General features: G+C 55.3%; 33 protein-coding genes and 1 pseudogene across 34 annotated transcripts; 21 read left to right on the plus strand and 13 right to left on the minus strand.

The window, feature by feature from the left end:
• Positions 1-479: 479 nt before the first annotated feature.
• On the plus strand, positions 480-4,205 carry GCG54_00004525 (uncharacterized protein; the record flags this gene model as incomplete). Its single annotated transcript, XM_045404574.1, has 3 exons — positions 480-2,965; positions 3,013-3,701; positions 3,751-4,205. The coding sequence occupies 3 exons, from the start codon at positions 480-482 to the stop codon at positions 4,203-4,205; spliced, it is 3,630 nt and encodes a 1,209-aa protein (XP_045262517.1).
• Positions 4,206-5,386: 1,181 nt separating this feature from the next.
• On the plus strand, positions 5,387-9,058 carry GCG54_00004526 (Patatin-like protein 5; the record flags this gene model as incomplete). The annotated part of the gene is made up of 4 exons (XM_045404575.1): positions 5,387-5,577; positions 5,649-6,565; positions 6,623-6,854; positions 6,910-9,058. 4 exons carry the CDS (start codon positions 5,387-5,389, stop codon positions 9,056-9,058), a joined length of 3,489 nt encoding a protein of 1,162 aa, XP_045262518.1.
• A 1,847-nt stretch (positions 9,059-10,905) lies between these two features.
• Positions 10,906-11,653, plus strand: GCG54_00004527 (Succinate dehydrogenase assembly factor 3; the record flags this gene model as incomplete). The annotated part of the gene is made up of 3 exons (XM_045404576.1): positions 10,906-11,115; positions 11,335-11,503; positions 11,571-11,653. The coding sequence occupies 3 exons, from the start codon at positions 10,906-10,908 to the stop codon at positions 11,651-11,653; spliced, it is 462 nt and encodes a 153-aa protein (XP_045262519.1).
• A 157-nt stretch (positions 11,654-11,810) lies between these two features.
• Positions 11,811-14,186, minus strand: GCG54_00004528 (putative ATP-dependent RNA helicase prh1; the record flags this gene model as incomplete). The annotated part of the gene is made up of 1 exon (XM_045404577.1): positions 11,811-14,186. The coding sequence occupies one exon, from the start codon at positions 14,184-14,186 to the stop codon at positions 11,811-11,813; it is 2,376 nt and encodes a 791-aa protein (XP_045262520.1).
• Positions 14,187-14,463: 277 nt separating this feature from the next.
• Positions 14,464-15,081, plus strand: GCG54_00004529 (uncharacterized protein; the record flags this gene model as incomplete). Its single annotated transcript, XM_045404578.1, has 3 exons — positions 14,464-14,662; positions 14,728-14,968; positions 15,027-15,081. 3 exons carry the CDS (start codon positions 14,464-14,466, stop codon positions 15,079-15,081), a joined length of 495 nt encoding a protein of 164 aa, XP_045262521.1.
• Positions 15,082-15,242: 161 nt separating this feature from the next.
• GCG54_00004530 (Protein transport protein SEC9) lies at positions 15,243-16,618 on the minus strand (the record flags this gene model as incomplete). The annotated part of the gene is made up of 2 exons (XM_045404579.1): positions 15,243-15,302; positions 15,362-16,618. 2 exons carry the CDS (start codon positions 16,616-16,618, stop codon positions 15,243-15,245), a joined length of 1,317 nt encoding a protein of 438 aa, XP_045262522.1.
• Positions 16,619-18,776: 2,158 nt separating this feature from the next.
• On the plus strand, positions 18,777-21,407 carry GCG54_00004531 (GTP-binding protein 2; the record flags this gene model as incomplete). Its single annotated transcript, XM_045404580.1, has 1 exon — positions 18,777-21,407. One exon carries the CDS (start codon positions 18,777-18,779, stop codon positions 21,405-21,407), a length of 2,631 nt encoding a protein of 876 aa, XP_045262523.1.
• A 214-nt stretch (positions 21,408-21,621) lies between these two features.
• Positions 21,622-22,081, minus strand: GCG54_00004532 (ER membrane protein complex subunit 6; the record flags this gene model as incomplete). Its single annotated transcript, XM_045404581.1, has 2 exons — positions 21,622-21,912; positions 22,016-22,081. 2 exons carry the CDS (start codon positions 22,079-22,081, stop codon positions 21,622-21,624), a joined length of 357 nt encoding a protein of 118 aa, XP_045262524.1.
• Positions 22,082-23,393: 1,312 nt separating this feature from the next.
• On the plus strand, positions 23,394-25,495 carry GCG54_00004533 (uncharacterized protein; the record flags this gene model as incomplete). Its single annotated transcript, XM_045404582.1, has 4 exons — positions 23,394-23,708; positions 23,783-24,255; positions 24,331-24,782; positions 24,834-25,495. The coding sequence occupies 4 exons, from the start codon at positions 23,394-23,396 to the stop codon at positions 25,493-25,495; spliced, it is 1,902 nt and encodes a 633-aa protein (XP_045262525.1).
• A 905-nt stretch (positions 25,496-26,400) lies between these two features.
• On the plus strand, positions 26,401-27,247 carry GCG54_00004534 (Proliferating cell nuclear antigen; the record flags this gene model as incomplete). Its single annotated transcript, XM_045404583.1, has 2 exons — positions 26,401-26,872; positions 26,931-27,247. 2 exons carry the CDS (start codon positions 26,401-26,403, stop codon positions 27,245-27,247), a joined length of 789 nt encoding a protein of 262 aa, XP_045262526.1.
• Positions 27,248-28,103: 856 nt separating this feature from the next.
• Positions 28,104-30,137, plus strand: GCG54_00004535 (Deoxyuridine 5'-triphosphate nucleotidohydrolase; the record flags this gene model as incomplete). Its single annotated transcript, XM_045404584.1, has 6 exons — positions 28,104-28,157; positions 28,224-28,234; positions 28,300-28,379; positions 28,429-28,777; positions 28,835-29,387; positions 29,724-30,137. The coding sequence occupies 6 exons, from the start codon at positions 28,104-28,106 to the stop codon at positions 30,135-30,137; spliced, it is 1,461 nt and encodes a 486-aa protein (XP_045262527.1).
• On the minus strand, positions 29,715-30,325 carry GCG54_00004536 (Deoxyuridine 5'-triphosphate nucleotidohydrolase; the record flags this gene model as incomplete). Its single annotated transcript, XM_045404585.1, has 2 exons — positions 29,715-29,980; positions 30,052-30,325. The coding sequence occupies 2 exons, from the start codon at positions 30,323-30,325 to the stop codon at positions 29,715-29,717; spliced, it is 540 nt and encodes a 179-aa protein (XP_045262528.1).
• A 785-nt stretch (positions 30,326-31,110) lies between these two features.
• Positions 31,111-32,148, minus strand: GCG54_00004537 (uncharacterized protein; the record flags this gene model as incomplete). Its single annotated transcript, XM_045404586.1, has 2 exons — positions 31,111-31,986; positions 32,038-32,148. The coding sequence occupies 2 exons, from the start codon at positions 32,146-32,148 to the stop codon at positions 31,111-31,113; spliced, it is 987 nt and encodes a 328-aa protein (XP_045262529.1).
• A 2,086-nt stretch (positions 32,149-34,234) lies between these two features.
• GCG54_00004538 (RNA-binding protein rnc1) lies at positions 34,235-35,765 on the plus strand (the record flags this gene model as incomplete). Its single annotated transcript, XM_045404587.1, has 3 exons — positions 34,235-34,750; positions 34,807-35,683; positions 35,743-35,765. 3 exons carry the CDS (start codon positions 34,235-34,237, stop codon positions 35,763-35,765), a joined length of 1,416 nt encoding a protein of 471 aa, XP_045262530.1.
• Positions 35,766-36,880: 1,115 nt separating this feature from the next.
• Positions 36,881-37,628, minus strand: GCG54_00004539 (uncharacterized protein; the record flags this gene model as incomplete). The annotated part of the gene is made up of 3 exons (XM_045404588.1): positions 36,881-36,907; positions 36,963-37,051; positions 37,076-37,628. 3 exons carry the CDS (start codon positions 37,626-37,628, stop codon positions 36,881-36,883), a joined length of 669 nt encoding a protein of 222 aa, XP_045262531.1.
• A 5,065-nt stretch (positions 37,629-42,693) lies between these two features.
• On the plus strand, positions 42,694-43,530 carry GCG54_00004540 (uncharacterized protein; the record flags this gene model as incomplete). Its single annotated transcript, XM_045404589.1, has 2 exons — positions 42,694-42,925; positions 43,007-43,530. The coding sequence occupies 2 exons, from the start codon at positions 42,694-42,696 to the stop codon at positions 43,528-43,530; spliced, it is 756 nt and encodes a 251-aa protein (XP_045262532.1).
• Positions 43,531-52,113: 8,583 nt separating this feature from the next.
• GCG54_00004541 (Nitrate transporter) lies at positions 52,114-53,739 on the plus strand (the record flags this gene model as incomplete). The annotated part of the gene is made up of 2 exons (XM_045404590.1): positions 52,114-52,248; positions 52,315-53,739. The coding sequence occupies 2 exons, from the start codon at positions 52,114-52,116 to the stop codon at positions 53,737-53,739; spliced, it is 1,560 nt and encodes a 519-aa protein (XP_045262533.1).
• A 565-nt stretch (positions 53,740-54,304) lies between these two features.
• Positions 54,305-55,161, minus strand: GCG54_00004542 (Phosphomannomutase; the record flags this gene model as incomplete). The annotated part of the gene is made up of 2 exons (XM_045404591.1): positions 54,305-55,012; positions 55,072-55,161. The coding sequence occupies 2 exons, from the start codon at positions 55,159-55,161 to the stop codon at positions 54,305-54,307; spliced, it is 798 nt and encodes a 265-aa protein (XP_045262534.1).
• A 1,456-nt stretch (positions 55,162-56,617) lies between these two features.
• Positions 56,618-58,531, minus strand: GCG54_00004543 (FAD-binding monooxygenase aflW; the record flags this gene model as incomplete). The annotated part of the gene is made up of 3 exons (XM_045404592.1): positions 56,618-57,714; positions 57,770-57,927; positions 57,978-58,531. The coding sequence occupies 3 exons, from the start codon at positions 58,529-58,531 to the stop codon at positions 56,618-56,620; spliced, it is 1,809 nt and encodes a 602-aa protein (XP_045262535.1).
• A 2,740-nt stretch (positions 58,532-61,271) lies between these two features.
• On the plus strand, positions 61,272-63,646 carry GCG54_00004544 (WSC domain-containing protein; the record flags this gene model as incomplete). Its single annotated transcript, XM_045404593.1, has 6 exons — positions 61,272-62,387; positions 62,462-62,822; positions 62,881-62,950; positions 63,002-63,042; positions 63,085-63,202; positions 63,277-63,646. The coding sequence occupies 6 exons, from the start codon at positions 61,272-61,274 to the stop codon at positions 63,644-63,646; spliced, it is 2,076 nt and encodes a 691-aa protein (XP_045262536.1).
• A 510-nt stretch (positions 63,647-64,156) lies between these two features.
• GCG54_00004545 (Histidine protein methyltransferase 1) lies at positions 64,157-65,416 on the plus strand (the record flags this gene model as incomplete). The annotated part of the gene is made up of 2 exons (XM_045404594.1): positions 64,157-64,648; positions 64,745-65,416. The coding sequence occupies 2 exons, from the start codon at positions 64,157-64,159 to the stop codon at positions 65,414-65,416; spliced, it is 1,164 nt and encodes a 387-aa protein (XP_045262537.1).
• A 4,239-nt stretch (positions 65,417-69,655) lies between these two features.
• Positions 69,656-70,436, plus strand: GCG54_00004546 (uncharacterized protein; the record flags this gene model as incomplete). The annotated part of the gene is made up of 3 exons (XM_045404595.1): positions 69,656-69,848; positions 69,914-70,258; positions 70,312-70,436. The coding sequence occupies 3 exons, from the start codon at positions 69,656-69,658 to the stop codon at positions 70,434-70,436; spliced, it is 663 nt and encodes a 220-aa protein (XP_045262538.1).
• A 1,543-nt stretch (positions 70,437-71,979) lies between these two features.
• GCG54_00004547 (Protein phosphatase PTC7-like) lies at positions 71,980-73,278 on the minus strand (the record flags this gene model as incomplete). The annotated part of the gene is made up of 2 exons (XM_045404596.1): positions 71,980-73,151; positions 73,209-73,278. 2 exons carry the CDS (start codon positions 73,276-73,278, stop codon positions 71,980-71,982), a joined length of 1,242 nt encoding a protein of 413 aa, XP_045262539.1.
• A 677-nt stretch (positions 73,279-73,955) lies between these two features.
• Positions 73,956-74,930, plus strand: GCG54_00004548 (Succinate dehydrogenase [ubiquinone] iron-sulfur subunit; the record flags this gene model as incomplete). Its single annotated transcript, XM_045404597.1, has 3 exons — positions 73,956-74,313; positions 74,406-74,557; positions 74,610-74,930. The coding sequence occupies 3 exons, from the start codon at positions 73,956-73,958 to the stop codon at positions 74,928-74,930; spliced, it is 831 nt and encodes a 276-aa protein (XP_045262540.1).
• Positions 74,931-76,378: 1,448 nt separating this feature from the next.
• GCG54_00004549 (putative succinate dehydrogenase [ubiquinone] flavoprotein subunit) lies at positions 76,379-78,508 on the plus strand (the record flags this gene model as incomplete). The annotated part of the gene is made up of 4 exons (XM_045404598.1): positions 76,379-76,426; positions 76,509-76,951; positions 77,012-78,235; positions 78,289-78,508. The coding sequence occupies 4 exons, from the start codon at positions 76,379-76,381 to the stop codon at positions 78,506-78,508; spliced, it is 1,935 nt and encodes a 644-aa protein (XP_045262541.1).
• A 719-nt stretch (positions 78,509-79,227) lies between these two features.
• Positions 79,228-79,896, minus strand: GCG54_00004550 (uncharacterized protein; the record flags this gene model as incomplete). Its single annotated transcript, XM_045404599.1, has 3 exons — positions 79,228-79,384; positions 79,459-79,689; positions 79,748-79,896. The coding sequence occupies 3 exons, from the start codon at positions 79,894-79,896 to the stop codon at positions 79,228-79,230; spliced, it is 537 nt and encodes a 178-aa protein (XP_045262542.1).
• Positions 79,897-82,766: 2,870 nt separating this feature from the next.
• GCG54_00004551 (phosphoribosylaminoimidazole carboxylase) lies at positions 82,767-84,691 on the minus strand (the record flags this gene model as incomplete). Its single annotated transcript, XM_045404600.1, has 3 exons — positions 82,767-83,092; positions 83,145-83,804; positions 83,854-84,691. 3 exons carry the CDS (start codon positions 84,689-84,691, stop codon positions 82,767-82,769), a joined length of 1,824 nt encoding a protein of 607 aa, XP_045262543.1.
• A 452-nt stretch (positions 84,692-85,143) lies between these two features.
• On the plus strand, positions 85,144-86,561 carry GCG54_00004552 (annotated as a pseudogene). Its single transcript has 4 exons — positions 85,144-85,187; positions 85,261-85,324; positions 85,402-85,504; positions 85,563-86,561. Coding segments are annotated over exons 1-4 (1,210 nt in total).
• Positions 86,562-86,881: 320 nt separating this feature from the next.
• On the minus strand, positions 86,882-91,844 carry GCG54_00004553 (putative WD repeat-containing protein; the record flags this gene model as incomplete). Its single annotated transcript, XM_045404601.1, has 6 exons — positions 86,882-87,802; positions 87,867-88,000; positions 88,087-88,270; positions 88,786-90,279; positions 91,350-91,711; positions 91,772-91,844. The coding sequence occupies 6 exons, from the start codon at positions 91,842-91,844 to the stop codon at positions 86,882-86,884; spliced, it is 3,168 nt and encodes a 1,055-aa protein (XP_045262544.1).
• Positions 91,845-92,764: 920 nt separating this feature from the next.
• Positions 92,765-94,696, plus strand: GCG54_00004554 (putative transporter; the record flags this gene model as incomplete). The annotated part of the gene is made up of 5 exons (XM_045404602.1): positions 92,765-92,988; positions 93,045-93,066; positions 93,276-93,349; positions 93,407-94,186; positions 94,249-94,696. The coding sequence occupies 5 exons, from the start codon at positions 92,765-92,767 to the stop codon at positions 94,694-94,696; spliced, it is 1,548 nt and encodes a 515-aa protein (XP_045262545.1).
• Positions 94,697-96,877: 2,181 nt separating this feature from the next.
• GCG54_00004555 (Serine/threonine-protein kinase psk1) lies at positions 96,878-98,458 on the plus strand (the record flags this gene model as incomplete). Its single annotated transcript, XM_045404603.1, has 1 exon — positions 96,878-98,458. The coding sequence occupies one exon, from the start codon at positions 96,878-96,880 to the stop codon at positions 98,456-98,458; it is 1,581 nt and encodes a 526-aa protein (XP_045262546.1).
• Positions 98,459-105,135: 6,677 nt separating this feature from the next.
• GCG54_00004556 (uncharacterized protein) lies at positions 105,136-106,558 on the plus strand (the record flags this gene model as incomplete). Its single annotated transcript, XM_045404604.1, has 3 exons — positions 105,136-105,175; positions 105,226-106,043; positions 106,187-106,558. 3 exons carry the CDS (start codon positions 105,136-105,138, stop codon positions 106,556-106,558), a joined length of 1,230 nt encoding a protein of 409 aa, XP_045262547.1.
• A 1,025-nt stretch (positions 106,559-107,583) lies between these two features.
• On the plus strand, positions 107,584-108,434 carry GCG54_00004557 (uncharacterized protein; the record flags this gene model as incomplete). The annotated part of the gene is made up of 3 exons (XM_045404605.1): positions 107,584-107,610; positions 107,736-107,820; positions 108,163-108,434. 3 exons carry the CDS (start codon positions 107,584-107,586, stop codon positions 108,432-108,434), a joined length of 384 nt encoding a protein of 127 aa, XP_045262548.1.
• Positions 108,435-110,342: 1,908 nt separating this feature from the next.
• GCG54_00004558 (Serine/threonine-protein kinase SCH9) lies at positions 110,343-115,396 on the minus strand (the record flags this gene model as incomplete). Its single annotated transcript, XM_045404606.1, has 4 exons — positions 110,343-111,786; positions 111,837-112,396; positions 112,928-113,057; positions 115,296-115,396. The coding sequence occupies 4 exons, from the start codon at positions 115,394-115,396 to the stop codon at positions 110,343-110,345; spliced, it is 2,235 nt and encodes a 744-aa protein (XP_045262549.1).
• Positions 115,397-120,118: the final 4,722 nt, after the last annotated feature.

Raw genomic sequence — 120,118 nt, forward strand, 5'->3', positions numbered from 1 at the left:
TGCACTCTGCCCAATGCTTCCCGCCAGACCCAAACCCTACCTACCTAACCTAGGCGCCTGTCGTCCTATCTGTCAAGTTTTGTTCTTTTCAAGGTCGAACTCCCCCCTTTCCCTTTCGCTCTGAAATCGACAAATCTTCAGCCTTATATCAATATTTTTTTGGTGCCGTATCGCATCTATTTCGTCCATCCATCGGGGCCTGACGGAGCGGCCGGCCATTTCTGCGACCTCCCCCCGTGAGACTTGAACCCCACCAACCCCCCATCTGCTGCTGCGATCCTCTCGAGCTACAGTAGCCAACGGCAGACACAACAAACCACCAGCTTCGACAGCTCCTATAAATAACTTTTTCCCCCTGACCTGCAGACCTGAGCTTTCGCCGTGCGTCATTCGCATACTCAGACTGCACCAAGCCTGTCGCGTACCTGCGCAAGTCGATTCGAGAAACCTACCGGTCCATCTAGATACGACCCATCGCCATGGAGCGCAGTCGCGGCGTCCCTGACGCCGAGCTGTTTCTAAGCAAACCCTCCGAGGAAGACTGCGACAGCCCGACCGTCGAGCCTCTGAGAATATTCAAGCCTCAGAGCCCCAAGCCGTCCTCTTCCGACCGCTTCAAGTACCCCGCCCCTCCGTCGGCATCGGGCACTCCGTCCTCCTTCACCTCCAAGCCGACCTTTCCTCTGCCTCCAGGCGCCTCGAGCTCCGCCGCGCCTCTCCCGTATCCCGATGAAGAAGACCTCCGTCCTGGAAAACCGAGCAAGCCTACCATCACTGCCCCGAAGCGTTTTGGCTCCGACTACAATGATACTACCCCGCGCTTGAATGCCACCAGTCCAGTTGAGACCAAGAGCCCGACCCTCGCAGAGCGACGCGGCGCTGGCCCGAGGCCTCTGGGAGCTACTTCTCCGACAAGCCCTGGCGAGGAGGGCAACTTCTTTGCGAAGCCCTTGAACGCTCCTCAGCCCCAGCGCCCGGTTGCTTCTACGACGAACTACCCCTCTTACACCAAGAAGCCGTACTATCCTCCTCCCGGTGGCGCATCAAGCTCAACACCTCCTGCTCAGAGCTACGCTCCCAGGCCGCCTTCTCAGCCTCAGTCCCAGAGCTCCGAGCATCTCGACATGCCTGGCCAAAGCAACGTGAACAGGTTTGCTTCCACTGCTTCAACCTCTACCACACGCGCCAGCAGAGGTTCTCCACCCCCGCCTGAGACCCCGATCGTTGAACCGGGTGTAATCCCTGGCGGTGGCATCGAGGCTCGATATGCGGCTTCCGGTATTTCAGGCACGGCGACTTTGACCGGCCTTCAGGCGCAACAGGTGCAAAACTCTGCTGCTTCTCAGAGATTGGCGCAATACGGCGGGGCACCACCGCCCGCGCGACCATGGACACCTACTGAGAACCCAGAGAACCAGCCTCATGGACCTCCCACCGTGTACCAGGGTATGAACCAAGTGGCGAGCCCTACTCAACCCACTTTCAGTCCTCCTCCTCAGCAAGCGGTAAACGAAGGAGACCAGCCTGCTCTGCAGGTGAGCGTCTTGGAGCAGGACTTTGCGCGCATGAATGCCAACGACCCTCCTCCGGCCTACTCGAGTGTCAACCCCGGAGGCAACTCGTCCTACCCCGCCGAGAAGCAGCGTCCGGCTCAGCAAAGAGCAGACTCGCAACCGTCTGTGGCCACGTCCGTCGCACAGTCGCCCCCAAAGAAGCCCGCGACGGCTGGTCCCGCGCCTGCAGGGCTTGCGTCGCCCGCTCTCCAAGGTCATCCGGCTTTCGCCAATGATCCCCGACCAGAGCAGCAGAATGGATCTCTAGGACCGGCCCAACAGCCACAAGCACAAGCACAAGCACAACCTGCGGCCACTCCGGTTGCGCAAACTGCACAAGTTCCTGCCAACTTTCAAAACGCTGGGCCATCCTCGCCCCCTCCGTTGCCCGAGGGTTGGATCGCTCATCTTGATCAAAACTCTGGTCAATACTACTATATCCATCTGGCCTCCCAAGCTACCCAGTGGGAGTTCCCCAAGGGGCCTAACCCGATCCAACATGAACAAGCGCCTCTGTCGCCTACTGCCTCGACATACGGCAACCCCCTCGCATCTCCTATGTTTGGCAAGCAGAGCATGGCGTCCCCGATGTTCCCTCCTCATACCCCGGGCTATGCTGAGAGCATCATGAGTGTCGCCGTATCGCAGACTCCCACTACGGCCGGCTTCTCTGGGCCGCCTCCCAGTGCCGGTGTTGACATGTACAAGATTCAGCCAACGAACGGCGTCTACTTTGGGCCGTATCTGCGCTACTGCAATATGGATATGGAGAAGGGGACGTGGTTGGGCAGCATCATGATCGTGACTGAAGCACCGCAGCCTCCCACGATCCATCTTCACCTCAGCGCCGACCTCTCTCCCAATCCGCGACAGTTGGTGCCGCACAATATCTACACCCATCAGCGCTGGTCGTTTTACAAGTACGATATTGAGTTGCCCATGAGCGAGAATGGCACCGAGAGATGGACTTATGCCGTGACGTCCCACCTGGGATGCACAAGATATGAGTTTGTCGTTGCCGGTCGTCACGAGAACGGCTGGCGCTTCATTGCACACTCCAACAACGACTTTGCTGCATCAACGTCTCAGAACGAGCGCTCTAAGCTTGGTGGTGTGGGCTTCATGTGGAAGGACGTGCTGCAAAAGAACGTCGATTGCGGAGGTTTCCACGTCCAGCTCGGCTTGGGTGACCAGATCTACGGCGACAGGTTATGGAAGGAGGTGCCGCTTCTGAAGCAGTGGCTAGCAATGAGCGGCAGGGATAACAGGAAAAACGCACAGTGGACTGCTCGTCATGAGGAAGATGTTTCACATGCCTACTTCCACTACTACACCAGTCACTTTGATCAGCCGTACCTGAGGGAGGCGTTTGCTCAGATTCCCCACATTTTGCAGGTTGACGACCATGACATGTAAGTTTGTCGGTTACAATTGTTTCGTTCGAAACTGACCCGCGCAGCTTCGACGGCTTCGGTTCGTACCCCGAGTACATGCAGGGCTCGCAGATGTTCAAGAACGTCGGTCGCATAGCCATCGAGATGTACCTGCTTTTCCAGCACCACACGACTGTTGAGATTCTCCGCAACGTCAGCAATGACACCGACTTGTTCACAATCACCGGCCAGGGCTGGCACTTTGTGAAGTATCTCGGACCAGCTGTCGTTGTCGTTGGACCCGACTGCCGATCTGAGAGAAATCAGACCCGGGTCATGGCCGGCCCGACCTACCAGGGGCTTTTCCCCAAGGTCGCAACCTTACCTCCCAGCGTGCAGCACTGTATCTGGATGGTGTCAGTTCCTCTCGTCTACCCTCGTCTTGAGGCAGTCGAGAGCTTGGCCACTGCAGTCACTACCGGCAAAAAGGCGGTCAACATGTCATACAACTTGCTCGGCAAGGTCACCAGTTCGGTGGCCGGTGTTGTTGGTGGAAAGGAGGTCGTGGCACAGGGCTTCACGCAGGTAAAGAAGGCCGTCGGAAAGTCTGGTCTCATGGGCAATGTCCTCAACCAATTCGGAGAGATTGATCTCGCGGAGGTGTTGAAGGACATGTGGACTCACGAGTCGAAGGATCTGGAGAGGACGTACCTCATCAGGACCCTCCAGGGCATCGCACAACAGAAGGGAATTCGCATGACATTCATGTCAGGAGGTAAGCTAAACCCCTGCCGCACTCGTCAGCCAGAGCTAATGCATTTCAGACGTCAATTGTGCGGGAGCAGGCTTGGTTCATGATCCTACTCATCCGAGCGACCACAAGACAATGTACCAAATCATCACGTCGCCCATTGTCGCCCAACCCGCCAGCAACTACATTTTGAAATTGCTCCACAACAACAAGAGCCTCTACGTGCCTCAAAACGGCCACAAGTCCAACCACGAGGTGTCAGACACCAAGGAGGACATGATGGAGATCTTCCACACCGATGCCAGCGGCTCAGCGCGTGAGCTTAAGAAGCTTATGGGCCGCAGAAACTACGTCGCCATGGTCGCTTACGACCCGGAGGCCATCCCGGGCACTCAGTACGCAGCCAACCAGGCCAACGGCCAGGGCCTGACGAAGCTGAGCTTGGCCGTGGATTTCGTGGTCCAGGGCGACGGCGCTTTCACGGCGCCAACGAAGTATGGCCCGGTGATTGTGCCCCATCTGGGATAGAAGGACGTGGATCTCGGAGGCTGTTTTCTTGAATATTTTAATATTTTCACATCTTTCTAGGCGACTTCCAGAAACGATAAGGCATAAAGCGAGTGCTTGACGACCTGATGATATAAGCCTACATTTACTATCCATATTCCCAATTTAAAAATCTGAACTTCAAATCATCCAGTGCAGGCTGCCCGGTGCGAAACTGTTTCATGGGGGTCCGAGTATCTATATCAATTTTCCCATGCCCACATGAACTGTTGCACACAAGAGCCATGATTTTCAAAGTCCTGAGACCACCTAGCTTAACCCGGAACACATGGATAGAGTGGGTGGCCTCCGGGAACAGTCTGGTCTCGTCCCGCCCACCAACTCGCCCGTAGCGCATCCTGTTCAGCGGTCCGGTCCGCCCCATAGCGGCGCTTACAAGCATAATCCTCCTCTCCAATGGCCCATCGAGCTCTTTTTTTCACCCACCTTACACATCGACGCTTAAGATATTGATTTGACGTCTTCATCATCGAATACACCGACTTTCGGAAGCGCGCATTGCCCTTTTTGAAGCATCAACAGACGCAGACGTGCTGACGAACAGGTCTGCTATCTCAAGGCACATTGCCTGAGCATGCACGTACGATTACCAACACTCAACGCCACCCCCAGGAACCAGGGGGTTCTGCGGATAGGCAGACTTGACCGGCGGATGATCCGGTTTTTTGGCATTCCAGTTAGGCAGAACCATCCCCTTGGGTCGAGCTGAGTCAATTTGATGGTCTTCGCGGTGGGCGAGGTCTTTTGATGAAACGTGCCCGTCCAGAGAGGGAAAGCTCTCAAGCATGTTGGTGCATGTCTTGTGGCCATGCCCCCCTCTTCCAACCCCGGCGAGTGCAGGGCGCTTATCACGCGTTCTCTGGACCAGAATTTTCCCTCGTGTTCAAGGCTTCCGAGGAGGTCGGCTCCGCTCGCAAATCTGTGTTGGTTGGTTTGGTTGAAGAAGTACTTCATCCCCCGGTGTCCGCGACTGATGCGAAGTTGCACTGGTTTTGGGTCTCAACTATCACACACACACTACGATATAACGACTTCATGATTCTGCGATACCATTTTCGAAACAATTGTTTGTTGTTATAGAGGTTCTTTATGACATGCATGTTTGAGCTGTTATCATACATTGCATCCAGAGTAAAGTAAGAATGGCAGACGCCAAGGATACCAGCAATGATCCGGTTTACCTTCTATCTCTCGACGGCGGCGGGGTTAGGGGGATATCCGAGCTTGTCATACTACACGAGATAATGAAGAGACTGCAAAAAGTAGCTGGGCTCAAAGAATTGCCCAAGCCGAGGGACTATTTCCACTTGATAGGTGGTACAAGCACTGGAGGGTTGGTTGGCACCGTTCCAACAAGTGAACCAACACACGTTTTTTTCGCTGACAGAACACACCGCTTCGCAGACTCATCGCCATCCTCCTCGGGCGCATGGGGATGACGACCGAAGAAGCTATAAAAGGTTACGAAGACTTTGCGGAAACAGTGTTCAGAAAAAGCAACCGACGGCTCCTTGAACGCACATTCAAGGAAAAGACGCTCGAGAACGTTATCCGGGACATTGTCGCCGCGAGGGCGCTGAAGACGACCGTCATGATTGACGAAACAAGAGACCGGAATAGCCTCGGCCACGCCTTTGTATGCTCCGTGCCGCGAAGTAACATGTTCGAGGCGTATCTGTTCCGCACCTACAGGGGCAAGTCCAACCACGCACACAATGTCGAAATCTGGGAGGCTGCCCGGGCGACGTCTTCGGCTCCGGGTTTCTTCAACCCCATACACATCAAGGTCGAGGCCGTGAAGGAATACTACTATGACGGCGCGCTGGCCTACAACAACCCTGCCAAGCTCGTCCTCGACGAGGCCGACTCGTATCTGGGTTCCGACCGGAAGCTGGGGTTTCTCCTGAGCTTGGGCACGGGGCTCAAAATCACGGATAAGGCGTTCAAGGTCGAGGCCGATGCTGAAAAGGCGGTAGAGCACGCTCTTGAGTTAACAAGGAAGCCTGTTCGGACTCTTAGCGGGTCTCTGCTGTCATGGGACAGTTTGCCTGTGTATAAACACATCAAGACGTCGTTGACGGATCCCGAACGCACCCACAACGAACTCGACCAGTGGTTCCGCGCTATCCCCAACGCTTACTTTCGACTTAATCTGGACAAGGGCGCTGCAGATATTAAGCTGAACGAGTATAAAAAGATGAAGCTCCTAAGGGAGGCTACGGAGAAGTATCTGAAGAAGGACGAGGTATCGGCTTCCATTGACAAAATCGTCAGCATGTTACACAATAAGGAGGGCGTCGAGATGCCCCTAGAGGCTACTTGTTAGTTTGATCCCTCGGTGTCATGATTGAGTAGCCGCCGTTGCTAACAGACTCGAGGCCGTGCTACTTCATATGAGGCATTCCGGCACGCCATGGTCCAGGACGTCCGGCAAAGGACCATATCCAGCCCCCAGTTCACTGGGAGAGCCGCGATTCTCGGCAAACTCGACAAACACTTTTGTGAACGGGGGCCTGGGTCGTCGCCTAGGAGGCTTTTCAGAATTTGGGGCATGGGCGGTGTCGGAAAGACGCAGATCGCCTTGAAGTTCAGAGACCTGAATGGCTCTCGGTGCGTGTGTCAACAGGTAATCTCTTATTCAAGCTGCTAATATATGCTGACGCAGGTTCAACCATGTCTTCTGGATCAACGCGGCCACCACGGACTCTATCTACGAAAGTTTCCGAAAGGTGACGGCGCAGATCTACGGCGGAAACCCCAGCAGACCCAACATCACCGGCGTTCTCAACTGGCTGTCCCAAAACCGCCCAGAAGAGTGGCTTCTGGTCTTTGACAACAACGACTCTGACTCCGTCGACGTTAGCAAGTACATCCCAGCCGGGAACACGGGGAATATCCTCTTCACGAGTAGACGGAAGGACATCAAGCCTACGTTGGATCATAATCAGACGTATGCTGTTGACATTATGGACGAAAAAGACGCCGTCACATTGCTATTGCGGTCGTCTAAGCTGGAAGATCAATTGCTACATGGCGACAACGAGCAGCTTGTTGGTCAAATTGTAAAGGAGCTCGGCTATCTTCCGCTCGCCATCGATCAGGCAGGCTCTTACATCCACATGCAAGACTGCACATTCGGAGACTACCTGTTCGGGTTCCAAAGTGGGCGGAAGCAGCTCATGGAAGATCCGTCAATGGGCCGTGGCGCTTTCAACGATAACCCAGCAGTGTACGGCACTTTCGAGTTGTCTTACAAGGCGTTGGAGGCGAAGTCAAAAGACAACAGCCGGGAGGGGCGGGCTGCTCTCAACGCACTCCGGATCCTCTGCATCTTCTGCTTCTACCACAACGAAAATCTCACCGATGAGATAATCAGCCGAGCAGCGATGAATGACAAATTCGACAGAGATGTATTGGGCGATAAGGAAAGCGTTGCGCCTCTGGCCCTGTTCAACCTCAAGGGTGATAAGTCTTGGGATTCCACCAACTATACTGATGGCATTAGTCTCTTGAAGAGCTACTCTTTGATCAAGAAGGCGGTGATCAACGACGAGTGGCATTCGATGCATATCTTGGTACATTGCTGGGCCCGCGACCGCATGCACGAGGATGCGTACAGCTTTCATCATTATGCGGCGCGCTCCATCATCTTTGACTCCTTCGACCAGAAGTTCCGGTTCGAAGATGAGAGATTCACCGCGCGGCTACTACTGCACCTCAAGGCGATCATGGAGCATGGAGCACCTGAAGGAGGCGATTGGTTCAAAGAGACGAGGCAAGAGACGAAGTATGCAAAGCTCCTGCAGCATGTCGGCATGTGGCGCGAGGCGCTCCACGTTCTCGAAAAGACCGTCCAGGAGCGGCGTGATAACCTTGAGCCGGAACACTGGCTGGTTCCGGACGGTATTTGGGCCCTCGCCAAGCTGAACAAGGCCTGCTGCAGGTTCGACGAGGCAGTGCTGCTTTTCCATGAATGCATCGACTTGGTGAATGACTGCTCTTCAAGAGATTGGGCAGCGAAACATGTCCATAGCATCGGCATCGACTTCGCTGAGGTGTTCATCCAGAAGATGGAGCTCGGCAAAGCCCAGAACATGCTCGTGTACATCATAGAGGAGGCCGAGAAGAAGGGCTCAAAGCACCCGCAGTTCCGCCGCGCCCTTGCCGCGCTGGCGGTGACGATGCAGCTGGCGGGGATTAACGATCAGGCGGAGAAGCTGGAGGCGCGCATACTGGAACTGTGCCTCAAAAACCCCGCCGTCGGCCCCGGCCACCGCATGACCATGAACGCCATCAGCAACCTCGCGACGCTGCGTTCCGAGAGAGGTGAGCACGAGAAGGCGGACGACATGTGGCGGCACGTGCTGGAGGTTGACGAGCGGTTCAGGGGCAAGGAGCACCCGAACACGCTGACCTCGAAGCGTAACGTGGCCGTCGGCTGCGTGAAGCTCGAGCGGCTCGACGAGGCGGAACAGATGCTACGTGAGGTCTTGGAGGCGAGCGATAGGGTGCTATGGCGGACACATCTCGACACGCTCGCGACCATTGAGTGCCTGGCGGGGGTTCTGTACCAGAAGAAGCAGGTGGACGAGGCGTTGGACCTCCAAGAAGAATGCTACAACGGTCGGCTGGAAGTGCTTGAGAATCAGCATCCGCTTACCGTTAAGGCGGAGGCAGACCTGGGGAAGATGAGAGACGGCCGGCTCTTGGGTGTCGAGGAGCTCGCACAAGTACAGTGGCAGGGAGAAGCCTTTACTGGAGTCGGGGATAGCAACTATGTTCTGCAAGACATGAATGACAGATACCTATATTAGATATTGTAGAATAGAATACCTGTTTGTCCCGTGCTGGAGCGACTACATTTCCTGCGTGCTCGCTGTCGTCGTCCCTCATTATTGTCCGTCGTTCTCGTCCTTGTCGAAGTCACCACATACATAAGAAATGTAGCCGCCCAGAAACAAGAGAATTAGCTAGTCTATTAGGGAATTTCAGACTCATATGAGTCATATCGTAGTGCGTGGTAGGCGCTTTAAGCAGCCACTCAATGCTCACACGGATGGATTTAGCTGGGCCGTAGAGGTAGAAAGCGAAGAACCGCGGGGTTGCTTAAAGTTTTGTATCCAAACACCTCGTCTTCTTGTCCAATCGAATGCGAACTGCGGGTTTATCGTCTAATTCTCCGTTGACAGTACATAACACCGACACGACTCACCGGTTTTGCCATCCAAACCAACCCCTGCTCCTCGCATACAGCCTTCGGTTCCGACTCAACGATGATGTTCGAACCATTCTCGGAACTACCTCTCGAACTTCGTCTGATGATATGGGCCTTTGCCATCCAACAAAAATTTCGCGGGGCTCACTTTTTCTCCGTGGGCGCAGAAACACTAAACGACGACGGTCGAACTAGAATATCATACTTCCTCACGCCGCCAGATTTCTCAATTTCTCATCTACCACGTCCATGGTCAGAAAATGACATTTCCTTGTGCGATTACGGTCTATGGTACGCCTGCAAAGAGTCAAGACTGGTCATAGGCAAGCACTTCCGCCGCACATACAGTACTCTTCCTCAATACAACTACCTGATCCCTGGCACGCGCGATGTGCGACTCAACGCAAGCCATTATACTGGCACGCGCTTTGTGCGATACAACGGACGCGAAACAGCCATTCCGTTCCTCCGTCGACGAGATATGACTTGCCTGCAAGTTCCTCCGAGCCTCAAGATCCATGATATCCAACAAGCACTGAGGCAACTCGGATGCATACCTAATAATCCCGGAAGTACTGCCGAGTCTTTCGCCTTCGAGTACGACGCCTCCTGGGCATTCAACCCTACGAAAGATACAGCTTCGAAAATGAGACAACTCCCGGGTCCACGTGGACTGTTCCTTCAGCTACTACGCCTGATACCAGACCAGCACAGGAAGACCTCCCAAAGCTTCTGGGGAAGCCTTCATCTGGTACAGTACGGCGCGACTGTGAAGTCGAATGTCCGCGCCTGTCGCTATCGTTCACCGTTCAATGGCAACGGGTATCAGTTTATAGAGGCTCATCGAGAGGATGTTGAGGAGTGTTGTAACATGGAGATGAACGCATGGGAGTTTTTAGATGCAATCATTAGCCAGATGAAACCCAGAAGATGGAATATAACGGAGGACGTTAGTGTCCTCGTGTGCAAAGCTTCGACAACTACGAGGCAATGTTATCAATATGGATAATGTTGACCGGATTTATCAGCAAATAGCTTCAGACCACAATTTAGAACCATTTCTTCAAGCAGAAGAAAGAAGACGATGAAAAATAAGAAATTGGACAAAAGACTACACTAATTGTAAATTATATTTGGAATTGTTCGAATGGTTCGGATCGAACTGAACGTAGACTGTGTGCACTACCCGAATACACACTGTATGGGTCCATCTAGACCTCGGAAAATGCGTCAATGACAACATCGATCACTCTCAAGATGGACCACAAACTTGAATCATCACGAAGCGAACCAAAGAGCCGGCGTCCATTCTCGGAGAACTGAAGACAACCGATCAAGTTTCAAAGACCACGTTGAATCCGGCTTCTAATAAAGGGCCGCTATATCCAACAAGGGCTCACCGCAAACCCTTACTGCCAAAGGCACACCAAAGACGGGACACACATCATGCGGCCGTCACTCATCAGATTGGCCTCGGCCTCGATCCCCAAGGGCCTGGGGAACACACCGATGGCCCTTCTTCCGCCCATCCCGCTGTACAGACGTCTCCTCCGCGCACACCGAAAGTACCTGCCGACGGAGATGAGGCTGCTGGGCGATGAGTACATCAAGGCTGAGTTCCGCGCGCACCGCACCGTGGACAACCCAGCACATCTGGTATGTTCTCTCCTGGACCCGATGTCCTGTTCCTTTCCTTCGCCTCCAAAAGCGCATCTTTGGGATGCTATGCTTCCTTAGCGTCTAAACCCGAATAAGCTTCCCTCAACACAGTGTATACGATCTCTTCGTGGGTTGGTGTTGTAATACGCTACATGTGATTGGCGGTCTCCGTCCGGGCAAATGCCATTCACAGGGATGGAGAGACACAACACCCAGACCGCATCTGCGCATGTCCGCGAAGTACCCAGGACGAAGATTTTCAGACAAGCTAACGCACCGTTCCAGATCGGCTTCCTCACAGAATGGCAACTGTATGCTCAGAAGGTGGAGGGAGACCAGTGGAAGGGCGACAAGATCGACCCTGTTAAGATCGCCAAGATGAGCGGTAAGTAAAGACGTATCATGGTCCTGGAAGGATAGGCAGTGAATTAGCTGACAACTCACTCTCCTAGATGAGCAAATTGGTCAGCTTTATGAGCTGATGCAGGCAATCAAGGACCGCAGCAAGCAGCAGGGCGATGGCGAGGAGTCATAGTGACATGTTGGCTAGGGAAATTACGCCGTTGTACAAAACACCTCATGTAGATCTATGTATAGAAGCAATGCATTGTTTAAGCCTTAAGGCCATGCTTATGTTGACAATTTCTCCTCTTTTATATTCTTGGGTATTACATCGTCGCGTCTATGTAGATCTATGCAGTTCCTCCCAACGCCTCCACGATCCAGTTAGCCTGAATCACGCTTACCTTCTTTGCGTAATTCTTCTGTGTAAAGACATGCTCCAGGAACATGATTGCCTCCCTCTTCTGCCCATGCAACACGCTCGAAGGGTGGATCGCCACGACGTGCTTGCCCTGCGACGTCACATAGCTCGCGTCCGGCGCCAGCACAGCCGTCTTGGACACGAAGCCGCGGAGGAAGCACTTGAGCAGCGACTCGGCCTGTTCGGGGGCCAACGGGCTGAACGGCTGCGGGTCCGGCGGCGGGGCCTCGGAGAGCAGTCCCTCTTTCAGGCACAAGCTGCGGAGTTGCTTGCGGATGTTGAGGGCGGTCTTCATGTTGCGAATGTTGACTTTTCTCTTCTTGCACCATTCGATACGGTCCGCATTCTCGGCGGCGTATTGTTGCATCGTGGTGAGGTAAGTGAGGATATCACCCTCGCGGCGGTATAGTTCCTTGCGAAGCTCCTCGATCTCCTCGCGCTGCTCCTCTGATTGCAACTGGTGGAAGATGTCGTCGCCGGACGTGATGCATGAGATTACGTCAATTGCCTCGAGGACGCAGTCGAACTCAGGTTTGGCGGATGCCAAGAGGACGGCGCCAAGGGGCGCGGAGACAGGGAAACCGGCCATCTTGCGGCCTGCGTCAGTGATGGTGCCGTCGTCAGCCAGTGCGCCGAGCAGGTGTAGGCTGACGAGAGCCCGCTCAATGGCATCGATGTCTGGGGTATCCATCAAGGGAAAGCCGAGAATGTCGTCGATGCCTCTGGCCTTCATGGTGAGTACAGCCCCGAGAACGTCGATTCGCAGAATTTCTGGCAAATCCGCTTCCTCTAGCGTGCCGAATGTCCCTTCAGTGTATAACCTGAAGCACTTTCCGGGGCCCTCACGACCGGCACGACCAGTTCTTTGAATGGCGGACGACTTTGAGATAGGTTTAGCCAGAAGTGATTCCATGCCCAGGCGAGAGCGATACTGCTTGACCTTGGCCTTTCCGCCATCCACCACGTAGCGCACTCCGGGTACGGTAACAGACGTTTCGGCGATATTGGTGGCTAGCACAATCTTTCTGGTCATGCCTTTGATAGGCTGAAACGCTGCGTGTTGGCCCTCCATAGAGAGCTGGCCGAACAGCGGTAGGACTTTGACCTTGGGAACATTGGAATCAAGGGTCGCTGCGTATTCTTCGATGAGCGACTGCGTAGATTCGATCTCTTCCTGACCGGTGAGAAATGCTAGAATGTCTCCAGGAAGCGGTTCTTCCGTGTGAATCTTGAAAATAGTTTTCAAAAGGGCTTCTTGGATGTCGGGCACGGGCTTGGGCGTGTGTATCGTCTTGACTGGGAACTGACGGCCCTGGATCTTGAGAACCTCGACCGAGCTCGACTTTTGCCCATCCATCTCCGCGCTATCGCCTTCTACCTGGGGCTTGTCGGTCGCGAAAAAGCCCTGAATGCGCTCAACATCGGCAGTGGCACTCATGACAACGACTTTGAGGGGGATGCCTCCCCGGCCTTTCCGGTCGCTCATCACAATCTGTTTCAGAAAGCCAGACACCAGATCGACATCGACGCTTCTCTCGTGGATTTCGTCGACAACGACGGCGCTGTACTGCCGCAGATTGGGGTCCCGGAGAAGCTCCTGCAGGAGCATACCCTCGGTAAGGAACTTGATCTTGGTCCCCTTAGGCACTTGGTGATCGAAACGAACCGAGTACCCAACCATTCCCTCACGGCCCTCGCCGAGAGGGCTACCTGCTTCGCGAGAAACGCGGTGGGCGAGGGTCGTGGCGGCGACTCGACGAGGCTGTGTGACGGCAATCATACCGCCAACACTGACCTCCCTTCCGCCATCGATGTTGACGGTCTGCCGCTTGCACCAAGGCTCCTTCACCAAGAATTGGGGTACCTGGGTACTCTTTCCGGAACCCGTCTCACCAACGAGGAGAAGAACATCCTTTCCACGCATCCGCTCTTGGATTTCCTCCCTATGAGCCCAGATCGGGAGCTTCTGCCGGACCTTAAGCAGGGCTGGATCGTCCCTCCATCTCGGGCCTCGTTGGTCTGATCTCGTCTTACTCTTGTCGAATGGCTTTTTGAACGGCGGTCTATTCGAAAATTGAGGCTTTCTCTCTGGCTTCTCTGTTTCCTTCCCTTCAGATTTCGCAGCCTCTTCATCAGTTGGTTTGGGCGTCTCTTGTTGTTGATCCTGTTTCTTGGGGGCTTCCTTTTTGGCGGGAGGATTCAAGTAGCCATCCAGAGAAATCACTTTGTTTCCGACTTTGATAACATTTTTGTCGTTAAGTTTTCTCTTCTTCGCGGCGCGCTCGCCGTCAGTTCTTGGTGGCATTATGAAGTGATGTTGAACGACAGCAGGTCGTGAGAAGTAATCGCCGATTGACGTTGAGTGAGAGAGCCGATGTAAGAATTTTTGAGGGTCCCCTGGCCCAGACCCCGGTTTTCGTCGGGACCCGATTAGGCGGTAGGCCCCGCATTTCTACAGGGCGGCACTGTGCTATCTCAGTGAGCTAGACGGGTCGGCGATCTGAGCAGATGCGTATTTCTGAATAACATGAAGCCGTAAGTCGGACGCATCTACATTGTTCGTCGCTATCTGTAAAGATACTATGCCGATTCGGAGTCCAGCTCTGGGGGTGGTTCTGCGCGGTAATTGCATGCTGCGTCACCCTCATGTGCTTCCCCTCTCGTGCACCGGTATAAGACCCCTCCTCAGCAACAAGATCAGGCTGGCAACATCTCACCATCGACAAATCACCACGACTACAAACATGACCGAACGATTCAAGCTCTACTGGACTGTTCCTGGTGCGCATTGAAATCAAATGTACCTGTCAACGGCGGCGTTCACTGATGTTGTTACCAACTTGCAGCTTCTCACTTGGTCGCAACCAAGGAAGCCGTCTTCAAGACCGGCGCCGGCGTCTACGAGGGCAAATACGTCCAGGTTGCCTTCCAGATTACGGGCCAAGGCCAATTCATGCCCGTGGCGGCTGCTGGAGCGGATCCTCACACCGGCACCGTCGACGAGCTTGAGCAGGTCCTCGAGTACAAGGTCGAGGTTGTGTGCGTTGGACGGGATGTCACTAAAGCCGCGGTAGCGGCTCTGATGAGGTATCTTTGTCCACATGTTTGGCGAGTCATATGCATTGAATACTGAAAATGAATACAGCGCGCACCCATACGAGGTTCCCGCATACGAGGTGTACAAGTTGGAAGACTTCTAATTCCGTCGATGCCACACTTCCTGTGTATACCAAGAACACATCCAGTCTATAGAGGAAGCTCTTACTTCCACTGTTGATTGACGTTCTGCTAGTGGGCTTATCTTTTGCGAGCACACCAAGCCCGCCGAGTTTGTTGCCAGATCTTGTCATGATGCTCTATTTTACTTGATGCGGTTCAGGCGTTCTCTGTTCATCCTGGTTGCGTCGTCCACAGCATCGCTCTGCAAGACGTGTTAGCCACACAGTCATAGGACAGTATGAAAGAACGAAATGCTCGTACCTTCTCGCTGATCTTGCTGATCAGAGTGTTCTGTGTCTCAACCTCCCTCAGCTGGGCTCTGGCCAAGCCGTTAAGACGACCCATGGCACCCTCTAGCTGTCCCAGGCCGTCGTCAATCTCATCTTCTTGGCGACGAGCCAAATCATTGCCCTCGTCATCACTATCATCGAGGACATATTTAGATCGCTCAGCTGCGCTTGACCTGGTGTTTCCTTGTGGGCGGCCGGAAAGCGAAACCTCCTTGAATGCTTCCTCCATGCGCTGGTTGGACTGGAAAGCGGCGTTTCTGGTCTGCTCACGAGTATCGCGCTCTTGGCGGTGACGGTCAAGAACCGCTTGGTCGCGCGCCGCTGCGCGAGACTTGGATGTGAAGGGGTTGTTGACATGCACAGCGAACATACTGCGGTTGAGGGTCTTGAGCTCCTTGGCTCGGTCCTCCGCAACCTTATTGTGATTCGCGGCCAGATCCAGGTTTCGTTCCGTGTTGTGGAGGCGTTCTCCCTGAGCTCCCAGTCTCGCGAGTGTCGAGCGACCAGTCTCCTCAGCCTGCAAAGCCGCTTGCAGGGCTCGGTTTACGGTGTTCACAGACTCTTGTCTGGTCTCGGTGATCTGATTCTTGATACCACGGTACTCCTCTGCCTCTTGCTCCTCAGCAGTCAGCTCACGGCTCTCTCCATAACCACCGTAACCTCCGCCGGCGCCAGATGCGCCCTCGTCGCCGTATCCTCCAGACTGTCCGTATCCTCCAGGAGGCTGCTGCTTCTGCTGGTAGCGATCCTGAGCTCCTCCAAAAAGTTCATCACGTTGAGCGTCGGTATCGTTGCTGTTGGTTCGGCCCAGACCTCCGTAACCACCAGGACCACGAGCCCCTCCAGCAGCGCCACCGTAGGCGTTCTGGCTGGCGTTGTCGTAGCGATTGGCTCCGTAGCCACCAGCAGCGCCGTACTTTTCGTTTCCATAACCTCCCGCAGGCTGGGGAGGAGCGCCGTAACCGCCTCCAGCGCGAGGTCCGCTGGGGAGGCCACCGGGCACACCGCCAGGAGCAGTGTTGCCTGCTCGGGCTGCCTGGTAGGGCGTCATGTTGGCATACTTGTTGTTGTCTTGGGCGTAGGGGTCGTTGCCAGCGGGTGCTTGAGCATATGGGTTGTCGGAGCCGGGTGCGGGGGACTTGTTCTTCTTGCTGCCGAAGAGAGCAGAGCGGCTGGCGTCGTCGCCGTCGTCGCCGCCGCTCTTCTTACCGAAGCCGAACTTCTTCATGATAGCTGGGGCGGAATTGGGATTGTATGCTAGATTGTCGATGGGTGGGGTGTTGAAGCTGGGCAACGGCTGAAATACGATCGTAGAGGTATTCTGGAAGGAAGCAAAACACGAGGCAACGTGCTCTGCAGAAAGTTAATCTAGAAAGGTAAGAAAAGAGATCAGGAGAAGATTTGAAGGACGGACACGGTGTAGCAGAGGCAACCCTCAGAGGATGGACAGGACAATTACTGGAGACGGCGAGCGGGCGGGTGGCAGGGGTTGCAGGTGCAGGTACCTAGAATTGGAAGCAAGTACCGCCTACCGACTGCGGGCTTACTGCAGCTTTATGTGGCAAAATCGGGACCGTCTTGGGTGTGTTTCGAAGACGAGCGGATGCGCCCCTCAGGGTCTAAGCCATAAAACATTCGTCAGGCCAGGCTGTTTAGGACCTGACTGAGATGGGCAAAAGATTGGGCTGGGCCGGAGGGGTTAGGGGCAGTCAGCGAACAGCGCGGCCTAACTGTGCAGGTCGTCTGGAACAAGCGCTCGACATGCGACTGGGCTTGGGTCAGCGCTGCATCTGCATCTGGCGGGGAGCGATTCGCGATTTCGAGAAAGAGACGGTTCACGCTCTAAAAGTGGCCGCTGTCAGTCAGTTCTTGTCGGTAGGCAGCCGACAATTGGAATGTTTCCGTGGCGCATAGTGGGCTGTAAAGAATGGCCGTCGCCATGAGCCTATGACGGCGCTGCATGCTTGGCTCAGCCTCGGGTCTAGCGTCAAGGACGTTCGTGTACCTCGTCCATTGTCCTGACATTTTTCAGCTCAGCTTTGTCTTCCGGGTCTGACTTATCCGCAACCAAGGTCCTCAGTCTGGACGCATATGCAGTAATACAGACGGTGTCGAGCATGAGTAAGCTGAGCGCGTTTGTCTTGCGGCCACGAAAGCATAAAAATACTCATGCCAGCCTCTTCGTCGGCTGCACCACACTCAGCAGAGAGTAATACGCTCAATTTCAGCAAGAGGTCCGCATCTGATCTCGTCAAAAAGGAGAAGGGAGATCAGCGGACCTGGGTGATCTTCGAAACTAATGAGTTCCGTCGAGTGCTCCATCACTTCTTCAACACCATGTTCGATCCAGCGCTCCAGCGTTCCAGGAGGGGCAGCCAAACAGCTCAGCGACAGAAAGACCCTGGGTGCGTATTGGGGTGATGAAGTACCGAGGTACATCTCCAGCACCTAGTGCTTGCAGAAATAGCAAGGAGCAGGCAGGCGGTCGCGGGTAGGTTAGCCTGCTGCCAGGAGCCTTGGTACCCAAGTGGGGCCAAAGTCTGCAGCAACAAGTCAGACAGTGACAGTGAGGGAGACAGACCTCACCTGCAATACGGCAATTGGTACCGCCGCTTTTAAGATGTCATGACTTGACACCACGCCTGTTCCTGTCCGTACTGCCCGTCGGTAGACATTCACTTGGAAGCCTTCACTAGATTCACGCATGATTTGTCCTGTACATCATCATCGTCAGCAGCGAGTATCAGCATCATGAAGGTGCCTTGAGGAAGGAGAAGGCTGGCTTGGTAAAGCGGCGCTGCCAGACTGGGAACCACTTGCTGCTGTGGGTTCCGGGGAGTGATTCACCGCGGGCAGAAGGCGCTAGTAGGTCACCCGCACTTTCTCCGCAGCGCAGGCAAGGTTAAGCCACCAGACAGGAAGGACCCTTCGATCCCACCTGGCTTGTCCATCCACGTTCGCTGCGTCACACCTTGGCTGAGACCTCACCGTCTCCGAGTCATACCGTCTTTCGAGAACTTCAACGTCCTCAACCGAACAGCTCGCCACGCCTTGAATGCGCCTTTAACGGTTGCCACCTCCCGCTTCTACGACATCATCTATCGACCTGAACTCACCTAAGAATCCGCAATGGCCTCCAACTAGATTTCTAGTTGAGCTCTATCCAGCCATCACTTGTCGTCAACGACGCCTGAACTTGAATCACCGCATCAAGCAATCTTTACCTCAGCTTTCAAGATGATCCCGCGTATAGCAACTCGTCATTCCACCTTTGTTCCCGCAATAGCTCATCACAAAACACGCTTATTCCCATATTGGCCTTGTCCATTATCGACATTAGGCATATAGAATCCGCCACTGAACCCACCACCGCCTGAGCATCAATCATGGCCTCCGGATCGATATTCACCTTCGAAACTGACCCTCAACGGGTCTCCTCCCCGTGGCTGGCTCCGGAAGAGCTGGGGAGGATACCAAAATCTCAACCTCCCTCGGAAAATGGGGAACCTCAGCCTGGCCACCTCTCTGACTACGGAGTCACCAAATTGGAAGCAGAGCCTCAGGAGGGACCGACTGAGTACAAGCTTCACCTGCTCCTCCGACCGAGACGGACCTACACCTCAATGAGCACAATTGGCAAGCCGCCGTCCCAGCATGCCAAGACTTCTGCTTCCGCAACGCGACCTGCCAAGGTTATGCCTGCGGCTCTATCTGCATCGAGCCAGAGTCGCCAGGTGCGCCTACAGCAATTGACGACGCAGCTGCTCTGGAGATTGCAGCAGTCCTGTGCCTACCATGCCTTGAACCCCAAAGACTTGATTGTTCCCAAATTGCCTGATGACACGGCCGACTTGAGTCAGGCGTTGACTCCGCAGAAGCCGCTCCCGGGACTGGAAGAATCTCGCGGTGCTCTGTACGAGATCGGCGTGGCTGACGACGGAACCCTGGTGGGATTGACAAAAGACGAGATGGATGAGAGTATCACAACTCTTAGGGTCATGGCGGCCACGCTGGGTTGCCGAGTTGAAATCCTTCGTCATGTTATCGTGGGGGAATGCGAGTGGCTGGAAACGTCCGAATTGGTCGACAATGTAGCATCGCAGCCGGCCCAGATTGGACGACAAGCAAGGCTCTGGGTGGTTGAGGCATTGGTGACTCCGGACTTCTCAGCCAAACATTCTCTTGCAGAAACCCCCGAGAGTGGCCACCGGGAGATCAAGCAGTCTCCTAGAGCCAATGAACCTGTCGTGTTACCAAGCAGGGGTCGTTCGACGACCGACCAGCTTAGGATAACGCTCACGGGACCAACAACGTCTGGTAAATCTACTCTTCTGGGGACATTGTCTACTGGAACTCTCGACAACGGCCGTGGGAAGAGTCGTATCAGTCTTTTCAAGCATCGCCATGAGGTCGCCTCCGGTTTGACCAGCTCGGTAGCCCAAGAGCTCATTGGGTATAAGGATCACGCCATCTTCAACTTTTCCCAGGACCACGTCGAATCATGGATCGATATCCACGACAGCGCCGAAAATGGCCGCCTGGTTTTTGTCTCCGACTCTGCCGGGCACCCTCGATACCGCCGCACCATTCTCCGAGGATTGTTCGGCTGGGCTCCCCAATGGACAGTTCTGTGTTTGGCCGCTGACGACAATGAAGCCAGCTCTACCAAGGATGGTGCCAGCTCGACGGCCAACGAAGTCCTCGGAATCGCAGGCGCAGGTGTAGACCTCGCAAAAGCCCATCTGGAGTTGTGCCTAAAACTCAAGACTCCTCTGGTCATTGTCATCACGAAACTTGACCTGGCAACCAAAGCTAGTCTGCAGAGAACTTTGGGACAAGTATTGACACACGTCAAAGAAGCTGGCCGGGTTCCCAAGATCCTGCAGCCTGCCGCAGGTGGTGCTCAGGAATGGAGCAGAATTCCCTCGGCAGAGCTCAACAAGGCTCAAGTTCTCACTAACGAAATGGAGCAGAGCGGAGACTTGCTCAAGCACATACCCATTGTCCTTACCAGCGCCGTCAGTGGTGCGGGCATAGGACTGGCCCATGCCCTCTTGGAGAATCTCCCATTACCACCTGTGCCGACTGCGTATGACTTTGTGGGAATGGCCCTGAACCCGGAGCAGCCTTCCTGCCTATTCCACGTCGACGACACCTTTAGTCTACCTGCGTCCTATGCTTCTCTTGCTGAGAATCCCAACCAGAATGACACTGGAACTGTAGTGTCGGGTTATTTGAGATTCGGAAAGCTCTCCGTGGGGGATGCCATTGTGGTTGGGCCATTTCCTTCTGGCGATGACGACTTTAAGGGCATGACACCAGAGGATAGGCCCTCTCCAGGTAACTACGGCTTGTCAATATCCCACCCCTCTTCCGCAGAGCTAGCCAAGATCGCGATACGTAACACGGTCGCGGCCTCGACTATCAAGGGAGAATGGCACAAGGCGAAGATTGTCAGCATCCGCAACCTGAGGCTTCCGGTTAACACCCTTGAAGCCGGTCAAGTTGGCACCATTGGGATCGTTCTGGATATGCCGCCCGAGAGCCTCACAGAGGGTGATTTTGAGCGGCTGTCGAATGCACCTCGCATCAGGAAAGGCATGGTCCTAGCAATCCCATCAAAGCACATGGTGGATACAGGCATGTCTCTCCAGGCCGCGAGTGGACTGACAGCGTTGTTCCAAGAGCCAAACACAGCGTTCCTGACCTACGGGTCTCTGGTCAATCTCTATGTTGGAAGCGTACGAGCAGCCGCCAGAGTGATGGGAGTGTCAAGAGTGCGCCACGAGCAAGCTATGAGATCAGTCGATGACGCGGAAGACATTTTCAACATGAACGATCACGATGAGTCCATGACAACTTCGGAACCCGTTGGGGGTGTCCAGGTAACGTTGGAGTTGCTGACCAGCCGGGAGTGGGTTGAGTTGGGATCACAAATCTTGCTCCTCGAAGGTGGCCGCAATGATAAGTCTGGACTTGAAGGGTTCGTCGGAACCGTGGTGGAGATTGTTGAATGATTCGCGAGCGACAAGCGTTGGTTTTGATTATTGGATTTCACCGTAAGAGCGTTGTACTTTTGTTTACTGCGTCATGCTAGCTTTGTCTTCGTCTTCGTCGATTTCTTTCTTCGTTATCGATTTATTCTTTCCTCTCTGTAGTTTTATTCCAGCAATAGACGACTTCCTGTAAACACCCAGACGCCAACCACTCCCACACTTTGCAATGCCGTCATCATGCCCTTACAAGGCCGTAGAAGAGTGTCCAGGTCAGAATGAAACCCGGGAGCCCACCAAACAGTCCACCAGTCCAGAACTCGAAAGGCCCCCTGAAGTACCGGCCCGTGCTGAGGAACGGAAGCCCTGCCGAGGTCGACTGTGGCGCGATGTGGAAGACGTAGACGAGGAGGACGGTGAGAAACGAGAAGAGGATGTAGAAGAGGAAGCCGCTGTAGGATTCGAGGCCGAGGATGCCGGCGGCGACGCCGAACAGGGAAGCTGTGAGACTCTGCAGATTTGACAGGGCCTGGCGTGCGTGGAAACAGAGCGTTAGCAAAAAGTCGCAACAGCCAGAGAGCACGCCCATATGTCCATCCATCTAACCCGCCTCGGGGAAGCTTGTATCCCACCTTTGTGTTGTGCATTACGGACTCCTGCACGATGGGAGAGATTTGGTAGTCGCGTTCGGTCGGCATGACTGCGGTTGTTGCGCGCGGTATTGTAAGTTTCGCTTGGGGGTTCGTTTCGTCTGGGGCGACACCGTAGTTGGGAAATCGCGATAGTGATGCCGCCGTCGTGATGTCTGTTCTGCTCGACGTGGTAGAGCTGTGCTATGCGGGCAGGATTAGGTAATGCGCCTAACGGCCATCTAACTCAATTCGCCTACCCGACGGAACCTTGGGACGGGCCCGACATGGAGATCCGGACTCCGGTGTAACAATGTTCCTACTTGCGTTAGCGTCAGGGGCCCCCAGGTTGGTCTCGGCTCCGCCCCGTGTCGTCCCATGTACCAAATTTAAAAACTATGCAAATAATACCACGTTAATAAAGTACGTGGTACATACGGGATGCGCGGCGCGGCGTGCTCTCTTCACCGTTCGCTTCGTTGGCTGGGTCGATCATCTGCAGTCACCCCACCGACAAGAGCGTCTTGAATGATACCAATGGTCAAGAGTGACAGAGGACGACAGAGAGGACGGTAAAAATGACGACTGCAGCGAGGGTATCATAAAGGACGGTATCAATAACTAATAAGAGAAAGGATGACTGCTGTGACGAGCGAACGTATCACAGAGTAAGACAGAGAGAGAAAGTAGGTAGCTCGTAGCTAACGGGTCTAGTCGCTAGCCCCGACTCATCATCCCTTTGACCCCAAGAAAGTGGCTGTAAGTAAGGTCCATTCTCCCCTGGTAAAAAGGCCAACGGTCTCTACGTAGTGCGTTATTGATCGGATTCCCCTGCTAATATCATTGGGCGGTTGATATAGACTAAAACTCATCCTCTGGGAGTCAGGTGAAGATGGCTCGTGGCCGTCGGTGTCGGTTTCTCAGAGAGTGAGTGAGGTGGATATCGTTAAGATCCACCCCACTGAAGACCCCAAAAACAGCGACTTACCCCTTGCACGTTAATCGGTTACAGGGGTGCGGGATCCTTCCCCATTCGCGAGTGGCAGCAGGTCACTTTGGTCACTGGCAGGTCGGCGCTTTGGAGCACGAGCAGTGTTCCAACTCTCCCTTCCCACCCCCCCTGTGCAACACACTCCGCAATCACACTACGTATCCTACACGAACCGTATATATCCCCGAGGCACCGTCCATACACTCATTGCACATGTTTTGCGTCTCCCACTTGAGTTTGTCCATGGTTTCTGTTTGCAATTGCCCCTCGTTTCCCTTCCGTCACGATTCCACGACACTGCGGCAACACGACTACTGAAGAGCGCGACCGCAGATGGCCGTGTTGCTTGCAAGTGCCTCGTCGAAACGAACTTTGTCGCCAGGTCGCTAGATGGAGCCCGTTGTGTTCGACCAGTCGCCGCTCGCTGAGTACCTTCGTGGTGAGTGTAGTCCCCGCGAAGAAACCGCGCCCCAAGTGCTCATTAGAACTGCGACTGACGATGTGCGCGCGACAGATGAAGGCGAAAACGAGCAGGCAGATTGGGCGCACGAGGATCCTCCAAACTACGACTTGTCACCTCCCTCGAGCCCAGAATTCGCGCCGACAGGTCGGCCCATGGTCAGGTCGAGATTCCGCAACAACCCTCTACAGATAAACATTCCGACCAAGTCCTCCACCGACAAGTCCTACAGAAAGAGCTACTCTGTGCGCAACACCCGAAATCCCCTTTCCGTGTCACATGGGGAAATTACTGACTGGTGTTGTGTGTCCTCTTTCAGATTGCGGTAGCGTCTAGGATTGACCGAGCCGACAACTCCAAATTCCTCGAGCAATTTCGCTATACCATTATCGCATCCCAGCTATTGAGTGGACACTCAATATTATCCCAGCACCATGCATCATCCCGGCCTGCCAACCCTCCGATTGACGGCAATTCGACCGACAAGTTGCTGGACTCAACAGGCGCTGTCGCAGCGGTCTTGGGCGCCTTGGCTTTGGCCGTCACGATCAACTGGCTCGCAGGCTCAGGAACTTGGAACAAGAAATGGGTTGCGGTAATTCTGTTTGTGGCCGTGATCGCTGCAGGGATCGTCCATGTGTTTATGCGGAGGCAGTGGTTGAGGTATAGACGGCTGCAAGCACTGTCAGAGGTCACTGCGTTTGTTTCAAACTCTCAGGAATTCGACAGCGCGACTGGCGCGGCCGTCGCATTGGTACAAGAGGTGGAACTTGTGTCCAGAGGTTACCGTCTGTAAGTTTGGTTTTTTCCCTGATTTTTCCGACGGTGATGGAAAAAAAGGCTTGTATGCGCTGACACATGGTTTAGGAGTGCGCCACTGCCGCCCATCAGTCGCATCGAAGATCGCTCACAGACTCGGAAGTGCGTGCGCCTGCGCAAAGCCTTGAAGGCTTGCTTTGCAGATGTCATTCCAGCCTACGATCAGACCATGCTTGTGGTCAAAGGGTTCTCGGAGCAGCTCGACCTGGAGAAGTATTACGATATTTACGACATAAGCGACTTCGACATGTCGGATGCCAAATTGGGGTTCAAGGAAAATGAATTTGACGACCCCGAGTCCCTGCGGACGCTCAAGATTCTCGCCGCACGGTTTCACACCATTCGTAAGATGTTTTTGTGTGCGCTACTGGCCTTGGACGCAAATGGTGATAGCAGCGATCTGTTGAGGTGGACAACTACGGTCGAAGCGGTGCGCACGCTCAACACAGTTACACAGACTGCGTTCGAGAGGCTGAGGAGACTTTTGAGTGAGGAAGAGTGTAAGTTACCGGCAGTCATCATCTGACCACCACAGGCTAACATTCCCGAAGCATTCCCGGCACCGCCAACTCCAAAGATGCCCCTGACACCCGGCAGGGAGAGATGGAGATCACAATTGCGCAAGCTTAACTCCCTATCCAGTGGGATCCGCGGCCTTCAAGCTAAGCTGACGCTGCTTCGAGAGGAGTCGGACCGCAGCCTCAACGAATCCGACGACATTTCTGAGCTGGGTTCCGATCTCATGGCTCAGTACGAATCCATTGGCGCGGACTTGAAGATCCTGATGCAGGCTTGGGAGGAAGGCAAAGCAGCCCTTGCAGTGGGCATTGACCGGAATGAGAAGAGGCTCTCGTCCATGAGCACCTTGCTGTCTCCTGCAAGCTCGCTCAGCGGGCTTACAACTGTAGAAGAAGGAGGCGCCGCTGAAGCTCTGAAGGCGCTCAACGGAGAGTCGCCCTCCAGTTTAGACTTCAGCAGCACAGGCGAACCCGACACCGAAGAAATCTTTGAGGCTGTCGCCCTGCCACGGCCAAAAAGTCTACTTACTAGAGAGGAACGCATCATCAAGATGAGGGAAGATCGAGAAAAGCGAGAATCACTCAGAGAAAAAGCGGATGCAAACAGGGGCATGCTCAAGGAGCTCGAGATGGTCATCAACCTACGACCCCGCCCTCGCACAGGGACCAATCCGTCACGCATCGTTTCGATGTGACGAGAACATGATAATTAACGACAGACAATGGGCGTTTTGGAACAGGAAACCAACTAATCGTACAGTCATTTTTGCCTTATTTTCCCTTTATTGTTTGATACTTAATTCGCGCAAACACTCTCGTTTTGCCGACTGCATATAGAAGGGGCCATGGAACTCAGGGACAGGAGGCATCGTTCACTGAAATCATTCATTTGTTGTACTTTATGACGACGTTGATGTCAGGCTCTTCAGCGAGCCCAAAACTGTACAGACTACTTAGTATCTTAAGATAATTGAAAAGTCTCGAATGAATAACCAACTGCACTTGTGACCAGTTGCCAAACACACTTTCATTGTTGTTGCCAATGTTTTGTCTCAAATGTATTAAACAAAGGACTCCAGTTGGCAGGGTAAAGGAAAGGGGCCACGATTCAGGGGAATCTCAAGCCCCTGAGCATGGAGTCCGCTGGGAGTCCGGTGAGCCCGGGCCAGCTTCCTCAGAGAGGGCAAGCGTGCCCGCAGCTTACTTATCAGCTCCAGGCTGCCTTACGTCGGTAGAAGGCGCACGTGCCACCATCAATCATCGATTCTTCCTGCCCCGCGCGCGTTAGATTGGCGTCGAGCCCTACTGAAGGCTGGACGCGTCTCCCCTCCACTCCAGCCCACCACGACCACGCGCTACGTGTCTGCCCATTAAAGTGCTTCGCGACTTCTCCTCCTTAACCATCACTTCGACCACTCAACTTTTTTGCCAAAGCTCACGATCAATCTTTGCGCTTCGTCTTACATTTCCTTGATTTTTCAGATACCCCATCTCCTCTTTTTCCACGCAAATAATCAGCCAGTACGTTCTGTTCTGCCCTCTCGCTCACCGATTTTTTGTCTCATGCGGACTTGTGGAACACGGCTAACGTTGCGCAGAAATGCTTGAAGCCAGACTCGACCAGGCCGACATCCTCAAGAAGGTGGTTGAATCCATCAGAGAGCTTGTCCAGGACTGCAACTTCGACTGCAATGACTCCGGCATCATGCTGCAGGCCATGGACAACTCGCACGTCGCGCTCGTGTCCATGGCCCTCAAGACCGAGGCCTTCTCCCCCTACCGCTGCGACCGCAACATTGCGCTTGGCCTCAACCTCGCCTCTCTGCAGAAGGTCCTCCGCGCCGCCCAGGGCGAGGATGTCCTGACGCTCAAGGCCGAGGACGCCCCTGACAGCCTCAACATCGTTTTCGAGAGCTCGGAGCACGACCGCATCAGCGAGTATGACCTCAAGCTGATGGATATCGACCAAGAGCACCTTGGTATTCCCGAGACGGAGTACGCCGCCACCATCACCATGCCCAGCTCCGAGTTCAAGCGTATTTGCGGAGATCTACAGGCCATGAGCGAGTCTGGTGAGTAGTCGACGTGCGTGCAATTGATATGTACAAGGACTGACAGATCTGACTACAGTGACGATCGACGCGAGCAAGGACGGTGTCAAGTTTGCCTGTACTGGCGACATTGGTAACGGATCCGTCACCCTCCGCAGCCACACCAACGTCGACAAGCCCGAGCTGAACGTCGACATTGAGCTTACCGAGCCCGTCTCCCTGACCTTCTCCCTCAAGTACCTCGTCAACTTCTGCAAGGCCGCCGCCATGTCCAAGCAGGTCAAGATCTGCCTGTCCAACGAGGTCCCTCTGCTGGTTGAGTACACTTTGGTGGGCCAGAGCTACCTGCGCTTCTACCTGGCGCCGAAGGTACGTCATTCTCAACAACGCTTTTAGAATATGGATGCTAATCAGGTTACAGATTGGTGACGAGGAGTAAATTGGCGATTGACGACGGCATGAAGATTTTAATGCGGGCGTTGCACGGAATCAGAGACAGGCATTGGTGCCTGCTCATGCACTCTGGATTGACTTTTTGCATGTTCTAGAGACTCTTGCGGAATATGCTGGTAGACGAAGGGCAAAAGCATCTTTGGGACCACGAACAATAATGAGATTACCGTTTCTGCGTATACAATTGCATGACTCCAAACTGTGGTGTTGATTGACCTTGCCTGTGGATGAGACTACGACCAGTCGCCAGCTGGTCGCAGCTGCACGCTTCCTTGCTGCCTGCCGACTTACCAAACAAGGCCTAGTGCGGGGTTCTTCGGCGCCCTTTTGGCGGGGTCATTTTCCATTCAGACGGGACCCTTGAAAAATATCGGATTGGACGGTGCGGAACGTCATACCGTGAGAGTCAGAGGCTAGAAGAACCTGGAACCGCCTTACATCGGTCCAAGTCTAATCTCACTTAGTCACTTTTACGGCCAACTACAGATACGGCTCGAAAATCTCGTAGATACTGGGAATTGCACTGATAATCGACCCCGCCTCCATTCACGTTTTCCTCATTGACTCGTAGAGCGCCTGTCTCGATCTGTTCACTCATATCTTTCGTTATACCCCTTTACTCTGGTTTGAAACTGTTCATTGCCGCGCATCGGCCGCCGTCCCGATATCTCATCCCCACCGCCGAGATCCGGAGGTGCATTTTGATATCTGAGATCTGCGCCGAATCATAGAAGATCTAGACACACACACGTAGAACAATCATTGGTTCTCGGGATATTCTTGTTTTTAGGCTTTCAAAATGGCACCAGACCTTCCTATTCCCGATACGCGCGTCCTTGCCGTCGCTAGTCATGTGAGGCGCTCATCACTCCCCGATCTCTCTCATGCCGCATATAGGGTGACTGACTTATGATCCAAGGTCGTATCTGGGTGAGTCGCAGACCCAACCGAGCACATCAGCGAGGAGTTAGTGCGCGCTGACACACTACATGCAGAAACGTGGGAAACAAGATCGCCGTCTTCACGCTGCAGTCGTTAGGTTGCGACGTCGCGGCCCTCAACACCGTCCAGTTCAGTCTGTCAACCCCCTTTCTCCAACTTGCCTGTGTATGTGTGTCACGCAGCTAACGACGTGCGGGGACGACAAGGCAACCACACCGGCTACCGGCAATGGAAAGGGACAAAGGTCTCGGCGCAGGAGATCCGCGACCTGTTCGAGGGCCTGAAGCAGTCGTACCTGGACGACTTTGACATGATGCTCTCGGGGTACATCCCCGGCGCGGAGGCGGTCATGGCCGTCGGCGACATCGCCAAGGAGCTCAAGGCCAAGTCGGGCGACGGCAGCTTCTTCTGGGTGCTCGACCCCGTGATGGGCGACAACGGCAAGCTCTACGTCGCCGAGGAGGTCGTGCCCGCGTACCAGAGTCTCGTGGAGCACGCGGACCTGATCCTGCCGAACCAGTTTGAGGCCGAGTAAGTTCTTGTTTTCCCCGTGATGTGAGAGATAATGTATATTGATACCGTCAAAAGGCTGCTCTCTGGTGTCAAAATTACAGACATGAACTCCCTCCAATCCGCCATCCACGCCCTACACAGCAAATTCCGCATCCCCCACGTCGTAATCACCTCCGTCAACCTCGCCGCGCTGGACCACCCGCCCTCGCACCTGTCTGTCGTGGGCTCCAGCATGGACCCGTCGACGGGCGCGCCCCGCCTCTTCAAGATCGTCTTCCCGGCCATCGACGCCTACTTCTCAGGCACGGGCGACATGTTCGCGGCGCTGATGACGGTGCGCATGCGCGAGGCCGTCATCGCCGCCGGTAGTCAGTTGCAGAAGACCAGGTCGTGGCTGAGCGGGCCCGAGGTCGACGCGCTGGACCTGCCGCTGGCGAGGGCGGCGGAGATGGTGCTTGCGAGCATGCACGAGGTGCTCACGCAGACGGCGCGGGGCATGCAGGAGGCTGTGGGGGCCGCGGCGGCGGAGGCCTCGACGGAGGAGGAGAAGAAGAAGCTGCATCTGCTCAAGAGCAAGAGCGCGGAGCTGAAGCTGGTGCGGAACTTGGCGTGCTTGAGGGACCCAGTCGTGAGTTTCCGGGCGAAGAAGTTGTAGATATTGGCGGGGAAAGCGGTAGATGTTCCTTACACAGAATGGGGGGTTTAGTTCACCTGCATGTGCGGCGTGGTTGGGATAGATTTAAAGGCATTATGGCTATAGCATTGTCATCATTCATGTATTGTTCAGTCGGGTTTACCCCTTTCTATAAGCTTTCCCCATCCGGTGCGTGACGGTGGGTGCGGTATGTGCCACGGTGCTCTCTTTCAAGTCTAGCCCGCCGTCTCTTTTATATCCTCTTCCCGCCATGCTTCTTTTTCCTCTTTTCCATTTTATATCGGGGTAGGAAGTTCGCATCTACTGCAGAGCAACACCAGTGCTGCCGAAGCCGCCGGCGCCGCGCACACTCTCCTCGAGCTCCTGGACCTCGACGATCTCGGGGGTGAAGATGCGCTCGACGACAAGCTGGGCGATACGGTCACCCTCAGCGACCTCGAAGTCGGAGTCGGCGTGGTTGAAGAGGAGGACCTTGACCTCGCCGCGGTAGTCCGCGTCGATGACGCCGGCGCCAGTGTCGATGAAGTTCTTGGAGGCGAGACCGGAGCGAGGGGCAACGCGGCCGTCTGTTGTGGAGGATTCCTTATTAGCTTTCTTCTGCCGGGATATCGATCTCCATCGAAGGTCAGTTACGTACAGGTGCCGGCCGGGACGGAGATGGCAATGTCGGTGCTGACGAGGGCCTTGCCGCGGGCCGGGATGGTGGTCGGCTTCGCGGCGTAGAGGTCGTAGCCGGCGGCGTAGAGGCTACCGCGGGTAGGCAGGCGAGCCTTGTCCGAGAGCTTCTTGACCTGGAGGGGCGGGCAGGGCTCCATGGCGGCAGGGACAGGTGCGTCGTCGGAGGCGGTCTTTACTCGCTTTGCGGGAGGGTCAGAGGGCTGAGGCGCGGCGGCGGGTTCAGCAGAGGTCATTATGGTAGTTGGGCGTTTTGGGAGTTGTTTCTCGCGAGGATCTTGGGAAGAGAAAGTTTACCGTTGTTTGAAAGATCGTCTTGCGGTCAAGCGGGGGACGATTAAGGCGGTGGCAGTATCAGCTTGAGGTCCCTTGGTACCTTAGGTAAAGCTTGGTGTGGGCTCTCACAATGGCGGTGTCGCGACGACGCGTAAAGACGCGGGAGAGGGATTGGCCAATCATAGCGGGTCTTCTAATTGAGGTCATCGGCTTGCCATTAAAGCGAGCCGACAGCTGCCATCCTGGGACGACGGTCGTTTGTTTCTGACGACAATTTACGATCATCCATTATGGTCTCATCAGAGCCTCAAGGTAGCGCCATCAACCGCTGCGAGTCACTTTTTCCGCCCCAAAGTTTGTTCAACTTTGAAGGTTTGCATTGTTCAGCGCCAAACTGTGTTGCCCAACGCATACGTGCCAAGTTTCTCATTTCCACACCAAACGCTTTTCCGTGCAATTCAGATCTGTACCTAGATCCGCAGGGACGTGCAGAGTCAAAATGGCATGCACTGTGGTGTAAAACGCCGCAACGAGCCCGCACTGTGACAAACAGAGCTTCATCATGGCCGGGCGGAAAATAGCGTCCTGACTCGGCGGGCTCGACGCTTAACATCAGGAGCTTTTCTCTGACATTGAAGGACCCAAGATGGACATGCCATTGCCAAAATCTCAGTTTGATTGCCTGGTTGCTCACCCTCCCCACACGGGGGATCTGCACCGCGGGTACGCGGCATGCCGGGTCCTCCTAGTCGTCTAGTTCTCTTCCAAAATCAATCAGCTTGAGCCTCGTGGCATCTCTGGGGTGGAACTGTGCGACCTTGGATCGCACCAGAAACCGCGCCGCTGCCGTCTCCTTTGGTAACTTGACGTAAGACGCCGTACTATCGCCTCCCGCTTCCACAAGCTGGTTCAAAAGTTGCTCTGTAAGCTCGCGCATCTCGCGCCCGGCAGCTGCTGCTTCGTCGACTTCGCCGCGCTGGTCTCTGCCATCTTCCTGGGGCAAACCCCATACTTCCTCGAGCCGTCTTTGTCGCTTGTCCTCGTCTGGCTTGGACTTGACCTTCATAGGCCGACCCTGGGCATTGAAACCCGCAACGAGTTGATCCGAGTCGATCTCCATCATGTCGCCGACGACTGGGCCGCCGAGGTCTTCCGCCGCTAGCTGTGCGGCAAGGTGATCATCAATGAACTTCCTGAGAGCCTTGAGAAGTTTGGACGTCTCCTTGTCGTAACGCCTCTTCTTTTGCTTGAGTTCATCCAGTCTTTCCCTGGCCGCCTGTTCGGGCGTTAATTCCATCCGAGATTCGGCGTCATCTTCCAGCGATTGGATGCGCTTCTCTAAGCTTTGCTGCAGCAGCTTCTGATCGGCCAAATTTGCCTGTTCACCTTCAAGCCTGCGTTTGGCTTGCTCGAGTGAGGCTCCCTGGCTGGTCAGATACCCTCGGGACTCGGCGACAGTCTGATGTGTCTTTCGTAGGGCCAAGAGCGCGGGCAAGACTGATGCCGAGGAAGGGACGAATGGTGGTGCTGCAGCAACTTTCTCAAAAGCCCCTTTCATGACTTCATAGCTGCCTTTCCCTGGGCCAGGCGCCGTCTGCGACTGCCTCCCATTTTGCTGAAGCTAGTGTGCTATTAGCTGGAGGTGAACTTGTGCTCGGTGCAGACGGCATACCTTGGCAAGCTCCTCCCGGTGTTGCTGAATCTTCTGTTGGAGTTCCTGCAAGCTCTGTTCCAGACTCAAAGTATACCTATCGTCGCCAGGCCGAGGAGAAGAGTCCGCCATGCTGGGCGCTTTGATGGTGCGTCCCAAGATCTCTCCGGTCAGTTGGATGAGATAGCCCAGACCCTTGAACAGTCCAAACGATCTGATATTTTGGCGACACGGTGCCAATATCAGCCAGGAGGTTGCACGCGACTTTCAGAGGGTGCCCCAGAAGAAACGAAACAGTTTAAGCAATGGCAGCACGCGGCGGATTCAAGCCGTCCCAAAGCACACGGTCCGTCGGGGTTGCATCCAGGCGCTAGATCCTCTCTGACTGTTTCAAAGGAGGTGTCACTGTGTGTCGGGTGTTATCGAGATTTCCGGGGGACAGGCAGGGCCGGCGCGAAGAGACACGGCACGGATGATGCACTGTCTCGACTGTCTGTCTAGCTGTCTGTCGCGGTCTGCCACGCTGACAAGTGACACCGACGGGGTAGAATCCGTAGATGGAGTCTGCCAGAAGAGAGAAAAAGCAACCTGACGTCGGTGTTGGAACTGCGGTGGCTGAGATCGGCGTGGTCTCGGGGTAGGACGGATGGCAGAGACGCGATTCTGCTATTGGAGTGTATGCGCGTAGGGTCGGTACTCAGTAGCGAAAAGGTGCTCGCGCGCAAACGAAGCACCGTTGACGTTACAGCCAGCGTTGGTGCTGGAATATCAAATGCAGGGCGAGCATCGCACGTAAAGCGGGCAGGCAAGTTGCACTCGCAGCAGCGCGCCGCCTGAGAATGGGGGGGACTGGGGCTTAGCGACACACTTTTCGCGGTCATGTTGCGGGAGGCAAGCGTCAAACACACTGTGCGGCTCGCTGCTTCCGTCCAATCAAACAATGCGCTGCAGGAACACCAAGTGGCCAAACACGATTGGGGGCCCCGGGAAACAAGCCCCCCCCATGCAGCTTAATCTGCCGGAGCAAATCACTGCTACTGTGTGGCTCTTGCTGAGAAAGGTGGGTAGTGGGGAAGACGGCGTATGGACCGTGCGTCCGTGCCGGCTACTGTGCTGGGCTGCGTTGAGTTGGAGGCAATCGCAGCCAAGAACCGTGAGCGCCTTCCCTTGGTCCACTGCCTGCTGGCTGCTGGCTGCTGGCAGTGAGGTGGTATCCGTACTGAGTACTGGGCAGGGCAGGCACACTGGCAGTGGCACCTGCGTCTGCGCCTGAGGTGTGCGCACCTTGCTGCTGCGTACGCATTAGGCCGATCTTTTTTCTACGAGGTTTCAGCAATATCTTGCCCTCGCCCATTCCCAAACCTCTTCGAGACATCCGGACCCCCTTCCAACCCATCTGTTTGCACAGGTTTCCTTCCCATCTCTTTTAATCGCCGCAACCCGCTTCCCCCGTCCCGTCCGCTCTATTCTAGTCGAACATCATCTGGTGGGTTGTATTTTCGTGGGCGCATCGCATCGGATTTCCGCTCTCCCCTCACGTGTCGTGTCGCCTTCAAGCTTGCTTGCTCTGACCCGACCGTCGGCGCGTCGCTAGCATCAGCATCAGCAACTGCTTGAAGCACCGTCCAGAGAAGAGACATTTCATCGCAGAATAGGTCATCAAAGCTCTGCTTGGAGACTTGACAAGCCGTCGCAAATCATTGCAGCTTCAGTCCCCCCTGCCTTGCAGCTTGGACTGTTCGTTTGACGGAGAAAGGTTTGAGCTTCTGCATCCGAATCGCCTCCTACATACAGCCTTTGTCTACCATCAGCTCTCTTCCCCTCCCGCCTTCTACCTCTCTTTTCCATCATCACCTCTTCCTGTCCGCCTTGCTGCTTCCCCGCCGCGTCTTCCCTCCGCTTGAACTGAGTTTCTCTGCGATTCTCACGATTTCGGAAGCTACCACGACCCTGATAGGATAGGAGTCATCCTGAATCCACCACCCCGACCTACCTCAACTTCACGATCCTCTGCCCTACGACCTCTATCCTCCTCGAGCACAGCCACTTCACGAAGGAAAAACAAACGGTTTCTTTTGAACCCGACCCCGACCACGCCACTACACCAGCCCGTTTTCCTTTGAAAACTTCTGTGGTGTAGATAGTCGAATACAAGCTCTTCTAGAACCAAAAGACGGAATCGCGAAAACTTGTGTGAGACATTAACAACTAGCCCATCATGTCCGCGTCACCCACTCAGCCCTCAAACTCGGCCAAGCGCCCTCTCGAGGAGACCTCTTCTCCCTCGCGCAGCAACGACCAGCCGGACGCGAAACGGCCTGCCTTGGACAAGATTCTGAAGAGCGATGAGGAGATCGAGATGGCCCAGCCCATCGACGGGCTTGATGCCGGTATCGAAACACCGAGCGCAAACGGCGCTGAAAAGACAAACGGCGAGAAGGCCAAGTCCGATCAGGCTGACTCCGAGAGCACCGAGACGAAGCCCATCCAAAGCTCTGTTGCTGGCGCGGTTCCTGCGACTCCCTCCGCCTCCGCGAGTCACGATGAGCGAGACTGGATCCACATCCGCGCTGTTATTTCCAGCCCGGAAGCTGCCACCGTCATCGGAAAGGGTGGAGAGAACGTCTCCAACATTCGCAAGATGTCCGGTGCCAAGTGCACTGTGAGCGATTATCAGAAGGGAGCCGTCGAGCGCATCTTAACCGTCAGCGGTGTCGTCGATGCAGCCGCTAAGGTCCGTTGTCGCAGCCTGTCTACCTTCGCTGGACCTATTCGCTAACCGAGATATAGGCCTTCGGTCTGATCATCCGCACCCTGAACAACGAGCCGCTGGCTGAACCATCCAGCGCCCAGTCAAAGACGTACCCTCTCCGTTTGCTCATTCCGCATATCTTGATTGGTTCCATCATTGGAAAGGGTGGTGCGCGAATCCGTGAGATTCAAGAGGCCTCTGGAGCTAGGCTTAACGCTTCTGACTCTTGCCTGCCTCTCTCCACCGAGCGCTCCCTCGTGGTCATGGGTGTTGCTGATGCTGTCCACATCGCGACTTACTATGTCGGTAGCACTCTCCTGGAACAGTTGAACGACCGTTTCGGTGGTCCGGCCGCGTCCGCGTACGCCACGCGAAGTGGAGGACCTGCCGGCGTTGTCCCTGGCGGTATGCAGGTCGTCCCGTACTGCCCGCAGCCGACCACCGGCAACTACGGTAACCGTGAAAACTACAACCGGAGACACGATGCCCGCGCTCAGCACCATCTTCCTGCCGCTCCCTACGCGCAGCCTTACCCAGGCCACCACGCCGCTCAGCCGAACCCGGCCATGCCCATCCACTACGGTGCGGCGCAAGCCGGCGGCTACGGCGCCGCTGCCCCTATGCAGCCTCACGCCGGCGCCGCCGTTCCTCAGCCTCACGGCGCTCACCCGGCTCAGCCCATGCACGGCGGAGCCATGCCCGGTGCTCCGCTGACCCAGCAGATCTACATCCCCAACGACATGGTCGGTGCCATCATCGGCAAGGGAGGTCAGAAGATCAACGAAATACGCCAGATCAGCGGCAGTGTCATCAAGATCAACGAGCCCCAGGACAACAGCAATGAGCGACTGGTCACCATCACTGGAACGGAGGAGTGCAATCGTATGGCGCTGTACATGCTATATTCTCGTCTTGGTTAGTATTTTGCGGCTCAGAAGTTAGCTTGGACGAAACCGCTAACACACCCGTCGCAGAATCGGAAAAACACCGCATTTAACGTTGACGACGTTTATGACTTACTGACTCACAATTTTAGTTCGGCAAAACAAAACTACGGGCGGATCTGGTACAGTTTCTTTTCTTCACGCGAAACATCATCGCCGCGCTTGAGGGAATATCGGATTGGTCTCCGGCGTTGTCACCGCCGCGAGGCCCCAGTTAGGACGGGGACGGATATTGATCAACGTGATCTGATCAAAGGTGCTTTTAGAGGAGGTACTACTTTTAATAGTGCACTACTCTCTTTTACTTCATCATCACTCTCCAGCACTTCTTGACTCCCTGCCCAAATTTGCACAATCACCATCGCGCGCCCCATCCATCGTCGCCCTACCATCCGCTCCGCCTTGCATACCCAGCCCTGTGGACATGACAGCTCCTTAGCCTTTCGAACCTTAGACTCTCCCGTGACCCCGCTCAATATCGTCCCAAGCCTGCCTGCCTGCCACCAGCCTTCGAGCTTTTGCCTAGCCTAGCCCTCTTTCCTATGTCTGTGGCTCAGCATGCGCGCTACCCTCCCTTGAGGCGCAGTACCATGCTTACCCATTCCTTGCCCGCGTCTTGGCGGAGGAGAAATAGTGTTGGACAACGCGGGCGAGGGTTCATTGACCCTTAGGAGTTGGAGTTTGCTAACACGATTGTTCTAGGGATCCGACGAGCTCATCGCAAGCGCTACGAGTGGGACGGTAGGGAGTGTCCAAGGCGGAAGGACCGAGGATGATAACACAGTTAAGTGGTCTACAACCTCTTGCACAACTAATCACAGACAGAAGCCGTTCGTCTCACCACAGCTTGCATCGACGCTCTACTTTCTTCTGTTTCTCGTAGTCCCGCGGCCATATACTTGAAGACGAGAAAAGTTACGCTCTGATGCTGGCCATGGCACGAAGGCTAGTCTCTGGCAGCTTCTTTACGAGTTTCAAGAGAGAGTCTGTCTTGTCTTCCTATTCTTCGTAACGACACTCAGCACTTAGACCATGTCGCTTCCGTAGTACAATTATAATTTTAATGACAGTTTGTAGTATCAATATTAGGATCTATGTACCATCATAACCACCCAATTCTCGTGCTTCTCCGCCGATTCCCCTGAACGCCCTTGGAGCTCCCTTTCGTTCAGATTTGCTTGAGATTCACATGGAACTGCGCAACGTTAGCACCCTCGAGTTCGTGTTAACTGCTCAACGCCCCGACTTACCATGGCGATATCCTTGCGGCCCGACCTCAGCAGATGGATGTTGTCAGAGATTGCTGCAGAGTCGTTAGCCCCATAATCCATGCCAACAGCTGAAGAGGAAGAGAGAAACGTACGTCCAGCCTTGCCCTTGGCTTCAAGGTGCGCCTCCTTGCTATCCCACCCAAGCAACAACGTCACCGCGGGGCCCTTCTCGCCCTCCGCCCCGAACGCAAGCGGCGTCGACACCTCGCCGTACGCGTGTCCGTGGAACCCCGCGATCGGAGCCGCCGACAATCCTCCCGCGAACGCGGCCGTCTTGCCGATGAAGTCGGGCTCGACGCCGTAGGCAACGAAGACCTCGGTGCAGGGCGCGCGCAGGGCCTTCTCCTGCTCGTCCGGGACCAGGGGGGCTTTGTAGAAGACGGGCGCGGGGTCCGTTGCCGCGATGGCCTTGAGGGAGGCGAACCAGGGCGTGTAGGACTCCGAGGAGGCGAAGGCGGAGAAGGCTTCCGGGGAGGCCCAGTTGATTACGAGCAGGTGCCGCGACGGGTCCTCCAGCTGGGGGCCGGTGAAGAGGGAGGTCACGCCGGGGACGGATTTGAGAGTGGATGTGACGTCGGCCCAGGCTGCCGAGGGGGAGGACGAGGGGTGTTTGAAGGAGAGGAGGATGAATTCTGTGACTGTCATGTTTGGGATGTGATGGAGTTTGGTGGTTTTGGGTACGGGGTCTTTGGCGATGAAGAGGTGAAAGGTGATGATTTGGGTTGGGGGTTGAGTGGCTATATCTTAACACGAAACGAGGCTATCACGATACTCGGGCGCAGCTGTCTTTTGCGATATTAAATTCTCACCATATCTAGCAGGTTCTACGGGGTTTCGAGGTGATTCGACCATATCCGTCGATGTTGGGGCGGGTCACGTGGACGTTCTACTCCGCATCAATGGCGAAGCTTCTCGGTATGCGACTGGCTTGCGGTGTTTCACAGCCTCGCGCCACAACACTTGTTGCGGCAGTCAAGCTCCTGTTGTAGTTTTGGAGAAATCCTGCTTGGGTGGCTTCCAAAGGAGGGCCCGAAGGAGCGATCTGCGTCTCCGATCGGCCCAGTGGAGAACATAAAAGTCATTGGGACCTCCGCTCCGCGCCGCAGACCGGAATTGTCCTCCGGAGGGGTCGACCTCCGCCGGCGTACGGAGCGGTTCGGGAGTAGGCGGTGCGCCATCTTTCCTCAGCCCTGAGCCAAGGGTTTCATTTCCTCTGATGGCGGGGGAGAGGTGAGCACCAAGTTTAGTCGAGCGATAAAACAACAATACATGGCTTCGCGCTAGGGAAGATGAAGTACCGCGCGGTCATTCCAAGGTCCAACGGGGCGGGACGACTAGTCTGGACTTTGTTAGCCGCCGCGAAACGTTTCTCGTCAAGAATGCGACGCATAATAAGACCGAGAGCAATCAAGATCACCTCAGACTCTAGACCCTCACGATGTGAGTGAAAAATATCCCACGAAGAGGACGTCATCGATCGAACGACAACCAGAAGAAATAGGCTTAAAAGTACCGTGCTGGCGACAGCGCACCCCATCCCAGCCCGTTTGCTTCTTTCGGGTGCCGGAAAGTGGCTTAGGGCTGGGTCGCATTTTCAATATTTGCTTCTTGTGCATGCGATGGGTGATGCGGGCTGCAGCAACTGCTGACATGATTGCCGGATTCGTTGGTGCAATGCGCGAGGCGGCACCTACACACGTATGACCTTGTCGCAACGTTGCGCAATATTGGTATCGTGGCACCGTAAGCGACGACCAAGGTTTTCCCCACGAAGGTAGGCTGGCGCATTCGCAGAAAAGGTTGGGGAGCGGCGTCAACTCTGGCCTCGTGACACAAGATCTCGCGGTGTAGACGCACCGCTGTGCCGCTTGACTGCAGAATGCCGGGAGAAGTTATCTAGCTCGACCATATACGGATAAAGGCGACGCTGACTGCGTTGTTAGAGTCACATAGAGAGAACCAACCGGCCAACCTTTGACAAGCATGGAAGGGAAGGCCCGAAAAAAACGGCATGTCAGGGTTGGGGTTTTTTGCGAATGGCCTCAGCAGAGACTGCTATGCCTACTATGACCGTAGCTATTCTTGTCACCATGCGTTTGGTTTTGCGCTAAAGCCGTTATTGGCTCATGACGTCTTCCGGGCGATCAAGGGGCTTTTGACTTCAGCTTACCCCGTTGTTAATGCCTTCATACGCGGGGACCCACGACTTGCGAGTCGTTTTCATCAAAGAACCGCGAGATTCGCTATCTCGGGTCGTGGATTGTGGGCAATAGAGTTTGGTGTTGAAACTCTGACAGGGAACACTGGCAAAGGGGACCTTGACGACGGATGACCCGAAGAGTAGGCCGTGTGGCGGTGGAGGCACAGAAGCCACCGCGATTAATCGGATCAAGGGCTGCGTTGAGAGGCGGAAGAGCACGTCATGGCGATGGCTCATGGCCGTAGTTGAAATATCAGATGAATGGGCGATGAAGGAAGCGAGGGCGAAGATTGCCGATGTTGAACTTGGCCGAGTGCGGCTTCTGCCCGAGGCCCTGCATGATGCGAAGTGTGCGCCTGAGCAGGCGGGCATTGGGGCTGGCTGGGGCGTAAAGCTGGCGGCCCCCAGATTGTCTCGAGGCCCATGATGACCTCCCGCATGGTGGACATGGATGGCAGAGTCATTGACTGAAGGATATCTCGGGGTGGCGTGAGCAGGGGAGCAAGACAAGTGCCAGCGACAGGCTGCAAGCCCTGAGAACGCGGCTGGTGTGGAAATCCGAATTTCACATGGTAGTAGAGTAATCGGGGTTGTTACATGAGGGTCGACGATGAGGTGATGATGGGGTATCATGGCCCTTGAGAGAGTGCCAGGCCGGAGAAAAAAAAAAAAAAAAACTCTTTATATTTGATGAATTAATGACCGGTCAATGTCACATCTGCCTTCGCTTGGCAACTAGTGCTGTGTATGATGGTTGACGGAGGGGTTCTCGAAGGGCCGAAGACAAAAGATCCTTTTCTGCATTTGCATGTCGAATCGGCGTCCCCTGCTGACCTATGATTTAGCTTCCGGTATTCAGCGGCCGCCTGGCTGCCAGCCCGACAGCAATCCAAAGGCTGCCCATTGAGGGTGCTCGCTGCGTAGGGGGCTGCAGGACTTGGGCTGCGGCGTAGGAAATTAAGTGAGTCGCTTTGACGCATGGCCGGTGTTAGTCCGTCTGACAGTGCGGTGAATGGTGCGTGGAGGACGAGATGGGTAGGATGCGTTGGGAAAGATGGGTGGAAGTGAGAAAAGGGCCATGGCATTGGCGGCTGCGGCTGGCCAAGTTAGGCGGTCCCAAGAACGGTTTGCCTGTTCCTTGCAGTGGTCGAATCGCTTAAAAGCGCAGTGTGGTGCGTGCCAGCAGGTACGTACACTTGTACCGCGCGACCGTCTCCAATTGCCTTGGATTTTGCAGCAAATTAGCGACGTCTATTTCCAGATCCACGTTAAGGTAATTACTTAGCTTAAACGCTCGATGCTCAATGGGACATAACAGACGTCACATCATCTCGACCCCGTGTGGACTCATCCGAGGGCGAGACACCAAACAGCAGCCGCTCATTTCATGCTGGCAGCTGCTGTGTCCATGAGGGATCGGGGAGATTCCCGGCAGGGGCAAAAGAGAGATGCCAGTGGAGGTCTGGAGGATGAAAAGTGAGCATGGAAGAGGGAACTGCTGGCCGAAGTCCGTCTTGTCGACATTGTTTGTCCCGTCCACCGTCCACGTCCATCCATGTCCGCCGTCCACGGCTCGTGGGCCGCAAATGTCAGTGCTCCCCCCCTTGGGACTTTCGGTTACCAAAGTACGGGGAACGGAGACCATGTACGTCTGGGCGATGCTATTTTCCCTTTGAAATGCGTGGTACGGATATGCGTGGTGTCCCTCCAAAGCACTCGGGCTCAGCTCCGTGCCTGTGTGCCTGTGCCTGCGTGTGCACCCGGCAAGCACGCCATCCACGAAACTTGGCTCTCGATGGCGGCTTGGGCTGGGCCTTATTTTGGCCTCGCAGTCACTTTCGAGTTGCCATTGCGGCGTTGCCAAGGTTGGTCGTTTGGTGGCAGGGCTACGGACCCGATGGGCGGGTTTCCGTCCTTACGCGGGTGCTAGAGCAAACGACCAGTCCATTTGAGGCCTCGCGAAAGGATCGCAGGAGGGGCATCAAAAGATGAGTGCAGCGGCGCAACGTCGCAAACCAATGGAACCCATGGATAATAGTCCGCAGTCACAGTGCCGTGCTGTTGCCTGGGGGCATCGCGCCAGCTCGGAGGGAAAAAGGAGATCGTGACCCGCTGGGCAGTGGGTTTTTGCTTCGGAGGAGACTGGATGCCGCCATGGATGACGGGACCGACAGTGGACTGGCGGGAGGGGTGAGGAGCGAGAGCGACAGGCGGAGGAGAAGACGGAGTGCACCTGAAGGACGCACCCCTGAATCGGGAAAGAAGGGGATGCATGCTGAATTCGCGCTGATGTTGTGATTGGCTGGCGCGACGGTCCTCAGGGTGGGAAGCGGAAAGCGCGTTGGCTCAGCCCTGTTCGGTTAGGGTGGTGTTGCTGCACCTGGGCTGCACTTGCACCTGCACCAACCTGTCAAGAGCAACTTTGCCATTCAGGGCAAGAGACACACTCCCGTCCTCCACGAGCGAGTTGTGCTGGTCCAGGATGCCGGACTCCACGCGCGCTTCACATAGTGCTCACTTGCTGCCCTAGGTAGGGTACTTCGCAGGTAAGGTAATAGGCTAAGGCTTGCAGACGCGCGAGGTACCTGCGCCAGGGAAATTTCCCACGACCCCACACCCCCTGCTCCGTGCCGCAACGGCCCAATCACACTAGCCCAATCTCGTCTTTAATTTGCAGACCCATGCTTGCTCTGTCGGCGGCGCAGTCAACAACTGCAACGAGGCATGCAGACCTCGACAGGAGCATTGCGCCCAACTGTGGTGGTGCAAGACCAGAACCAAGTGTTGTGTGCTGCACCGCGGCCTCGCTGTTGGGTTGGCAGTTGCTCCTGCCCTTGCTCCCTTCCCGAGTTTTCACAAGCACCAACTAACAAGCCAGAAAACAGATTTCTTGTCAACCCCGGCCTAGCCTAATTGGGCCAGGGATGCCTCAAGGCCACCCCCCTTCTCCTTCTCACTTCTCACCCAGAACCATGATCCCGTTGCCCAATGCCCATGCCCATGGGTGATGATGGATGGATCAAGCGCACCTGGGACCATGGATGGACCACCAAGTTCTGGGACCTTGCACCACCTCACCCCCTTGCCGCGCGCCCGGCCCCGTGAGCCTAGCAGCAGCAGCCTAGGAGCCTAGCCCGGGGGAGGGCACCACCCACCTCACCTCCCACTCCACTCCATGCGCTTACGGTACCTTACCAGCACCACCTCGCCAGGCTACACCTCCTCTTCTTTTCAATCCCTCCGCTTCGTCTGATCTTCTTCTCTTTCCTCCTTCCTTCCCTACCACAGCCCAGTCAAACTCAGAACCCCCGTGTGCGTCTCGTCCTCTGGCTTCAGCCTGCCGCTCTTTTTATATACAGTCACTCATTACCCACCGTCGCAAGACACCTACTCTCCCTTAAAACCTTACTCGCTTCTTCTAGTCACTCGTTCGACTCGTTACCGTCTTCTTATATAGACCTAACTTCTAATCACCTTCTCAACAACCTCAAAATCACCAAATCAGTCAACATGCGTTTCACCATCTCCGCCGCTGCCTTCCTGGCCTTCGCCGCCAACGTCCTGGCCCAGAACCCCAACTTCGACCCCGTCACCAAGCCTCTCTCCCAGGAGAAGATCGCTGCCGGCTCTACCTACACCATCGAGTGGACCGCCCCCGATGCCTTCAAGGACGTCACCGTCTCCATCAGCCTGATCGGTGGTGCTACCCAGAACACCCAGGTTCCTCTCCTCGACATTGCCTGTGAGTAGCCCCATCCCTCCTTCCCTCCGAGGAAGTTTGGAAAAAAAAACAATAAAAAACACTCGACTAACATCACTCCAGCCGGTGTCGCCAACTCCGCCGGCAAGTACTCCTGGACCATCCCCAGCACTCTCGGCAAGGACGCCTTCTACGGCCTCGTCATCAAGTCCGAGTCCAACGCCGCCGACTTCCAGTACTCCAACCCCTTCCACATCACCGCTAGCGACTCCAGCTCCGGCACCACCACCCTGGTCTCCAGCGCCGGCACCGCGACCGTCACTCTGTCCGCCGCCTCCGTCTCTGCGACCCCCTCGGCCTCTGCCTCTGCCTCTGTCTCTGCTGCGGCCTCCGCCTCTTCTTCCGCCCCTGTTGTCATTGCCAACACCAGCACCGCTCTGTCCACCACCGCTGTCCCCACCCCGGTCAACTCTGCCCCCGCTACTGTCGTCACCAGCGTCACCAAGCCCGCTGGCAACGGCACCTCCACTGCCACCAAGACCCCCTCCACCACCCTGGCCACCGTCACTGGCGTCGCCGGAGGTGCCCAGGCTACCGCTGGTGTCTTCGCCGTCCTCGGTGGTCTTGCCGTTGCTGCCCTCCTCTAAGCATTTCTCGGATCTTTCATATCTGTTAAATCGCATGGGTATGGGTTTGGTTTCAACGTGCATATAGGTCATGACAGGAAAAAAAGACGGGGACTCGGCTTCCAAGGCTATCTAGGCCCAGAGAATTATTGCGCTGGTCCAGCTTGGAGGAAAACGGGCTCCGCACATGGCGTTTCTATTGTGTTTTATTCGATACCAGTTTCCCGCGTGGACGAATTGCGATTCACGAGGGATGGGTTGATACCTTTCTAGTTGATAATGTGAGAGAAGAACGAACTTGGTCTTATTAGAAAACACGAAAAATCATTTTTCACCACCATCTTTCTTTCAGCCCAGTGACACTGCCGATCCCTTTCGTGGAGGTGCGATCCCGCCCTTGCAGATCAGATAACCTTGCAGCTGTCATGCAACGACCGACATCCTGTCTGACGTGAACTGGTGGCATCTGAATGCACAATTGGCCCAGGGCAGTTTCGGCCGGCCGCAGGGTCCTCGGCCACTAGAATCAGACGAGCTTCCATGTGTTGACACACCAGGATGTACCACCACCAAAGACATCAAGTCTGCAGCAACGCGGTAACGTGCATTTCCCTCCCTCAATGACTCTGAAAATCTCCATTGACAGCTCCTTGTTTCCTCTCTCGTATTTTTATTTTTTGTTTTTGTCTCTGCAGCTGCTTCTGCGGTCTTTCCTACTCAGTCGAAATTACCACAACCGCCGATCGCAACAACGCTGTCGTCCAGCCACTCGACCGGCGGCTGCCCCGGCCCAGACGGACTCGGTCAAGTGCCCGAGTACACGGAGTCTATCCGTCTGCCCCTTCCTCTTTTTTTATGGTATCCGTACCCTCTTTCCCCGCCCTGAGGAGGATCCGTAGATCCAACAAATCAACAATCAAAACATCTCTCTCAGACTCCAGGAGGCCAGGAGTGTCCCTCGCGACCGCCAAGCTCCGCCTCGCCTTCGAAACCTGACGCGAACCGTTCATGACTCGGCTAGTAGATTGCACCTCCGTTTTTTCTGCTGGAGACACATCGCTCGGGAAACTCTGTTCGAGTCCGACGAGCCCGGGATCATGGTGCTTTTGAAACCTGGGTCGTCTTTTTGCGTGCATTCGTCGCTGTTATTCTTCTCAATTTATCCGGGCGGCCTCTGTTTCGAAGCGTTACTTCTTCCCCCAGGTTGAATTGCGCGATAGTGTCGTCCATACCGGCGATTCCGTTCGGATCTCGGCGCCGTTTCGAAATTTCCCTCTTCTTTAACCATTCTCCTCATTTGTCTATTTTCTTGGTGTACGAAATCCTTGGCGATCTGAGCAACGAAGCTTGGTTTTTCCCAATATTGGTTCCTTTCAATCTTCCATTGGAATTGGGTGGCTACCACGTACGCAATGCAATGAATTATACTTTCGGAACGGCACCTGTGCTCATCTCGGGAGTCCACGTCCGTGGGAAGAGCAACGAACACGACGACCGCCCGTCCCGCCCGCGAGGATGGTCGCGGTACGCTGGTGACATCGTCTGTGACCCCACGGCGTGATGGGATGATGCATCTTGCTGCTGCTGCAGGTTGACAGGGCCGTTAATGAGGCGGGTGGTTGTCGTCGAGGGTTGAACCCTGCCGGGTGCCGCGAGCGCGGTACGGCGGTCGCATGGTTGGCGATCTACCTCGCTGCCAGGTCGGTTTGCCTCATTGGGGATGCCAAGCAGAGTATGTGAAAACGGTGTTTGGCGCAGACGGTGGGAGCGAGGTAGACGCGCGTTTGGCGGCATGGCAATTTTGAGGATGGGAAGGAGTGTTCCGTTCCGTGTAGGCGGCGTGATATGGGGTTATTGAGTATTGACTCAGTTGCGAGTGAACGCTTGATTAAGGGGTAAAGTCATTGGTTTGAGAGTTCTCTCTGTCTGTACTCTGGCCCTGATGGAACCCGAATGCTACCGGAGGTGAGGGCTTGCGAGACATCCGGTCGAACTCTGGCCCCTTGCAAAGAGAGATGCCTATGCGGTCCATGACGTGCTTGAGGAAGAGTGACGTTGGGGATTTCAAGTCATTGTGACGGAGCCCAGCAGATAGTAGTAGCATGCTATTCCGACGTCCAGGTCACAATGAATTGGGACCTGGCCGCCACATACTGCTGGCCGTGTAACATAAACACGCTGCTAAATGATCTGTCCAGCCAACTCCCACCAACATGTTTGTGCTCAGATGAGGTATGGTGATGGACAGCACTGGCCCGCTTGGTCTCTGTTAACAACCATCAACCCAGAGTGATTCCCTACCCATTCGAAAGTTCACACGCAGCAACATATTTTGCCATACATTGGCGCGTTGGGTCATTCCTCTCGTTGCTGCCACTGGAAGTCTTCAAATTCTCGAGTATCTGTTCTGGTGTGAGACGCCCAAGTAGAAGCCCTTCAGAAGAGGCTCAAAGACCGACTTTGTCGCGCTTTGCTTCAGGTCTTCTTCAACGGTTTCGAGAGACCTGTATGGGTTGGACCTCCATTTCAAGTGAAAAGGAGGGAAGAGTTCACGCGTTGATAGAGCCATGGATCCAATCAAGCTGAGCTTTGCGTGATCCCCTACCATTTGTCATGGTGTGTGGACTCCGCGAACGTCCAAACTTTGTCTCTTCTCGGGGGGGTATGCTGATGCCAGCCAACATGCGCAGATCATGAAAAGCACCCTAAAATAAGGTTTCCACAGACTGCCAGTCCTTGGGTGGATGGGCTCCAACATCTGCCCTGGGCTGATTCGAAGCAAGCCCTGAGGGTGGTGGAATGACTTTCATGCTTTGATTTGCGACTTCAGGAACATACTGGCACGGCATTCTCAATCTAGAGTGAACAAGTCTGACACTTGATGGCCATGGTCCGTGGTCTGTGACGTGTAAGACATCGCCCTCTTCCCTGTGCTCATATGGTCCAAATTACATCGTGCTTTAATACGCCTGGGGACTGAGAGATAATCTGGACATACGACGACATTGGCAAGTGACAACAACGGCAAACAACGATAGCAGACTGCGCCGACGACGAAGACGGTAGCGGTAGGGGAAGATTTGGCCCTTTATTGGACCACATGTAAGAAGAGTCTGAGGCGATGTGGATGATGAATACAGCGCTCCATGATTCCGTTATACCTCCCATTGCCCATGAGACGTCTGCAATTTAACTCCAAGTCATCATCGTCGCTAAAGCATACCTATGCTTCAGCGAAAGCTGGTTGATCCGAGTTGTTGGCAATCTGGTAAGCAGACATCATCTAGTGCACTATACATGCAACTCTTGCTGTTCCATTTCAATTCAGTCTCAAGTCGATGCACTTTTTTATCCCCCATCCCTAAGACTTGCTTATCCAGCCTAGTCCTCAGAGAGATGAACACTGAATCAATGTGACGGTCAGACAATCGCAGACAAAGGGAGACCCACCGAATAAGCTCATTCATCAACCGTGCCATTCACCTTACCCAGCCAGCCCTAATTTACCACACACATCTTCAAGCGGGAAAGAAGCACACGAGCTATATACGAAGACGTCCGGGCGATCTGGCAATATGCGGAGCAGGTTCACATAAGGAGAAACACATTGAGAGCAAAAAAAAAAAAAAAAAAAAAAAANTTTGAACGGGAAACGTGCAAAAATGAAACTGAGTGCCAATCGCTGACGGGAATTGAGCCCGACGTGGGGGTCGAACCCACAACCTTGAGATTAAGAGTCTCACGCTCTACCGATTGAGCTAGCCGGGCGACTGAACCCAGCTTGTTTGGTGTTGACGACGGAGCTGGAGGAGTGGATTAAGACGGGTTGGTGTCAGGTAGGCCAAGCTCCGGGTTGGTCCACTGGCTTCAGCGGGTCTCCTAGGGCGGGTTGTGTAAATCCGGCAGCAACGAGTGACGACATTTGTCTTTCTGTGCTTTCTTGTCTCGGTAAACGAGGATTTATAAATACGTAGCTGGTACTGGAAGTGTTGTCATAGTTGATCTTGGGTGGTCGTCTCTGGTGTTGGTTGAAAGTTCTCGTGGGTTTGGTGAGACTAATTCGTCTCGGATAGCCATTGCCGTTCTCGTTCGCCGGATTGTAGGTGAAGTCAAGGGTAAAGTGCCTTTCAAACTAGACGAGGTAAGATGACTACCTGTAGTCTGAACACTGACGGAATAGTCCATGGTCTTTCTCGGGTGACATCGACGTCACGCGCGGATGTCATGAGCGACGAGCTCGAATTCCAAGCACGAATCTTACTGATGTTAGTAGTCACGAGCCACTATTCTATCATACTTGGGAGATGAATGAATCATTCCTTCAGATGAACATCAGATGTAAGCCGGTATGTGAAGAGTTGGCCTGTGAGAGTACGTCAAGCCGTGAGCGCGAAGCCTATAATGAGTGTCGGCTGAAGTGAGGAGGAATTCAGAAGGTGAGAGAGGTGACGCTAGTGGATTATCCGGCCGGGGAAACTTGTCCAAGCTGAATGAATGATACCGTCGATGGAGAGTCCGGTGGTGTAGTCTACCGAATTGTGATGGTCGACAACACCGCCGCACTACCTCTGCTGAGGTTTCATACCGTGTTTGCTCAGAAGAGCCAGATAAAGTCACGTCTTCGTCATTCTGAGCACGTAAGTGCTGGGCACGGTCAGATGTTGATCAAATTGCACCAGTACTCAAGCACTAGCTGGTGTGTACTCGCAGCTTCTGTATTCTGTGTCGTTAAGGGATCGCAGTTAGCTTTCCTTGCTGTTACGATGGTCAATAAAGCAGCTGATAATCCTTCTTGTGTTGGTCCTACTTTCTCATGAGAAACTAGGCGGTCGACGCTTTTGCTGTAACGTGACCCGGAATGCTCAGACACGTCATGGTGAAACTACTAACAAGAGTGTGCGTCATGGTCCGGCTCGCCACGGAGGTACCGCTTAGAGTTTTGTAGTAGTAAGGCCAATTTGACGATGTGATTTCAGTAAGACTGTTGATGAGATAGGGCCATGTGTAGAACCAAAACACTATTAGGATGGTCTGTAGCCCAAATGGAACGGCCATCTCAGGGCAGGGCCAATGCTCCACAGAAGTCTGAGCTCACCTACAGTGAACACTCACAGGCTCTGGGTGATATTTCGTGCTCTGAAAGGTGTGCACGTGGCATGCCTGGTGCCAGGCGATAGGCAGACTCAAGCCACAACAGTCATGCTCTACGCCATCTTGCCTCTGCAAATCTTGTCGTGTCCGGCAATATGCCGCTTTTGAATAGCCGTCAAATCTCGAGACCGGGTACGAAAGCACTTGTGTGCTCGAGTACGAGGGTTGTTATAGATTGTATCCGTCGTGGGGAGTTATGCTCAGTAGTAGCACCAGCGACAACGTCCGTTTATCGCAGAACTAGTCGTGATGTCAAGCAAAGACTTGTAATACTCAGACATAATACTTGGCTATTGAATGTGTCAGTGTCTGTGTCATTCGTGACTTGCCTCAATCAGCAACACGCGATACACTCGATCTTGTGAGCATATTGAATGAAGTAAATATGGACCGAGACGAGCTCAAGCTATCGATCAGCTTCGGTATGGTGCTGCTGTTGAGATTTCGATATCTCTTGACCTTGGAGACCCAAGCTGGGCGCTGAAGCCTGTCGTTGGGCGTAGATACGAGCTTCCGGGAGAACCGGAGATGCAAGATACGATCCACTTGTTCGGTCGCGATAGTAATCGTACGGGTTCAGATGCGTGCTGCGGCGACATTTTGCGCGTCTCGCCCACGCCAAGTCTCCGAATATGTCTTGATTCTTTTCAGGCCTTGAGAAGATGACAGCTGATAGCGCGAGGATTCTTTGAGTGACTTTGCGCGATCGAACGATGCGTTCCGGCGTCGGCGCTGCTATCCATACCAATTTTGATCCGGTTGTGACAAGGGCACTGTTTCTTGGCCCAATATCAAGATATGCCAGAAACGCAGGCAGCAAAGTCGACCGAAGCGCTGTAGGCCCTTCTGGAGTGCACTACCCATCCGCAATCAGAGGATAAGGGCGGGCCGCTGCAAGAAGGCCCTGGCAGACTTGTGCAATCCATAACCAGGGGCAGCCAGAGAGTTCTTTCAGGGCCTTATCGGAAGGCCAAAATGCTTCTTTTCTGGTGGCGAAGGCCTAGACCTTCAAACACTACTCATTCCCGTCGCGAAAGCAACTCGAAATGCTAGTTCGAGTGCTTCCAGGCTACTTTAGCAACCCAAAGCCTGGTGAACAGCTCTCATCTCAAATACCAATTGATAGCCGTGGACGTTAAACATAAGTCGGATGGCGCTTGGGCCATCATCTGTTGTTGAAGGTTGCGGCTGTCTTGTCGTTATCTCTAATGAAGCATCTCCGCGGAGCATGACTTACACGTGCGAAATGGCGAAAAGGGTCCGCAACGCCGCGTTAGGGTGGAGGTTGGAAACGACCATCTGAAAGCCTGCAACTGATAACGGATACGATGGATGTATCGATAAAGACCCTCCGAATCAAATCTTTTGTGATTTTGAACTGCTGTCGACGTCAAGACAACACGGCTTGGGACGAGGGATGTGGTCGGATGGCAGAGAAAGTCTAGACCCCGTCACGGCACGGGTCCGGGAGGCCGGGGATGCACGCGGCGACGGGAGGGGAAACACCTGGACCAGACAAGCGGGTCATTAGCGTGGGGGCAGAGTGATGACATAAGCCATGGGCAGACTTTCTTGCGAACAGTGGGTGTTCTCTGCGGCCAGGGGTCTCCTTGGCACCGCTATCTGTATCTTATCTCGACCGACTCCCTAATTGCAGTCCAAAGTCTCGGTCACCCCAATTTGTCGTCTACGAATCCCCCATTGCGAGTTTAGCTCGGGGACCTCTCTGGGGAATGACAGCATCCAGAAAGGGGGAAGCTGAACGGGACCGCAGCATTGCCCAATCGCAGGCCGTCCAATTACACCAAAGTCGGACCGGGAGACGGTACACGGCAGTTGATGCAGGATCAGCATGAAATCTTTGCCAATCTTTTACGAGAATAGAGAATGACGAGAGATTCCGTTTCGTACTACGCCAGGCGTATGATATATTCATGAGAAGATAGAATAGATGAGTATGATGCCAAGCCTGATGTATTTTAGGTCAAGCTGCCAATCGTTAAAGCACCAGCACCTGTCTTTGTCACCGTCCGGCCGACTATTGGTCTAGATTGTAGGGAGGCTAAGCCAGTGCTTGAAAGTTTATCATCGTCGCCAAGGACCCCACTAGACAAGTTCCTCTCTTTCTCACTCACTCACTCACTTCAACTTGGCCTACCTACAGACAATCATCGTAATCATGGAAGCATCATTCGGCCCAACTCCCATCTGTCCCTAGACACATGCCACGACGAGAGGTCCGCGGAGATCGACACCAAAGGTTTAAGCACTCGCCAGTCAGCTATCAGTGTCACTTTCTTATCTCTTGGATGCCAGGGGTGGGGCCTGGCTCACCCGTCCCGACCGCATCTCGAGCGCCTCTCAGAGAGCCTCCAGAGATAAGCAATAAGCTCGTAAGATTCCGCTTGGCTCAATTGCTCCCAGTCTCTTGAGGCCCCGTCCAATCATTTCTCTTGGAAAGCACTCTACTGACCACCCCGGACAGGCAAAGGCTGTATCCGTCAAGACAAGGCGTGAACCTAGTGCCGGGCTCTCTTGCTTGGCCCGTGGGCTCTCTCTCTCTCATTCGAGCCTTCGTTATCTTGATGGCCAGACTAGCTGCGAAGTTCTCGCAATTGGCCGCAGCGTTGTTACCTCTGGGAGACAGCGCGTCATCCTGTTGAAGGGAAAACCTGGGGAAGAGCTGATCTGCCCCAAGATCTCAATAAGCAGCTCCCTCAGCTTGACTTCGGGTTCTTGTCTTATCAAGACTTCACCTAGCCGTGTTCCAAGTCAACATACTTCTTCGACACAGCCTGGCATTGAAAAGTGCCGCTATCTGGGCCTCCATATCGATTTCCACGATTGAGCGGATCGAAGCATCGTGCAAGCCCAGCACTTGGCTTGAGAAACTATTCTGGCGCCTCAGACTACCTACACTTCAGCAAAGAATTTGACATTTCCGCCCTCTTCCCGGCAAGAGAGTCTTATCAGAGAGATCGACGAGTGAGCCCGCTCTTAAGGCTCCCACGCCGCTGGTGCATTCTGGCTCTTAGGCTTGGCCCGCCTCCCGTCCCATCGACACACCTCCAGTACACTCTTTCCCACGCCCCATCTCCCTGTACCTCCACAGACAGAGAGCAAGGGAGCGTTCGCGGCAGACATCCATTGGGATTAGCGCGGTGTCCCTCCGGAGATGCTTCAACCGTCTTCTCTCTGCTGAACACTATGCTACAGAAATGAGGACAACCATATAAACCCAGGACAATATCCGGCCGAATACATGATCTGTTTACCTGTATTTAAGCATTCAACGACAGTGACACGATAACAGTCCACGACAGGGTAACCTTGAGGCACCAAGCGCCTGGAGTCCAGCTCAAAGCCAGCCCGCTTACACGAAAAAGAAGCACTCTGCCAAAGACCCCACGTCATACCACGTCGACTCCGGACGGTTCGACCGAACCTCTCGCCATGGAACTTTCCATTCTTTGGAGGGCACCTGAGGTGAACCCCGTCAACCGCAAAGCCCGCAGCATCCCGGTCTTCAACATCTTCAATGTATACGCACGCGCCTTCCACTTCTCGTGGCTTGGCTTCATGATTGCCGTGAGTAGACTAACAGGCCGAGACCCCTGCCTTGATTGCCGTATGCTAACACACACCCGCTTCCAGTTCTGGGCCTGGTACACCTTCCCGCCCCTCCTCACGGTCACCATCAAGAAGGACCTCAACCTCACCACCGCCCAAGTCGCCAACTCCAACATCGTCTCTCTCGTCGCAACACTCTTCATGCGCCTCATCGCCGGCCCCGCGTGCGACCGCTTCGGCTCCCGCATCGTCTTCGGCTCCCTCCTCCTCATCGGCAGCATCCCCATCGGCCTCGCCCCCCTCGTCAAGGACGCCACGGGCCTCTACATCAGCCGCTTCTTCATCGGCGTCCTCGGCGCCACCTTTGTCCCCTGCCAGGTCTGGTGCACCGGGTTCTTCGATAAAAACGTTGTCGGTACCGCCAACGCCCTGGCCGGCGGCTGGGGCAACGCCGGCGGCGGTATCACGTACTTCGTCATGCCCGCCGTCTACGACTCCTTCGTCCACGCGAGAGGCTACTCCCCCGGCCAAGCGTGGCGGCTCACCTTCATCGTCCCCGTCATCTGTCTCCTCGCCTGCGGCCTGGGCCTCCTCCTCCTATGCGAGGACACACCCACAGGCAAATGGGCCGACCGCCACCTCCACGCCCAGGAGAACCTGCAGTCCCACGGCGTCGTCGACGCGAGCCCTGACGTCGTCGACGTCCCCGGCGGCATCGCAGACCGCAAGGAAACGGCGGCGGGCTCGATGATCTCCGACGAGGAGAAGCGCAGCAACCACAGCAGCAACAAGAACGGGCAGCACGGCGTCCTCGGCGACCACGAGGTGCGCCTCTCCCGCGACGAGATGGTCGAGACCGCGCGCGGCGACACGGTCGTCAACCCCACCTTCAAAGAAGCAATGTCCGTCGTCCTCTCCCCGCAGACAATCTTCCACATCGCCACCTACGGCTGCTCCTTCGGCGGCGAGCTGGCCGTCAACGCCGTACTCTCCTCCTACTACCTCAAGAACTTCCCCGCGCTCGGCCAGACCGGCGCCAGCAACTGGGCCGCCATGTTCGGCTTCCTCAACGTCGTCACGCGCCCGGCCGGCGGCGTCGTCTCGGACCTGCTCTACCGGTACGGCGGCCAGAACCTCTGGCTCAAGAAGGCGTGGATCACCGTCTGCGGCGTGCTCACCGGCGCGCTGCTGCTGCTCATCGGCCTGCTGAACCCGCACGACGAGGCGACCATGTTCGGGCTCATCTTCCTGATGGCCGTCTTCCACGAAGCCGGCAACGGCGCCAACTTTGGTCTGATCCCCCACGTCCACGGCTACGCGAACGGTATCGTGTCTGGTGTCACGGGCGCCGGCGGCAATCTTGGTGGTGTCATCTTCGCCATCATCTTCCGCTTCATGGACAACGGCACCAACTACGCAAAGGGGTTCTGGGTCATTGGGTGCATCCACATCGGGGTCAACTTGTTGGTTTCGTGGATCCATCCCCTGCCAAAGAGTCAGCGGCACTGAAGATTGTCCTGGGGTGATGCAAGGCTCAACTTTCTGTATTGCTATGTAATGAAATGGTTCCGAGATGGACGATATAAACGATAGAGTGGCTTACAGGGACCAAAAAAGGGTTATGCTCGGAGTAGGGGGATTGGGAATTTTGATATCCATGGGCTAGATTTTGAATGTTAGCAAGTTACAATTCAGAGCGATTAAGGCTTTGCGTAATCTACCTTTCTTGCAACGTGAGACAATGAGCGAGCATTATCGAAGGCCTGGACAAACGTACTTCACCCTCCTGCAATGTCTCGACCAATGGTTGAGAACTAGGCCGGACTTAGACCGCGGGACCTCCACCGGTTATGATACCTAGGGCGTGGCCATATTTTCAGCGCTTGATTGATTTTATTTGCTCTAAATTCAGTTCTTAAGGGATCTCTGTCTATCTCCCCGCCGAGGCAATTGCGCATCCGCAAAACCATCTGGTCTTGGTATCATCTCTCCTTTTTTGTCATGGAAACCTCACCCCGCCCGCATTCAGATTCCAGTATCTCCACCATCACAGCCTGCTGTCCTCCCGCACGCTTCACAAGTCGAAAAGCTCTTTGACGATACGCATGGTCTCCTCAGGGCCGCTGACGGCGTGTCCGATGGTGCGGTCGTCGGTGTAGATCTCGTAGTCGTTGCCGCCTTCGTGCGTCTTGTCGCCAAAGAAGTGGATCGTGTCGTAGGTGATGCCGCCCTCCTTCTTGGCCTCGCTCTCGAGGTGGCGCAGGCAGTACGTCTTGTCCCAGCCGGTGGGGAAGACGTCGAAGGAGATCATGCCGCCGATGGAGAAGGTGAGGCCGAGGTGGCCAAACTTCTCGCGCAGCTTGGCGACGAAGTCGCGGCGGACGTTATGGATCTTGTCGTAGTCCTCGAAGGCCTTGCGCTCGTCGTTGGAGGCGTTACGGCCGACGGGGGAGATGTTGACCATGCCGTTGCGGAACTCGATGAAGGTACCGCGCTTGACGGGGATGTCGAGGTCGGCGATGTGGTGGAGGGCGAAGCGGACGAGCTCCTTGTAGTTGTCCTCGCCAATGTACTTGATGAAGCTGTTGGAGGGCAGCGGCTGGCCGAGCTTGAAGGCAGTCAGGCCGTTCTCAGAGAAGCAGAAGTCGAAGAGGGTGGTGACCGGGGTCTGGGCGTCGCCGAGCTGCTCCTGCTGCTTGTTGAAGTCGGAGCCGCCGACATAGCCAATGGCACACTTTTGGCGCAGGCGGGCGAGGAGGTCGAGCATCTCGGGGGTGGCATGCTGGTTTGGAGGTCAGGGTTAGAGGGTTTGGGAGGGGAAAGGGGGAAGGTAGAGCTTACGCGACGGGCGGGAGTGAGGGTCTCGTCGACGTCGAAGAGGCAGATGGTCGTCTTGAGGGGACGCTCCTCGAGAGAGGGGTAGGTAGCCATTGCGAGGGTGTGTGATGGGTGGTGAAAAATGTTGTGAAGCTCGAGCTTGCCGTTTGTGACACCGCAGAAGTCTGGGAAGGATCTACCTATGCCAGCAAGAGATAATTGCAGAGGGCGGTCAGAAGCAAAGGGGTCGAGATTGGAGCTTCCTTTCGGGATGTGGATGGGTATGCGCGGGGTCGACTTTCAGATGGCGGGGCAGGGGTAAGGTCACAGGTAGGTGCTGTGCTGTGGTGGATGCGTTCAGGGTCTGGAGTGGTCTTCCTTGAGTGGGTGGGTAGGTGTTTAGAGGTGATTGGTGCTTTGAGCTCAGGGAACCAAGAAATCTCCCGGGTGGTGAATTGGGTTTGGGGAATGTTTAAATACATCTTGTTCACAGAGTCCTCTTCCAAAGCTGAACATTGGTAAGCAATTGGACGGTGAACCTGTTCTCAAGTTGACAGATTTCGGTCTTTGGTGAGCTTCGGGGTGATCTGTCCTTGTCTTTGAGGTTGTGTTCTGGACAGCTTGGCCATAAGTGAGGGATTGGCATCGAAACGAGATGAGTATGCTCGACTGGACCCAAGCTGGACATTGTTTTGAAACTTGATGTACGCAAGACGGGGTGGCAGTGCAAGTGCTTGCGATTGGCGATGACGATGGTCTCTGTTCGGGTTTACCCAACACGGAAGACTAATAAGAAACGAAAGCCAGGAACGTGTTCACAAGGGCGCGAAATAGTGTGACGTTCAGACATCGTGGCCTGAAGCTAGGTAGGTGAGGTGCTCATGCCAGACAGCGAGTGACAACTTTTAGCGGCCGCTTTACCGCAAGGGGGAGGACGGATGACTGACACCCTGGCTATGGAGGCTGTAGGGCGCTAGGTAAGGTACCAGCCAGTCACCCAAGGCTCACAAGCAAATTTCATGTTGCCATGCCGGCGCAAAAAAGACTAATATGCCCCAGTGACAATTCTCACCTGGTTTTCTTTTTACTCATTGCTTAAAAACACCACAAAAATATATGACAACACTTCTCAACTCAAAGAAATAGATTCACCCTCATACATACCGTACCTTCATTACGCAAGCAATCTAGCCATGGAACACCACGCAGTCTCTAAACAAACTTTTGAGTATCAAAACGGAAATTTTAGGTGAAGCTGCACTGTCTTATGAGTATCAGGCATATTCATTCTGCTTAATGTTGAGACCGCGCTCTTATTTTTGCCACTTGGTTGCCTCGGCCTCACGATGCTATCAGCCACATAACGAAATACGATCCATCGCCATGAATCATTCTTGAAGATGGGGATCACATGGTGCAGGATACGATTTTGAATTAATCGTGCCAAGAACCCATCCCAAATCAACGCCTGCAAAGCCGCCCCGAAGGAAACCAAGCCACCTTGGGACCAATTGCCCGTAAACAAAAAAGCAAAGCCGACGCTATCTACACTCGCCAAAGCCCCCCTCGTTCAGGAAGCCGGCGCACCAGCCTTGAGCATCTCCATCTCAGGCAGCGTGAAGCCGTTGCCGAGGTACGCAAAACGGTTCTGCCTGGCGTTCTCGTATGTGTAAACCCAGTCCTCGCCCCTGAAGTGTTCCAGCATGCGGATGAAGTGCATCCTGCTCCCTGGGTGCAGGCCCGTCACGGGAGCGTTCACCTCGCCCTGTTTGTACCAGGATCTGCACCCGCCCGTGAATGCCGTGCGAGGCATGAATGCGGCGGTGTGCTCGAAATAGTCCTCGACGGCCGCCTCCGACGGGGTGATTGACCGGATGCTTTCCGTCTGGCACTTGCGGATCGTGTTGGCGATGTAGGTGGCGATGTGCTCGCTAAGTGTAAAAACATCACCGTGGGCGATGGGTGCGTTGGGACCAAGGAACTCTGAGGCTGTTGTTAGAAAAGGGGTCCATATAGGCGGGGTGGAGTTCGGCTCACTGAAGTAATTGGGCAGGCCTGCAACGGCGAGGGACATGTACGCCTTGGGTGTCTGCTCGGCCCAGATGTCCTGCAAGTTTCCGTTCCGGCCGGTGAGAGGAAACGAGGGGCGGAACGAAGAGTCGAAGCCGGTGGCACAGACAATGGCATCAACTTCGAGGACTTGTCCGTTGTTCAGCTCGATCCCGTTGGCCACGAACCTCTTGATAGCATCCGTGTGAAGAGAAACCTTGGGGTCGTGGAATGATTCGAGATACCCGGGCGCGGGAGTAAGTCGCTTACAACCCAGCGCAAAGTCGGGTATGAGCTGTTTGCAGAGCTTCTCGTCACCCTTGAGCATCGCCATCATGAACTCTTTTGTCTTGCCCAAAGCCCACTTCTGCTGGGGACTGCCAGCCACGAGTGCTACCGCGAACTTAATGTTGGAGTCGGTTTCCAGGGTCTTTGCAAACTTGTGGTAGAATTCCGGGTCGTTCTTGAACCGCTCAATCTGTGCTGGCGAGAAGCGCTCTTCTTTGTCCATCTCTATTTGCTGCATTAGAGGGGCTGAAGGGCCCATCTTCATTGTTGCCACCCGTGGTGGGATGATCAACGTGGGCGTCCGAATGATGTGATGGAGCTCCTTTACATCTGCATCTAGGTGAGCCCAGTGTAACGCCTGGAAAGATGAGCTGGTGATACTTACGAGGCCGAATGGCTGGCACTATCTGTACACCGGACGCTCCGTTACCGATTACAGCGACCTTCTTGCCTGCGTAGTCAAAGTTCTTGGGCCAGTTTGCGCTGTGGATGAGGGTGCCCTGGTAGTCTGAGATGCCCTCCACGTCTGGTAATTTCCACTTGCTGCTCGAGTCAGGATCCGCAGGTCGTCATTATGGAGGAGAGTAACATACTTGAGAATTCCTGTCGCATCCACGACAAAGTTGGCATGGTCGTTGATGATGGTTCCTGTTTCTAGGTCCTTGATTTGCACTTCCCAGACGGCCTTCGACTCCGACCATGATGCGGCAACGATCTGGTGCGACGTCTTGATGTATGGACGCATATTTTCATCGTCACATATCCGGCACAAGTACTCCTCAATCTCGGCGGCGGGTGCGAAGAAGCTCGACCATGCAGGGTTAGGCCTCCAGGAGAACTGGTAGTTGTGGCTGGGCACATCGCACTTGCAACCCGGGTAGCGGTTCTCGAACCACGTGCCGCCGACGTCCGCGTTCTTCTCGTAAATCACAAGTTCGTACGTCGAGGGGCCGAGTGTATTTCTGAGAGTGCGAATCATGTTGATCCCGCTGGCCCCGGCACCGATGCCGATTATACGGATTGGGCGCGGCGTTCCGAACGGCGCTTCGCGCACCGTGTAGGCGGTGTTGCTGCGGACCGACTGGCCGGAGCCGCTGCCATGGCCGTCAACATGCCGTGAGAGTTGGGGGATAAGTTGGCGTGTCATTGTCGGTGTCGTTGTGTTGGAGATGGCTGGGTGGGCAGTGAGAGACGGAGTAGATGGTTTATATCTCAACTCAAGCAAGAGGCCTATGCCGAGGAAAGCTCTGCCAAGGTTTTGCAAGAGCTTCCTTATCAAGCAAGGTGCAATCCCGTTGAGCGTTTGGTGGGGTTACGGAGGAGAGCGTAGACAGAGGCAGTGACTAGGAAAGCAGGGCCGTTTGACAGGCTTGGTGCATTCATTGGTTTGTACGGAGAGCAGCCAATAAAGACACAGGAGCCCATGGAAGAAGCAAAATATGGGATGAGACGGGCGATGATGACAACGGAGGGAAGAAGAAACGAGAATCCATTGACATGGATAGGCCCTGAGAGACATCGCCCGGTTCAGCAAGGCAAGGACGGGTAAAGTCTGTCTGAGGAGAGCGGCTGGATCAACTAACACCACGACCACACCACACGACTTTGGCCACCACTGCACACAATCAACTAGCGCAAAGAAACCCTCGTCACAGAGCATATTAAGTCAAAGTCAAAAGAGACAACTCACATGAGACAAACCAGTGGAGTTGAGTCCATCCAATGGATGGGGTCGCCTCAATTGAAGCCATGTTGCGTGGGGTCTGTAAGGAGAGCCACTGTTGGTCGATTTACGACAAGCAGTTTATCTTTCTTGGCTGGTGGAACGGCAGAGCTGTGGCTGCACGTATCCAAAGAGCTTGGAAACAAGGCTGGCCGATGAGGAAAACGACAGTATGGCTTGCTTGCACGCTTGCTAGGCTTGTTACGGTCAAGCATGGTTTCGATTAGCATAGGGGCCTTTACTGGATGCAGTCGTAAACTGTCCAACCACGAGGAGAGACCAGGTCGAGGGTCTTTGGGAGCATGGATCCAGTGCGGTGAATGGCGAATCAGGACCCTCGCCGTCCTGATGGAGGAGGGAGGTCTGGAGCCGCAGCTGGATCGTGGCAAGTGCCGGGGACCAAGAAGCTCGGTGGATGCTTCGCAGAGCCTCCATTGGGAGATGCCCTGGTCCTGCCCCGTAGCCATGACGATAAAGGGCATAAGATTACAGGATCGGATCCTTGATGCCTGTGTCAGCAAACGGCATAGGCCATGGTAACCCAAGTGCCGGCGGAAAAGCGCGGGATATCGTGGTGTCTGGTTGCGCGAATCGGAGGGTAAAGCATCGTGAAAGGGTCGGACCCAGTGTCGATCGGCCGCGTGGACGGGATGCGGTGCAGCACATCCTTTTGGCGGAGGGAGGCTGTCTCCGTCGCGTTTGCTGACCACTGAGACACGAGATCTGGCGGGAAGCACGAAGCACAAGATGCACAAGATCCTACGGTGTTAAGATGCGCAGGGTTGATATGCGTGGGTGGTGTCTGGCAGGCAGCTGCAGCTGAAGCGTGCAGCAAGGACGTGCATGCTCTGCCAAGGATGTGATTGAGGTGCCGCTCGGCGTGGGACTTTTCTCTTCTCTGTCTCTCCCATTGCCCTGCTAGAAGGATGCAGAAAGACACGCGGACGGTTTAGTTGCGGAGGCACGGGGGCCATTTCCGAATGTCGGCCTATCAAGACTGCAGCTGCGCCCCTTTGCCGTCTGGTCCTTGGCCAGCTGGGTCAGTACATAAGCACGGGGGCCGGAGACCGAAAAGAGAATCCGAACGGACGGTAGAGAGAGAAAGACATTGTTTCTGGGAAGAGGTTGCCTGGGGCTTGCGCTGCAGAACGCCTCTTGCAAAGGCTCTTGCTCATTGGCTGCTTTGCGATTGGATGTTGGTGTTGGTGTTTGGTGGGTGCAGATGGAGACTGAGGCGATGGCAAATGGGATGCGGTCGTTCCGTTCGTATGCATTCGACCAGTGAGCGGTCGACGTCCAGGCCCAAGTGCTGTGTACCGGAAGTACATTAGCGCTGCCCGGCCCAAGCGAAGTATCGGATACTTAGTACACAGGCCTCAACTGTAAACTCTACAATCACAAAACCTTCATCCAACAACTCAACATCAAGACCGACCAGACGTCACCAATTTAAACCTTCTGCCATTTCAATTCAGTATGCTAATAAGGCGAATAACCGCAGCAGACCTCTCCCGGCGTCCACGATAAGCCGTCTCCTCGCCAAGACCTTTCACCTTTGTCCAGAACGAGCTAGCTGCCTAATGTGAGCGCTCCAGTACATGGCGTGGGTGGCAAATCATAGCATTCATCTTGAAGATGTGATTCTTGGGTATGAATTGTCGATGGGTTTTTCAACAATGCCCGTTGGAACCGATCCAGATCCGGAACTCGACAAAGATGGCTATGGTATTTTGCACAATCGCTTTCTTGGCAGTCAAGTCCGTCGGGACTGAAGAAGAGTCCAACGGTAGCCACAGCTTGTTAGTTTCAGGTCGAGAACAATGGGAACACTCCTCTGTCGAGAACCCGAACACCATCGGCGCAGTCCTTTCAAGTCTGGGCTCATAGCCACCACGCCATAACCGCCTGGCACCACGCGAGCGTCCCGCCATGTGGTTCAAGCCTGACGACGTTGGCAATAGTCCCAATTCCAAGTGGATGGTTGTTAGCCATGCGAAGCTTGATCATGATCTCTAGTTGTCGATCATTATGGCCATCGTGTAGAGTATATATAGATACTGCTGAGTCTCTCAATAGCACGTTCTAAGTTCAAAGCATCAGCTCGTTCTTTTCTTCGCTTCCATTCCTTCGTTCTTTACAGATAGCACACTCCCTTCATTTCAATATGCGCTCATTAACCATTCAAGGTCTTGTCCTGGCCCTGACTGGGCTGGGCAACGCCGTGACAATCTCGAAACGCAAGCTCTCAATCACTACCAGCCGTCCCGTAGGCTTCAAGTATCTCGGCTGCTATGCCGATTCTCCCGGTAACCGACAGCTGGCTCGTGCCAGTTACGTCGACTACAGCCGCATGACGGAGGAATCATGCATCGCGTTCTGTTCGGCCAAGGGCTTCCCATATGCCGGTGTCGAGTACGCTTCCGAGTGCTACTGCGACTATTCCCTGGGCCCCCTCGCCACAAAGCAGCCCGAGTCCGACTGCAACTTCGCCTGCACCGGCGACTCTACAGAGCCTTGCGGTGCCGGAGATAGACTCAGTGTCTTCACGACAACCGCTGCCGCCGCCGGTCCTGGTGTCAACCCCGGGCCGGTGGGCTGGGCCTCTCTAGGCTGCTATAACGACAACATTCCCGGCCGGATCCTTGCTTACCGTACCGGTGTTGCGGCCGGCGACAGTCTCATGTCAGTCTTACAGTGCACCACCGCCTGCAAAGCCGCCGGATTCTCTCACGCCGGGGTCGAGTACTCTTCCGAGTGCTACTGCGACAATCAGATCCTTGGCACCGCCACCGGTGGCCAGACCGGCTGTAACATGCTCTGCTCGGGCAACAGCACGGAGTATTGCGGCGGAGGGAATTTCATCAACGTCTACAAGTCTTCCGCAGCGCCCAAGACAGCAAGCACCGTGCCCGCGGGCTGGACTGGCCAGGGTTGCCTGAAGGACAATGTTCTCGGCCGCGCTCTCGGCGTTGGCATGGCTGTGGCGGGCGGCCCCGCCAGCATGACGGTCGAGAGCTGTGTCGCTGCGTGTTCCGCCGCCGGATACCAGATTGCTGGTGTCGAGTACTCTCAGGAGTGCTGGTGTGACAACCAGATCCAGAACGGAGGCGTGCTGACTCTTCCGACGGATGGCTGCAACATGCCTTGCAGAGGCAACACGTACGAGACTTGTGGCGGCTCGAACCGCCTCAACATCTACGCGTCTTACAACCTGAACCTGGCCCTGCCCTCTAGCAGTTCCTCATCCACGGTTGCGTCTACTTCGTCTTCGAGCAGCACGGTCTCCTCTGCCTCCTTGACGTCTACAACATCTGGCTCGTCTGGGTCATCAAGCCGCCCTAGCACCGCTTCTAGTACTTTCAGCAGCACCACGCTCACTTCTTCTGCCGCTATAAGCACACTCTCGACCTCGACCACTCTACTGACCACCTCTTCCTCGTCCGCCTCTTCCTCGTCCGCCTCTTCCTCGTCCGCCTCTTCCTCGTCCGCCTCTTCCTCGTCCGCCTCTTCCTCGTCCGCCTCTTCCTCGTCCACGTCTTCCAGCTCTACTTCCAGCTCTACTTCCAGCTCTTCTTCCAGCTCTACTTCCAGCTCTACTTCCAGCTCTACTTCCAGCTCTTCTTCCAGCTCTACTTCCAGCTCTTCTTCCAGCTCCAGGTCAAACCCTGCAAGCTCTTCCTCTACCTCCGCTCCCATCTCTTCATCCAGTTCCTCGGTAAGTGAACCCAGGCATAATCCGATGCAAAGAAGTACCCCATACTAATGCTTCACAGACTGCCGCTACCTCGACCACAACCACTTCATCTTCCGCCAGCGGCGCCTGCGCCGCTCCCAGCCCAACCAGTGAGTTAACCCGATCCTATCCCTTGGCAACTAAAACTGACTTCATTCTAGTTGCAAGTATGTGTTCCGCACCCGCTTGAAGAAAGCTTCCGGTTACCATTCCATCGACATACTAACCTGAACGTTTCCTCCAGGCGGCCCGTACGTAAAAAACTCCGGATGGGACTACGGCACCAGCAACTGGACCATCACCGGGGCCGCTACCGGACGCATCGTCGGCGACGGGTATCAAGCCAGCGGCTGCGGAGCCCTGTAAGTCGCACACAAACGTCCCCCCCACGCACGACTAAATTACCTTCTTACTGACTGCTTCTACTTTCTTTCAGCCTCTTCGAATCCGCCGCAGGAGGTCTCATAGGCCGCTTCACCCAAACACTGACCCTGCCCCCCTCGGCCACGGCCAAGAAGAGGATCGTCACCGCATACATCGGCCGCATGAACGAGACGCCGTCCTCCGCCGGGGTGCCGACATTCGGGTTCGCCTGGGACACTTACCCCATCCCGGACGTCTTGGTGTGCGGGTCGACCAACAACCCCTGCAGGAACGTCAACACGCCGCTGGCGACCTACTCCAAGTACGCGTGGACGTTCAACATCGCGGGCGGCACACATTACATCATGTTTGCGTTTAATTGGCCCAAAGGGAGTGAAAAGGCGCCTGTTCTGATTGATGACATTACGGTTGTCGATGCGTAATATTGGGGGGGTTGGTCAAGTTGACGAACGACTTTGTTAAAGCAATGCATTTTAAGTGAAGAACAAGAACGAGAATTCAGAATTCAGAGAAGCGTGCAGAAATTGTGACATGGATGCTCATCTCTCAGCATTAGTTTAACGTCTCAGTCACCCTCATACCCGCCCTCACTAGTCCTCTGGGTGTTCAAACTGTGGGGTTAGAATTGGTATCGTGCAACTTGAGTGAACATATTGAGCACGGCTCTGCCGGAAACTTATTCGAAAGCCTACGAGTGACCCAGATTTAAATACTCACGTAGCATCTCAGTCGTGTGTCGTGTACAAATACCCAAAGTGCAACATCATCGCCCGGCGAACCTGCAACGAGGCACCGGGAAGCGCAGCGCACCGACGTCGTTGAACACCGCCCCCACATTTTGATAAGCCAGCTTCTCTTCCCTCACGACTTTCTTATCGTCGCGAAATTTCCTACAACCCCGCGGCATCCCACCATCCCCCTCCCCCCCAAAAATGTCTTCATCCTTCTCCTTCGGCTTCGGCGGCGATGACATAGAAGACGACGCCTCTCCCGCCCCGGCCTCCGCGCCCGCCGGCCCGGGGCCCGACAACACCCCGGCGCCGCCCGCGGCGGCCGCGTCGTCGTCATCGTCCGCCTTCCCCGTCCCCGGCAAACCCCAGCTCCCGCCCACCGGCCACGACCTGAAGCACATGCTCGCGCAGCTCCCCTCGAAAGTCGCCTTCAGCACCCTGGACGTCGCCCTGGACGACGGCACCGCCATCGCCATACCCCGCCGTGAGCTGTGGGACGTGCGCGTACAGCTCATGGCCGAGGACGAGACCGCCGCCGGCCCCGCGGCCGAGGGCCTCGGCAGCCACGACGTCAAGACGGGCGTCTACGAGGGCGGGTTTAAGAGCTGGGAGAGCAGCGTCGACCTGGTCAAGGTGCTCGCCAGCGGCGGGTACCTTGATGCGCTGAAGCAGCGGCCCCTCCGGGTCGTAGAGGTATGAGAGGACTTGCGCCGGTTTAGCGTGGAGTGGCGATCGATGATGATGATGATGATGATGATAAGAAAGGGGCTAATGTGATTGACGGCACAGCTTGGTTGCGGCACGGCGCTGCCATCTCTGGCGATCCTGCAGTGGGCAATGAGGTATGCGACAGAGAGGTCGCCGCTGCTGCTGACGCTCGCCGACTACAACCCGACGGTGCTGCAGCTGGTGACGCTGCCCAACTTCATTCTTGCGTGGGCCCTGGAACGGAGGGACCAGAGCCCGGCCCTGCAGGAGGCGTTCGCGCTGGAGGACGAGCTGGAGCTCACGCCTGAGGTGCTGCAGCAGTTCCAAGACTTCCTCGCGTCTTCGCACATCTCTCTCAACTTCATTTCCGGCGGTTGGTCACAGGAGCTGATCGACCTACTGTACGAGAGCCAGTCCAAGCTGGACCAGCAGACTTACGACAGGGACAACATCAACAAAGACTTTGATACCCTGCTCATTGGGGCCGAGACAATATACTCCCCGTTCGCCCTGGAGGCATTTAATGAGATGGTCTTTGCTATTCTTAGCAAGGAGAAGGCGGAGCGGGGAGGCAGCGGCTGTCAGTCACAGGCGCTGGTGGGAGCCAAGAGGCTGTACTTTGGCGTCGGGGGTTCACTCGACGACTTTGTGGACAAGGCCAGAGGGAAGGGCGCGACGGTGACCCAGATCGCGGAGGAGACGGAAGGTGTCCGGCGGGGAGTCGTGCGCTGCACGCTGAGTTCTTCCGGTTAATAGAACCATCGTTCCAGTCCAAGCTGTCGGGTGACGCTCATCTGTTTATGGTATTTGTTTGCCACCGCCGGGACGATGCCGTGCGCGATTCGCTGCCTTATCGAACCTGTGTCTTGGGAGGCCACGAATGCTCTGGCGCACCGGCGCGAATTGGGTAGAGGTCCTTGCCGTCGTTGAGCATTCTAGGGGAGCCAAGGAAATTTCCATGAGGTGCTGGCAGCTGGCAAGGCGGAGGGTCTCGGGCTGTAGCTGTGAGTCCTTTCGGAAGGCATCCATCGTCCCAGACATTGTCGTAAGACGCGGGGACCTGTGGCATGAACCAAGACCTGTCGACGAATGCTGGGCACGTGAAACGTCAAGCCTGATTGATGGGCACGGCTGTGGCGTTGCAGAATGTTCATCAGCCTGGCTTTCTCTTGTCCTGCATCTGCAGCAGCCACGGCGTGGTACCGAATCGAATCGCATCACATCGCCAATTCCAGTACCGGCATTCCCGTCCGTGGCACCGGATCGCGGCCTTGTACGTCACCCAAGTCTGGGCTGCAAACTTTGGGGGTGATTCGGAAGAATATCCATTCCAGCAGGGTGTCATGTTGAAACGCTCCTTGAGGCAGAACCAGGCTTCGCTTGTCCTTTTTCGTCCGGCCAAGAGTAACTTACCACAATATGTCACTGGCGTTGATGGCGGAAAGCTGCATGTGAATGAGCTGGGAGCACAGAGGGCCAAGCCTGTCACGGAGCTGCCACCCCGTCAGCTTGAAACTCTGCTGAAGGCGAGGACATCGATATGCTGGGCTCCAACAAAAATTTTCACCGATAGTTGCTCGCGGAGTTGCATTTCCATGATAAACGAAGTTGTTAATGACTGATATATCGAATCGTTCGGACGACACTCGAGCCATCAGATGGCGTTCCGTTGTCGGCCGCGCGGGGGACTTCCAGATGGATGCCCACAAGGGGACGTTATGGAGAATAGACGAATGGCTAGAGCAGGGTACGGAGGGGGAATTGTGGGTGAACCGGGAGCTGTTAGTGTCCGAGTCCGTCGATTGGAGGTCAGGCACAAGGCCCATGGCGCAAAAATGCAGGTACCGTGCAAGCCGTGAAATAGCGCGCATGCTGGGGAGATTTGTCCAATGTTGGTCTCCACAATGGGTCTCCAACGGGGCGCATTGAAATTGGTCCTTTTTTCTCTCTCTCAGATATTGGCATCTTGGAATCGCAATTGGGCAGCGGCCCAGGCCCTGACGTCGTTCCATTGCATCTCATTGCACAACCGATGGAATACGCCCCCGTTCGCCGATTGAGAGCGAGATTGGCTGCGCTTGTGCGATATGATGTTGCAGTGCTATGTGCTATATCCGTCTACACCAGCCAATATGTGCAATATGCGTGCATGTATCGCGTACCGTGCCGTGGGAACGAGAGTTCTGGAGAGAGGGGCCGGATGGAATGCGCGGCACGGCTCAAGCGGGTGCAGGCGAAGAGCAGAATCTTCTCCGGCGCCCCTCGGTAGATCCTCATCAGGCGATACCTGTCAGGTCAGTACCGTCGATTGGGGAGGACAGGCCGCTGGTTGGCACCGTCATGATCGGTGAACGAGTGTACCGTTCCAGCATGATGTGCGCCAGACTATCGTTGATGGCGACGGCCGAGCAGTCACTCACCTCTCACAGGTGCGTCAGGCCATCCATAATCGCAGCATCGAAGCATGTAGAAAAGCAACTTGCTACGTCCGCGGCAGCTGACCTGTTGTCTCAAGCCCTGCTCGTCAATGCTTCTATGGGGCGGAAACAAACAGACAGACAAAGTTGCCAGGATCTAAATGACTTTGCGCTAGAAGTCAATGGACTGACGGTGAGAAGCGGAAACAGAGCAGGCTGGGTCGTCGGTGAGGGTGACGACGTAAGTGTCGCCGCCGCGTAGCCGCGGGCTGGGTCCTAGCACATCAGGGTGAAGGAATAGAGGTTCGGATGCTTGGAAATACCAACGCTGCCGAGGGCGTCGTCACCTCCATTTTGGCGTGGTGGGGGAGCCTTGAGCTGTCAAGGTCAGCCTGCAGCAACCATCGGATTGACGACGAACGGCGACTGGTCCGCGGCAAGTAGAGTTTTTGCCTCTTGAGATAGAACACGAGATGGAAAGGAGGGTGGAGGGATGGACGCTGTTGGCTGCGCACGCAATTGCAGGCTGAGTTGGCTGGGCGTCAGCGAGCATAACAGCAGCGTCAACAGAAGCAGGCTGAGATGGCAATATGCTCACATTCCCATGGGCGGCGAAAAGAAGAAGGCGCTTGGGGGAGACACACAGAAGGTACCTCGTCTGGGCTGTTGATGGCGCGCGCGCCATCTTTCGGGCGAGAGATGTAGCTGTCGGCGCTGAAAAAGAGAATGAGTCTTGTCCCCTCCCTTGCTGCGCCTCGAAAGACCCAGATCGACAGGAACCTCCCCAGGACCCCCTCGTCATCGGGCCAGAACGAGAAAAGCGGGTACCAGAGCATGGGCGAGAGTCAGAGACTGGCGCAAATCAGGTCTTGGGGCATCTCTTGACTCCCTGAGTCTTCTTTGGCCCAGTTGCGGCGGGTGTCACTTGCGGTGGACTGAGGTGAGATGGACCATTTGCCCACTGGATTGTGCCATTACGGATGCCGGAGGTGGACGCGACGTTGTCACGCTGGACGGTCGACCAGGGCCGCTGCTCGCCCCAGCTGAATGGATGGAAGGGTTCTCTCAGAGACCCCAGCTCAAAAGACCAATAGGGGCGCTCGGGCGACTCCGGGGCACATGGGTAAGAGAGGGGGGACGTTGAGCGAGCTTCGCGGTCGACGACGGTCGTTGGAAAAAAAAAACTGGAGGTGTGTTGTCGGCAACTAAGGTACCTAACAGTTCGGGCGACGGCGCATAACGTACGCGCGGGCAGAGTGGTTACCCTTCCAGCTGTTCCAGGCCAGCTAACGCCTCATTAGACAGCTCAGCTTTAAGGTAGGTGCTGGTAAGCAGCTAGGAAGACAGCCTAAAGTCGCAAGCTGTAACAGGTGCAGCATCGTCTGGCAGGAGAGAAGCGTGCTGTTGAAAGCAGCAGCGAAAGAAGGAGACGGCGCACCACAGAAACCTGAAGCCTGGTGCTCGTTAGCGTGTGGCCTCGGGTTCGCCATGTTCCTCTCTGCGACAGGGGTCCCCGTCCAAGAATTTTCTGCCCCAACCCTGATTAAGCTTAGCGCCGCGCCCCTGTTGCTGGGGTTGCTAGGACTGGTGGGAAGGAAGGAAGGACGGACGGTTGGAGAGGAGAGGTACTTGCAGGTTTACACCCTCCCAGGCCATCGTCGCTGCTTCCTCATTTGCGACGAATTGCGCTGCGCCGACTGGACGCCTGCTGGCTGCTGCTGCTGCTGCCATGGAGGTACCGAATGGCATCGTACTCCGCCTGCGTAAATCACGGGCTTGGGAGAGGCTGGAGGCAGGCGCCAGGTGGGAGCCGTGGCCGTGGTGCCCGCGCCGTGGTTCACTTTGCAGCAGCAGCAAGGAGCAGCGCCTTCCGCGCAGCGCGGTTACTGTGTGAGATGGCTTTTGTTGTGATTCCATCGCCCTTCATCGTCGAAACGCCGCCAAACAAGCAAGCCTCGACTGTGCGTAGCTCCTGTCTCGCGTGCTCGCCTCCCATCCCTCACCTCACCTCACGCCTTCGTCCTTCCGTTATTAAACTCACCTTGCGCTCCTCTCAGTCCCGCGCTTGATGATCCTCCATTCCACCCGTCTCCATCACCAGACCCAAACTCAACACACAAACAAATCTGTCCGTACACACAACACAGACAAACATCAACCCACGCAAGATTACCACCCATCGCGCGTCCACACCCCCGGAATTCCAACGTCTACCCTCGAGCAATATCCAGGAAAAGCTCCGTCTGCTACCACCATCCCAGGTACCGCTACTGATGTAAGTCGCATGCCTCCGCCAGAACCCGACCCGCACACCCCCCTTCCATGCTCTACCCCTGGATCTCTGTCTTCGCCTAATTTCGCTCCTTCGACACGGGGAAGCCAGAAGCCTTTTTCTACTCCTGGGCCCCCCCTCGAGCCATTGCCCGTTTTCCTCTCTTGTTTCCTCACGAGCCTTCCCGACATTCGTTGTTGACCTTTTTTTGCGACCTTTACAGTAGTACGATACCTAATACACCAACCTCTACACTCGTTCACCAACTTTAATCTTCACAAAAAAACAACCCAATCCGTCACAATGAAGACCTTCTCCGCTACTCTCGTCGCCGCGTTCGCCGCTGTCGCCCAGGCTGTCCAGCTTACCAACAGCGACTTCGCCATCACCGCCGGCCAGCCCTTCACCATTACCTGGTCCGGTGCCACCGGTGCTGTCACCATCAACCTGAAGAACGGCGCCAGCACCGACCTGAAGACCGTCGCCGCCATCACCAGTAAGCCCGCTGCTTCGACCTGGTATGGTCTACTCACAGTATCAACATGACTGACATGAATGCAGCTGGTGCTACTGGCAACTCCTTCACCTGGACCCCTTCTGCCAGCCTCCCCGCTGACACCTACGCCATCGAGATCACCGACGGCAGTGAGACCAACTACTCTGGTCAGTTCCAGATCTCTGGCGCCTCCGGCGCGGCCACTGCCACCGGTGCTAGCTCCACTGCTGCTTCCGCTTCCGCTTCGGCCTCCGCTTCTGCTTCCGCCTCTGCGTCTGCTTCTGCCTCCGCTACCGTCACCGTCACCTCCGCCGCCTCCTCTACCGCCTCCGAGACTGCTGCCACCGTCTCCTCTGCCGCCAACTCCACCATCGCTTCTACTGTTTCCACCAGCACCCGCGCCAGCACTCGTAAGTCTCTATCCCGGTTCTCTTCATGGCGAGATTCACTAACAAGTAAACAGGCGTCTCCTCCACTACTGGTGCCACCACCTCCCCCACCACTGTCCCTGGCAGCGACTCTGTCCGCCTCGGCTCCCCCATTGCCCTCATCGGCCTCACCGTTGCCGCCATGCTCTACTTCCAGTAAGCGTGTGTGTTTTACGAGGACGAAAAGGGACAGTCATGAGTCACTTGACTGGTATATGATGGGAACAAAAGGGTTTAATATATAGTAATGCGATCCAGGAACAATCAGGATGAGGCGTTGCATATGGGGTCTAGCTAAATTGAGTAGCTGGACTCGATGAAGACGATGACAACGGACGGCGTACCACTTCTGTGTATTGTATTCAACTGGGTCTGTACACAAGCATAGTCAATTACAGCAATCAGATGCATTGTTGCCTCTTACCATTCATTCGCCAGACCAACTTGTGGCCTGTTCGCCTGTGACCATCTGACATCTCGATTGTACAACGGCAGACCCCTCATATCCTCCGTGCTTGCATTGCCTATTCAAGCGACATGCATGACCTGGCCGTTTGTCCTCGAGCGACGTGACATTCTGCCAGTGCTTCCTGTGCGACGCTGCATGCGGGTCACTCGGGCGCAAGCATGCAGGGTACACTGTAGTCCGGGGCGCATCCGCGTCCGAGGGGCATTTAGAAAATCACACCAACACAGCATCAAGATCTTCTTCGGTCGTTGCATTTAAACTCATCCACGAAACAAACGAATTGTAAAGGTCTCCAGAAAATAAGGAACAAGAGACCGGTTTGCTCGACCCTCCACGTGGAGAGGCTGACGCTGACGTGGACCCCTTTGGGGCCCAAAAAAAAGGGGGGGAAAGACTGGCAGCCGTGGGGAAGGCAGAAGAAGGAAGCAGCGAACCAACGTCGGTTTCGCCTCCTGCCGATCAGCAGGAGAGGATTCCCACCACACAGACACAGACACCCGGGCGAGGGCAACGGGGGGGAAACAGGTTCTACGGCTACTGGTTGGGCGATCGGATGAGCCAAAATGTGTAGTTTGTTCGGTGGAGAAATCGAGGCTGTGAAGGAAAGGATTGGGGCGCTTGTCAACGTGAGACGTCTGGGAAGGGAACGAGATGCTGGGCTTTCTGGCATTGTTCTAGCGTGTGTATTCTGACGTGTGGTTTGAGAATTTGCTGAATATGTCTTGCTTCATGATTTGACGTTGTCCATCATCTTCCTCTCTGTCGATGGGGTTAACGCGGTCAATTCCTTCAATCGCATCGTTGTTTCCATCAACATGGGCTTGAATTTACCCAGATTGTCCGTCTGCCAGCTGCAATCTCGTATATGCTATCATCTTCGTATTCTACAATGGCGCGATCTTTTCTATAAGGCCCAAAGCAAGATTCCAGGGTTGTGACGGGGAATGTGTAGCAATATGACAAGCTCGAATCGTCGTTGCTTATTCTCGATGGGCTTGTTGCTTCTATGTACACGATGGATATCTGAATTCGCGAAACACTAGACAGGAAAGAGACGATGATGTCCTAGGCTTGAATGCAGCGGCGGCGCCTCTCTTCCGGTGTCTATATTTTTGGTGGCTTGAGAAAACAAGAAAACGGAAGCCCATCCCGACGGCATGCTTTGTGTCTTTTGATAATAATACAATTCAGAGATTCGACGCTTCATGCCAGAGACAACTCCTCAACGTGGGCCTTAGAGATGGCTCTTGACCTTGGTGTCGTCCGACGCAATGAGCACGACGACGCAAATGTCGTCAATCTTGCCGCCATGCCAGTTCTCCTGGGGGAAGTACTTCTGGACGCCCTTGGCAAAAGGACCGTCGTGCTTGCGGTTGAGGCTAGCCGACTTAGCTGCCGCGGTAATCTCTGCTGCCAGGACGCTTTGCAGCGTCAAGAACTTTGAAGGTGGTCGTACTGAGGCATCCTCTGAGGGCTTCGTAAATGGCTTGAGGTTGTCGACGACACGCACGCCGTTCTTGCTGTCAAACCAGGCCCCCGTCGTCGTCATGACGTTGCTCACGATGCGAAGTATGTCCTGGTTGAAGAGGTTGTCCCACACGCCGTCTGTCGCAAACACCACTATGTCCCCGTGTCGGAGGGCGTGTTGGGTAACGTCGGCGTCGGCGGGGAAGTCGCAGAGGTTGGCGCCACCGAAAGCAGCCATGCGTGCTGCCACAGCCGGGGGCACGATGGAAAGCTGGTAAGGGGTGTTGAAGGCGTGCGTTTGAGGCTCAGAGTAGGTGTGCACGGCGTTCAGACGGAGCTGGATGAAGCCCGAGTCGCCCAGGTTCGCAACATCGAGGTTTCCATCCGGAGAGGCGACAGCAACGCATGCCGTGCTTCCTCCGGCAGGAACCGTCTTGTCTTCACATATCGCCTGGTACCCGGTCTGCATCAAAGCCTGCGCCCGCAATGGGTCCTTATCGCCACTGCCTTTTGTCGAATCGTTTTTGATCGCATCGTGGCCATAGGCTGACGAAGCCATGTAGTCGCAAAAGCCGTGCGAAAAGTCTGCAGGATCGACACCAGAATCGACCCAGCCGCCGACACCATCGGCGACGCCCAGAGCTACCGACCCGGATTCGCCTACCCTACTGACGAAGAAGGCGTCATGACCGCTGTCTGGCCTCGATCGCTTGCTGCGATTCAGTTGAATCCGATTGTATGGATTGAAATGGAAAATATGTGTCGAGGGATCGTACGGTCGGTCTTTGCCAGTGAAAGAGGCTGCGACGTGATAGGAGAGCTTGGATGCTGTCGAATCGGAGCTCATGCTTCTGGTCGTCGAGATGTAGCGCTGGGATAGTGGCTTTGGAGGGGTCCGTTGCTGACGCAACAGATACGTCGGATACAACGAGGTGCAGGCTGTGATGCAATCAGCTTCTTGTCCTCAACAGATATCGCATTGTCTGAAGGTATTACCCTTAGTCAAAGGCTTGGTATGAGAGAGCTGGACCAGGGGCTGGCGCAAAGCGATCACCGCTGCGGCCATTGCTTCCAATGTGCAGCGACGTGTCGTGTTTCTTGGAGATGCGTTTGCGGTGCTTCCGCAGTCCGCATGGTAACTATCCCCGCGTCAAGTTTGAAGGCGACAGACGACGACGTATAGTCACCTCGCTGCGGGCTCAACAACGCTGTCAGCTTAGGATTTCATATGGAAAGATGGGAGCTTCCTCGACGCGCACGAGCACAATTGGACACTTGCGACGCGATGGGTGCAGCAGCCGTCCAAGGGATGGATGCAACATCCACCGATTTGATGTCATATGAAAAAGCACACCCCAGATTTGGCAGGGATGACACCTCCGCCATATTCCCGCTTCTGATCACGTGCACCCACGGCAGCACGGAATGCCCGAGTCCTTCTTCACATTCACCCGATCCTGGTCACCTGTGGAGAACTTGGGCTTATTATCAGGCTGCACATGATTGGCCGGTTGTCCCGCTGGCCCTCGGGTATTCGAAGTCGGAACCAGCAGCCAAATCTTCGATGATGTTTGATTTCGCCCAAACGCCTCCCATAGGATCATATTACGGTGATCCGGCCAACTTCTCCAACCACCAACGCCCCGCAGCACACCTGCAACTGCTCAAGCATCTCTTGGAGTTTCAACAAGCTGTTTTTGACTGTATCCTCGCGATCAATCGTTCCCGAAAACAACCGCCACAATGGCAGCTCTCCGCTCTTCCTCTCGAGTCCTTGGAACGGCCACGAAGGCCGCTTTCCGCCCTATCGTTACGATCCCTCGCCGTGGCCTTGCCACCCCTACGGATGCGCCCGCGGTCAAGGAGCCTAAGATGAAGAAGTTCACCATCTACCGCTGGAACCCCGACACGCCGACCGAGAAGCCTCGTATGCAGGAGTACACTTTGGACCTCAACAAGACGGGACCCATGATGCTGGACGCCTTGATCCGCATCAAGAACGAGATCGACCCCACTCTTACCTTCCGTAGGAGTTGCAGAGAGGGTATCTGCGGTAGCTGTGCCATGAACATCAACGGACAGAACACTCTGGCTTGCCTTTGTACGTGTCCCCCTTGAGGGCGGGGGCAGAAACTCGACTCTGCCGTCGCCTTCGATCCGGAAGATGGGAAAGCATGGCTAACCAAAGTCCAGGCCGTATTCCTACTGAGAGCGCGTCGGACGTCAAGGTCTACCCTCTGCCTCACACCTACGTCGTCAAGGACCTCGTTCCCGACTTGACGCAGTTTTACAAGCAATACCGCTCAATCAAGCCCTACCTGCAGAGAGACACTCCTGCCCCTGATGTACGCCGAAATCGCCACAACTCACTTAAAGGTTTACGCTAACTCTTCGTAGGGCAAGGAGTACCGCCAGAGCGTCGCCGACCGAAAGAAGCTGTCTGGTCTCTACGAGTGCATTCTCTGCGCCTGCTGCTCGACTTCCTGCCCCTCGTACTGGTGGAACTCTGAGGAGTACCTCGGACCTGCCATCCTCCTTCAGTCCTACCGCTGGCTGGCCGACTCCCGTGACGAGCGCAAGGCTGAGCGTAAGGCCGCCCTCGACAACTCCATGAGCTTGTACCGTTGCCACACGATTCTCAACTGCACACGTGCCTGCCCCAAGGGTCTCAACCCCGGCAAGGCCATTGCCGAAATCAAGAAGGCTATGGCTTTCTAAGAAGCGAATCGGAAGTTGGTGGCGGAGGTTTCTACAGGTTGGAGTCATAATCTTGGGCGGCGCGTTATTGGCTGTATACTAGGTAGTGTGTACTTTATGAGCATGGCTGGAGTTTGAACTCCTTGGACACACTAAAAGGGGACTCTGAATTCAGGCTTTCTTTTGTTTCCGTTACTCTACGGCTCACTGATGAGAGATTACCTGTGTGTCTGGATGTGGTAAAGCAATGCAAAGCGAGGGGGTCGGACCTCAGAATGCTACTGGGTCACTGGGTCTGTGGAAGAGGCAAAAGGGGGGGTCAGGTGGACGATGCAACAAAGAAAGTTGCCACATTAGAGTTGGCCGTGGAACGGCGGCTTCATGATAGATACCTAGGGTAACCCTAAATTATTTACAATTCTTCAACACTGCGGCAACCGCGTAGGCACGTGCTTTGAAACTCTCGAACGCGATATTGCGACAACGAGTTGCGAATTGATTATGGCTGCACTACAAATGGAAACCGTTTGATCATTGAGCGCTAAGCTGTTACCGAGGGTCCACGTAGTCACGTTGTTTGAAAAGTGGCAATGCGAATAATCGCGCGCGATAGCGAGCTATGGTCGTGAAGTCATGGACTTGGGCCTTTGCATCGAAAAGGACCCAGTTCCACCCGCACCTCGGCAATGGGGTTCGGGAAGCACCGCAGAACTAGCACGCAATGCGAAAAGCTGCAACAGGGCCAATTGCGTTCAATTGAGAGACAGAAACGCAGAGGCAAGAGTTGCGACAACTTCAGAGCAACTCTTCAGAGGCATAGTTCAAGTGCGCAATATGTATCGCAACCCCAAATTTTGCGGATAAACATAATTCTTCAATGGCCGCTGATCCAGGAGGGCTAAGCTTTCGTCCGGTCGCACTGATGATAGGTACCCCGGATTGGATCTTCGGAATTTGACGGGACTTATGCATGTGAAGGTGTGGCTTTCCTGGAGTGTGGCTAGTGTGGCTTCGGCTCCTCGGCGGATGTCCAGCTTAGGTTCGTATGGAGACGGAGGGATAATCACGAATCAAGACAGAGTGATTGGCTGAATCGCTTGTGGAATCCTTTCCTCGCAAACCTCTCGACAGGTCGTACCCGGTAACCTTTTCCCACCCAAGTTGTTGACATCGACTGGAGGCAGCACCTCGTTCTGGAGACCGATCCCAATTGAAGGTACGTGTGCAATTCTGGCAGTAGCAGGTCTTGGTGGACTTCTCTCTTACTAACCCGTTGCCCGCAGGCCTGATCTCTCTCTTCCGACAACGGTTAGTCCCGACCATTCCCTTCCACGCATCCATCCACCCGCACAGCATCCTCGGCCGTCAACGTCGTCTGCCACCCCCACGACCTGAGCATTCAGGACCACGAATACGCCAACAACCTGACACAACAATACTGACACTCGACAATAGTGTTTATAGCAAATATGGCCTCCTCAATGGCGCTGAGGAGATTTGCTGCCGCCAGACCTGCTGTAAGCATTCCCTCTGTCGTGTGGCAACCTTCGACGGAATTTATGGCCGGCTTCGAGAAACAATCCCGCTGACAATTCTCAGTTCTCGCAGGCGCGCGCATTCTCCACGACTAGATCCGCCGCGCGGGTCTTCGCGAACCAGCCCCTCCGTGCGAAGGAGGCTTCTCCCTACGTCAGCAACAAATACCCCGTTATCGACCACGAGTACGATGCCATTGTCGTCGGTGCCGGTGGTGCTGGCCTCCGTGCCGCCTTCGGTCTCGCTGAGGCTGGCTTCAACACTGCTTGCATTTCCAAGCTTTTCCCCACCAGATCCCACACCGTCGCTGCTCAGGGTGGTATCAACGCCGCTCTGGGCAACATGCACGAGGACGACTGGAGGTGGCATATGTACGACACCGTCAAGGGTTCAGATTGGCTCGGTGACCAGGATGCTATTCACTACATGACCCGTGAGGCTCCTGCCTCCATTGTCGAGCTTGAGAACTACGGCTGCCCCTTCTCCAGAACCGAGGACGGCAAGATGTGAGTGCCATTCCACGACCTAGCTGTGAGATCCTTCTTGCTTACAGCCCTTTGCAACAGCTACCAGCGTGCTTTCGGTGGTCAGTCTCAGAAGTTCGGAAAGGGTGGACAGGCCTACCGCTGCTGCGCCGCCGAGGACCGTACCGGTCACGCCCTTCTGCACACTCTCTACGGCCAGTCCCTCCGCCACAACACCAACTACTTCATCGAGTACTTCGCCCTCGACCTGATCATGCAGGACGGCGAGTGCCGCGGTGTCCTCGCCTACAACCAGGAGGACGGCACCCTGCACCGTTTCCTCGCGAACCACACCGTCCTGGCTACTGGTGGTTACGGACGTGCTTACTTCTCCTGCACCTCCGCCCACACCTGCACTGGTGACGGTATGGCTATGGTTGCCCGTGCCGGTCTGCCCAACCAGGATCTCGAGTTCGTCCAGTTCCATCCTACTGGTATCTACGGCGCTGGCTGCTTGATCACTGAGGGTGCTCGTGGTGAGGGTGGTTACCTCCTCAACTCCGAGGGTGAGCGCTTCATGGAGCGTTACGCCCCCACCGCCAAGGATCTTGCCTCTCGTGACGTCGTTTCCCGTTCCATGACCATGGAGATTCGCGATGGCCGTGGTGTTGGCGAGGACAAGGACCACATCTTCCTGCAGCTCAGCCACTTGCCCGCCGAGGTTCTCCACGAGCGTCTGCCCGGTATCTCTGAGACCGCCGGTATCTTCGCCGGTGTCGACGTTCGTACCCAGCCCATTCCTGTCTTGCCCACCGTCCACTACAACATGGGTGGTATTCCCACGAAGTACACCGGTGAGGTTATCACCGTTGATGAGAACGGCAAGGACAAGGTCGTCCCTGGTCTGTTTGCCTGCGGTGAGGCCGCCTGTGTCTCTGTCCACGGTGCTAACCGTCTCGGTGCCAACTCCCTGCTCGACCTCGTCGTCTTCGGTCGTGCCGTCTCCCATACCATCCGCGACAAGTTCTCTCCCGGCACTAAGCACAAGCCCCTTGCGGCTGATGCTGGTGCTGAGCACATTGAGGTTCTTGACAAGGTTCGCACGTCTGAGGGCCCCAGGACCACCGCCGATGTTCGTCTTTCTATGCAGAAGGCTATGCAGACTGAGGTTTCCGTTTTCAGAACACAGGAGTCCCTGGATGAGGGTGTTCGCAAGATGGTTGAGATTGACGCTCAGTTCCCCGAGGTCGGTATCAAGGACCGCAGCATGATCTGGAACTCCGATCTTGTTGAGACCCTTGAGCTCCGCAACCTCCTGACTTGCGCGTAAGTAACGTCCTTGTTTAAATTTGTTACACTTGACGCTAATAACTTCACAGCATTCAAACCGCCACTTCTGCCGCCGCTCGCAAGGAGTCTCGTGGAGCCCATGCGCGCGAGGATTTCCCCGAGCGTGACGACAAGGAATGGATGAAGCACACTCTGTCTTTCCAGAAGCAGCCTCACGGCAAGGTCGACCTGAGCTACCGCGGTGTTATCGCCAACACCCTTGACGAGAACGAGTGCAAGGCCGTCCCTCCTTTCAAGCGTGTGTACTAAACCATCAATGTTACGATAGACCAGGTGTCGGGTGTTTTGGGAGGCGCGCAACGGGAATGTCGGAACAGCAGAGGATGAAGAGAAAGAAGACTGGGGAGAGGAGGCGAATCATAATACCACGATAATTTTCAGTTAATGATCGTGGGAGAAGCCGCGTGGGGAACAAGTTACCTATCCTTTTTGGAATATGCTGTATGGGTTAGGTACATGCACCGCAGGCTTTCGGGCTTTGGCTCTGGAGTTAAAAACGTGTAAAGTAGGAGGAGAAATTCATTTTGTTCAAAGAGTAAACTGAATCAGTTCAAACTTGATTGTCCCTTGCCATTCGAAATTGATGACTTGGATATTTATCTCCTGCCTCTTATAACTTCCCGTGTTCACGGTGTTCATGGTGTAAAATAACTTCGTTCCACTCTGGTCTTGTTGTCACGACCACCCTTAGCTGGCCGTTCTCATCACACCGCGTCGAGATATTTGGCTCAGCCAGGAATGTGCCAAACTAATTGACTTCCACCGTTCCTTACTTTATTCAAATAGACACGCCACGCGCCGTCACGGTCACATGCACCAAGTGAGCATATGGGTAAGACATTGCGCGAATGGAGACGGTAGTTCACAGCAGCAACATATCATTGCGAGCTACCAGCAAGAAAGATACACTACATTTTCCTTCCTGGTTTTTCTTTTTTGTTCCATCAACATTTTCCTCTCAGCCATTTTCAAGGGGTGGGATCGGCAGTGAAGTACGGGAGAGAGTAGGTCTGATCAGGCTCGCTGGTGAAGTAAGGTAGAGAATACGTCTGGTCGGGCGCAGACGTGGATTTCGAGCAGGGAGGCGCGGTGTAGGACGGCCAGGGGCGGCAGTCGGAGTGGCATCTTTTGGCAGAAATGTTAGCTGTCTATACTTCTCTCTCGTGGAATGGATCGGCAATGGGGAAAGAAAGACTTACCCGCCATACCACTGACCACACTCGTTGACGTAGTCTATGCAGACGGTGCGCTTGCTGCATGAGTCCGTGATGATGGTCGGCGGCTTAACCGGGGTCACCGAGATGCTGGGAGGCGCGGTAGGGCGAGGCGAAGGCTTGCCCGGGATCTTGGTGATGGACTTTGTCGGCTTCGTAGGCTTTGGGCAGGGAGGCATCGTGGGCGCAGTGTCCGGCTTGCAGGCATCGTAGCAGCTATCATCCGACATCAGCAAAGGATCGTTGGAAGCAACGGCAGGGAAACCTAACTTACCCTCCCCAGCGCACGGTGGGACAGGCGGGGTTGATTCCGTCGATGCAGATGTTCTGGGGGCAGCCAGCCTTGCCCGGCTGGATCTGAGGGGCAGCAGCGACGAAGCCAGCGACGCTCAGAGCAGCTGCGAGAAGTTGAGTCGAGTGCATCTTAACTTGTAAGTCGTAGAAGAGTTCTGAAATCTGCAGATGTTGGTTTGTATATGTGGAGAGCGGATTCTGGTTTTGTGCTGGATTACACAAAAAACTTTCCATCAGTCAAGCCGGACAACCGGGTTCCTATATAGCCTCACGGCCTGCGCAGACAGGTTGCACGTACACCCGCGGCGGCTTGCCCAACAGCCGACTGGGATAGTTTCCAAGACGGGAAGACGGAGGCTAGCGGGAGTGTGTTTGTGCCTGTCTCGGCCGCAGGGGAGGAGTGAGCTGCCATTGCCCTGCCCCGCGAGATATGCGCCCTGGTTGCCAGTGCACAAGTCACATCGCCAGATAAGTTTGCTTCCATGCCCGCCAAGCACAGTCTACCTTGCTTCGGTGTAGGTGCCAAGAGACGCGGAAGCATGCCAAACGTGAAAATAGCTTACACAGGGCCACGATGTAGGGGAGAAAGGGAGCGCATGCGGATGGTGGTCGAAAGTAGCGTGCGCCGCATGTGCAGGTGGACAGAGCGGTGGATGGGGTCGACGATCAACGATTGGTGATGAGGTCAAGGTCTCAGTTCTCGGCTGTTTTCGAGCAGTCTCGTCTCAGACTGCCCTACCAGAAGGGGTATCCGTATTCAGGGCTGTTGCAAGAGGCAAGGGGGATGTCGAGTGGGCACCGCGGGGAGTTACACTAGCACAGTTCCTTTGTTCGTGATACCCAGGTGTGGACTCGAGCGATGTCTAGCTGATGTAAGGATACCATCAACGGTCTTCAGCTCGTTGCAGGTTATAAAATTCTTGACGAGAACCCATTGTTGAAAAGCGACGGACAAAACTCCGCCTAGGTCGGCCTGAAAGTGGCTCTCCAGATGTAAGCCCGGGCTGAGAGGCTTTCGTGATGTTGCCCGGCACCATGCAACATGCCCGTATGTGGCTGGTCCATTGCTTATACGGGGGAGTCAAGATAACCGTATCCAGAAGCTTTCTGCTCCTGCCAAGGCGCTTGTTTCGAGGGAGCGGCGACCTGGACCCCTGCCAGCGAACGGTACGGGCGGCGGGCGGACTGATTTGGGCTGATTATATTCGAAATCGACGTCGAGGTTGGATTCGGGTGAGAGACTCAGCGGTTCTTCGGCCCGTCTGAGCAGTTCGTCCACAAGTTACAAACAGGTCAAGAAATGCAAAGTCTCAGACTAAGTTGCGGCATGTTCCATCGACTGCGGAAAGCCGTTCACTGGTAGTAGGCTATCACGAATCCTTGGGACTGTGTGATATGGACCCGGGAAGCGTGGAGCTAGCCATGGATGCCAACTCAAGATCGTACAACTGCTCCCACCGGCTGGGAGGAATGCCACCGGAAGCTTGGGAGGATTCGTATCTGCGACAGGACTCGGGCGTTTGGTCTCTGACGGTTGAATGACATCAGCCCAATGACATTCAGTAGGGCGCTTGAGATCGAGTGGACGCACGAGGGGGAAAGAAATGAAGGGATGTCTCGTTGTACGGGCGACGTTCGGGACCCCTGGTGCAGCCGAGAGGGAAAGGCAAAGGTCCGCAACGTGCAAGGGGCTATGAATAGTATCCGATCATCAACTGCCTGACTTGCTTCCTCTCTTCCTGATTGGGGCAATCATGTCCAAGACATGGAAGAACCTTACCTTACCTGCAAACCCTCTTGCTACGGCTGTCTCTCCTTCCCGCTGTCAGCTAAGCCCAGATTGTGACTGTGGCATTTGCGGGGGATCATCGACACGGAAGGCGCATACGTCGGTGATATTTGAGACATGCGGCGCTGGGAAAACCTTGGTCAGCTCGAGTGGTCATCGTCACTTTGAATTGGTCCGTCTTACCTAGCTCTCTTCTTTTGCTTCCCTGTTGCTTCTTCCGCACTTCGAGCCGAATGTATGCGCTGCTTCGGAGACATTATTTTGCCCTCCAAGCGCCCGCAACATTCCTTGAATGTGCCTAATCGGACGTCAGCTCAAGGCTGGGCAAGACATACGAGCGAGGCGCCCTACCCTTTCCCGTCAACGCTCGCAACGAACGTGGAAGGCTCCGTCGATCATTGACAGATCCTGCCACGAGTCGCGAGCTCGTCGATCCGGCGCGAGCCGACCTGCTGACTCTCAAACCGTCCCTACCTGATCGGGACTACCATCATCAACCGGCCGGTGATCATCGATCGAGTGAGGATGGCTGATCATCAGGAACTCCTATTTTTAGACGAAGAGATAACTTCTTTGCAACCGCCCAAATAAAAATAAAACGATCAACATGAAGAGATAAAAGAAGTTCATGAAGACACTTCCAGCTAGAGACAGCAACCCTCATTGAAAGACATCGCGATGCCGGATCTGGGAAGCATCTCGTGCAGCACCATCATAGATGCAAATCACCCATCGCAGTGGAACCGTTGACGTGCCCGGAGGAATCCAAGCCAGCCTTGGCGAGAGATAGCCAAGGTCAGACAGCGTCAAAATCAGGGCAAATCCTTCGACAGGCGTGGTCAGCTTGTGGTTTGTTACACAAGAAGCCAACGGTTCGTTTGTATCCTATGCCCACGTCGTCAGCTGCATCATGCTGGGCAATACAGAGAACACCATCTAATGTTTCAAGCGGGGACACACGCTCCCCTGTCACTCAAGAACCGGCTGTGCTCACCGGCTCGTCGGGTACCGATCCAGGTCCTTCGCATGGTCCGTTGAACCAGGACACTGGCCATGCATGTGGCGCGGGAACGAATCATTTCATCAAAGTGACTATTCAAGTTTGTATTTTTGGTTTTACTCCTAAACGACGCCGGTGCTGGTATCAATCAATGCTGTTCATAAAGTAGGCACCATGTAAGGTATGCAAAAGAGAACAGACCCCTACAGCTTATTTCTTCTCCTCAAGGTATGCCTTCCATCCCACACTCTGCAACTTGGCTGCCTTTTGCTCCACCTCGGTAGACATGTTGCTCATGTACTGAGCCATCTTCTGCTGGTACTCAAGGCTGGAAGAGCCAAGGATCTTGACAGCCAGCAGCGCGGCGTTTGTTGAGTTGTTGATGCCAACGGTGGCAACAGGGCAACCGCGGGGCATCTGCACGATGCTGAGCAAACTGTCGTGGCCGTCCAGGTGGGTGGCCTTGACGGGAACACCGATGACTGGCACCGTAGTTTCAGATGCCAGCATACCGGGCAGGTGAGCAGCACCGCCAGCTAGGTTTCATGTTAGCAATGTGATCTTTGGAAAGTAATAGGCAAAGCATACCTGCTGCGATCAGAACCTTGATACCACGCTGAGCAGCAGTCTTGCCAAGCTCTACCATGCGGTGGGGAGTGCGGTGTGCAGAGGTAATGTCGAGGTCGTAAGGAACCTCGAATTTCTCGAGGATCTCGAAAGCCCCTTGAAGGACCTTGAGGTCGGAGTCAGAGCCCATGGTGACGACCACAAGAGGCTTGTCTGAGTTCCGCGAGCTGATCTTCTTGGCCTTGATAGGAGACTGCTGGAGACGAGGCTGCCCGGACGAGGCGTCGATGCGAGCCTCGCGCATATAGTTCACCTCGTTGATCAGGGGCGCAGCCAACTGCTCCAGGTTCACGCCATGTTCGTAGGACGTGACGGTGATGTGGCCGATCTTACGGGCCGGCTTAGAAGACTTGCCGTAAAGGTGGAGGAAGATGTCCATCTTGTCGTCGTACAGGGACGTGGTGAGATCAACAAGCTCCTCGTGAGAGTCTTCGCGCGCGCCGCCCAAGATGTTCAGCATGATGGCACTAGAAACACGGGGCTGCAGCTTGATGGACCGCGGGAGCATGTCTAAGATGGAGTAGAGTTGCGCCTTGTACTGGGACATGTAGGGCACAGCCTCAATGGTGTAGTGGCCAGAGTTGTGAGGACGAGGGGCAACCTCGTTAACGGTGATGGTGCCTATCAGATGTCAATCCAAGATCAAATCATGACGGCGTTGGAAACTCACCATCCTTTAGGAGGAACATCTCAACAGCAAAGACACCCCTTCCCTTGAGCGTCTTGACGACGTCGCCAGCAACCTGGCGGGCCTTCTCACAAACATCAAGAGGGACTCTGCGAGGAGGGTAATACACCTTAGTGCAAATGCTCTCTTCGTGAATCGTCTCGACAGCCGGGTAGGTGTGGACCTTCCTCAGCTCGCCGTCCTCGTCCTCGGTGCGGACGACCATGACGGCAAGCTCCATGTCGAAAGGAACCCACTTCTCGGCGTAAAGCGACAGCTTACCCATCGCCTGAATAGCTGCCTCGTAGTCCTGAACGCCATTGACTTTGAAGTTGCCGCGGCCATCGTAAGAACCCTTGCGGGCCTTCAGCATGAAGGGGAAGCCGAAGCTCTTATAAGCGGCCGACAGGCTCTCCGGGATAGCGGGGCTGGACTCGATGGCCATCTGCGGTGCAATGGGAAGGCCGGCTCTGGCAAAATGCTCCTTCTGGAGGAACTTGTCCTGGATAAGGCGCAGAGTCTGCCAGTGAGGGTGAACGGGAACCTTCTTGACGGTGCCGGGAGCAGTGATAACGCCGCGGGTCGCAATCTCCTCGAGGACCTCGGTGTTGACGTGCTCAATCTCGACAGTAATGACATCGCACATGGCCGCAAGCTCCCTGATCTTTGCGGGGTCCTTGAAGGAGCCGGTGACATGGCGGCTGTTCTGGTTTGCCATCTTCGCAGGGCAATTGGCCTCGTCGAGGATGGCGATATCGATGCCGAGAGGCCCCGCGGCCTCGCACAGCATCCGGCCAAGCTGGCCGCCTCCAAGGAGGCCGATGGTAGGCTTCTTGACCATGTTGGAAGGCGTGAGGGCGGGTTTGGTGTAAGTGCGAAGGAGATTGGAACCAGAACGGATGCGATGGTTCAAGAACAAAAATGGTGGAGAGGTGGTTCCCGAGGGAAGAAACGACTCATCAATCCCGCATTAACAGGGCGGATGGAGCAAAGTTTTGAGTCGAAGTTTAGAGATTTTGACCTTTTCGGGCAGGCGGTGAAAAAACACCCCGCCGTTATCGTCGCTGTCGAGCCCCACCCCCACTATGACAAGCCTACAGGGTGAACGGCAGGACGCCACAGGGCCCCCCTGGTCCACCAAAAAATGCCATTGACATGCCCGCGCTTTAGACGTTGTAATTCTTCGACCTCAGCCCCCCCCTGCCTGCCCATGAGACTCATTCTCATCGCCCCTCCAGATTGAGATTTTGAACTGCCACCACCACTACGCGCTTGTGTGGAAGGCCGGAAATCATGGCGGCAGAATTGTACGACGGGACGATTTCCGACAGGATACAGTGAGTGAAAATGCCAAGCTGTGCTCTCGTTTTGTGTTGTTGCCCAGCTGGCTCACCTGCATGAATCATCTAGTCCTCTCAAAATCTTCGATGCAGCCAAGAGCCAGGACAGGTTTCTCAATGTCTCTGCGCCCATGGTGAGATACAGCAAGGTAGGAATCCCGGAACGTTGCTCTGCCGTGAGAGAAATGAAAACGATCTCACAAATTGTCAGCTTGCCTTTCGTCAAACGGTTCACGAATATGGTACCGACCTGTGCTGGACACCCATGATCCTGTCCAAGGAGTTCAACCGCAACAACTTTGCGCGTGACAGCGGTTCGTCTTTCACCATTACCAACTGAACCGGCCCAGAAGTTGACGAATTTGAATAAAGATCTCACAATTTCAACCCAGGGCGTCCAGCCCCCCACGATAGTCCAGTTCGGCTCAAACAGCCCCATAGAGCTCGCCCGTTCATCGTCCTTGGCCGCCCCTTATGTCAACGGCGTCGACCTCAACTGCGGCTGCCCCCAGTCCTGGGCCTGCGCCGAGACTCTCGGTGCTGCGCTCATGGAGAAGCGCGAGCTTGTCCGCGACATGGTCATCGAGACGCGACAGCGTCTGGCAAACGACGGCTGGCACGTAGGCAAGGAGCGTGATATCGACAGTCCCAAGGGGCGAAGTGTCAGCGTCAAGATCAGGGTACACAAGGACTTGAGGAGGACGATGGACTTCATCGACACCGTCATCGGCAACCCCCACGATCGCAACATTGACTTCCTCACCATTCATCCCCGTACGCGCCATACGGCCTCCAGCACCCCTATCAACACGGAGTCGCTAGGTATCCTGCTGGAAAAGTATGGAGACACCCTCCCGATCCTCCTCTCTGGCGATGTCTTTTCCATGGCTACGTTGCCGCTATCTACTGTTTCAAAGACAGTATCGGAGTCAAATGGACGGATTGCCAACGGCTTCACACCTTTCACTCCAAGCGGAACCAAACTCGCGGGTCTCATGTCCGCCCGTGGCATCCTCGCCAACCCGGCCATATATGCCGGTTACGAAGCCTGCCCCTGGGAGGCTGTCGAGTCCTTCATGCGTCATGTCATCCGTGCCCCTATTCCCGTGAAGCTGGTGCAGCATCACCTCCACGAGATGGTCGGCCCAGGCATGGGTCCAGACAAGAAGGCGCTGCTTGACAAGCAGGAGAGGGCTGCGCTGCAAAGGCTGGATAGCATGATAGACGTGATAGACTTCATGGACGAGGCAATCAACCGCAAGACGGGTAGGACAGACGGGTTGCGACGTGAACCAGCAGACAGTTCAAAATTATCTATACCATGACGACTTGGTCGTATTCCGCAAAGATTTCATCCAGTGCATGTATTAGGAGCACTATCGAGGTATCGTGCTATCCGAAGCAGCGCTTGCGTCATGAGCTCTCAGGTTCCCACCCTCCTGAACGCCGTGCCCTCGGTGCTTTCTAGATTCCAGACGCGAGCCACATTGCTCGAATGCAAGGCTGCCTAAAACGGGATCCGTATGATATACTAGGGTGATGCCGCACCCGTGGTCAATTGCCTTTCGACCGCCAGTCCGCATGCCGTGAAGATCGATGGACCTCCCAAACGCCGGGTCCCTAAATAATTACAATATTCAAATTGACGATCCTCGTGCCGTAATTGATGATCCTCGTTCTGCCCCAGTATTTTAATCCAGGACCTCTCCCTCATCCTCATCGGATAGTCTCGCGCGCTTCTGGTCCCGACCCTCAGAATCAGACTCAACTTCCTTCCTCTTGCCTGGAGATACGGCGCCGTTACCATTCGCTCTTTCCGGCTCCTTGAGAGTAGCCTGTGATCCAGACTCGGTGTTGGTGACATCATCGCGGCCATTGATGCGAGCCCTGGGACTTTGCGTTCCCCTATCAAGTTCGAAGGGCGTGCCCGCCGTCGATGAAAGGGCATCCTGGCTCATGGGGTCTCTCGGCTGCCTTGTGTTCTCCAGATCGAAGGCCGGCGATGGGAGAGATGGGTTCTGCTTCCTCAGCGGGTTCTCCGTGTAGAATTGTTGCATGATATCAATTGCGCGAGTGCATTTCCTCTCGTTGCCCTTCAGGGCCTTCCACCACGGTTCGCCGTTGACGTCTTCAATTTTATTCTTAGTGTGCACACTGGCAAAGAATATGGCGCAGATGGCTACATCGCGAGCCTCAAGCAGGAGAGGGATCGATGTGAGGCAGGCGTCGTTGCACCAGGCCCATGCCGACTGGCGCAAGTGCTTATTGTGGACAATGTCGAGCTGGCCCAGCAGTTCGAATAGCCGCTGATAGGGATTGTCGACCATTAGGTCAAAAGTAAGCAGCTCCAACATAAGTTCTTCGTATGCCAGGATGCTGTCCCTCCAGCGCCAGTATTCCTTGCTCATTTCATCAATCATGAGCTTCGGGTTCTTCTGCGCGACTTTTGCAACGGTAATGATGATTTCTTTCGTTTTACGGCAATTCTCTTCTGTCTTGTTCGCAAGGAAGAGAGCTGTAGCAGCAATGTTCTGTTCGATCGAGTCTGTTAGTTCTGGCTCGGCTTGGGCTTTCTGAGTTCCTCGCTTGGATCTGGGAAGGGACGTCTGCGTCTGACACTCGTCAGACCCGAGCTGGATCGTAACGGAATCAAAGGGGGCAGCGGAAATATCTCACATAATGGTGAATGCCGCCCTTCTCCTCAACCATGCTGTATCGCATGTAGAATCGATGGAAAAAGACGCCCGCAACCCAAAGAGTGATCTGGGGCAGATCGAGCAGGACGCCGGCTTGGTAGATGAAGTTAACACCTTTTGCGCGTCGAAGTCGTTCTTCCGCCGGGGAAATTCCATCCAAAACGCTCGGCGTGCTCAGTGCCTCGTCGTTAGTGAAGTACCACTGATTGGGTGGGGGCCCAGACGGGCTTTGCGCCCTTGAGCGCTGTGGCGATCGCGCATCTCGTTGTGAAAGTGGTCGAGGCGGTGAGGTTCGCGAAGAGTGTGTCGGAGGAGATGGAACGGCTGGCGGTACGTCCAGGCGACGCGCAGGAGATCTCGACTGCCGATCTGGCCGCGGAGGACCTGGAGGGAGAGTAGGCGGCTGATAGGCCTCTCTTGATGGCCGATAGCGATCGATGCTAGCCATCGCCGCAGTTATGCTAAGGTGATTTTGGTTCGGCGATTGGCGTGGTGCAAAAAGATAGATTGGTCATGGGAAGGTGGCGCGCGCTGTCGCAAAGTTCGAGATGGAGTTGGATGATGCAGTACCTTGGTCTTGCAGGAGTAGTGGATTTTGGGTCCTGTTTGAGTCGCGTTATCTAATCGCGAATTTACTTCCACGTGACCTTGAGTAGCCACTTAAGACCCTTGACTTGGCCCGTGCCTTGCTCTGGCGTCGGCTTTCTTAGTTCAAGAATGCGGTCACTGAAGCTCCTTGCCTTTACTGTGATGCATGGGTATCTCGTTATTCTATTTGGGCTTCTATTTTCGCAACCTGCCGGGTGGCCTGTCTAGATTCCCTCGCCGTCATTGCGACCCCAGAGCTTCACCGTCCGGTCATGCCCTCCGCTGACAATCCACTTTCCGTCTCTGCTCACGTCCACACTGGAAACCGGACCGGCATGTCCACTTAGCGTCTGGATGACTCCCCAGTTGTCCGCCGAGAAGATCTTGACTTTGGCATCAAATCCACCAGATACGAAGAATGTTCCGGCCTTCTTGGGCTGCTGCGCACCGCTCTCGTCAACCCCAGGGGGGTGCCCATCAATCGGGTCGTCCGTTCCCTTGAACCACCTGAGATCAGACACGGCCTTTGTGTGAGCTCCCAGGTTTGCCGTCCTTTGAACCTTCCGAACGTCCCAACACTTGACCCAGCCGTCTGCCGATCCTGACAGCACTCGGTGTCCATCCGATCCCCAGTCGAGGGCGTATATCGGTTGGATGTGCTCGTCCAGAATCATCACTGTCCGTCCTGATCGCAAGTCCCAGATGCGACCAATGCTGTCCAGGCCGGCGCTGGCCAAAAGGGAGCCATCCGCGTTGAAGCTCACTGCATAAACACCTCTCGAATGGCCTTCCTGGAGCAACAGCTCCGCGGTGGTCTCCACGTCCCAGAGTCTCCATGTCGTGTCGTCTGAGGCAGATGCCACATACCTTCCAGAGGGATGGAACTCGACACGGGACACGCGAGCACTATGACCAGACAGCGTCGACAGCGGTGTGTCTTGCTCAAGTCCCCACAGATGCACCACACCTTCGGCTCCTCCAGACGCGACATTGACAGTGTTCGGAGACACATTGGATTCGGGCAGGGTAGAGCCCGGATACCATGAGAGACCGCTGATCTTGTTGGTATGTCCTCGCAGGTTCATCTTCTGCTCCAGGCTGGGTACCTCGATGAGTTTCAGACCTCCTCCCCAGTTGCCCACCGCGACAATCTCTCCATTCGGTGATAACCTCGTCATGCTGACATTTCGGTCGCCAGCTGTTTGACTGCCCTGAAGCTCGAAGCCCTCCAACTTCTCCTTAATCTGTTTTCGGAACTTGACGTGCGTGCGCAAGGGAATTGTCGACTCTGCTTTTTGAAATTGGACTCGTCGTCTCGCTCTGGGGAGCGAGTATTTGACGAGATCGATACGTGCTTGTAACAGTGCTGGGCCTCCCGGGGTATAGAATTCTTCGTCTTGGTCGTCCGCGTCGTCGTCTCCAGCCTCCTGCATTTCGACATCGACATCGTCCATCTCTTTTTGAATAGCAAGTAGGTTCCTCAAACGGTCTCGTCTTTCGGGCTTGCCCTCTCCGAACAGTGTAATGGGCTCGCCCAGCTCTCTGAGCCTCGCGCGTACTCGGTTGTCGTCGGTAGGCACCGCGATGCTGGCGGCCAACTTTTTCCTTTCCATCTGCGCCAGAACGGCGGAGGCTTTCTCAGGCGCCACGCCGGAGGCCGCAGAAGGGATCTCGTAGTCATGATCGACAGGAATGTCCTCGAGCGCGATTCCTCTGTCCTCGTCCATAGCCTCCTCCACGTAGGCCTGTCGCGACGGATGCATCATCTTGGGCGGAACGGGGGCTGTCGCGGCCCCAGGAATCAGCTGCGAAAATAGGTAGAGTATCGACTAATGACAGAAGTTCAAAGAAGGAGAAGTTGAGCGAGCGGGATAACTGCGGCCAATGGCAGCCTGAAGGTGATTGTCTCCGGGTGGTGATAGGTAGCTGGTTGCCTTCCAAGGTAGAGCTCCATGCAGAGGTTCCAGTCGCGCCAGCTGCACTGGAAAATTTCTGATTAGGTAAGCTGACAGGTCGCGTTTGGGCAGCCACCGGATGCCAACGGGAGTGGGGCCGACTTATACTGGTTCACTTCGCTCCAGCTCAACGATTGTCCTCGTGCAAGTGCAGACCAACATCGAAGGCATTTCGAAATCTCCTCAAACCCTTGGAATTCTACGGATAGACAATACACAACTCACAGCCGAGCTCTGATAGTACTACCCACAATTCCCCCCTCTGCAACATGACCAAGGGCTGTACCCATCACTGTAGCCAGACGCTCCATGGCCATCTCATCAATTTGATGATGCAGCACAACCCTCTTCCCGTCAAGCTTGATCCCGTTTTTCCTCCCGAGAGCGTTCCATTCCTTGACTTCGATATTGCAGCGCTTTAGATCCAACCAGGCCATGTTGGTCTCGACAGGCTTGAGTAACCTCCCCCCTCTCTCCATCCACATCCTCCCAACCCTCTCTGCCAAAACACGACTGTTCCTCAAGACCCCTTTGGTATCTCTGTTTCTCAACCCAAAATTCTCAACAACCGCTTGTCGAGCTGCCGCCGCGAGAACACCGGCCTGTCGCATGCCACCTCCAATGCTCTTCCGGACTCGTTTCAGTCTCCGGATCAACTCGGCTGGGCCTAACACCATGGCACCCATAGGAGCACCGAGGTTTTTGCTAAAGTCGAGCGTCAAGACGTCACAACACTTTCCAAAGTCGTCCAAGGCGCCCGCTCCTGCTGATACAGCCTCCCAGAGGCGAGCCCCGTCCATATGGACGGCGACCCCATGCGTCGAAGCCCATGCCTTGATTCTCTGTAACTCCGCCAGGGGTATAACCACCCCGGAACTGGTATTCTCGATGCTGACGACCTGTGTGGGACATTTGTGTACATCATCCGTCAGAACAGCATGCTTCTTGATATCCTCGAGGGTAAGGTAAAGGCCATTCGCAGGACGAATGCCTTGGACCATCGCGCCCGACAAGTGCGCCACGCCGCCGGCTTCCCAGTGTATGATGTGCGCGCTGGCGTCGGCGAGGACGGCATGCGGCGGCTGGTGCAGGAGTGAGCGGATGGCAAGCTGGTTCGCCATGGTGCCCGAGAGAACGAAAGCCGCGCTTTCGTGGCCACACGTCTTGGCCATTTCCTCCTCGAAGTTTCTCGTCGTAGAGTCCTCGCCATAGACATCATCGTGAAGGGTCGTGCGAGCGATAGCCAAGAGCATGCCTTGGGAGGGAGTCGTGACCACGTCGCCTACGGTGGCGTGAGAACTGGGTTAAATTACACATTCGCTGGAGTCCGGTTGGGACTTACTTCTGAAGTCGAAGGCCGCGCCGGTTTGCGCGGGCGAGCCCCAGAGCACTGGGTTTGCCTCGTTGCTCGGCATGGCTTTGAGCGTAGACTTGATATGCTTTCGCAGACGTACGACTCTGGACAGCAGAAACACCAAGTGAATCAAAGGCTAGTCGAGAGGCCGATGTCGCATCTCTCAAGTTTTTCACAGCTGGGATCGCCCTACCTTCTTCGAGGGTCACACTAGGTAGATAAACTCATCAATCATTCGCGATATCCGGCTCAAATCGGGCTCATCACACCGCCGCCAGCACATAACACAGGCAGACTCATGACAATCTCAACACCGATCACCTCCCTCGTTCAGTGACCTATCAACTCGCCAACACACCTTGGCTGAATAATCCTCCAGGAAGGCAGGGGAGGCTTGGCTCCCGAAAAGGCTCAATTGGCGAGATAGATCTACCAAAAACGGCGTTGTCGCGCTAGACACCCAGGCTCGGACTCGACTCTGGCCTGGTCCGTGTAGATCGCGAGAACGGCCAGGAGGTTGCGGCCCGATTGGACAGCAAGCCCAGCGGCCAGCATCCTAAGTGCTTATGGCAGATGTAACCATCAAAGGTCTCACATGCAGCATGCAATCCTTTCAATAGCCTCAAAAACGGACAATGGGTAAGAAGCGCGAGAATGCTCGAGTCCAGTACTGGTATTTCGATGGGTCGCCATTCTCTAGATCCGAGGCGGCTTCTGTTTTGTAAGCGAGCTGGAAAGTTGGATTCTGGTTTGGGACAGTACATGCGAGTGAGATGCCTGTCTAGGATGAATGGTGCTCCCTGGGCGTGGCCTCGTCAGTAGCTGATGCGGGAACCCATCTTAGATAATTCAAGAAGGGCATTGGTATCCTTCTGCAAAAGCCAGCGTATATGTTCTTCTCTGATCGACTTCTTGTGCTCGTTTATCCTCATCGTTGCTTTCTAATGCCATCCAAGCCTTTTCAACCGTCTGCCGAGGAAGATGATCATGATCGAGACCTCCAGCTCTGAAGAGCTCGTTGTCGAGAAGAGCAAGCTTGCCGTCCGGGAAACCGACGAATCCGCCATTCTAGCACGCTACGGTGTCGAGAGACAAACCGACGGGCTCATCAACTGGCAACGAGACTGCAAGACGCACCCCCGGAATTGGACTCTCTCCAGAAAGGCGTTCGACACCGTGATCATCATCTTCTTTGAATTCTACACGTAAGGCTGTCCGTTGTTATATGCACCGCAGTATAGCCAAAACTAACATCGGTCAGCACCGTCATAAGCACAACAGGAGTATGTCACGTCCAAATCTTACTCCGTCATAAGCAGAAGCGGCCCGCAGATCGGCAAGACCCGAAGGCGTAGCATTTTGCCTTGAGGCAGAATCCTCCGCTGTATTCATCATTCTCTGCACTGGAGCGCGATGTTTCCATCTCAGAGACAGCGGATTCGTAACAGGACAGGAATCTACCTAGAGACATGCTGAACTTATTCTTGCACAGGCCGTGGCGGCTGCTGAAGCTGGGCCAGAGTACGGACTAAGCCGCCAAGCATCATTGGTTGGCTTCACCCTCATGTGAGTCGTGAGTCCGAGAGGCCTCGCGCAGTGTGCCCGTAAACTCATGAGCAACAGGTATCAGCTTGGCCAGGCCGTCGCAGGCTTCTTGATACCTCCATTCTCGGAGCTCTACGGCCGTCGGATCCCCTACCTCGTATCCTGCGCCGCGTTCTGCTTCTCCTGCCTCCTAACGGGCGTGTCGCGTTCATCCTCGGCGGTCTACGTCGGCCGCTTCGTCGCAGGCCTCGCATCCGCCGTCCCGTCCGTGGTCATCGCCGGCAGCGTGGAAGACATGTTCAACACCAAGCGCCGGGTCTGGATCATCGTCCTGTGGAACGCCGGGGCCGTGATCGGGCTGTGCATGGGGCCCGTCTACGCCGCCTACATCTCAGACGCCCTCGGCTGGCGGTGGATCTTCAACAGCGCCGCCATCGTCACCGGAGCTCTGTCTGTTGCCCTCTTCGGGATCAGGGAGAGCAGGCCCAGCCTCTTGCTAGGCCGCATCATCCGAGATATCAGGAAAGAGACTGAGATCCAGGAGTTGAGCTGGCACAACCCCGACGAGGCGCCCGACTGGAGAGCTCTGGTGCAGATCAGCATCATTAGGCCGGCGAGGATATTGCTCACGGAGCCTCTGGTCATCATGGTCGCCCTCATCTCGGCGTCGTCCTGGAGCATGATCTATCTGTTCACGGAGGCGCTTACGATCGTCTACGTCTCGCTCGGCTTCACCAGGACGCAAGCCTCACTGCCGTTCCTGGCCATCGCCGTGGGGGTTCTCTTCACCTTCCTGCCTCGGCTTTGGGATATGAAGGTGGTTCGGAACTGTCAGCGCAAGCAAGTCCCCGTCCAACCGTAAGATTCTGCTTGATTTCCGTCAGGGACTCGGGCAAAAAAAAGCTGACTGTTTCGTCCAGGGAAGACAAGATCATGGGCTTCGCCTTCGCAGCACCCGCCCAGGCCATCGGCCTGACATGGTTCGCGTGGACCATCCCGCCTCTCGTCGGAGGCGTCCACTGGATCGTGCCCACAATGTCACTTGTTCTCGTCGGATTCGCCGCCAACGAGACGAGCCACACGCTGAGCGGGTACCTTGCAGATTCCTACCTGCTGTATTCGGCGTCGGCTTTCTCGGGGCTGGCCCTGGTGAGGGCGGTCGCGTCGGGTCTGATGCCGCTCGTGGCCCACGAGATGTACGGCGCATTGAATGCCAACTATGCCGGGACGGTTCTTGCAGGACTGGCGGCTGTGTTCTGCATAACGCCGTGGATCTTCTTCCGGTTCAGCAAGCGGTTGAGACAGAGGAGCCCCTTTGCGAGGTTCAGTCTCGAGACGCATTACAGAACGAACGTCGAGGCGAACTGAGCTTCCGGTGTAATTATGCAAAGGAGCATGAAGAGACGGAAAAGAAAAAAAGGTGACGGCATTTGGGAGAGTTGTAGTTTGGTTGCTTATTTAATCGGCCATGTGACTCTGGAGAAGCGTTCGTCTTCCAAGTTTCAACAGGGTTGATAGCGGGAAATCACAGCAGCTTATTCAGTGGGAACCAGTGGAGAAGTTTACGTGCGTGGTGGTTGCTGCTGTTGCTGCGACGAACATGTGTTTGTGTGCGTGATGTGATGGATGCTGTTTGCATTTCTTGGACTTTCAGCTGAATCCTGAATCCGCCTCATTTAGCGAGCTGGATCCTGCGAGGCCAAACATTTTCGATGCAAGACGCTGAGAGGAGCTGAGTCGCAAGAATTCAGGTTGCATCTATTGGCAGCGAGGAACGCTTTGGCGGAGTCCGGACCATGCCCTTTGCGCGACCTGACTAAGTCTGGACGGCATCTCATCTCGGGCCAGTGTCGCATTTCGCATTCCCTTGTTTCTGAAGCGTCGCTCTCTCCGAGACATGCCTCAAACTCTCATTTCTTCTCTCCTCGATGCGCGCCTCGGGGGCTCCTTTGTTCAGACGGTCTTGCGCGCCAGCAAACATTCCCGACGGCCTTGTTGGTGTTGCCTCCTGTTTTCCCCCTTGAGGTGCCTTAATGGGCAGGGCAGGGAGACGGCAGCGCATAAAAATAGCAAATTTCAGGCAAAATTAGCGGCTGCGGACGCTATTAGGTACGGGTTTGTTAATGAACAAGACCGTTGTCAGACCACCCAGGCACGGGGCACCCCACAAATCGGTGACAATCCGCGGACGTCATCATCCTCGTCGAGCCCCTTCTTCGCTCCCAATTTCCGCACCTTTTAGAGGGGGCCAGGCAAGGCGAGGCCCGGTTTTTCGAAGGATTCCTGACCAGCCTCCACAACCGGGTAACGCAACGGTCAGGTGGTGGTGCTTGTGTGTGCCTCTTGTAAAGCCTCCAACAACAGAGCACCACAAGACCGCAAGCCAGTGGCCCCCTTGACTGTAACATCAGGCATGCAGCGATTCACAGATTGGGACCTTCCCGCTCCGCGGACGCCGTCCACCGCTTTCGGCAATAGCAGTGGAGGGTGACATGCTGATCCCCGCTGCTACCCGGCCTTGGATACAGATGAGGCAGGCAGGTGTTCGGTATGGATAGGCAGGTACCTGAGGCCTGGAGAGCGTCGACAGGCGGCAGAGGTGAGACTGCAGAAGGGGCTGGTAGCGAATTAAAGCGGTGGCATTTAGATGCAAGCAGGAACAAGCCTGAAATGTCAAAGCCCCGCGGCGATGGGAAAAAACCAACGAAAAAAAAGGAAAAAGAAACCCAGAATAGTGTAAGGTACATGTTTGGGCTGAATCGAGCAGGGCAAGAAGGTGCTAGCCCCTGCGCCTGCCGCGCCTGCCCAATGGCAAGGCCCGAAATTGAAGACCCAGCGCGGGTGGTGCCCGAATATTTTGGCTTCCGCACGCCAATCCTCCCCTCTAAGCCGCCCATGTGAAGGGCGAAAAGTCACTCGCCGGCTGACTGGACTTGTCGTGGTTGGTTGGCTTCCGTGTAGGAACCACCTGGGCAGGTACCTGATTACAGGGGAAACGCCGCAGGACAGGGTACTTTGTCTGCAGTGGTGGCCTGTCCCGTCCCATTCTCCCCTCCAGACCCCAGGCTCGGGTAAGGAAAGGCCTGGGCGGGCAGCATGGGCGGGCGGGCAAGGCGGGCTGAATTTTCTTGAATTTATCCCGCCAGGCCCTGTTTCTGAACTTTCCTCCTTTCCCTTTTCCTCCCTTCAACACCACCATTTTGGTGAAGACAACCATTTCCCACATTCACCACACTTACCCAGAAACCGACCGCCACCCAATGCATAATAAGAAAGATTCTTACGACAACTCCTGCTCATTCTTCCGCCGTCAGATGCGATATCCGAGCCACAAGAAGACCCAGCGAAACTACGAATCCGAGCCGCGCGCTGATCCCGAGCGACGACGAGGCACGCTCCTTGTGCTTCCCATTTAAACCACCCACAAAAGTGAAGACCACCGCCAGTTTCGGGCGCGAGCGGAGAGCCCCCGCGCGCCCCTCGTTTACGGGCAATATTCACTACTACAAGGAGCGACCTCCATAAAAAACCCTCAAAAACACCGGAACCATGATTGCCAAGGCGACGCCCGCACTCAACACGGTGCGCGGCTTCCAAAATACCCCCGTCACCTCCGGCGACGAGGACGACGACTATGGTGTCGGCGCCGTCTGCGCTACTCCCCCCCTCTCAGTCAAGTCGAAGCGCGCCGCTCGCCCCGGCCGCATCGACGACGTCGTCAGCGCCAACTGCAGCCCCGTCATGCGCGGCGCTTCTTCCCCGGCCGTGTCCGGCATCGCCAAGCTCCGCATGCAGATGGAGCCCCTTAGCCTTGACACCTCCTCTCGCACAAGCACCATGAGCACCGTCGTCACCCGCAACGGCCACGGCGAGAACGGCTTAGGCATCCGCAGCGCTGCCATGAGCCGCACCGGAAGCAACGACGGGACCCAGAGTGAGGCCGGCAGCGAGCGCTCTGAGAGCGGCTCCACGAGCTATGAGATCAACCTGACTCACGACTATGTCGACGAGAGCGTGCGCGAGCGCACCGGCAACATCATTCCCATCGAGGGCGGCAACGCGCCTGCGCGCAAGATGACGGCCGGCGACTTTGAGCCTCTGCGCTGCCTGGGCAAGGGCACCTACGGAACTGTACTCTTGGTCAAGCAGCGCAACACCGGACGTCTTTATGCCCAGAAGCAGTTCAAGAAGGCGTCTTTGACGGTGCACAAGAAGCTCATTGAGCAGACCAAGACGGAGCGCCAGATCCTCGAGTCGGTCAACCGACACCCCTTTGTCGTCAACCTGTACTACGCCTTCCAGGACCATGAGAAGCTGTACTTGATTCTCGAGTACGGACAGGGCGGCGAGCTTTTCACGCACCTCAACATGGAGAAGATGTTCGCCGAACCTGTCGCGGCCTTCTACATGGCGGAGATGCTTCTGGCCATCTCCTACCTGCACAGCAGCCTGGGCGTTGTTTACCGTGACCTGAAGCCGGAAAACTGTCTGCTGGATGCCGAGGGTCATCTGCTGCTTACCGACTTTGGTCTGTCCAAGGTTGCCGTTGACCCCTCAGAGGACCACTGCAACTCGATGCTTGGCACCGTGGAGTACATGGCTCCCGAGGTGATTAATGGGCAGAAGTATGGCAAGGCCGTCGACTGGTGGTCCTTTGGCGCGCTTGGCTTTGATCTGATGACGGGCAACCCGCCGTTCCGCGGCGGAAACCACGCTAAGATCCAGCAGAACATTGTCAAGCAGAAGCTCGTCATGCCTTACTTCCTCAGCCCGGATGCGAAGGACCTCTTGACGCGCCTCCTCAAGAAGGACCCCAAGAAGCGCCTGGGCGCCAACATGCCCAAGGACCTGCAGATCATGAAGGGCCACCGCTTCTTCCGCAAGATCGACTGGAAGAAGCTTGCCGCCAGAGAGGTCGAGCCCCCTATCCAGCCGTTGATCACCGACCCGGAGCTGGCCGAGAACTTTGCGCCCGAGTTCACCGACCTGTCGCTGAGCCCTGTGGTGATCTCCAAGGACCACTGGAGCGCGTTGTCGGGTAAGGAGGACGACCCGTTCGGAGGCTTCAGCTACGTCGCATCGAGCAGCCTGCTAGAGAGTCACGCGTTTAGATTCACCACAGAGGTCTAGAGAGAGAGACAGAGAGCTAGACTCAGAGACAGCACAGAGCAATGGCGTTTTGTCTTTTGGTGCGAGAATACACTTGTGCGCAGTGTTAGGATGGGAAAAGTTTGAGCAGGCAACCGCGGCACAGACCGGTCAGCGTGGAATTGTTTGAGACGACGCCCCCTTTTGATTGAAACGCAGAGCCCCCGACCTTACAACCCGATTCGGCAGTGTGTCTAATTCGAGGAAGGGGGTGTCTTTTGTCGAGAGCATCAGAAGACGTTCAAACTCGGGGGATAGTCCGTCTACTCACGGGCGTTAGATCAGTGGTTTTTCAGTTCAGTATCGTCATGGGAAATATATACGAGCTTTTGACTTTTCTTATGGTGAAAACCAGGCTTTCTTCCCATGCACAAAGGTGCAGAAGTCATCCGTTGCTTCCACGACCTCAACAAACCCTCTCCCGCGGGCGATCCGTAGATTCCACGACCTCGATACTAAGCCATGGGCCTGATGTCGACAGGAGGAGAAGAGTCTCTCCATCAACCGCCGGCTCCGGCGGACGGGCCAGCGAAGCGGCGGTCTTGCATGAGAAACACACCTGGCTCAACTCTGTTAATCCTCCAATATGACGGCTCGCCGCGTCGGCGTCACCAAGCCACCACGTACTTGATGTGGACAGAACGGCTGAGAGGAACCGCGGCCCACGGCATCCGCGGTCAGATTCCCTCTCCCAAAGGACGTTGGAGCCGGATGATGACATACCGTGCCGGCGGACCGTCGTCGTCCTCCTCATTTTGAGGCTGCTGCTTCGGTGAGCTCACCTTCCCTCCTCCCGTTCGGTGTTCCGGCAGGCTTGCGGCGTCAGCTCGTCTTTGGCAAGTTCGGATTCTGCTGGGCTGACGACCCTGACGACTTGGAGAGGCGAAGCTTCAGAAGCAAAGAAAACGGCGGCGGCGCACGTTCGTTTCGTTCGGGCATTTCGGATCTTTTCCGTCCGTAATACGCATGAGGAAGGATTTCTTAACTTTTTGTCCTCCTCCCTCTCCGACTTGTCAAATACCAGGAAGGGTCTTTCTCCATCTTAACCTTTTTCTTTCTTAATTTTCCAGTTGGTCTCGTGTTTCACGGGCTGAAGAAGTTATGCTTGATTATGCCTTGGGGTGACGATGCGTGTACACATGTTACTGGACTTCGGATGCATAAGCAAAAATGGCCAAGATAGGCCTGCGCGGCGCACAGTTCTCGATGGTGCCTCGTCTCTAGTCTCATGATGACAACTACTTTTCAAAAGTTCCGGAAACAATTTGCATAGCTTGCTTACCAAACCGCTTTGCTTTCCTGCCTGGCAAGAACAGCTGGCAAATTATGAGCTTGGCGTTCATTTACAGAACAGCGCACGGGGTAAGTGCTATGCTTCACGAGTAATCAAGGGGTGCGATTAGAAAGGGCTTCCCTCTTGGGCAGCATTAAATAACCTTGACCAAGCCCTGACCGGTTCGCAAGGCTCCTTTCTGGATCCGGTGAGCTGGTACGGGATGTGCGGTTCCTACGGCGGCGTCGTTGAACGCTGTCGTCGTGCTGGTGTGCTGTCAAGCATCAAAAGAAGAAGGAGTAAGATGGAGGATGCGGAGAAACGGGAAATGCGGACCCCGGCAGCGTCTATTTGGCGGCGCCCATGTCCGAAGACCTGGGCATGCCCTAGGATTCGGGACTGTTTTTGTTCCATTCGCGTGTAGTAGTTCCTGGGGCTTGTTAGTGTTGCAAGGAAGCTTAAACGTCAAATTGACAGCTGCTCAGCCTCCCCCAAGTCTCGGTTGGGGATGGACTAGACTGAATATCAACGACGGCGGCTGTGGAAGTGGATCAGCGCCGGGGTAACTCATGTTCGGCGCGGGACGACTGTTGCGCCTTGCCCAGCTAACAGCGTTACATCGGGACTGTTCACCCGACTCAGCATCCCGGGGTCAGACGGCAGCGTGCAATCTCCTTTCGGCAAGGCGACGTCCCCGCGCGGCCCCACTCCGGCCGCCGTGGCCGGATTGACACATCGAGATCACTAGCGACGAGTCGGTTACTGTCAGGGGGGGACTGAACAGAGCGAGAGATCGTCGGGAGCAATCAAGGTTTTCGTTGACGGCGCCGTGACAGGACGGCGGCTGGCACAGTGGCGGAGTCTCTCGTGAATGGCCGGGAGCACCCTCGGTAACTTTTGCCAATCGTTACGGACTGCCTCGAATGTGACTATGAGTGTTTGGGGTTAACCACTCAACTGGCATCATCTGACGTACGACGAGCATCAGCCATCCCGCTGTGGTATCGAACCTTGAGGCTTAGAATTTTGGGACGATCCCCGAAGGAAACTCGCAGCGAGTGGCCATCAGAACACAGTCTTGAACCAACTCTATAGGGCTTGGCGGGAGCATCGAGATGAAGCGCGTGTTGGAGATGATGCGCAGTATGTCAACTGAACGAAAGATTGCCAAGTGCCTAGAGGCGTAGCAGACCATTGGATCCCTCCCTCAACACGCCTCCAGGATAGTCCTGGGTGGCTCTGGGCGCTGGCATGCAGTCGTTGGAGGGGAAATCTTGGCGTCGACGACAGCGCGGGGGGAACAACCCTGAGCCACTGACAGTGACGCAATTTCAAAGCTGCTTTCAGAAATTGATGTTATTGAGGGTTCTTTGTGTCTTGGAGCTTCAATGTTTTGTGTGCTGTTTGCGCTCTGCTGGGAGATGCCTGAAGGCCCTGAACTTGTACGGCCCATCGGCAGAGCTTGGGCTTGCAGCTTTGACACGGCCCAGAGGAAAGTCAACCGGTATTCGCGTCCCTGGATCTGCGCGACAGAGCTTTGTCCTTTGGACCTTGGCAGACTGGGTTAGGCAGCTTGCTAGAATCGGTCTTCTTCTGCCAAAGATCCGTATTACCGGACTGTGCGAGTCTTGACCCGGGTCGAGACAGTGCTATTAAGAGACACTGACAGTTATCCCAGTGGGCGTACGAATGCACATCGGATCGATATGCGTCATTACATTAGCCAAGAATGAAAAGAAAACGGGCAAGTTCCTGCGCAACGTCAGACGAATGGCAGGGAAGACGGTTGGTGGTGCCAATGTCCCGAGCACCTGCAGTAAGATGGTTTCATGTTTCTGATGGCGTCAAGAGCGCGCGGGAGTCAAGCTCAGGCGGAATCCTACCAGTAGAGGCAATGAGCTTCCGGCCTCTGGGCAACCTTGTGGGAAGATGGAACAGGGTCTAGAATGAACAATGATGTGAAGGCTGGAAGGAAGGGAAAGCATTGCGCGGCCTGCGTTGGTGCTGATCGGCGCTTGTCCCATTGGTGCCGTGTTAGTTGGCGGTTTTGACAAATCGGGACGGGAGGACGGGTCGTTTGCTGGACGGTTTGATCGACGAACATTGCAGATACCCATATGTGGTGTGCACGTCCTGGCCGATATCAGGGAAGAATTGACTGAGATGTCCAAGTATTCACACGTGGGTTGGCGTTGGGCTGGTTGCATTCCTCGGTCAGCGGTCGAGATGTTGACCGACGACGGGGTATCCGTCAGGTAGTAGTGGTGGTGGTGCGCTCGAGGCACCTTGTCAAGGCCCTCCTCAGGCGCACATCGAGGAGGGTCCTGGGTGAGGCCTCTTTGGAATGAAAATAGAATTGGATTGAGGAAAAGGCTCTTCGACCAATGCCGTGGGCCAGAGTAAGCGGTGAATTCGGGCTGAGATGCAGCATCGTCGCAGGGGATGGTGAAGCAGTGCCGAAGCCTGCGGCTGCCGTCAGATAAGCCCCTTCTTGGCGACAACGTGCCTCGTCATCATCAGCAGTGGAAGCGCAACATCCTTGAGGTGTAATACTTGGCGGTGGGCGATAGGCGCCGCGATGGACTCTCGCCGTCTGCCGTGTGCAAGAGACCTCACGAGAAGCGTGATGGTTTGCACTACATTCCTGGGCAGTCGGTCTGCCGGTTCAGAGATGTTAGGGATGAGAGGTGTAGATGGTTGGGTGTAAGCGGTTGCTTTGATGCGCCAACAGCTCGGGAGATGTTGCGGGAAGGACAACCAGCCCACCAGCAGTAGCACCGGGATGCTGATGGTGGTACCATCCGGCTTGTGGGCAGCAGCGTCCGTGTCCATCATCAGCTCTATGCAGGTGCAAGCCCGTGTGCTACGCTCCCAAGTCCTGTGCCTCATGCGATGTGTTCCTGCTCCTGCTCGCGCTCCTGCTGGGTGAGGTGATGCTGGGCGAGTGGCTGCCCGGTGTCAATGGGCTCCCACAGCAGCGCGTCAATGGCAATGGCATCCACTGGCCGCCCTGCCCAGGTAGGTACGAATAACGAATAGGCCGCTTGTAGCTTGCCGTTAGTGGCCCGGAAGTGCGCTTATCACAGTGGCGGGAATGGCTGCTGCTGATCGGTACTCCGTCCATTACCTTCGCAGTGTGATGTTCCATGTTCCACATGTTTCGCTTCCTCTCGTTCGTCCAGACACTCCCACAAGCCCCCAAGCCAAGCATTCATCATGGAATGCTTGCGTACGCTTCACGTCGTCCACCTTTCATTGCTTCGTGTAGTGCTGTCCGATATCTCCAAAACAAATGTTTCTGACCAAGGCTTACGGCAGCAGAGACCCCAGACCGCCCGCAACGGCACCTTTTTACCTCCGGGAGGCTGAGTCTGAATGCCCAGCCCGCCAACTTCATTGGCTTCTTCACCTAGACTTTCGCTCGCTGGCATTGGCACTTTCCGCACTGGCATTGGCATCGCCAATTCAGCAAAGTACACAACCGCATATGCAGGGTATCGATGTCCATCACCACACGTCGTTTCGTTTCCAGTTTCTCTCTACTAAGCATCCCTTCGGCTTCACTGGGTCCCTGCCCTCTCCCCTACGGTCCCTGCCCTACCACCACGCCCTCGCCGTGGTTCCTGTCTTCATTTCGTTAATAGAGTTCAGACCACTCGCCATGCAGTGTACTAAGAACGCAGAAATCAGTCACTGCCCACGGTCCCAAATAGGCCCCAGAACGTCGAGAAAAACGAGAGATAGAAGCCCCTGCGAGCCCGCTAGTCCCATCTGCGTAGAAATATGCTCTCTTGCCCTGGGATGCTCCCGGCCCGGACCCTTCGTCCCCATGCCTCCACGCCCCAAATCGCATCCCTTCGATTGCTCATGTTTCTTCACATTGTTGACTGTTGCCTCTGCGGCGCGCATCGCATTCGAACATTCGGATGATGCTGAGAGGATGAGTATTCCTCCATTATGCTGATTGATGTCTGGGACTGAAGCGGCGGCAGCAGTGAGGCCCGGCCAAGCCCTGGGTATTCGCAGGCGCATTCCCAGAGCGCCGGCTTGTCCCAGGGCCCTTCCTCACTTCCATTTTAGCATCCGGGGCTTGTGAACCCTTCGCCCAATCACCTTTCTCCCGATTCTGTCTGACACGCTAGAAAGGGTAGCAGCCCAGATCCAACCTAAGACACTGCAAGGAGCCAAAATAACGACCAGGGGCACCACCACTGACCAGCGTGCCTGGTTAGTTTCTCCGCCCATTTTTTAGGCTTCGTTGGCCCCGGGGGAACGTGTTGGACCGACCGGGTCCGTCGACGCGGGTCGCTATCTCCCCATGCCCATGACCAGTCACTTGCGCATTGTAACGCTGCCTGTGTATATGCTGCTGTGTACAAACGGGCAGATCACCGTCGGACTGAGCCTATGACAACTTCTCGGCTTCGTGGCTGTGTCTAGCTAAGGTATGCCGGCCTACGTATGCTGATCTCTAGCCTTCTCCGAGGGCTGCTGCTGCCCTGGACGGTTGAAAGCTTACCGTGCAAGCTGTCCACGGCTACCTCCAGCTAGCTTCCGGCCTACTCAGCACTCACCAATTGCCAATCCGATAGAGCCTGGCGGTCCCAGCCCAGCCCAGCCCAGCTATCTTATGCGTGGGTTACAGGTCCTCCAGGGGTCATCCCCTGCGTGGCTTGACTGTCAGAGAAACAGAGAGAGTTGGCCCGTTGCCCGCACTCCCCCAAGCCAAGATTCGAGTGTGAGGCGAATGGGGGGAGAGACAAGAAGAACTGGGAGGGTAGCCAGGGACCGGGGGCCGACTCCTGGGGCGAGACACGAAGGGCACAAGAAAAGAGATGACTTTGTGCTAGTGTGTCGAAGTCGATGCCCATCTCTCTCTCCTCTCCTCCCAGCGCCAAGATTCCTGGGATGACGACGTGGGGAGCAACAAGCAGGTGCCATTAAACCCAAAATCCCATGGCAAAACGGTTGGCAGAAACCAAGACAACGCGCCCAAAAGGCAAAGCCACCGGGGTTGTATCCCGTACCGCTGCGTCCTCTTCCTGCTAGCTGGCTAGCTACCCGACGCTTTGAACCTAGTACCGCACCGCACATCCTACTCTCAACGTGCCACGGAGCTGGGCTGCCGGCGCTCACCCGACATTTCTTCATAAGAACCCCGGAGCTCCCAACCCTTCACTTTACCACCCGTCTCAAGTTGCCGTGATACTCCAACGACTAGCTCGGAGCCTCCCTGCATATCAACGCACAAAGACGTACGTTACATTCCGACGTGCTTTCTTTGATATAACTAGCTGCGGGTCCACATCAACTACTTGAGCTCCCAACGACTAACACAACTTTCAGTTATCTCTGAACCACCTAGACGAGCAAGACACACATCATCATGAAGGCCTTCACTGCCTCCGCCCTGGCTGCGGCTCTCTGTAAGCTCTGCTAACTCAAAACTGTCCTCCTCAGTGACTAACGTCCTTAGATGTGGCGACGGCGTCTGCCGACCCCGTCCAGGCGTGCCCCAACGACGTCTGCTTCAAGGTCGCGGTCCCCCAGGCCGCCGCCAGCTCTGGCTCCGGCAACCTGTACTTCCAGATGTCCGCCCCGACCAGCTACCAGTGGGTAGCCCTCGGCACCGGCTCGACCATGTCCAACTCCAACATGTTCATCATGTACACCGACGGCGCCGGCAACGTGACCATAAGCCCCCGCACCGCGCGCGGCCACAACATGCCAACCGTTTCCGACAACGGCGCGGCCCTGACCCTCCTCGGGGGCTCCGGCGTCTCGAATGGCAAGATGGTCGCCAACGTCCTCTGCACCAACTGCGCGTCCTGGAGCGGCGGCTCCATGTCCCTTAACTCGGCCAGCACCAACTGGATCGCGGCCTGGAAGTCCGGCAGCGCTATCAACTCGGCCAGCAACAGCCAGAGCATCCAGCAGCACGACGACCACTCGAGCTTCACCCTCGACCTCACCTCGGCGACCGTCTCGTCCGACAGCAACCCATTCACCGGGGCCTCGACTGGCGGCAATGGAAGTGGTAGCGGGAACAGCGGCGGCGGCTCTACCAGCGGTGGCAGCGGCGTTGTATTTAACGGTGGTGGTGGCAAGTCCGCCATCCTCCTCGCTCACGGCGTTATAATGTCGATCGTCTTTGTTGCCTTGTACCCTCTCGGCGCCATGCTCATGCCTCTGGTGGGCAAGTGGATGGCACACGCTGTCTGGCAGTCCGTCGCCTTCGCCCTGATGTGGGTTGGCTTCGGCACTGGTTATGCCTATGCCCGCGACAACGATTATGTGAGTTGCTTTTTCTTTTGTAAAACCCGGGAGACCGCGTCCCTTCCCATCCCGCGGACGGTCTCCCCTCCCGATGCCCCATCGTCGGGCCACTCTTTCCATCCAAGCCCTGAACCGTAAGCTGATACGTGATGCTCTCGTAGTTGTTCAACAACACCCACACCCTCCTTGGTACTGCTGTCACCGCCCTGTTGGCCATCCAGCCGTTCCTCGGCTACGCTCACCACGCGTACTACAAGAAGTTCCAGGGCCGCGGCATCATCAGCCACGTCCACATCTGGTACGGCAGAGCCTTGATGATTCTCGGCATTATCAACGGCGGCCTCGGTCTCAAGCTTGCCAACACGCCCAACCGATACGTCGTTGCCTACTCGGTCCCCGCAGCCATCCTGGGCGTCATGTGGCTCGGCGCCGGAGTCTGGGGCGAGATGCGCAGGACTCCTCGCATGAAGCAGGAGCACAGCCACGAGTCGTCCGAGTCGCAGCAGCGCATCCCCTACCGCCAAAAGAAATAGAGACCGGGCGACGTTGACCGGAACCCGTAGACAACAGAGAAACAGAGACGGACACAGTGATTACACTTTTTCACCAAGATGTTATTATTTGGGGTACGGCTGTATCGAGATACGCTTGTATCTCTTTAGATAATACCTATTGAGGCCTAAACCGCAACTAACGCAGCTTGTGGTTTCTGGGTTTGATGTGTAGCTTGGAGTTTGACGGCGTTAGGTAGCGAGCCAGTCCCCCGATGATGACGGGGGAGGCTATGAATTCATGATCACTTGATCTTTCACCATATGTGGGCCAGCGATGCGTGACTGTATGCGAGCAATACAACTCACAGACGACGTAGGTGAAGCGCCAACATCGGTTGACATGGGAAACCAGATGAACAAGGTGGGATGATGACGACGAAGGCTAAGGTCTGTGAGGTGTGAGGTCATGATGTAAGTGAAAAGACGATGAAGAAGGTCTCGGCACACTAGCCGGATCGCATGGAGCTTAGGCCGGGGAGATGGACCCAAACGTTGGTGTCGCGGGGGGCAGCCACGGTGGCTATGATGTCGGTGGACTGACGAAACCGTTTGCCAGCTTGCGAAGAAGCTGCCTGGCCAAAGAAAGTACGCCGTCAAGCGCTTGCTATTCCACGGGATCTAGAACCCAGCAGCTGCTGCAAGTAAAGCAGCTTTCTGCATGAATTGGCGGTGGGAATCGCATCACGTGATGGCAGTCCACCGCCCACCATTCTTGCTCCTCGTTTCCCCGAGCCGCCAGTGCAGGTGGGGAGAGAGGTGTTCCTTCCACCGAGCGGGCGGGAAAGAAAGACAGCGAAAAAAGCGGCCTGAGGCACCCACAAAGCCCAACCACAGCGGTGATCACTGCGTCGTCCAACCGGCTGGCCGTTGGCTCGTTCACTCTCCAGCTTTTTACGTCCCGTCCGTACAAAACCCTCAACCACCTCTGCCGTCCTCACCCCCCATCCGCCCCCCGGTGTCGTTCTCCTCCTCCCCCAATTGAGCCAGCCACACCCACATTCAAGATGCTCGTCCAATTGTCCAGAGCTACCGTGAGTCTTTGCCTCTGTCCCCCGTTGATGATGTTGTTTTGCTGTGGCCCCAGGGAGGGGTGGTGCTGTCGCGGTCGCGCGGTCGGAAGGAAGTGGGAAGAGAAAAAACTGACGAGCATGACCAGCGCGCCGTTTCGGCTGTCACTCGGCTGGCGAGGCCCAGCGCCGTCCAGATGAGGGGATTCATCGCCCCCACGGTCTCGCGGAGAGGTTCGTAAATCCCTTTTCCGATTTTTCCTGTCCTTCATCTTGTCGCAATTGCCCCGGGGAGATGCGGGACGATGGTTCGTTGCGGTTCTGGTCGGATTGCCGATGCGGCCAAGGGAGACCAAAGCTCCGAAGCTGAGTGGTCCGCGAGTGACGATATCGGTCATCGACTATCAACCAACAACATCGAAATCTGTCACTGTCCCACATGAATCCAATACCGAAGGACGATGCCTTTCAATGCACAACATCATCCGTTCCAGACCTCCCCGTCGTCGCCCTCTTCAACCACACTTGCACCCCGCCTTTGTCGTTGTCGATCATGCCTCGCTAACCCCGATACAGCCGACTTCGTCCAGGAGCTCTACCTCAAGGAGCTCAAGGCCTACAAGCCTGCCGCTGTCAAGGACTCCGACGCCCAGGGCCAGGTTCAGACCTTCTCCGTCCCCCAGACCCCCAAGTCCCCCGAGGAGACCGACCTTGCCGCCAGCCTGAAGGAGTACGAGAGCATGGCCGTCGAGGTTGAGGGCCAGGACGCCGCCGTCGCCGCCGGCGGCCAGCCCGTCCAGCACGACTGGCTCATGATCGAGGAGGATGAGGAGGAGCCTCACCACTAGATGTTGTCGTTTAAACGAATAAAACCAGCCCTCGATCCGATATAAAAGGGGACCATCAAACTTTTTTTTACGTCCACACCCGAACGATAAAATTTATACGTCAACCGACCCGAAAGACTTTCCTCGCCTTCTTTTTATCTATTCTCCCCCGATGAACAAGAAAAAGTGCTTTTCTCTGCGACTCGAAGAAGGCTTGGATTGTCTTTCACCTGCCGCTTGCCGACGGACCGATGGAGCGGGGAGAGCGTTGCTATGTTTTGAAACGAGAGAAAGAGAGTGAGACAACGTTAGGAAACGAAGAGGAGAGTAAGGGGAAAACGAAGGGAAGGTGTGCTGGGAGGTGGTAATCCCGTGTATATTGTCCAACTGAACCTCGCTGGCTAGGAAATGCTATCAGCATACACTCATTTGTGCTTCCCACGTCATACATGGCGCTGGTATCGTTCCGTGCAATCTGCCCAAGTCTTTGCCCCCGATATATTTGCATCGTCGGACTTGACTGTCACTATTGCCTCCAGACTGTCTCGAACTGCGTCTTGAGCACTTCACCCAGACATCAAAACACATCGGAGGGCATGTGGACCCGGAATCTTCCGGAACATCGTAGACAGGACATTCGACACCCACAAACACCGACAACTCGACCACCATGCAACAAGCTCAAGCATTGAGGGCACACGACAACCCTCGATTGTGCGCATAAGCAGGTGTCTTGCGAAGAGTCATTCTGAACTGTACCGTCAATGCGAGTCCGTCCAGCAACGAAACAACAAACACAGCCAACGCCATCTGCTGCTACGGATCCACAATCAACTTGTTTACGTTCATGCGTTGTTGGCCTGAATCATTTCCCGAGATCCTGCACTAGGTAGAGTCTGACGTCGTCTTGCAAAGCATTCTTAGAAAAGGGGGGAAAAGCCTCAACTCCTGTCTGGGAGATAAAAACAGCAGTCAGTCCATGATCAATTCAGATTGAACATTGTCGTCTCCCTCTATGTACCGCATTCTAGCAAGCAGCAGCACACAGAGACACATCATCCACTACACAGGGCACTCTCTCAGTTTTTTACACAGGTAAAGATTGTCATAGGGAACGGTTTCTGTCTTTCAAGCTAATTAGGTTTACTATAGACAGACAGTGCTTTCGTGTTGCCTTCCCCCGTTCCCCGGTCTCTCTTTCCTCTTTGTCTTCCTCTGTTTCTTGTCGAGATGTGTCTGTTCCACATCTCTCTCTCTCTCTCTCTCTTTCTCTCTCTCTCTCTCTCTCTCTCTCTTTCTCTCTCAGGTCTCCTAGGGTCAAAGCAGCAGTAAAAGAACGCAGAGCTCCCAGGTGGGATTACGCAGAGCCAAGTAGGTTTGGCCCCCAAATTTCTTTCGTCCACTTCCTCCCCCATCACCCGAACTGCCCCGTTGAGTTTTCGTTGAATCTCCTCGAGGAGAGCTCTGGAATGAACCTCAAAACATGCATGCATGAAAGAGCAAGACGTCATTGAATGAAAGGGCGATTCAAAAACATTGAGAATGAAGAAAATAGGTCACCAATGTTTTAAAAACTGCCCCAGGTATCCAGAGTCTCAAGAAGCATAGTGTGTATAGGCGCTTCAATCAGCTTGGAAAGCAGCATTCTGGAGGCCGATCCAGGTTCTCCCTCCCCCGCCAATATTCATCGCTCTGCCCAAAACGCCATGTACCGAATACACCCTTAATTATCACATGCAGAGTTGACCGCCCTTATGCACTGAATCCATGAATGTTCGTTTTTGACTTCGTGATGACGACCGTATGTGTGTGTGTGTGTGTGCCCGCGCGCGCAATTGTTTGCAAAGGAAACAGGCTGTGTGATGAACTTTTTCTCGTCCTCAAAATAGAACCAAAAAGACGGATCAGCTGACCAAAGCAACAAGACCTTTAGACGTCAAAGTGGCCACCTCCAACCATTTGCTCGTCGTTGGTGGTTGTCCGCACAATGCCACTCATCCGGTTGCCTCTTTGGTTCATGTCTTCTAGGTCGTCCCAGTCGTCATCCTGGTGGTGCGAGTCGCGCATCTCTTCGTCATCGTATCGGTTCTTATCTCGCATATGATCGTCAAGGGCGCTCTCGTCAACAAAGGTGAAGCCCTGGAAATTGGCCTGCACAGATGGCGAGAGGGGTGTGGATGTAGCAAAGCCCCTTGAAAGGGCTGCTGCCCGCTCATTCAGAGAGCCGTTGTTGTCCAGTGCGTTGGTGAACTCAGGGTCGAAGTAGGACACGTCGGTAGCAGAGGTCAATTTCGGCTTGAATGGCGGGGTGATGAGCTTCTTAGCCAGGAGCTCCCAATCAATGTCACCAAAGAATGGGTGGCGCTTCAGCTCTTCAGCATCATCCGTGGCACCCAGGCGGTGCTTGGGGTTTCTGTTGAGCAGCCCCTTGACGAAGTTGCGACCCTCCTGCGACAGAGTGTCCCTAGGGAAGCGGACCTTGCCGAATGCGATGTTCTTATACATCTGCTGGGTGTCCTCCGCATAGAAGGGGCTCCATCCACAGCACATCTCGAAAACAAGAACACCCAGAGACCAAAAGTCGACCATCTTGGTGTATCCTGACTCGTCGAGGAGCACTTCAGGGGCGAGGTACTCCGTCGTGCCGCAAAACGTGTTGGTGGTGTCGTTCTTGGTCAGGTTCGCCTTGGATAGACCGAAATCACAGAGGGCAATGTGGCCGTTGGCGTCCAAGAGAATGTTCTCCGGCTTCAAGTCTCTGTAGACGATGTCGTTGTTGTGCAAGTGCTGGATGGCCAAGATAAGTTCTGCAATATAGAACTTGGCTCTTCGCTCATCGAACCTGCCCTCCTTTTGCAAGTGCCAGAACAGCTCTCCTCCAGACATGTAGTCGGTCACCAGGTAGAGATCCGATGGTGTTTGGAAGGAGAATTTCAGACCCACGATGAAGGGTGAGTCTGACATGGCCGTCCGGACCAAAATGTTACGTTCGCCGACGGTATGGGCCACTTCTTTCTTCTGGACGATAACCTTCTTGGATAGGACCTTCATGGCGTAGATCCGTTCGGTATCCTTCTTGCGGACTTGGTAGACCTGCCCAAACGTTCCCTTTCCGATGAGCTTGAGAATCTGAAAGTCCTCAGGTCCGAAATGCTTCCTCTCCGTGCGGTGGTAGATGGCTTCGACATGGATTTCACCGGTCGGAGCGTTCTCGGCCATCGTGTCGGCGTGTCCCTTGAGCGCGTACCAGCCACGAACCGGGTTATTAGAGTCCCTGTTCGCCTGGAAGTCGACATGGCCAAGAAATTCCTCGCCATTCGCGCTGTGATCATAGACCGAAATATCCACCAGCATGTTGGAGTCGACAACGTCACTAGCTTGGGTTAGTCCTGGAATCATGGAAGGGTTGTGATGCCAACTTACAACTCTGCTTCGGCGTCCCACTTGGGGCTAGTGAAGAAAAGCTTCGACTTGTTGCGGAACGTGTTGTAGTCGGAAATGCTCGTGTTGCTGCTTTGTCGGCTACGCATGGGGATGGACATCGCCGGCCGTCCAGAGTCGCTTCCTTGCCTCTGGATCGGAATGCCTCCCATGGACGGCGGCGGCAGGTTCACATGCTCCTCTTCCTCCTCAACAGAACGCGGACCTCCTGAAATGAGCTCGCTTCTCTGGAAGACAGCGACCACGTAGGGGTCTCTAGCACGCCTCAAGCCCTTCGCCTCAATGATCTTGATCGTGAGCTTTCCCTTCGCTGCAGGCACTTGAGCACCGGTTGAACCTCTGGGCGTTTGTGTACCACTAGGAGGAACCGTCTCATTACTGCTTCTTTTAGAGCCCGACCGCTCCTCAGAAGGCTGAGCAGCTGAGAGGGCTCGAGTGGGGGTTGGTGGTCCGCTCTTTATACCCGCGACTTGTGTTAGCTTCTTGAGCTGATCAAGTGAGGAAGAGTTGTCAAGGAAAGAGGTTTCCTGCGCTGAACCGATCTGGGAATGTGTGGGAGACATTGGTGTGATGTTGGGTTTGGGGAGACTGGGGTTGGATATGTGATGAGCATGCACTACTGATGTAGTGACCATGCTTGAGGGTTGCGACATGAGGGTGAGACTGCGGCACTTGGTCGTTGGGAAGTCTGATGAGTGTTTTTGGAGCAACGGTCGCGCAGATGAGGATGCAGCGGACCGTCCATCCCCGTACCACAATGACAGACTTCTCGTGGGACGTCCCATGGACGACCTTCGTGATATCGGCGGAGTCGGGTACTGATGAGTTCCCGGCAATGCCTGTGCCTTGGATGCAGTGTGTTGTGACGGAGCTCGCGGCGCGGGACGGGGGAGTGATGATGACGGGGATATTTGTTCAGAATCGCCACAGGGCACAGCAACCACTGAGCTGACCTGAGAGGCCGTCCCTTCCTTCTCGACTTGTTCTGTTGAGGGACCGGAAAGAGACTGCCCTCGCATAAAATCCGACGCGACAGGGGCAGATACAGAATTGTGAATAGAATCTGTACGAACCTGGCCGAAGTAGCTCATGATGCCCGGCAGGCGTTTGTCATGGAGGTCGGGCTGAGGAGTCGCCACACCGGAGCGAGGCGTGTCAAAGCCGATTTGATCCGCTCCATCATCGTCAGCCGGAGCGGCAGCCCTGTTTCGGGGGTCAACAGTGAGGTTCATCATCGTTGGCGTTGATATGAGCGCAAAAGCATGGAATCTGCGTTGCGGATATAACACAACAGAGAGGAGACGAGCACGCTGGGTAACGGAGCGAAAAGCGGAGGCAAATTTGGAGGACGGAGCTAGCTCATGACGGCTGCCAAGCCCATGTCCAGTCTGGTAGGGACAATTGCAGTGTTGGAGACAGGTACTCGGAAGTAATGGTAACGAAGCGGAGAATAAGAGAGGTTTTTGGGCATGTATTGCTGATGACGGAAAAGGACGGGGAAATTTTTTCGACCTTTTCGGCGCGGGTGGCCGCAAGGATGCCGTCGCAATAGCTACCCGGGTAGTGCGATTTGAGGGGGATGATGCAAAGGACCCAAAGAGAGTAATCGAATAGGAAAATAGGCAATGTGGACTTTCGTTCCGAGAACGCCCCGTGTCGCGTTGACTTGAGCGTCTTTGATCACTAGTCAAGGCCTTGCTCCGGGGGTCTGGGTGAAGACGATGGCGGGGCAATGTGCTGGGCGGTCGCGGACATGGAGGGAGGGGAGAGAGTGGAGGGGTGTAAAGACGGATGAGGGGAAAGTAGAGGGGCAGAGAGGTTGGAGGATAGAAGGAGCCGGATGCTGACTGGTGAACGAAGGCAAATTGGTACCACTACATAGCTGGCACTGAGACCAATGTCGCTACTGCCGTTGCCGCTGCCGCTGGGCATTGGGCGAGTCAGGCCTCGACTATGATAAGCCTCTTGCAGCACTGGCACTGGCACTGGCTCTTGCACAAGCGGCCCCGTCTCGGCTCCTCTATTTGCAATTCTTGGTCTTGTCGCCGCACTGGCGGCCGAACCAAAGGTTCAGGTGGGCGTGGCGGCATGGGGTAAAGGTACCACCGCACCACCGCACCGCACTGCAGGGCAGTTAAAGGTTGGTGAGGTAAGTGGTAGGCATGGCATGTAGGTAAGCAGGGGAAGAAGGGTTGGGACGAGGGGTAATGCGGTGATTTGCATGTGCAAGAGACTGTATTTGGTCTGAGGGGGGACCTGGAAGCGTCGTATATCACACGCGACATGGCCCTCGCAGGAAAGCCAGCTGCAGACTACGACGCCCCCAAAGCCGTCAGGTAGAATTGTCCGGCGCCATCAATCAGAACGGGCGCGGGGGAGGGCTATGAAGAGGCAAACCAGAAGGCGGGCTTGAACTAGATACCGTAGTCGAGGTAGCTTGACGAGGAGCCGTGGCGGTAGGAACAACCAACACCAGAGACGCAATTGCAGAACCAGACTTGAGCAAAGACGTGGATGCGCTGGTGGTCTCGCAGATTTGCTTGCAGCCTCGGACGATTGTCCGGGATCGTCTGCGGTAGGCTGAAAGGGCCGTTGACGGCAGTCTGATGCCACCGGCACTAGCCAGATGGGGGAACTCCAGTCCTTCCCAAGCTCCAGGTGCGGGAACAAGCAATAGAGGTAGCAGTGGGTGGTGCGTGTCCCAAAAAGCTCCTCGTTCGCCAGTCACCCCTTCCATCGCCACGCTTTTGGGTAGCATGTGTGTGCCGCGAAGACAAGCCGCAAGGAGGGGACAGCCTTTGAGATGGGAGGCTTATTAACAAGGGTCCAGTTCCAGGCCCAAGACCGACTCCAGCTTCAGGCCAGGCACCGCAGCCGCGCTGTCATAAGAGAGAGCTCGCGAAAGAAGACCTCATGACGCACACTGCGGAGAGCCAGACAATGAATAATTGCAGAGACGAAGACGTCTGCCTGCCACCATGAAGAAACCCATGTTGGATGCCACTTCCCCAGCTGGAGAGCAGTTACACAAACGGGGCAGGGGAGGGGAACCAATTAGGAAACGAAGAGCATGGCCGATATCAAGCGAATGGCGGACGAAGAGCGTCACAACTCAGACTCAGACCGGTCTGAAGGAGGCAAACTAGCATCCTAGGATTGACTAAGCCAGCTTCAAAGGCAGGCAAAAGACCACTGGGCCAGTGGATGATGCTCTGTTCAGAACAGAAGGCTGAAGGGGTATCTCTTTGTTTTGTGCAAGACGAGAAATGCTGTGCAACGCGGCCGCAGCAAGGAGGGCCGAGGACTCTGAAGGACAAAGGCCATGGCAGATGCGAAAAGCAGAGCGCGGGTGCGACAGAGGTATCGAAATCCGCATCGATTGGTGTGTAGGGAAAGCAAGGCAAGGCGGAAAGTAAGAACGGAATGAAAAAGTGCACTCACTTGGGGGTTGGGCCTGACATCATCATTGCCTGGGTCGCCCGCTTCAACAAGTCGAAGCCACCGGTGCTCGTGTTTGCATGTGCGCCCTCGGAGCCAGACATGGTGGGCTGCTAGTCTGCTGCTGCTGCTGCTGGCTGTCGGGGAATCCTGTGATGGTGGTGAAAGCGTAGGAGGAAGGCCTAGTCGAGGCAGAGGCCCAGATCCGTGGTGGGCGTCAAAACAGGCCAAGATATCGCAGCGTTGTCGGATCGATTGGTCGACGAAGAAGTTGCGCGGCAGTCGTGTGTGGGTGGATGACTGTCGCGCAAATCGGCGGCGGGAGCAGAGATGGTGTTCGGTGGTTGAGAGTGAGAAGGAAGGCGACGGGTTCGGCGGTGGTGCGTGGTGCGCGGGTGTTGTGATTTTTTGGAGTTGGAATTGGAGACTTTTTTTTTTCCTTCCCGAATAGCCAGGAGGGGTGAGAAGTCAGGAAGTGGGATGGAGTGGAAGTCGGCGACCGCCCACTGCCTGACGACGGTGAGGAGGGTGTTGACTGTGTGCGTCCCTGTCGTGGGTGGTGTGTGCGTGGGAGTGGATGCAGGTGGGTGGAGGGAAGAGGGGAAATCGCGAGTGAGTCCAGGTGAGGCCTGTCGTAGCCACCTCACCTCAGTCTCTTGTCTTGCGCTGTTGCGTGTTGGCTGCTCCGGACTGGCTGGCCGGTGCTAGGGACAGCGATGCTGGGTGGCTTGCGGTGTAGGTACTTTGAGACGGAGTGCAGGTATTTTGACAGAGCCCAGATGCCTTGGCAAGGTGCAGGCGAATGGGAGAGGCGAAGTGTGAGGTGCTGAAAAGAATACTGGAGTCACTGATGTGGTGGTGGACTGTTAACTGTGTTCCGCAAGACGGTAAGGTCAGGTAAGGTAGAGCTGGCTGGCAGGTCGTGTGGGAGTGGGGCGAAGGCGACAGCGCAACGCGGTAGAAGGCAATGGACTTGGCCCAAGGCCCGAATATGCCAGGGAGTCTGCGATGCGACCGTCCAGTGAGAGTGCAGCTGCCCCGGTGGGCGGATCGTGAAGTGGCACCGCGGGCGGAGGAGGGTTCGTGGTTCGTACGGAGGGGACCCGATGTTGTTAGGTTGGCTGGGGACCTGAAAGAGTCGGGTTTGCAGCTCGAGGATGGTTGGATGTAAGTGTTTGACGGACGGCAAAATGTGATGCCTGGCGGCGATATGAGATGGCTCCTGCCGTCAGGTCGGTGCCTGGTGCAGGTGGTGCTGGGGCAAAGAGGTTTAAGAAGGAAAGCAGCCAGGGAATATCACTGCCCGCGTGCCTGTTAAGGCAACAGAAGGCAAGGTAGGTATCCAGGCGTCCAATTCGAACCCAAGGGGACCAAGCCTCAGGTTGACGATGCCATGTGCCAGTCCAACCCAAAAAAAAGCCTGAATCGACATGGAAAGAGCGGCCGGCGGCCAAAGATATGGAACTCCACAATTGGGTTGCCTTTCCTTCCACTTCCAGCACACTGCACCAGCGGAGCCGCCCTGTGCGCCAGATGCCTTTAGCCCTGTCCAGTGCCGTCAGCCCGGCATGCCTTGCTCAGCACTCCGAGGTTGACGGCAAGACGGGAAGGGGGGGGGAAGGAGAGTACCTGCCTGCCTGTGCCTTTCAATGCTCCTTCCATCTCAACAGCCTCGACAGCCTGCCCGGACTGCATTCCACAAATCAACGGCAAGTCGATGGTCAGGTCTGGGCTGCTCTGGCCTTTTCCCCAGGTGAGGTACCTACCTAACTCCTTAGGTACCTTTCTTTACCCGACTCTCAGGTGGTTATCAATTTGCAGCTTCCATTTTGATAACTGCATCCCGTTCCCGTCCCTGATAGCAATCGGAGAAGCAATGGATCCAAGGTGTTGCTAATTGCAATTGTTGCCACTCATAATTGATTTTCTCTGCCCGTTCCCTCCTCTCGTCCCGCGTCAACCCGCATCAACCAGACTCGCCCCGTTTGTTCCTCTATTTTCTCCTCTCCTCTCCCGTTGTGTCCCCCGCCTTTCGTCTCCTCTTCGCGAGCATAACGCGGTAGTAGCTCATGTCCGCCCAAGCAGCCATTACACATGGTCAAGTACCCAGGTACCCCTAACCCGTCAAAGTGCCTCCGGCCTCCCTTTTCGACCTCTCGCAACAGGTGCCTTCGCCAAGCCAAAGTATCGTGTCCCAAGCTAAGTCAGTCAGTCAAAATGTCCCAGGTCTGGTCTTCTGCCGCGTCCCAGTCCGGCTAGGCTTACTTCATTTCAGAGTCTTAATGTTCCAGATGACTTTCTAGAACGGACCGAACACGCCGTCGAAGGAATGAATTTCCACCGCAGCCCTGTTTGAGCGAGCTTGAAGCCGCAACCGACTGGCCAATATTCCACGTACAGCCCCGAGCTGAAAGAGCCTTCGCAATTGCTTTCCATTAAGCTTGTGCTACATCGAAAAGGACCTTGGGAAATCATCGATATCCTCCGGTTACCTAGTTGTGTGGGGGCCATGCCACGGCTCCCCTCCGAAACCGCCGATTGATAGGATCCTCTTGGGACACCGACCCCGCCAGCGGGACATTCCTTTCCTAGGGTATCCGTCCGTCGACATGGGCGAAAACCGCGGGGGTGGGTTGGCGGTCGATTCGGTTGACAAGGTGGATGAGTCAAGCCGACAACCAAAATGAGAAATCAACATCAACTTGGAACGAGGCATTGGCTGCCACCAACAGGATTCCTTACATCTTTGGAAATCGACACACTTCATGCCGATGCTTTTCTCACACTCGCCTGCAGCAAATGATTGCCTTTGCCGAGCCAAGAAGCGGTTCTGCAATCTCTGCGCCGGCCTGCCCACCCGTCCGCCCCAAAGTCTTTTCCGCAGCTGCCTTCTCGACCTGAAATACCAAGTCCATCTGCTGGGTTCTGGCTAAGAGTACGCCGCAAATCATTGTCAGGGTCTGGAATGTCTCGGGACGTCCCCCGCGAATTGTACTCAACCCCTGTTTTTACTGCCTCCATCAATGCAAAAACCGGCATCCGCCAGCAACATACAGGCGAGTACGAGCTGCACCTACGCTCAGCTCTGCGACTATCAGACACCATTGGCCGTGTTCCCGCTCTTGGTCCTCGCGTGTCCAAATTCGGTCTGATTTTACCCCCCTTGCTCGTGGTAACGAGCTTGCTTTTGAAAGAAAGCGCGCCCCTGCGATATTGGCTACATAGTCTACCCTATCAACTTTCAAGATCCGGGGTTCATGTTCTTGCTCGGCCGGCCGGCATGCCTGCAATACCACACAGTCATTTTTACAGGTTACCAATTGACCGGCTTCGCCATATCACGGCCTACAGCTGAGGTAAGAAAAGGATTCTCAAGCTGACTAACTCTCTTGCGCCCAAGAGACGAGGTTCAGGTTAGATCAGGATACACGAACAGCGCAGCCCCAACGAATGTAGCAAAGCAACTCAGCACTTGCAGATTCAACGGATGCACGCCAGTCCGGGAACAAGCGCTTACGTTCTGCTGTTTCTGTGCCTCTTTCCCCCGTACTTGTCCGGCTTTACACGGACACAACCACCTCTAGCGGTATGGCTCAGCAGCAGCTTGTAACTGCGTAAGGTCGTGCGACGTGGGTTGACTAGATACTCCAACTTGCGACTCTGGTCTCTGCAGCGATCTGTCTGCGGGCCGCTATCTGATGGAAGTATCAGTACCGACACAATGATTGCAACCTCGTGCTTACTTGGGAGGCCCTGCGAACCGCAGCTTGACGTAGCATAACAAGATGCCTGCGCCATGATTCAGAGACGTTGCCAACCTACAACTCCGCCATTTCCCCCACGCACGGCGCAAGATGGAAGCCGGCGTGCAATAAGCGACAATCCTCCCCCGCCGTTCATCTGCTGTGGAGCAGCCGTCCCGCCGCTACGTAACTGGTGGAATCCACTACGTCAACCGCTCTCTCCACGTCCCTCGTCCTCCCACTCAACACGGGGGCCTTCCCAACTCTGTCCCCATCCGATCCGACGTAGCCCAGCGTTCGAGACATGGCGGTTTTGCGTCAACGAGTCATTAGACTCAACGCCATGGCTCCAACCGGGCTTGAACACCACAAGCTCGACTAACGTAGCAGTCCACAAGAAACATGGAACCTGGCCAAGGTCGTCAACAATCACTACTTGCGATGCGCCCACGCAGCGTCAGGGTAACTTCATTTCAACGTCCAATGACGACCGACGTCTCCAAGGCATGAAGGTTTTGGTCTCCCCGAGGCACATGGTTGACATGTTCCCAACAAGACCGCTCAATGCAGCAATTCTGCAGTGAGTCACCGATACTTATTGGTCAATGCCAGGTACAACTGCACGAACCGCAGCTCCCCTTGTGCTACTGTACAGTTTCTGTACAGCTCCTGTACACCCAAAGTTTCTTCTGTCCACACACCACACACACCTCGCTGCGCAAGAGTGCGCGTCTCTCGTCAATGTTTCGCAACCCCAACCCCGAGCAATCCTCGTCCGAAGAATCCTCGACCCGACCCGCCGGATCTGCAACTCTCCAATCCCGCGCTGCCTCCGTTGACAAGAAGAAGGTTACTGTCCAATCTTCGAACCGAGTTCCTCTCAGCTTCCACACTACCCTCCCCCTCCTCGGATACCACATGCCGAAGAACCTTCGTTTGTTCTCGTACGACCCTTCGTGCGTCTCGAGCTCCCCCTCTCTCACATGAACAGAAATGAATCAATCTCAAGCGGGGAAAACATTTTGATGGGGACAATTTCGAAAAAGCTTCATGCACAGAACACAAGGTTCGAATATGGCACCG

This window comes from Colletotrichum gloeosporioides (genome assembly GCF_011800055.1).
Source record: "Colletotrichum gloeosporioides strain Lc1 chromosome Unknown consensus_54, whole genome shotgun sequence".
Taxonomy (NCBI): Eukaryota; Fungi; Ascomycota; class Sordariomycetes; order Glomerellales; family Glomerellaceae; genus Colletotrichum; species Colletotrichum gloeosporioides.